Source organism: Pantherophis guttatus, chromosome 2 (genome assembly GCF_059756535.1).
Source record: "Pantherophis guttatus breed Tessera chromosome 2, ASM5975653v1, whole genome shotgun sequence".
Taxonomy (NCBI): Eukaryota; Metazoa; Chordata; class Lepidosauria; order Squamata; family Colubridae; genus Pantherophis; species Pantherophis guttatus.
The window spans coordinates 226,171,081-226,315,259 of NC_142064.1; the positions used below are offsets into that span (position 1 = coordinate 226,171,081).

The 144,179-nt window shown below is 38.9% G+C and overlaps 1 protein-coding gene across 4 annotated transcripts; it reads right to left on the reverse strand.

Annotated features, from left to right (window-relative positions):
* Positions 1–11,381: 11,381 nt before the first annotated feature.
* On the reverse strand, positions 11,382–72,168 carry SLC41A3 (solute carrier family 41 member 3). Of its 4 annotated transcripts, none has more exons than XM_087887883.1 (11): positions 72,024–72,168; positions 40,969–41,283; positions 30,601–30,708; positions 28,526–28,597; positions 26,950–27,094; positions 24,454–24,600; positions 18,916–19,060; positions 17,986–18,065; positions 15,288–15,422; positions 13,397–13,545; positions 11,382–12,157 (listed from the first exon to the last, which is right to left on the reverse strand). In XM_087887883.1, the coding sequence occupies exons 2-11, from the start codon at positions 41,257–41,259 to the stop codon at positions 11,972–11,974; spliced, it is 1,458 nt and encodes a 485-aa protein (XP_087744009.1). In that variant the 5' UTR covers positions 41,260–41,283; positions 72,024–72,168; the 3' UTR covers positions 11,382–11,971. The 4 variants fall into 4 exon arrangements, with proteins under 4 accessions (XP_087744009.1, XP_034287428.1, XP_034287427.1 ...); XM_034431537.2 differs by lacking the exon at positions 72,024–72,168 and adding an exon at positions 47,734–47,844; XM_034431536.2 differs by lacking the exon at positions 72,024–72,168 and adding an exon at positions 43,893–44,522.
* Between the last annotated feature and the right edge of the window lie 72,011 nt (positions 72,169–144,179).

Genomic DNA, 144,179 nt, shown 5'->3' on the forward strand with positions numbered 1-144,179 from the left:
CTCTGCGTAATAATTAAACGTTGTTTCCAGCAGCGTGTGCTATCTGGGAGTGAACTTAAATAGGCTAAGGGAGTGACCAATTAGCCCCAAGCCTTACTCTTGAGGAGACCTCCTCCTGAGTAGCCCCCTGCCTTTTGGCAGCCCTGCATGCTTGAGCATTGAGAAGAGGCTCCTCCACTTCACTCTCTTCACTTGAAGGAGCCTCTGGAGGTTCTGAAGGCCCTGGCTGAGTCTCTGCCTCTGGCACCACATCCTCTTCAGCCTCCTCGCTGTCCGACTCGAGCGCCGGCTGCACAGGCTGCTGGTGCGACACCACACCAACCTCCTCGTCGTCGGGATCAGCCACAAGCTGCGCAGGCCGCTGGCGGGCCACAACAGGCTATGATCTGGTAGCAGTCTGCAACCCTGGGGTAAGAACCCATACTCTTAAGGGCATGCGTGCCAATCAGTGGTGGGTTGCCCCCGATTCAGACTGGTTCTATAGAACCGGTAGTAAAACTGGCAGGAGGCTCCGCTCACCGACCTGACGTCATCAGGAAGCTTCTGTGCATGTGCAGAAGCATGCGCATGAGCAAAGCATGCACACGCATGCGGACTCGTTGCGAACCGATAGTAAAGGTAAGTAGAACCCACTCCTGGTGCCAATCACACCTTATAATAGATTGTGGATTCTGGAAATATAGTTTAAAAAAATTAGTAAATACTTATTCTAAGATAATTTGATGTTGGAGAAGTCAAATACTCTGTTATAGCAGGATGACTGAAATGGATTAGATTAATATACATTTTATTTGACCACTCCCCCAAAATCCTTCTCTAGATGTCTTTGTTATTTTGTGTGCATGGTTGTATATTCTGTTGTTCTGCTCATTAAGTATAGCAGTATAGCAGCTGTCATGTTATTTAGTACAAGTCTAAAACTGAAGCATTAAAACATATTTTTTATTTATTATTTTTATTTCATGTGCTGGTTGATGAAATTGGGAGCATCATGCATACCTGACTTGCACACATTCTGATTTTGTTAGACATCAGTTTAACAATAGTTCAAATGAACTTCAAATAGAATTTGGACCACCTGCTGGGAATAGGCTAACTTGGATTAGACAACCCTAGGCCATCAGAGGTTGTTAAACTACAATTCCTAGCCTAAATGCTCAATGGTAAGAAATGTTAAGATTCCTCATTGAGCAATGTCTAGAAATAGTTATTTATTCCTGATGTTGCTCTAGATCAGGGGTCTCCAACCTTGGCAACTTTAAGACCTGTGGACTTCATCTCCCAGAGTTCTGGGAGTTGAAGTCCACAAGTCTTAAAGTTGCCAAGGTTGGAGACCCCTGATCTAGATTTCATGGATATAAAGGATGGACTATTGTAGATTATTCAATTCTTTCCAACTCATTGACTTTATGACTTACAAAGTGCTGCATCAAGACTTAATATGAAATAATCTCTCCATTTTCCATAAATCCAGCCACTCTACCAAGCACACAAATCTTCATAGTATTCACAATTTTGGGATTATGATTGTTTTGGAAAGTATCACTCTTGGGCCAGGAACTAGTGTAGAAGTTACCCTGATCAGGTTCCCCTGAATTTAACAGCAGGTGTGACAGGCAACAGTCCAATAAATACAGCTTTCCCCCAGCACGGAGATGAAATGATATAGACCAAGCAGATGGCTGGTCTCTAGCTGCAGTTCCAGAGAAGTATCTGTAGGACTGTTGGATAGGGACTTTAGATTGTATTCAGCTGGACAAGCCAAGCCAGCTGGCTCTCTTATGTCTCTTGCAAACTACTAAAATAACTTTTTTTTCTGGGAACAGTTGAACAGCTTTGACCTGAATCCAGCAGTCAATCTCTGGAGTTAATTAAGGCCCATTTTTAAATGTATCCTCTTCTGAGATTTGCTTGCCTTCTTTTCTTATCTTTCTAAAGTGCTGAATCCTTGTTTCCCCCCCCCCTGAATATAGAATAGTGACCATCTTTTGTTGTGTGATCCATAAAATTATATATCATCTTTTTTGTTAATTTCATCTGGCTTCAACCTTTGGTCATTTAAATAGAGCTTACTGTGTACAGTGGAATTAATCTGTCTTCCCTCAGACTATTAATCAATAATCTGTCATCAAATAATCACACAGTTCTTTCACTAAAAACTCAGGCCTACTCTCTAATGGCTTTCTGAATGGACTATAATTGCTTCAACCTAACACCAAAAGATTTGACTTAGTAATAAATCTTTGTTTCTCTCACAAAGGGTTTTTTTTTAAAGAAAAAAGAAAAGTTTTTAATTGCTGCAAGATGCAAAACGAAACAAAAAATAAAACAAACCCTCAACAAGAAATAAAAACCCTGAAGGAATAACCCAACTTCTCTAAAGCAGTATGTGTTTTTACTTGCACTCTTGTTTCTGAGGACAAGCTGAAGCGATTTCTAGAACTCTTACCTGGGGCTGGTTTCCTTGGAATTTGGTTGTGGGAGGCAATTTGGCATTTGCAAAGCATGTGTTTGTTTACAAATATCCTGAAGGTTCTGGCATTCAGCTGAAAATCCTGAAAGAGAGCCAATGTCTACTGATCCTGCATTTTTAAGGTGGTATTCGTTAAGATTCAACAGTTCTGGCAGATAGACAAATTCACATTTCTCTGTCTTTTTCAATCAAGCCTGTTATTTTCACAAGTGAAATGCCTATGATGGTATCATCTGCACCAAAGATAGATGTGTACAAGCCCTTCATGAAAAGGGAGGGGTGTACTTAAAAAAGACAAGATGGTTATATTATTAATTTATTATTATTTATTAATTCAATTTGTATGCCGCCCCTCTCCGAAGACTCAGGGCGGCTCACAATGCATTTAAAATCATTATAAAAACCATTTAAGAATTAAAAACATGAAAAACATTAAAGTTATAGCTGTTTTAATTGAAGCCGCACCCATCTGTGCAGCCATGGCACAGATAAAAAGGGGCAGGTTTTGATCTTACAATTCTGACTACCATCTTTACTTTTTAAAAACCTCTGTAGACACCCTGGGACACGTGTCCGTGTGTCTTGGAGGGAAAGTTTAATCCATTTTCCAAACTAGTTACTCTTTCCTAGGCATTGGCTGGTTCTTAAACTTCCAGACTTCAGTCTAACTCAACCAGCAGCCAATCACAGAGCGCAAACAATTAGGGGAGATGGAAAGGAGAAATAGACCCAAGTGTCTTTTGCATAAAAATGGTAACCAGCCCCATCGTCCCTAAGAATTGCTCATAGAGTTTCATACAGATAGACCTTGTTAACCAACAATATTGGGAGTAGGATCTCCATCACTAAGGAACAGAGTCATAAAGCATGTTATCAGGTGACAGCATTGACTTACAATGGCAATTCCAGCAGTTCCAGTTGCTGCTGTTAGGGAAATCTCATATGATCATAGTATCCATGGTCACATGATCACCATTTGCAATCTCCTGCTGGCTTCCCCATTGACTTTGCTTGTTGGAAATCATCAGTGAAGGTCACAAATGGCAATCACATGGCCATGGGAAGCTGCCACATTATAATTGCAAGCCAGTTGCCAAGCTTCTGAATTGCAATCACACGACTATAGAGAATTGTGATGGCTACAAATATGAGGACCCATCATATGTTCCCCCCCATTTAATGCTATTGTAACTCTGATAGTTTGCTGAAGAAGTGGACATTAAGTGAGGACCACCTACCTGTATAGATATTGAAGAGCAGGAGAATCAGAACAAGTCCTGCAGCACTCTGTAGTTTAATGACTGTGTAGAACAGGGGTGTCAAACTCAATTTCATTGAGGGCCACATCAGGGTTGTGTTTGACCTTGGGATGCCAGGATGGGTATGACCAGATGGGCATGGCCAGCTTGATGTCACTCATGTCCAAGGCGCAGGTGGTGGACCAAGCCCTCTGCCAGCGAAAACGGGTTCCCAAGCTCTGTTTCCAGCTGCGACGGCCTTCTGCAACCCTCTGCCAGCAAAAATGGAGCTCGAGAGGAGCCCTCCCGAGATCCGTTTTCACTGGCAGATGCACTGCAGGCCAGTCCTTCGCTGTTTCTAGGCTGGCCCTGCGGGCCAGATCTAAGCACCCTGCGGGCCAGATCCAGCCCCCAGCCTTTGAGTTGACACCCCTGGTATAGAAGAACAGTAATCCCCCAGTATTAATCTTTGGATTCTGCCCTTGAAGTATGAACAGAATGATGACAAAGCTAGGCTTTCACTCCCTCAGTGGTCAAGGAGAACACCCATGAACAGTGTTACCCTCCTAGAGATTCTGAACCCTGAGCAGGGGCATGCTGCCTCAATTGTGAACGAGGGCAGATTTCTATTGTGACAGGCCTATGGACGACATGGCAGTGATGAACTCCATAATTAAACATAACTGATATCAGCACAGATGCTAAAGTTCCCAAGCAGCAGCAGGTGTAATGGCAAGACCTTTCCTTCCCAGGCCCTTTCTTCCCTAAAACAGGACAAATCTGGGCCAAGATAACCCTGGCCAGTTCATCCAACTGCACCTCTTTTACAGAAATCAGGTCAAATCTGGTATCGTATTCACCAGCAAATGGATGTTTGACAAGAGAAGGAACACAATGGGGAATTACTGGGTCACCTCCCACTTTTTCCAGGCAGGAGCAGATCCTGGTTGAATTATTTTTCATTTCCCCATAACTATGTGCCAGGAAGTTGTTTAATCTAGAAACCTGTTTGAAGCAATTCCAGAGCTCTTTCTGTGCCTTGTTAATATTTTTTTTTAGTAAATTGTATACATATTTTTAAAATCATGAAGATTTTTGGATAGAGCCCTGTACATTTATCAGGTTCAATTTAGGATGTTATGAGCATGAATTTATACCAACTAAATCCAGGGTTTAGAAAATACATTACTACATTTTGGTGACCTCTTTTAGTTGCTAAAATTGGTACTATTTCTTTTCCTAAAATGCTATTATGTTCCTATGTATGTCTAAGATTCTCTGTGACATGGTCTCTCAGTCTTGATCTCTTCATAGGTTTTTAAAAATGCTTCCAATTAAGATTTCTTTCATATTGGCAGCTCATTTTGGATGCCTCTGATAGCACACTCCTCGTAAAAAGAAGCATAGGCCAATTGCAATTAGCAGTAGTGACTCTGGTTGAAGGCATAGTGTGTCATGAGAAGGTGACTATAGATACTCATCGTCCAGGCATTATAGAAAAACACTATTTTAGAATTCTCTGTGCTCTTCAAAATACAATTGTAGGGCACCCAAAATCCCCCATTTTGGAAGACTGTAGTGCATGGGTCAATTCCACCCTGTCTCTAAGAGGTGAGATGTGTTTCATGATTGGACTATAGCAATTCTTGAATATAGCTCATCTATCTGGAACCCGCACTGCATATCGGACATAAATACAATCAAGAGAGTCCAGAGATATTTTACGAGAAGAGTTCTCCATTCCTCTAACCGCAATAAAATACCTTATGCCACCAGACTCCAAATTTTGGGCTTAGACAACTTAGAATTACGCCAACTTCAGTCTGACCTAAGCATAGTACATAAAATTATCTGCCCCAATGTCCTTCCTGTCAATGACTACTTCATCTTCAACCACAACAATACACGAGCAAATAATAGATACAAACTCAAGGTAAACCGTTCCAAACTCGATTGCAGAAAATATGACTTCAGTAACAGAGTGGTCAATGCCTGGAATGCACTACCTGACACTGTGGTTTCTTCCCCAAACCTCTTAAACTGTCTACTGTTGACTCACCCCATTCCTAAGAGGTCTGTAAGGGATGTGCATAAGTGCACCAGCATGCCTACTGTCCCTGTCCTAATATTCCTTTTTACTTACTCTTTTCATGTATTCAAATTATGTTTATACTTTTACCTGTTATCTTATATATCTTATATAAGATATAAGATATCTTATATTTTATAAGCTTGACAAATAAACTTATGATTATGAATTCAAGGATGCAATTTGCTAAAATGGAACAGAAGCAAAAGAATCAAACAGAAGAACAGAAGCAAAAGAAAAGGAGTTGCCAGCAATCTAAGGAAATGAGCTTGATGATATTCTAGAGAGCGCCAGACCTAACATGTGCCGTGAAACAAACAGCAGTACATTGTTGGTGACTAATATTGCATCCTCACCCCAGGACACAATGTGGCCGATGCTTTCTGAAAAAAAATAACAAAGCAACAGGTTTTTTATAAACTCAGAAACATTGTGTATAGGATTCCATGATGGGAAGCTAATGGTAAGAGGAATTAAGGAAGGTTGCCATTCCTAACAGAGAAGATAGATTACAACATAATACTAGAAGGCAATTCCTGACGGGTGAAATCCAAATTTTTTTACTACCAGTTCTGTGGGCATGGCTTGGTGGGCGTGACAGGGGATACTGCAAAATCCCCATTTACACCCCACTACAAGGGAAGGATACTGCAAAATCCCCATTCCCACCCCACTCTGGAGCCAGCCAGAGGTGGTATTTGCCGGTTCTCCTAACTGCTCAAAATTTCTGCTACCAGTTCTCCAGAACCTGTCAGAACCTGCTGGATTTCACCCGATATAAGAGCAATTTAACAGTTAAACCAGCCACCTATAGATATGGAGCACTTCCAGTGGTGGGCTGCTGCTGGTTGTAATAACTGGTTCACCCAACACCGAAAATGTGAGAGTGCACCTTCCATGCGTGAGCGTGGCTTCAAAAACACGGTGGTATAGGACAGAATAGTGCCAGGATGGGTGGGTCACAACTACCGGTTTTCCCAAACCGGTCTGAACCGGCAGCAGCCCATCTCTGAGCACTTCTTTCACTGGGTGAGTCTAACCAGAAGTGGATTCTTATGTTCAGCGGAAAGTGGGGCTCAGTCTAAATGCCCCCTTCCAGATTTTTGAAACTTTCTAAAACAAAACCAAACTTGGCAACCTAAAAATTAGAACATTTATGCTATTGGAAGACAGAATGCTTGGGAATATATTTGCTTACCCAGAGTCAATTAAATGTTCATCTGTGGGGAAAAAAATTACCCCTTTTTTCAATGTGTGTTTTATTCATCCTTATGGTAGCCATCCAATCACCTTGAGAATATTAGTTTTTGAGACAGACAACTGGGTATAATGCCAACCACTATGGAATGGAAAGATTTAAGGATCTTTAGTGAGTTCTTAGTAAGAACTTTCAAAGCAATGCCCATTTGTGGTTTAGACAGAACATTAACTGATTTTTTGTGGAAAAACATGTTCCAACTATTATTTACACCACTTGTTTTTCCTGCCTGATATAAATGAGTTGGAATTACCTAAGAGCAAAATTAAAACATGACCAGATGTTCTCTAGGGAGTCCACCCAAAGTAGAAATAAACACAGTATTTTTTGATAGAAAGATTTTGGTTTTTTTTTTTTACTGAAATGGGGAAGAGTTTGAATTCAGGAAAGGAATAAGCAGTGTATAAATCCTTATAATAAACACCAACCTTTAAAAGTAGTAGCAAAAATCAGCCCTTTAAAGAGGTAGCATTCGTTTTAACGTTCACTTTCTTTACATAGATAGATTCTACTTAAAATCCAAGTAAAATCAATGACTTTGAATAGCGGTGATGAACAAATGTGTTGGGCACCATTGAGTGGCTACTTTCCTCCCTGCAATAACTTTCCACTCAGATAGTCATTGTGAAGGAAATAGGAATGTTTATTATCTAGAAACACAATGATTCCTTGGACATTTCCAAGCTGCATTCTTTGAATTAGGAAAGCACCTCTCTCCAATTGCCAAGCAACTAGATCACATAAGTTGTAGCTGCGATCTTCTGGGTGGACCATAGCACTTGCAGCTTATTTACCTTTATAGTTAAATGTAAATTGTAACCAAATCATTCTGGTTTTACAATAAAAAAACAGGCAGACTTTTCCCCATCTCTCTCTCTCTCCCCCCTCCCTACAGTAGTGGCCAAAATTGTGGAAACCTTTTGAGAAAAGTGTTTGATGGTTAATAACACCTTTTTTTGGGGGGGGGGGGAGTTTCAAGATAATCATATTCCACTGCTGGAATGGCCTGGGAATAGCCTAGACCAGTGATGGCTAACCTTTTTGCTGTCACGTGCCAAAAGTGGGGATCATGCGAAGTGGTCGCACATGTGTGTTACCATACCCATAATTCAATGCGCCCCACCCCCCGCACATGGGTGCGTGACCCCCCCCCCCGAGCTACCCCCACTTTTGGCACGCAATGGCACGGTGGGCCCAGTAGGTCCGTTTTCCGCCCTCCCCAGGCTCCAGAGGCTTTCTTAGAGCCTGGGGAGGGCAAAAACAGCCTTCCGTCCCCCACCCGGGAGGCCCTCCGGAGGCCGGAAACAGCCCATTTCCCGACTACAGGTGGGCCTGGAAGGCCCGAAAATTAACTGGAACTGAGTAGGGCAACACTCCCGTGCCCACAGATATGGTTCTGCGTGCCACCTGTGCCATAGGTTCGCCATCACGGGCCTAGACCTTAACCCAATTGAAAATCTATGGAGCCGACTAAAGAAACGTGTTAGTCAGATGTGACCCAGCTAACCCAGTTAATAGAAACAATTATTCAATCTTGGTTTCACATTATAACAGCTGCAGAACTAAAAGACTTGGTTCATGCCATGAGAAGACAGTGTAAGGCCGTAATTCATGCTAAAGGTTGCCCAACTAAGTATTAACTGATGTGATAATTATTGCACATCTCGTTTTTTCTATGGTGATAATTTTTGTTTTTTTTACGTGTTTCACTTTTCTTCTTTATACTGTAACTGTTATTCTAATAGCAAATCCTTCATAAAAGTTATTGCATCACATTATTGATTAAATTATCTTTCCATTGATATATAATTTTATGGTACTACTCCAAAAAAAAATGGTGATATTAGTTTTAGAAAATATACCTTCCCCAAAAGGTTTCCACAATTTTGGCCACTACTGTATCTATCTACCTATCTACCTACCTACCTACCTATCCTGTTTCCCCCAAAATAAGACATCCCCTAATAAGCCCAATCGGGCTTTTGAGCACATGGCAATAAGGCCAAGTGTTTATTTCAGGGTTCAAAAAAATATAAGACAAGGTCTTATTTTCGGGGAAACACGGTATCTATCTATCTATCTATCTATCTATCTATCTATCTATCTATCTATCTCTATCTATCTATCTATCTATCTATCTATCTATCTATCTATCTATCATCTATCTCTTCCATTATATCTCCCAAGTTATTTGGGATTCATTCATTCATTCATTCTTATATTTTGTTATGGAGGCAATTTGGAGAAGTTTAATTAAATGTTGACAAAAGAAATTATGGTAGACACAAATGTCTCAATTAAGGATTCTGGAGTTTTGTAGATTTCTTTTCTCCATCTGCCGACATAAATTAAGAACCAAGTGCCACCAAGGACTTTGTGTGCATGGTTCAGGATTCTAGGAACTATAGTCCCAAAGCCTCCAGAAAGCTCCAGGTAGGAAAGGCACTCAAGGATGAGCAGTACAAGTTAGATGTCTTTCTATTGTTTTGTTGCTCCTCCTCCTACAGCTACAGCCCTATTTTAAGTATATTCCCTATTTTCTGTCACTTTCTTTTTTGATTTTACAGGGAGCTTATGCAGCCACATAAGATGGTTCAGACTACAATAAGTTGGTTCAGACTACAACGAGGACTCTTGTTGGGAAGAGAAACAATGTTACTTAAACCAAAATAAAGTCAATGTACACTTGAAATGTAATCATTTACAGATTGTTTGACCATTCCATTTCCCCCCTTCCTAATATATGTTCAGTCAGATCCTATTAGTTATTTGTCCTATTAGTTATTTATGGTGCTGTTACATTAGCTACAGTGTGAGTACAAAGTAGTAGTTTGGCTGCCGAAGAGTTCTAGTCCTTTCCATTCAGAGTGCACGGGGGGGGGGGGGGTGTTGGCTAGTTCTACATTCAGAAAGGTTCAACAGCATTCAGCAGTAACATCCAGGACTTCTCTCTCCCCAGTCACCTCACGCTCAGGTGTCATATTGGGGAAGGTCTGGCACCGGCTGGATTCACTCTACTGCTGTTATTTTTCTCACTAAGTGGGTACCTATTTATCTACTCACATACAACCTGCTTTGGAACTGCTAGGTTGGTAGAAGCTGACGCAAATGACGGGAACTCACTCAGTCATACGATGCTAGGGCTCAAACTGTTGGGAGTACAGACCTTTTCTAAAAAAGGAACCGCTCTCTCAGCTGTGTTCAATACAGTTGCCTACACCAGACTGATTCTTATAACTCTTATAACTGACAAAGCTGATTCATTGTCCCACATCTTACCTGCTGGATCTTAGAAATTATTAGCTTAATAACTAACCATCCAAGTTCTAACCGTTATTTATATTTTATTTTGTATGTGTACATTTCTGTGACCCTGTAAAAACAATAATCTGACTTGAACATGTAAAACAAAACAAAAAAGAGGAGTGCCAAAAAAAAAAAAGATGGAAATTTGATTAAGGCTTACACTTGTCCTGGAGGCATAGGGAAATTCAACCTCCATTTTTCTATTATAAAAAATCCTTTGAATAAAAACTCAGCTGACACGTCTCTGGGCCAGAAATAAATGAGTTCATTTCCCTGCCTTTGGAATAGCTAAGAGGTCACAAAAAGGTTTGTCCCTGACCCAGAACTCATGAAGGCTTGTTCTTCCCAACAAAAAAGCTACTGCGGACACCAAACTTTATCCATCAAACTTGTTCCTCTGACTACCTGTAGGGGCGCTTTCAGAATTTGGCTTTTAAATTTAAGCTGGTTCTTATTTTAAGATTTCCCAGCACTAGCGGGTATGCTCAGCAAGAATCTTTGGCCAGGAAAGTAGCATAGTGAGATGGGAAAGATCAGATGCTGATTGCCTTTCCATCACTGACTGTTGCTTTCTTCTAAAAATTTTCTGTCCAAAACACATTTTTTATTTTCATTCTTATATACCAGTGATGGTTAACCTTTTTGGCACCGAGTTCCAGAGTGCTGGAACCCGGAAGAGAGCAGCTGGCCGGTGCGCATGCAAGCGACAGCCAGCTGCTCTTTCGGGTTCCGTCACACGCATGCACGCTGTCCATCTACTCTTTTCCAGGTTTCTCTCTTAATGAAGACCAGCTGGCTGGCACGTATGTGGCGACGGCGCGCGTGCCCATAGAGAGGGCTCTGCGTGCCACCTGTGGCTCGCCTGCCATAGGTTCACCATCACGGGTTCGCCATACAATCAGGTCTTGAAGTTTCAATATTTAGGTCCTTCCCCCCCAATTATGTTTCCCTGTCTAAGTTCAAGAAAATACACACACATATACACAGAGACACATATCCCATTCCCCAAGTTGAATATTAGTGGACAGACTAAAAATTTTTAATGCAAAGTAATTTTCGCTGAGCAGGTTGCCATAATGCATGAGGTGTCATGGAGCAGATTTTGAACTATTGTACGGTAATGCTTTGTTTCTCTTTGTGTTTAGAGATTCAGTGAAAACAGTCCTGGACATAATTTTATCTCTTTCTCTGTGGGAACATATAGCAGACAGAAAGCAAAATGCCTTTGTTGAAGGGCGGTGGAGACAATGTGGCGGTCTCATCAAGGACACAAGCTCCACCCCACCGAGAACAGGGGTTAGCTTCCTGGGTAGCATCAATAGACTGTTCAAACCAAGCCATTGTAGTAAGATTCCTTGACTGGTTGAAAAACTGTTCAGAGTGCTTCCCAATCCTTTCCTAGCTGACACTTCAAAAGCTGCGATACATGATTATGCTACGTCACTTGTAGCTCTTTTCAACTTTCAGCTATGCAGTGTTGAGATCCAAAGGGAGGAGAGACAGACAACCTATTCCAGTTTAGGAACCTGGATGCCCTCTTTCCATTACCCTGTTGTTGTAGATTGTGAGAGACTTGCGGGCAGGTTGACACTACGGTTTAAATAACTTTAGTTCCCTAGTTTTTGCTCCAACCCACTGAGCAACCAAAGCAAGTAGAAGCAAACCGCCAGAAAGCCAGTCCCCAGGAGATCTCCCAGGGCAGTGAGGTAGGGGATGGAATAATTGTCAGGATCCAGACCCTTTCTCCATGTTAGTCGCACAATGATGTCAGCCATGTAGAGCAGAATTCCCACCTGCAAGTGAGAAACAAAACAAGGGCAGCAGTCACCAGCACGCAACGTGGCACCTTTAAAGCGCTCCATAGCATAGGACCCAGGTACCTTCGAGACCGTCTTCTGCCACCAATAGCCTCCCACCGACCAATTCGCTCCCACAGAGAGGGTCTCCTCAGGGTGCCATCGGCCAAGTTATGTCGGCTGGCGACACCCAGGGGGAGGGCCTTCTCTGTGGGAGCCCCAGCCCTGTGGAACGAACTGCCCCCGGAAATACGTAAGATCTCCGACCTCCGGGTGTTTCGCTGCGCACTGAAGACCCTGTTGTTCCGCCAGGCCGGGCTATCAACATAATAGTTTTAAATCGGGGTATTTAAATTTCTGGGGTTTTAAATTGAGCCAAATCTATTTAATTATTTTAAATTTTAATCACTGTTTTGTCTTGTGTTTTTAAATAGGCTGTACACCGCCCTGAGTCCTTCGGGAGAAGGGCGGTATAGAAATAAAATTATTATTATTAAATTATTATTTATATGATAATACTGTCATCTATTCTATCAGCTGTGATAGCTGAAAGTGCATATGTTCTGCAGCTGAGACAAAATCGCCTCCTTTTCATTTTCTCCTCATTTACAAGGAATAGAGTATGTATCTATGTAACTTGGTCAGTTGGGATACTGTAATGCAGAAGTTATCCCCCCAACTCCCAGGCCATGGCCCATTAATGGACCCTGAGCCCTTCAGAACTGGGCTGCGAAAGTGGTAGGTGAGCGTGCATGCCTACTGCTCGCACAAACGGAGCTGTGTGTGCGTGTGCTTGCCCACCACTTGCACGAACCATGGTCTCTCCCCGGCCGGTCTGCAAAGCCAGGAAGGTTCTGCTGTAATAGTATGTGGAAAGCTGTTGAGAAACTGGGGCGAAGAAATGCTGCTTAGGGAATGGTCAGGTAAGAGACAGCATAGTCTGCAGCTGGATAGTGTGTGCAAGAGGCTCACAAAGGACACTCCCTAGTTTCTTGGTCTCTAAAAGAAATAGAAGAATTCCTCTTTAGGCTTGCAAAATCATGTTAATGTAGCTTTACAGTAAAGCAGAAGTAGCTTATCTGGTTATGTTTCCTGTCTAATCTATTTGGTAAAGCTGGGGGTGAAATGTAGACAAAGTGTTTCACATGGAAAAGAGAGACTTTGGGGTGATGTTAATGAGTAAAAATAAGTTATCCAAAGTCAGATCCCAAATTCTAAAAGTCAGTTTCTGGTTACCTGCAAAAGAGCAGCTGTCAGATAAAATGCCACAAAAGTTAAAGTGATTGCTGTGTGGCCCCCCTCAAAGAGATGTATAGCATAGAGGAACACCAGGTGTCCTGGGATCACTAGCATGATCAGGACTCGAGCTGATTTAGAATTGATACCTGCAGGAAAGAATAAAGATTATAATTATGATCACACAGTAAATAAGAGCTGAGTTCTTTGAAAAACAAAGTAGGTACTAGTACCCAATATATTTAATTGGAGTCAAAAAGTTCTAAAATCATCGTCACCATCATGTGCATTTATTATATAAATATAACAAACAGTGCTACAAGTCAGCCATAATAATAACATGATTAATAACAAACCAACAAACAGAACCTGTCATTGAATGGAGTGGAATGAGAAACTGTGAAGGGGAAAAATCTATCTGAAAAGGGAACAAATGGAGAAAGCAGAATCAAGAGAGAATAGCAGGCAACAGTAAGAGGATGGGAGAAAGGGTGATGGTTAAAAGACGGGGAGAGAGAGAGAGAGAGGGAGGGAGATATTAGATAGATGGATGGAGGGAGGGAGGGAGGGAGGGAGGGACGGACAGACAGACAGACAGACAGACAGACAGACAGACAAATAGATGTGTTAGGGCATGTGTTATGTGTTCTTATAATTCCCAGCCTCATAAGGAAGGGAGATTTACTTTCAAAAAATCCTAATCGTGATGCTACATATATCATCTTACATTCAACTCATTCTGTTTCAGTATCAAATTGAATATTCTTTAAGACAGAGAACTCTCTGTATGTGTTTTCAATTAACATTTGCTAATATGCCTTTTGTACAACCTTTTTAACATTAGATATATACTTTCCCCTCTTCTTTACATATTGTATAAATATGTAAATATATATCTATAGAAACATATTCATACACACATTATAATGTACAGTTTTTGATTGCAGGTCCAAGTGAAGATTATTGCAAAATTCAAGTTTGATAATATATCTTTTGGATATATTTAGCAAGTGACCATTACATAATACTGAACAAATCTAGAAATGACAGATAGATTTTATACATTTTAAAACCCCTTAAATCTGACTACGGTTGTAGCACTAGTCAAAGAGATGATTAAGTTTTCTTCCTTTTTTTCTAAAAAAAATATTTTCCCTAACTGGCAACATATTACATATTATCATATAGATCTCTCATTGTCACTTTTCCACTAGTTTTACTGCTATTCTTATTCCCCATCTAAACAATGTTGTGGGGAAGTCAATCTGCAAATTCCATTCCAATGGTAAGGGGACTGATACAGGTAAGAATTAGATTTGATTGGATTGGGTTGGTTTTCATAGATGTGTTTCTCAAACTGAAGTGAGGCTTCTGCATAGTGGAATAGACCTAAATTGGCATCCCAACAAAACCTTGTGAGGGGTTATGAAAGACGTCCCAAAAGTGTTCTCTTTTAAAGGCAACCGGACTTTCTTGTTTTTTCTTTGAAAATGTTTTACTTCTCATCCAAGAAGCGTCTTCAATTCTAACTGAATGGTGGGAATTCTTCTTGGCTGTGAAAAAAAATACTTTCAGAGAAAAAAAAACCCAAGAAAGTCCTTTTGCCTTTTGGAAAAAGCACCTTTGGGACAACCATGATCTATCTGAGTGATTGAGAATCTCTGTAGATGATTATGCAAGTCACAGGAATATAGGCAAAGCGATTCATTGTGGTTTATATGGAGACCAACCTTTCTCATTGGCTTCTGGCTGTGAAAAACGAGTAGTTTTCTGTATCACTGAATGGAGGCTCAAGCATTTCATGTGGTTAATAGGTACAGATTCCCAGTACAGTACTAGGATAATTTTGGGGTCCAGGTATACAAATAGCAAGGGGCCAATGACCTCCTACCTGAAGCGAAGAAGGTGGTACATGGATTAGGCCAATGCTGCCTCATTTTCTGTGGCAGGACTCCAGGCATGCTCCAGAAATGGAGAAATGTGGAGATGCGACTGGCCTGGATGGCCACCAAATTGCCACCAACACCTGCAGAGGACAGAACACAAGTGTTAACCCTCTGTAAGAGAAACCCAAAAGCCTTGCCCAAAGCCATGGAAACATGGGCACAAGTCATGTGGGGGGTTCTACTACAAGGGCGGGCAACATTTGGATCTCTATAGCCCACAATTAACATTTTGTAGCCAAGGACTGGCCTTGTGGGGATTTGCTGACGATATAAATCTGACAGATAGAATTATCAATAAAATTACCAATAGAAGAAATACAATTTTCTTTTTTTTTTCACCTTGGGTTTTTGCAGGATTCCTGGGCTGTTCTTGTTTTAGAAGCTTACCCTGTATTTTTTGGAGGCGATTCCTACCACACTATGGCAGGAAATGGAGCTACTAATTAACATTTCGTAACTAACAGTAGAAATAGTTCTGAGGCCACTCAGTTCACTCATTCCTGTTCTGGAAGGAAGCTCCTAGTGAAACCATTTAAATACCATCATACTGTTTATACTGTCTTTTTCTCTGATTGATTTTATGATAAGAATACACACACGTACATATAGAGAAAGTAGAAAGCGAGGTCATCTGAGTCCCACTTTAAAATTCAATAAATAAGGTAGAGGGATTGTACAATAAAAGCCTTACCTGGAAGTAACGTGCAACTTAGTTGACATGGAAAAGGAGATGCATTGATCTAGTGTTGGTGGCAGTCAATATTTGGCCTTAATCAATATATTTTCAATGTAAGACAAAATTGCGAATTCACCAGACTCAGAGGGTTTCCCCCCCCCTTTAGAAATGGGCAGGGCTTTTAAAATTTTTTATTTATTATCAAATTTATTGGCCTCTCATTTTACCCCAGGGTAACTCCTGGGGTAAAACAACTTTGCAAAGAATTTGGGGAGGAGATGCCACTTTTTTTTTTTTTACTTCTGTTGACAAATATAAATGAGGTAAGTTTGAGATCTGTACCACTCAAAATACCGACACCAGGGGCCTGTCCTCTACCTTTCATTGTTTCCCAGAGAGAAACATCTCATCCCCACCCCAAATTCCATGTAGGCTTCTACTCTTCCTTCATTCAGTCATTAACATCCTGGCCTTCACAAACACTTAAACTTTGAAGCAAATATTGGCTCAGCGCTAATATTTTTACATCAGCATTCTGCAGCAATTGAGCTTGTGAAAAGTTTTCAAGAACAAGAACTAATTCTTGTGTGAACGAATATCCCTATTATCTGTCCATGCTTTCACTCCTTTATGTAGAAACAGAAGAAAAGGGTTTTCCCCACTTTTTTCTCAACTAGTAGAGCAGGTTTCATATCTCCTTTTTCCCCACACTATGTATACTGTATATAACAGACCCAATCCAAAATCATAATTCAAATGCAAAGGCACTGTTCACAACATGATTTACCCAAGGAAGTCCCTCCCCTCCCCAGCATGATCCTCAGCATTTTAGAGGATCCCAGGGTTTCCTTCCCATGGTGATGTGAGAAGCTGTCATATAACTTTGGCAATAATAACCCTCTCCTCTAGACCTATCTGGCAGAGCCTGTTTGCTGCAGCTCTGGCACCTGCTTTTCATTCCATTTCTCAGAAATGAACACAGCCAAAAGGCTTTTGCATTTTTAATCCACTTCAAAAAATAAATTTAGGTCACCATAATCATTTTGTTCCTCTGAAGGCCCTGAGAAAATGGACTCCACCCCATGCCAGGCAAATTTAGAAGACAAATCTGTTATTGTATTTCCAAAGTAATTCAGGTTGGCAAATTGGAGAAGTCACATCTTTCATTCAATTGATGCCATGGAACCTTACATTTATACATTCATTTTTACGACTCAAAATGATTGTGCAATATCCACTGCGTATTGGTGGAACTTTCTTGACATAGATCCTGCTCTGAGTTTAGACTGATAAAGCTCCTTGTTTCATTCTTTTATTTTCTTCAAATTGTTAAACAATTTTGGCGATTGCAAAGCGGTTTAAACTGGTGTCTAAATCTCACATGCAATGTGGCTCAACTTATCCTTTACAAACGCCATGCCTCATTATGTGAATAAGTTGATTTCCTGGACCCCTACAAAAGTGTTATGAATACACATCGCATTTGATTGAATTTAATATTCCAGTAAAAATCAATGTATTTGTGGCATAGGTCAATGGTCTGTTCATAGAGCAGTGTTTCTTTATATTGGCAAGTCTAAGATGTATGGATATCACTCCTAGAATTCACCAGCCAGCATGCATGGTTTAGAGCAATGCAATTCTCCTGCCCAGTAATATTTTATCATCTGAGTTTTGAATTTAGAATTATTTGAATGAAATGGAGATGTTCTGCTGCAGAATTACAACCCTCACCTTTTAAGCAGATACATTAAATTATTCAACTGAGAAGAATTTTAATTACTGAGTGTCCTAATACATCCCCAGAGTGAAAAAGGCTAAATAATATAATGTGCTTTTGTGAGAGAATCAGGGTTTATTTATCTTTCCTATCAAATCTTGGAACCCCAATCTTAAAACAATAAAGCAGAAATTGCATTTTCATTTCATTTCATTTGTAATTTTTTTTTAAAAAAAAATCATCTTACCATTGATCACTGGAACGAAAACAGCAATGCCTTCAAAATTTGGTTTTGCTACAGTTTTGTCCAAAATTACTCCACCAAAGCTGTTTCAAAACAAACACATCCATCCATTAGTCTAATTTACCAATAGTTTAAATGCAAACTACTATCATCTATTCAAGCATATATGCAACTATATATCATTAGCATAAACTAATAACATATTCTCAAATAAAAATTCAAACCTTACTGAAGTCAGGAAGTTAAGAAAATTTTACTAATAGAACAAGTATTTTAATCTTGCCTTCAAGAAAGAAAGCACTAAAAGAAAAAGGATCCCCATATGAAAAGATTTAATGTCAGTATATTAAGTATATCTTTATTGAAGATGATGGATTATAATCTACCGTGCTGGCCCAATATGGATTAATAGACAAGACTTTTATTTTATTTTATATTTTATATTTATTTTATTTTCCAGTTTTAGGTTAAGAGTGAATGACCAAAGTTACCCAGCTGACTATTCATATGTTTTACTTATTTGGGGGGAAACATTGCCACTCAAAGCTTCAACATTATTTTCTAGAAGCTAAACCCATGTTATGAAGTTGATGCTTTTAAATAATATGTTAAATGATTAGACAAACTGTGGGAAATTAAAAGCTTGAACATTTTTACTACACCGATTTCAAGCTAGAAAGAACTGCAACCCTCAGTGATTCTCCTTTTATTTATTTCAAATACCGTAAAAAACCCCCACCTATTTTGGCTTCTTAAAAATTCAAATCCAGATGCTTATTAATAAAGATTTCACTAACATATTCCAGATACACAGAAAGAGACAATCCCCAACAAAAATCCAGAATTTAACAAAACTGATTATTATTATTATACTGATTTTTCCATGGTAAGCACATAGCAATGGAGCAAAGCTCTATCTCCAGTGATGATTACCTGCTGATGATCATTGCAATTATAATTGGCTGCCATCCACTCTTCAAGACTTCGGCAATGGGAGGACTCTGCCGAGCAATAGCAATCCACAAAGGAATCAAAACAATGAAAATAGTACAGACCACAGGGGACAGGTATGTTACATCTGCCGGGGAAAAAAAGAGTTTTACATCTGAATTTTCAATTCTGAGGGATTAAATCACATTTTCATTTGGGTAAAACGATTCAATGGTTTTCAACTAAAAGCACAGTTGCAGTGATAGACACCCAAGTCCTATTGCTCTCAGAAATATGTTTGATGGGTATCCTTTTTCAATCACCTGCTATAATAAACCAACAGAACTAGCTAATGTGAGAGAGAACTAGAAAATACACTGGACATAAGAAGGAAAAATGTTAAACATCAGTAATAAGAATGACCATCCACCAAGAGAGAAGTGCCTGAAAAATATAATAATCCAAATATGTATGTTTTAAGTTTTCATCCAAGGAATCTGCAAGATGGACTGAAGTTCAATAATATAAAAGATACCATAGATGTAATATACTGTAATTGTTTTGCTGCACCAGCTTAATAAACAATGACATCAAGCAAGGTCATTATGGCAATAATTCATCAATAGTAATTCAAAATCCACAGGTTTATGTGGGAGATATGGTAGTTCCTCAGGTCTACTTCACTGGGAGTTTAGCATGAATATGTTTATTGGATTAAAGTAAAGATGCTACGTATTTATGTAAATGTCATCCTAAAGTATACTCCTAAAATATATTAAGATGTCATTCATCTTTCAGTTGGAACAGGAAAAATTGAGTTTGTAAACAGTGAATTTAATTACCTAAATGTGGGAAATTAGAAAATCCTAATGAAATATGTTTTTGTAGGGTAATTTAGCAAGCTCTTTACTGTATCTAAGCAGAAAATTTGTCATGATAAAGGACCTAGCCTCTTAAGACTCTTAATTATGTGACATTTTGTCTTTACTTTGTAAAGAAAAAATATAATTACCACCCCACATAAACCTCATAAAATTGAGGTAGAGACATAGAGATCAAAATATTGACAACAAACAGATACTGCCACAATATTCCATGGAACTTAGATTTGGACTTCAACCTTAATCTTTCAAAGCATTGAATTTGTTCTTCATTCTTTCATAGACTTGGTTTTAGGATAACTGTCTTGTTGCTCCAACAACTTATTTTATGAATTAGGTTAGCAAATGGTCTCATACTCTCCTGTAGAATTCAGCAGAATTCAGGTTATCTTCAATGATAACAAACTGAAGCAGAAACTATCAACTCAGGTTATCTAGTCTGAGGCTCTTACTGTGAAATGCAGTTTCTGCCACACATAATATCCTCAGAGCCTGAAAATTTCCACTAGTGGTCCATCTATCCATAGCTATGTCTCTCTTTGCTTTTGAGCAAACCTGGGACTCCTTAGGGACCATTGCTGCTTTTCTGGGATTCCCATTTTTAGCCAATGCTTTTCTGATGGTGGATTCACGGATATTGATTTTAGGTAAAACCAGAGAAGCTTACAGATTTCCAGATGTGGTTTTCAGAGGTTTTATTTATTTATTTATTACTCCCCAGACAATATTATGCTCTGCTTTTGGGAATGATTGTGACAGGATGGCCATTCTTGCAAAGTAAATTTTGTCCCCAATTCTATTTCAAGCATATATATATATATCACTGTTGACCTGTGGGACTCCAGAGTTTTTCAGTCTTTTCCAATGAGGATAGGGATTGATTTTTTTTAACACAGATCTTTTAACATTTCTATTCATCTGAGAATTATGAGCTCCTGAGAAAATCACTGTTAAAATCACCCATGATTCTTTAATTAAATATTCATAAAACTGATCTTGCCAGTTACACTTTAACTGAATTGACTGAACTAGAGGAGGAATTTTTTTTCCACACAAGCACATTACATGTTGAAAGATTTTGCTTATCAAACAAGTAAAACATGCATCAAACATTGGTGTTATTTATTCACTTAGACTTTCTTTATATGTTAATAGGATTACTTCAGGGGTGAAGTACCTTCCTTACCGGTTCAGAAGTGCATGCGCTGCGCATCACATGCGCACGCAGATCCTCTGCGCATGCACAAAACCTTCTGTGCATGCGCAGAGGGTAAAAAACACATTATTTCCTTGTTAAAACCAGGAAGTAATGACACGCGGGTGGGTGGGCAGAGCCTCACACCGCCATCGCTACTGGTTCTCCAAACCACCTGCCACAATCGCCAAAGGATCACCTGATCTGGTCCGAACCGGGAGGATTTCACCCCTGGATTACATCAAGTTCTAATAATACTCAATGGGAAAGACACATAAAAATTCAGAAACCCTGAAAGACAGCAGATACTTGTTTGCACATCAAATACTGCGCTATTCCTATTTGCTATGGCTTAGTTAATTATGGATTAATTCATCATGCTATTTGAACTGGAGTCAAAAATAGTCCAAAGAAAAGACCTGAAAATCAGCTAACCATTTAAAATATTATATTTAATATAATACATATGCTTTTTTACAAACAGATCTGTATATGTACAAACTTTTAAACAAAACTAATTTTATTGAAGTAATATTACTAGTTTCATGGCATCCTAACATTTTGCTTGCAGCTGTTCTTCAAAGGCAGAGTGAGCTTCTTTGTAACTGACTTCTCAGCAGTTTACAGACAAAAAACTCCCCAAGAATTGGCTGGACTTTTGTATTAATGACTGGCAAAGTTCATTTCACAAGAGTCCAAGAAAGCTGGTTCCTAAGTGGTTCCTTGTCTAAGTAAACTTCACTGCCAGTGAAATGTTAGAACATTAGACCACAACCATTCAATATCTCAAGTTCATCATGGCTTGATTGATGCTCATCATGAAAGTTTACACCAGTATAACATTGAGATAATTATCAGGAGGAAGGGAAAATTGTAAAAAAAAATTAAGATTTTTTTCTTAGTAGGTTATCCCACTCAAATGGTAATAGAAGCCAGAGAAGTCAACTTCTATTTTAATAAAGATCTCATGATGGATTTATAGATATTGTCTATGGAATTAGACTTTCATGCCATGGTGTCTTCAGCTGTTTTGGATTTCAACTGCCATAAGAATTATGAGAGCTGAACAATAAGAGCTTTGGGGAAGAAAGCTCATGTGACACATCATTATGGCAGCTGAAATCCATTTCTTTTAGATTTTTTTCTGGTTACAGACTGAATTGTATCAGTTGAGATTTAAGTTAACCATGTTCCTTTTTTTTTCTTTGTGAGTTCATTCCATCTAGCTCAACTTCATTCTTTCCCCTATAAAAATCCCAGAGTAGTATTGAAATTACCCGACTATTCGGCCTAGAATAAAATGTATTTCAGTCTGTGTTTAAGACAACCTCTATTCTCACGCAAGGACTGCCCTAAACTACTTCAAACAAAGATTCCCTCCATCACTTGCGATGGAACATTCCATAGTTGAATAGTCCTCATCTGCAAAAAAACTACCCAATTTTCCTAAACTGCTCTAGTCTGCCCTCTCTTCTAGAGATAGTCAGTGAATCTGTGCTATAAATAGAATAATTATTACTATTTTAACCTGCTTCCCCATAAATGACCTGCAAGAAATTAATTTATCAGTTCCCTTTAGCTAGTATCCTTTTGATCATTTTCAAATGAACAAATAATATAGCATTGCAATGACCTTTAAAAGGGCAGGAGACCTTGTAAAGGAGAGAGAGAAGAATGCTGGGCTAGCAGAAAACAAACGTTGAGTCAGAAGCAGAAAGAAGGAAGCTTCAGAAACACCTTGAAATTAAAAGAGGAGTGTCAAACTTTTGATACCCTAATCTTTCTCATAAGATTCTCCATCTGCTCTTTGTAATTGGCCCAAAGCTAGGCTAGTAGCAACCCAATCTCCAGTCAATGTGGTAGAATTCTTGAAATGTGCTTTTCATTTTCCTGCAAAAGATATTGTGAAAGCCTAAAGCCAGTAGGATGAAATCACAAAACTGCATTAATGACAAAGCAAGCAATTTCAAAGAAAAAAAATTCAGCCTCCTCTGGGGGGTGGGTATAATTCTGGGGAAGCAAGGTATAATTTTATGTAATACAATATTAGGTGACAGAAGCTTAGGAAACAGATGGAAATGCTATATCTCTACCTGGTTTATGAGGGGAGGGGAAGTGGCAAAATCCTTGAGAAACCCAAACAAACTCTCTGCTTTCGGTAGCAAGATTATTTACATATTTTTCAAATCTCTCTTCTATTATTAGAGACTATCTGGATCCTCGTGCTTCACTATGAAACTATGTGATTGGGCTTGATAAATTGACACTTACAGCTTGACTCCTTCCCTTTCCTATCTCCTTCTCTCCCTCAGGCTTTCTACCCCTTGTCTCCTTCAGGCTTGCCCCAGAGAACCCTGTCCTATGCAATCCCATTCTCTCCAGAGTTATTTTCAAGTTGGGAGGGCAAGTAGAAGTCTAACTAATTAGCATCAGAGCATGCTATAATAATATAGGAAATACTAATGCTCTGAAGGTCATTTCGAAAAATCCTTTCTTAGTGAGCATCTAGAAGCCAAGAGAAACATATGTGACAAATTTCAAGTTGCAGCTTGAAGTAGGGGACACGATTGTCTCCAAAATCAATTTTTAGAACAACTCACAAAATAAGCATGCCCGTGATATCCAGTGAGTTTTATGGAAGTGTTTATGGAGGTGTTTACTGGGTCACATCTCATTACACATCAGCTGAGTTCATGAATGTGGCACTAGTGCTGCAATACCATGTCCCTTCTTTTTACTAAGGTATGGCATGTTTGCTGCCTTTGAAAGAAAGAACAGAATCCATCCAGAGTTAGACATAAGTAGCTATGTGACCTGCTCTCATATTTAAAATGATAACTTCCCCTGTTGTTGTTAATATTTTTCCAAAGAAAAAAAAAAGATTGAAAATAAAGTACAAAGCCTACAATTCAGCTAGCCTTCAAAATACTTTCTAGGTCATTCAAAAACATTGTGCCTGTACTGGATCATAATATGAAACATTCATGCTTCATATAAAGAAAGAATGGGCTGTTTTATATATAAAGTGTCCTGCCACAAAAACTGAAGGGAAGAGGGAATTTGGACATGCTTTAAGTTTTTTCTCTGCCAGTTTAAATCTGCCAAAATATTATTTTTATATAGCTTATATTGGCCCAGAAATCTAATATTACTAAGGCAGGATTAGATAATTTTCAGGATATTTGGCATCCAAGAATGTTGATGCTTGTTATTTGTTACTTTTACCAGTCAAAGAACCTTAATTTTTCTGCATTGGTTATTTGCCTTTTAATGCCTATTAATAAATGAATAAAGGTCATTAAAACTCAGTAAAGGTGAGTTTTCCATAGACAGTTGTCGTCCATTACTGCATTCCTACTCAGTCTTCCAAGGCATCTCCCATCGATAGAGAAAACTATTCCAAAATAATTTTTTGTAAGGTATTGAACTTGCTGCTGAGTTCCTAAGATTTTCTCATTAACATACCTATATATCTGAAGAGAACACTGCTAATTCCAGCCAGCAGACTAAGAGTAATCAAATCTCCAAGACTTGCAGCTATTGGAGTAGCAACATTATCCGGATTTATCCCAATCTTTCTTGCTCCAATGATCACACCAATCATCAACAATCCTAGGAAAGAGAGAAACCACAGACTTAGAAAGTTTCCAATAAATCTGCAGAACAACAAAAGTTCAGAACATCCTTGGGACTTCTTCTCTTCCAGAGCCCACAGAACGAGAAGCAGCAGGCTGATTTGCCAAGGCCTTATAAGTGTGACTAGAATGGAGACATAAGAGAATAATATCAGATTTATTAGCATCTGGGATGTAGTAAAGAGAATCAAATGGTACTGGAAAAAAACAGACCAAATCCAGCACCAAAAAACCATTATTACAATTTGAAATATCAGCAGGGACTATAAATAATTCTGTATAGTTTTTAAAATATTCACTCCCATTTTTCACATTGTAAGACTTAAAAGTCAAACAAAATGAGTATATTAATTATGGAGTTGGGGTGCAGGGAAGACAGTCTGTACAACTGCATAGCTATGTCAAGGAAAGAAGATCCTTTGCTGAATTATGTATTCTGTTTAATCTTATTTATCTCTTTACTTCCTTTATTGGTGCTCTTACTGCATTCAACAACCATCTTTCAACTTCATGCTTACTCAAAAATTCCATAACTGAAGCCTACTCCCTTTATCACAAACGTTCTCTAAATCGACAATATGCAATAAACGTTATCTCATTCAAAATTTCTCAATGACCTCTTGAAGAGCAACAATCTTATCTGCACACGTCTCATCTGGCATGAAACTGTACTACACTCTCAAAAATTTGTTCTGTCACCTTTTTGTCTAGATATCACAGAAAGAAGTGGAGCGTCATCTTAAAACACTGCTGCTCCATTCATATTTTACATTTATACACCAGCATTTCTCATGTGAAACATATTGTTCCTTCCTCTTCTTAAAAAGTCATATGCTGCTCTCTTGTGGAAGACCTGCACACTTCTTGGAGCAAAATACTTTTATTATTAAGCCATATTTCAGGAATAAGGCCTCATAATCCTGACAGGATAGGAAAAAAGTCTTAAAGGTGAAAAAAAACCCCTATCAGTGACAAGAATTGCCTAAGACGAGGGCAGAGTTTTGTCTAAGCAGAAGAAGTAATCTCAGGAGAAACAACACAAGGTGGTAAATAAGATTTATGTAAAGAGTAAATAAACTGAATGTGAGGCTGTTTTCCTAAAAATCCCTGCATAAAGCATTAGTTGAAGCTACATGCAAGTGCCCAAGGGATGCTTGCAAGGGAAACTATGAGAAAATGATTAATTTTGAATGATAGTAGTATTTTTAGGAAATATAGAAGAATGGAAAATAGTACCATGTTTCCCCGAAAATAAGACCCTGCCTTATATTTTTTGAACCCTGAAATAAGCGCTTGGCCTTATTGCCATGTGCTCAAAAGTCCGATTGAGCTTATTATCAGGGGATGTCTTATTTTGGGGGAAACAGGGTAGCTCCTACCTCTATGGAACTGATTCAGAATGTATACCTGTTATAGATGGTGTTGCTACCACTTCTGCACAAACAAAAATGTATCTCAAAAGTGAGTGTCCTCTCAGTTGAAAATTACTTTGCTTAAACAGCAGCACTTTCCTATGGAGCAATATCTCTCTAGGGAACAGCTCTAACCCTGTTAGTCTTTGGTAAGACATTTAGACCCTGTTGTTACCCTGATTATTTAGGCCTTATGATTAAGCAAGCTCTGCTGCTTAATGCTGCTTAATGGTTTTTCTGAGTGACATAAGGTAGGTTGAAAATTAACTCATACAAACAGGATGGGCTCTAGCTCATGCTTCATACACAGGACTCATTGGCAATTGAGCACAAAGACTATTCTCTGAAGCCCTGAAGAATTATAGCCTGAGAAAGCAGACCAGGAGTGTGCAGATTTTCTGAGCCACAGATAGCACTTGGCCTTTGAGTGGCTTATGGAGCCCACACTGTTTAATACTATAGAGAGGGATAGGACAAAACTAACATTTGTTTACACTTAATTAAGTAGCATTAGTACAGTTATTCTTCATTCAACTATTTAATTGCTCTGCTGTCCCATGGAATCTCACAACTGAAGTCTTCTGGATCTGCACTCATGTCTTTGAGGGGCTGCATCTCAAGCAATTACTGTAAATCAAATGGAGTATCGGTCTGGTCTGGCCCATTAGGACAGATGCCTGGAACAGGTTACTCTTTAATGTATATGGTAATGTGTTTCCATACTCCTATTTATTACTGATACAGCCCATGGGATTTCCCAAGGAAAGAATCCAAATGGTCTACAAATAGTTATGAAATAATGACTAGGAACCAAGTGCAAACTATTTGTATGAGGAGCAGAATTAAAATTTCAAAAGAAGGACCAACTGGTATTCCAGGAATCAGGAGAGTTAAAAACAACAATAACAACTCACCAAGGAAAAAGGCAGCTACAAATGCTGTTGTCAGGCTGCTGGCACACAACACAACCGCATGGTTCAGCTCCAAATATCCATTCGAGAGTGCACCTAGAAGGATTGCTGCTACAGCTGCCAGAAGGCCTATCACAGTGGCCTGTACCTGTCAAGCAGAAACAATGAAGAACAGAACATCTCAAGAGCCTGTAGTGTGAGATCAGCTCAGAAGCATTTCTGCAGGTCTCTTTTCTAGATGGCGGGCATGAAGAGTGGGTGACTTCTTAATGTGTCGAGTCTCCCCAACAGCATCATCCAAGGATGATTAAGCTTTTCAAGCAGAGAAAAGCAGTATGTGTTTTTGTCCTTCACTTTATCTTTGCCAGTTACCCGTTTCATAGTACAAAGCTACTTTTCAGGCAGACTTATGAAAGTAAGTTCATGTGTGAAATAGCCAATCTGTAACACATGAAATGAATTTCACCCTTCACAGGCTTCTCTTGAACAGATAACTTAGGCAATTATTTTTAGTCAGCTGACAAATGTTTTTTTAAGCAACAAAAAGATTGAAACTTCATCCAAGAACTAAATGTCTGGAATGCAATAAAGAGTATTTGCGAAAAATTTGATTGGAACTTTAAACTCTTAAAATTCAGGTGATGCTGAACTGTAAGTTGTAACAATTCACTTTCGGGATACTGAGAGCTGTACTTCTACAATACTTGGTGGGAGAGCACATATTTCCCTTTCCATCTAATCAATTAAATCCTGTATTTAATGAAGTAATTAGATACTCATATAAATCAAGAAATGTTTTTAGACACTGTCATTATTTTATACTTCATGACACTGTGTGTGTGAATTTTTGGTTAAATGGGCACTGATTTGAGAGAAATGAAACCTGAAAATCTAACTCTGGGTAATCAAAATGTTACTAAATTGCTAGATGAATTAAACTTAATTGTAGTTCTGAGTGACAGGAAGTAAGTTGAAAAGTGATAGGAATTATCAGTGTCTTAACTAATGAAGGGAACCTTCTGTGTACATCTTTCCAATGTCTTATGATACCTAACAAACTTGTGGCTGTAGGAATTGGGTGCTTCTAGACCATGGGTGTCAAACTCAATCGCATCACATGAGATATCATGACGCATCGTGAGAGTTTTTTCCTTTGTGGATCCGGGATGGGTGTGGCCTGCGTGTGACGCATCCAGCCCATAGGCCACCAGTTTGACAGGCCTATAATCTAGACCGAGAGTTCCTACTGCCACAAATCAAAAAGTAATATGTAGTTTCTCCGCCTTTCCCTCTCATCCTAATTTCTGTACAAAAAAAAAAATAGAAAAAAAGTAGTTGGAAACAATGTTATAAAAGCTGTGATGCCTGGACCTTTCCCCTCAACAGGTGAATAAATAATCACCTCATTAGAATAACAAACAAACATCAAGACTTTGTATAAGAAAAAAACAGGACTTCCATTTCTGAAATGACACAATTAATAAATAGTTGTAATAAATGAATATCAGCTCAATTATGCAGGGATTCTAATTGACTAGTATTATCCAAAAGTCTCCGTAAAAAATGTAGACTTGCTTACCTGAATCAAGGCCATATTGCAAATAGCCATTTTCCATTTTTCCTGTGTATTATCCATCCGGCCGGTATTAGCCTGGAATGCACAGGAGACAACATTTATTTCTTATGCAGGGAAGAGCACCTGCTGCAATAAGTTTGTCCCTATGCTTTGGCAGGATTGTGCCAGGGCACAACTATCAATCTCATTCATTTTCATCTTTATGAAAAACCACTAGAGATACGCCTGCAGCAAATGGATTTATTTTTTCCTTCCAACTGGCAATGTGACCAGTTTAAAAATAGATTTACAAGGGCCGTAGCCCAGTTTGGAGTACATTTGGGTGCATAAAATCAGGAGGCACAACTGCAAAGTGTCTGAACTTCATACTCATCTCCAAGGTCTGCACCTTTGGATTTTATTGCACCAGCTCTTAGAAGGAGTAACCTGATGCTCATACTAAGCTACAACAACATTCTACCCAAATCTAAAAATGTTTCAAATCTCTGAAAAAAAGGGAAGAACATTTGAAAGGTTTGGGAATGCTGAACACAATAAAGCCATTTGTTTAGGTGAATAAGCCAGGCTGATAGTACACTAGGCTGGCCCCGACCTTGCTGGCCTTCCATAAGGGCTCAAATAACTGGCTTTGATATTTGGCCTAAGGATCAGAGAGAAGTATGGAGACCTTAAAATGGCTGGACTGTCCTTGAATTGCTGTGCTCTCTCGGGGAATGTACTCTATACCTTTAATGGTTTAATTGTTTTTAATGCTTGTATGGTTGTTTTATTTTTATTTTTAATTTTTTTGGTACTGTTTATATTTTAATTGTAAACCACCCGGGCTCAAGAATATGAGATGGGCAACTATGTAAATTGAATGAATGAATAAATAAGGGAATTATAGTCAGACAAAATATGCAAGCCTCCTAAATGCTTCTAGCAACTGATCTACTAGCAAAAGGAATATTTTTAACTCTTCGGGTCAACCTAAATGATTGGTTAATAAGCGCGTCATTAATTCAAGATGCCAGGCTTAATTCAGAGGCATGCATATGCAATACTAGCTCAACTGTCCTAAGCCAACACAGTACAGGTTATCTCGGGATAGGTTATCTTGGGATATTGTCCTCTTGGTTGGTAGCTTTTAACCTGATTCAAGTTAATTTTAATGTCCTTATCGTTATGATTTTACTGTACTGTAAACCATCTTGAGTGAGGGTAGTGGATAGCGAGATGGGTGGCATATAAATTAATTAAACAAACAAACAAACAAACAAGCCCCTCTCTTTTCATAATCATGGATGGCAAATAGTACATCTAGCATGTTGTTACATTACGCAGGGCAGATAAAAACTTTATTACCAAGATCTCATTAATAATAGTGAGGAACTTTACCCCTGTCTTTCTGTAGATCTGGGCTGGAGGGCTTGTGGCTTCATCTCTAAAATGGCTCCTTCCAACCTTTGCTTAAATATATTATTGGATACCTAAAATATAATTCTTTCCAAATATGTGGTACAGTGGGGAAACCATAAACCCACTTGTCACAGAAATGTTGTTTGTGACCACCATGGAAAGTAAAATATACAGGTCCAACCTATATAGGTACGATAAGAACTACTGAGCCATCTATGCATTTTTCACTACTGGATAGGTCCATGATGGTGAACTTGTGGCACGCATGCCACAGGTGGCATGCGTAGCCATATCAGTAGGCATGTGAGCTCAGCGGAAGTTGTCAAATGGGCCGTTTCTGGCCTCCAGAGGACCTCCGGGGTGTGTGTGGGGAAGGCCATTTTCACCCTCCCCAGACTCCTAGAGAGACCCTGAAGCCAGGTGAGAAAGAAAAACGGGCCTAACGGGCCATTGCGTGCCGGGAGCGGGGGTGTGTGTCATGCATACATGCATGGGGGTGGGGCGCATAGAATTATGGGTTTGGGCACGTGCGCGACCCCCCCGCCCCCCCTCCTGGCACGTAATGGCAAAATGGTTAGCCATCACTGGGATAGGTGATAACATGTCAATACTTTTCTTGCCAAACAAGAACTCTAAATCCTTTTCTGTATATTAAAAGACAACATAAAGAGGATACTTACAGCTGTAGAAAGTCTAGATGCCAAGGTCATTTCAAGGTTGCCTTTCAAACCAATCAGGGCTGGAATCAGAATAAACATTTCTCTGATTTTAATGAATACTTTCCAGTGCTGAAAGGGAGAGAAGAAAGCATTAATCTATTGTGATATTAGTTGTAATATGCACATTCATACAAGCTTTTAACTACTATACTACATAGATTTCCCAGAAGCTTTAAATTGTATGCTGTTTTTCAGTGTGGATAGATCCTCTATCAATATAACTTTGAAAGTGGCTGCTAAATACCTAAGCAACAATTAATAAAGAAAACTGAAATAAATCAGCATTCTTGTCACAGTCCTATAAAAATTGATCACAAAACTAAAGGCAAACTATTTTTATTGGACCAAACATACATCATGGAAACTAATTAGATAGTTCCAATTATATCATTCAACCTTTCTTTGCACTCACAAATTATTTGAAACAATTTCAAAAGCATGAAAACAATAAGCCAGTTCTTTAATTTTATGATCTACATGGTGGCCAATCCTGCACAACAAAGTTATTTTAGATTGAAGAACATAAAGTTCAAGAGTGTATTGCTTATGATTATAAATGACTTGAAAGTAAAGAGGAAAAACATAGTAGAAAGTGCAGTTTGTGGTGATAAGACATTTGTGTAAGTCTTTTTCCATTCCTTATATGTAAGGCATTGATGGACTGTTTCCTTTTCTGTTTTACGCCTCTAAACCAGAGACACCATTCAAGCGGCAGAGAATTTCTACAGGATTACAATTATTACAGTATTTCAAAAAACAAACACAATAAATATATTATTGACTACGTTGCCTATACATTTTGAATTACAAATAAACCTGAAATCACAGAACTGCCACTTCACTTTTCAACCTGTTTTGCTTATTATTAATGAAGCAGGGAAAAAATGTTTCTAATAATAATATAATGGGCACAGTCCAATCCACTGATATCAGTGAGGCTTCTCCCTAACTACATATTTAGGCATAGAGTGTTCTGTGACTGCGTAATCATTCATTGGCTGAGTTCACACATGATGCTAAAAACTAGTATAGTTTAACAAAACACAGCATAGCTTAGCAAAACACAAGATCCTTAAGTCTGGTCAAATAAATCATATTTTGTTTTAACATGTTGACTTGATTCACACAACATGCTAAGACAGAAACTATCCAATTGTGATTTAACTGAGTCTAATGTTTTGCACACAAATCCTGCACTCTTTTGTATGAGTATATGCACACTTGGCGGATTGTTCTAAGACTCAAAGGCCCTATGAAACAAAGTAATCATAAACAAGAATTCTATTTATTTAGAGAACTTGATATATGAAGAAAATTATTTGGGCCAGTAACAGCCATTCAGCTGTAGATTAGGAAGTTCCAAAGCACAGATCCACTAACCCACTGCACTAGCATACAGGTAGACCTAAGACTTACAGCCATTTATTAAATGACTGTTCAAAGTTACAATGGCACTGAAAAAAAGTGACTTAGGACCGTTGTTCCCACTTACAACCATTGCAGCATCCCCACGGTTACATGATCAATATTCTGATTGGTAACTGGTTCATTCGTGTCCCAAGGTCATTTGTGAGCTTCTGACAAGCAAAGTCAATGGAGAAGCAATATTCACTTAACAACTGTGTTACTAATTTAACAAGTGCACTGAATCACTTAACAACTGTGGCAAGGAAGGTTGTAAAATGGGGCAAAGCTCACTTAACAAATGTCTCACTTAGTAACATAAATTTTGGGCTCAATTGTGGTTGTAAGTTGAGGACTACCTGTGGTAGATTACAATCCATAAACTAAACTTCAGTGAGGCGGGTTTCAACCTGCAGTGGACTGATTCAGGCTGATAATAAATTCACACACACACACACACAAATAAACCACACACACACATACACCCTCCTTTCAAATAACCCCAAGAAGACAAGAAAATAATATTTTTAGGAATGACAGAAAGCTCTAGTTTGCAGGATGTCAGTTGAAAACAAAACAAAGCAAAAATTTAAAGGAAAAGAGTAGATAGAATTGGCCAAAGAACTTAAGAGTACCCTACAAGGAAGAATTTAATGAGGACCAGGAGTTGCTGTAACCCAACTTTTCCACAGTAATCTCTGCCGGGGTTTTCCACCTAGTTTCTAGGCAACATGAGCAGCTTCCTTGTCACAAAAATCCACCCAATGCTGGGAACACAATATTCATGAAACTTCATTTAATATTTCCCAGCCATTTGCATTTTTCCTAACATATTCTGGCTTTGGCTGATGAGAACATTTTTGGATCAGTTCAATCCTAGACTTCCCCAGGACACTTAGAAAGAACAACAGGTGGGCAATGAATAAGAACCTTTCATTCAACTCAGTCTGTCCACAAGACTCTCTGAAGAGCCCTGACATTCTCACAGAAGACATCTCCCCACCCCCGGCAGGTAGGACAAATACTGCACCTAGCTCTCACTTAGCCATATTAAAAATAGATGCTCGCTGTCAGCCTACCCCTCATTACCAAGGAAGTTGAAAGAACATACATACTTGAAGAATATCCATCACCAAACCAGCAGCTACCAGGCCTAAACCTGCCAGTATATATGGCCCGAAGATCTGTGATGCAATGGAGAAGCATGTTTCTGGAAGGAATCCACTGGGTGATCTGAAAAACTTACAGGTAAAACCTCTGAGTTTCTTCCCCCGGAAGCACAGCTTCAATTTCAGCTCAGTGACCACCATTACTGAATGCCATTAAGCCATACTAAAGAAGCAGAGGACAAAAGGAAATCCAGAAGTTGGAGTCGTCTTCAATCTTCAGTCGGAGTTTTTTCAAAGCACCTTTAGATTACAGTTGCCCCACCACGTGTTTCGAAATCTGATGTCCTTTTTTTCTTCCGCAGGCGAACAAGGTTAGTTTCCAAAATGCATTCAGATTAGCTGAGCTTGGTTTTTCACTGTGCTTTGAGTCAGTTTCCAGCTATCACGACCTGGCTGAAAACCAGAAAGGCTGGCTGAAGCTGGGACTCTGAAGAGTTACCAGCATAAACAGTGGTAGGTTGTGCTGAAATTGCTTAAAATACTTCAGTCACTTATGTCCTTTCTCCTCCACTTACAAAGACAGTAATTGAAAAGATAAGCTTGCATGGCCGAAATAGTCACAGCGCCATCAAGCTCACCCTGTGTGACACTGAATCTTTCTTACTGTTCTAAGGCAAAGAAGAAAGTTTACTTCAGTTTACCTTTTCCTTTTTTTTTTTGCTTCCTCAAGGTGAAGAAAGGTCATGAGGAACAGGAGCTTACTCCTAACTACAAATACAAAGATTACAGAAGAGCTCAGAGGGAAAAGGAAGAAAATCTATGAGGCTGTACTAGCTAAAAGGCACTATCATCATCCTTCTTTTTTTCTTCTTCTGATTTCCTAGCTCTGCTTTGGATACACAAGTTTAGAAAATAGGTAGCCTCTCTCAATGACTGACTTCAGAACTCCTGAATGAACACCAATGAGGTTCAAAAGCCAGCACCCTTATCTGCTGTCATCACTTCAAATTCAGATACAAAAGCCCCGATAACAGTCTCTGCAGAACTTATTTACGGTCATTCTATTCTCTTCCAGTATTTTTCCTGTTGCATTTTATTTCCTGTCCTAAAAAATCTGCCATGGGCTATTCTGCACTTTATTTTTAAAAAAGAGAAAACAGTACAATCCACAATAGATTAATACTAACCATTCAGCACACAAGCATTAAAAAAAAAAAGCTAGTGCAACTCTTTCAGCTTTGTCTCTTCACAAAACTTGTCATTTACTCAGTTGTGTAAAAATTTACATTTGGGATTTTCCTCCTTTGATCAATTCTCTAAAAAGAAGGAAGAAGGCTATCATAGACCATACAATAATTCTTTGGATGCTCTTTGCTTGCTCGAGGCCAGTAAGTAAATCTTCTTCGCAGCCCTATATTTTCATGAAAAGGATACAGCAATAAATGACAAAATCCAAATGCTTGGTTAATTAAAATAAACCAGGAATTTCCAGAATTAGAGAATCATTTTTTTTCCTTTAAATGATGTTTCACATCTGGTGGAATCCGGATAAGCAGAAGTTTCAAAGGATAAAACTTACTCTCTGTCTCTTTGTCTATCTTTTCCCATGTGAACTTTCTCCAAATGCCTTAGATTGAATAACATACATCCTCATAACTTGGTGAGGCAATTTAAACTGGAAGTTCATGATGAATGTAGTCATTCTGGGTGCTGCAGAACTGAAAAGGATTTAAACCCAGTCTTTGGAGTCAGTCTTTAACCCCACCCCAACATTGTCTGCACCACACCAATCAATCAATTCGATAGTAGTCTGGTTACTACAAATAAAACCAGCAATCTTCCTGAGGCATGCTAGTAGGTCTAAAAAAAGCTTTCTCTGATAACATATTGAGGTTAATCCAAGAACTCTGTTTGCTTAGCTGCTTTCTTTCCCACACTAAGGATGTACAGAGGAGGTTGAAGAAAGCTGGGCTTATATTTTGTAAGTCCTGTAACCAGCATTAATTGAGGAAGAAGCTTGGAAAGTCACCTTCAGACATTAGCTTTCTACACAGGTACAGAAAATAAAACAATCATCATCTTTTTGTTCCTTTAGATAGCCAGAAAACCCAACATATGAATAGGGGCACAATGGACGGTCAGCTCAGGAGGAGAACTGGCAGTTGGAGCTCAGGATTCTTTCGTGGAAGGGAGGGAGGAGAGGACAATGAGCTTCATTCCTTTATGAGCCAGAGAGTATAAGGAGGAAGAATGGACTTGAAGGACAGGAGGAAGTGCCCGTTTTAAAGAAGATGTTGGATAACCATTTGTCTAAAGTGGTGTAGGACTTCCTGCCTAAGCAGGAGGTTGGACTAGAAGACCTCCAAGGTCCCTTCCAACTCTGTTATTCTATTCTACCAAGGTAATGGTCAGCTAAGAGGGTCTTGAGTTGAGGCCAAGAAACTAATTTGAGAAAATGTTTCAGAGAAAGCCCTTGTCGAGTTCACATGAAGATAAAGTGGTGGGGGAGAGTACATTGAGACTTGCAATATTTTGTTACTATAGCTCTTGTAATTAAAAGGGCTCCTGTTGGGAAATTCCCAGCCAGGCAGGGAGGAGGAGTTAAGAAGGGAATTAGCCTTGAGTCCTTGTGCAGGAGTCTAACCCAGACATTCCCTTAAGTTCCATGAAATCTTATTTGGTTGTTATTGTGATTTATTGTGAACACAATAAAGTTGCTGGCTTGGACTTTTCATAAGTGTATCTGGTTGTTGCACCTGAGACATCCTGAGCTATCTGCCATTGGTTTCTTAGTCTGGTCCACATTGAATGGCTGACACAATGGATGGAAACTTGTTATGTTGTTTCTCATGCTGCATTGCTTTTCTTGAAGGGGAGGGTTAGAATAACCCTTTGAAGAAGAGAAAGAGCTGCAATCAAGGCAATGGTCAGATAAAAGAGCCCAAAGCAGGAATGTAATTGGAGAAACCATCTTAGACTCGACCCTCCCTAGTTCTCTAATCTAAACATAGAGGAGACATATTCAGAGTTGCAAGGTTTTGTTGCTGCAATTTTAGTATTTGGTGTTTGAGTCTAGTTTATCTTGAAGGGCTGACACAATGGATGGAGCAGGGCTGCTCTTCCCAGGCTGCATCACTTTCCTTGGGGACAAGAGACGGTACTCTTCTACTTTTGATTAGTGGTTGAACTCATAGAGTGCTTGCCTTCAGCTGCACATTTAAATGGAAGACATTTTGTAGGAATTGTTCCAAAATACCATGATTATAGCTAGAATTCCCAATTTCTATCCCTCATGCCTCTTATTAGCAATAGCACTTAGACTTATATACTGCTTTACAGTGCTTTACAGCCCTCTCTAAGCGATTTACAGAATCAGCATATTGCCTCCAACAATCTGGGTCCTCATTTTACCCACCTCGGAAGGATGGAAAGCTGAGTCAACCTTGAGCCTCGTGAGATTCGATCTGCCAAATTGCAGGCAGCCGGCAGGCAGCAGAAGTAGCCTGCAGTACTGCACTCTAACCACTGCGCCACCGTGGCTCATTATTATTAACCAAATGTAAACCATTTACATCCTGATCACTGTAGCTGTGCCAATGAATTTTGTAGTGCTCAAGCATGAAGCAGTCTGGTTGCTTTGCTCTCTGCTATTTTTCTTCATCAGAGAGACTGAGCCATATGCAGTTGTTAAAGCTGGATGTTAAAAAAGGAAGCAGCATCAGCTTTTATGAACATCCAGATCTTGGGTGAATGGATTTATTGTTCCTTACTATATTATATTCCAAACACTATGTAAGCATCACTACAGCGAGACAGTCCTTGCTTAGCAACCCTGACTAGAACTGGCATATCTGCTTCTAAGTGAAGTGGTCACTAAGTGGGAAATCATGCAGCCGTATCTGTGCTTTTCAGCTGGAAAGAGACAAGACTATTGTTCTTAGTTTCACATCTTAGGCTTTTGTTTGCCTCCTAACCACCATCACCTGCTCTTTGGAATGCTTGAGTGCCTGCTTTTATCTGTCTGATTTTTCTCAATTGCATCAAAAGCAATGCAATTGTACGGGCAAGCCTAGGATTAGAAGATCTGGATGTGTGCTCTAATGGCTTATTATTTTGAAATCCCTTCTCCTCCAATCTCTCCACTCTGCAAGGAGGAGGAGGAGGAGAAACAAAACAAGCTATTGCTGTAAGCAATCTCTGCTATGCCTGATCCTTTCTGCTAGTGGAATGATCACATTGCTTTTAATGTGTAGAAGATCAAACAGCTTATTCTCTTGAAATCTCTCTCCAATCTCTCTGCTGGGGGGAAAAGGAAAGGGCTAGGCCTCCCCACCCCCTGCCCCACAGCGTGGAAAGACTAGGAAGGAAGACATTTCAAGAGAGTACCGTAAGATGTTTGGCTCCCACCCCCAGGCTGCTGGTTTAATTGCATTGCTTTTGATGTGTAGAAGAGCAAATAGCTTGGACTTATTTTACAATCCCTTTCTCTCCAATCTCTCTGTTCTGCAAGGGGGAGGGGGGAGGGAGAAAAAAAATCTATAGATCTGCCATAGGACAACACATACTCCCTGCAGTGATGATCTCCTGACTGAGGGACATTGCAAAGGTTATAAATGAGTCATAAAATTACTTTTTCAGTACCATTGTAATTTCAAATGGTTGCTGAATGAATGGTTGGTAAATGAGGATTACCTGTAAAGCCTTTATGTTTTAGCAATCAGCATTCAGATAGCAGCAGTTAATGACTATTCATTTTGTGTCATCACCATCATCACTACCATCCCAAGAGAGCCATCCATCTGAAATGCTTTTAGAAGGGTTTAGACTAAATGATCTCTGTGTTTCTTCCAACTGTCTGATCATCACTATCATGAAATAAGGTATCCTGAATAAAAAGCTCTCTGTTACCAAAGAAATAGTAACATTATTTATTAATACACTAGAATAGGAGCTTTATTTTCACTCTAACAACGCTGAACAGTGCCCAATACCAATAGAGAGGGAACTAGCAATTTGGTATAGTGGTTAAGGTGCTGGTTTAGAAATAGGAGACTATGAGTTCTAATCCAGCCATAGGCATGAAAGCCAGCTAGGTGACTTTGGGCCAGTCACTCTCAGCCCAGCTCACTTCACAGGGTTGTTTTGTGGGGAGAATAGGAAAAGGGAGTATTATGTATATTCACCCCCTTGAGTTACTTATAGAATAATAAAAGTGGGATAAAAATCAAATACATACATGCATACATACATACATACATACATACTGTATACACATGTCTATCACAATATTCTCTTTTAAGCAATTTTTTGCGGCCCTCCTGGCATGTGAGGTGACATGTGGGTGGGTTCTGGTGTTAATGCCCTGTGGGAGGGGTTGATGCCGCAGGCATTTGAAGTGTTTGTGGTCTGCCCTCTTCTTAAGGAGCCATCATTAGACTCCACCCTATTGGATAATTTTCATCCTGTTTTTTTTCTTTTAACTTAAACCCTTAATTCAGAGTATAGTCGGGACCACTGGGTGAATGTTTACTGGCCAGATGCCCTGCCTGACACCTACATGGATTTCATAGCAGATATTTTCTCTTTGCGCTCTGAGAGAGAAACAACCGCCGCTACCTAGGACTGAACTAGAAATATATGCCATAGAAAATTGCTGCTTCAGACATTTATCCATTCAAGACAAAGGAATATTTTCCAATTTAAAACTGTTGGGTAACCCACATACTCCTGTCTTAAACTTTTGTTTGGAAACCGACCACAGCCCTATTGATTATTTAATGATGCATTTTCAGTGTTTTTCTTTTTTCTTTTTTTGTTTCATTAATAGCTCAGCATCTTGAGAACAGTCTTTCCTCTACTTTCACATTTAGGCCAACTCATGAGGTGACTTTTTATATGGTACCTTTATGACATTACTTGCCATATCTTCTCCAGCCCTCAAGCAAAACGAGAAGGGTGAATTCAGGCCCATAAAGGTTACCGATCTCTGCTCTAAGTGAAATCTGATTACTTATTTAGATGCCTATGCTCTTTAGGCAGAACATTCTTTAAGGCTAAGTCTTCCCTTCCTATACTCTATAGAATGCCATGCACCATGATGGTACTATGTAAATAAATGGTAATATCACCAGCTTGATAAAGTGGAAAAACCAATTGGGAAATAAACTGGTTTTGCCAACAAAATCAATATACTTCTGGAACATCAAGCATAACCCTCCTCTAGGTACGGTAATTGGCTAAATCATTTTAACTTGGGATACTACTAAAATCTATTGCAGGTGAGAACCTCCAAGTGTGAAGAGAACAAAATGCACACAGAATCCCACACCAGCCTCCACGTATTCAGGAGGGAACTAAACTCACATTAGCTCAGCTCCGTATAAAACATTCTGAAATAGGTAAAAATCTTATGAAACCCAATTGATTTTCCTTCATGCTAAGCAGTAACATGAAATTAATGCAAGCAAGAAATATGAACTCTGGACCAGAGAAAACAGGCAGAAGGCATTTTAATGTCATCCTATCAGAAAGACAAGGGGCAACATGACCTCTTACTTCACTAGCTAAATAAATTAGATAGTTCAAGCAAGGATTTCAGTGCTGAAAAAGTAACCTATTAGAACGAACTTAATCAAATTGCTTGTTTGAATTTAAAAACAAGAGCCTGCTTTTATTTATTTCATACAGTTTATCTACATTTCATTCCAGTGAGGCTCCATGTGGTGTACAACAGTAAAAAATAAGCATAACAGTGCATGGTTAATAAAATAACAATATTTAAATAAAGTTTACTTGTCTCTCAATTCATGCTGAGTTCCTTCAATTAAATATTTAAAGCGGTATTTGTTGCAGCAAGATTAACCTCTCTGATGATTTGTTTTAAAAATATGCTTGTTTCAGGAGCTTGCGGTTTCATCTTAAAGTTATTGCACAGAAGACAGTTTGCAATATAAGGTTTTAAAAAATACATATAAAACCAAAGAAATCAATGGGAATTAGCAAAGAAAAATATGGAAAAACATAGGATCAGCATTAAAAAAAAAACCTAAGAAATGATAGAAGTTTGATTTGGATCACATGTAATTGAACATGACATTAGACTGAATGTTATATACCTTCTTAGCTGGAAGTGGTTCCAGAAACACCCCCCCACACACACAACACACACCTGGAGCCTTTCAAATGCATTGGACTGCTACTTTCATAATGCTCATTGATATACTGGCTGAACTGTTATGGAAAATTTAGTGCAACCCATCTGGAGGATATAAAAGGCGGCAACTGGAAACGTTTTTGCACCATCCAAATGCATGCAGTGTTACTGTACTAAAGTCTACCAACCCTATATCCAAATGCACATAGAACATACTCTTAAAAACTGAGCACTTGTATAATCACTTAAATTTAAATATGAATTGACTATGGAGGCTTACTCCCTGGTGCAAACCCACAGCATCCAACCAAATGCAACTCTGAGCAAGGAGACCTCAAAACAGCGGTGAAATCCGGCTGGATCTATCTGGCTTGCACAAACTGGTAGGGCTGGCGGCGGGAGGCTCCGCCCACCCGCTGGGACATCATTACGTCCCGTTTTTGACCCTCTGTGCATGCGCTCACATTCCCGAACCGGCAGCGAAGGTAAGTGCATTTCACCGCTGCCTCAAAATCAAATAAGATGTTATTGTTTACATGCCACTGAGCTATGTGTATGCAAAAAAGAAAAAAAAAAACCAACCCCAACTCTGCACATGGTCAAACTTCTTCCTAGGCAACCAAATGCAGCAAAGCAGATGCCCAAAATTCCTGTTCATCTTACCTGAATATAATCCAAGACCATTCCCGCCAGGACCATGCCCATGCCTGCCAGCAGGTAAGGCAGGAGCACCTGGAGACCAATTGCCAAGGTTGATTCCTCCTGTAGTTTTACCATGGCCACTTTTGCCTCGGGAGGCTGCTTCTGAGGCAGGAGCAAAGGGCCATCCTCTGTGCCCTGGCTGCCAAGTTTGCTTTCTTTGTGTTTACTTTTGCTCTTTGCTTTATGCCTGGATCGTTCTCCATTCCTGGTTCGGCCTTCCTTTCTACGCTGCCGAGTTTCTTCGCCTTTCATGTTGATTTTTCCCAATTCAGGAGTCTTTTGAGGAATGGATATAATAAAGCCCAGGACAATCAATCAATCAGACAATAAACAAGAGGAAGAAAAGGATAAGACAAACATCCTACCATAATATTTAAAATTCCTGGTATTTTTTCTTTTGAAAACCACCATTTCTTTTCCAAACTATGCCAGCTCCTGAAGCATTTCCCATGGATACACGTTTCAACAAAGGCCTACACCATCTGCCCACTTATTGATGCAAAGGCAACTGAATGCTTCCTTCCAAGAGCCTCTGAGCTTCTCAAAGAAACTTTGGCCCATTCCTCTGCTATTTAATAAAAGCAATGCATGTATTGCATAAAATACGCAGCCTACCCAAATTCAGAAATCTGAATTTCTAAAGCTATTTATGTGGGGCAGATGGATTTCAATGAAATGAATGCATCTGTGAAAATCAAAGCTATTTCTTGGCTTCCAAAGTCATATCATATATCTAATTTATTTATTCAGTCTTTCAAGTTAATGCCCTTCAGCTTATTGGATCAGAATTCCCATATTGTCTGGAGATAATTAAAAGTTGTATTCAGAATACAGAATAACAGAGTTGGAAAGGACCTTGGAGGCTTTCTAATCCAACCTATAACATTCCACAAAATAGTTGTCCAATCTCTTTTTGAAAACCTCCAATGAAGAAACACCCACAAATTCTAGAGGTAAGCCATTCCACTGAATTGTTCTCACTGTTAGGAAATTTCTCTTTATGTTAACCCACTTAGAGGGCAATATACTGGAAAATCTAAATCTATTCACCTCTAAGAGCCTGTCCCCCCCCTCTCCCCCCCCAGTAAAATGCAGCTTCAGCTTAAAACTATCTTTCTCAATAACTGGATGCTCATTTACTACTGTAATGCTCTCTACATGGGGCTCCCCTTGAGGAGCACCCGGAGGCTCCAGCTGGTTCAGAGTGTGGCCGCGCGAGTGGTTATGGGAGTGACGTGCTCCCAGTGGTCTTCCGGGTGCGCTTCAAGGTTTTGGTTACCACCTTTAGAGCACTCCATGGCTTAGGACCAGGGTACTTACAGGACCGCCTTCTGCCACCAGTAGCCTCTCACCGGCCAGTACGCTCACATAGAGAGGGACTCCTCAAGGTGCCGTTGGCCAAACAGTGTCGACTGGTGGCCCCCAGGGAGAGAGCCTTCTCTGTGGGGGCACCTGCTATCTGGAATGAGCTCCCCCCGAAGATACGGAGAATCCCGGATTTACGCACCTTCCGCCGTGCCCTCAAGATCTATTTATTTCAACAGGCTGGCCTGGCCTAACTTCCCTTTTAATTGTAACTTTTAAAATTGGTTTTAAAACATTAGGGGTGTTTTAAATTGTTTTGAGCCAAATTATTTAATGGGTTTTTATATTGTCTTTTAAATTTTGTAATTTGTGTGTTTTATCTTTCTGGCTGTTCACCGCCCTGAGTCCTTCGGGAGTAGGGCTGTATATAAATCTAATAAAATGAAATGAAATTTACATAGGTCCTACTGCACCATTTCTTAGGTTTCTCATTCTAGTTGCTGATAGCCAATAGCATTCCATTGCCACATTTTTCATTGCGGTTTTCTGAATAATATATTTGTATGTGCAAAGTGACGTTCAAACACAGCTGAGACCTTCTGAATGCGGGAAATACTTTCTTTTCCGAGCCACTTTAAAGTTGTGGAAAACCAGCAAGTTTGCCGGTGTGAACTGATACTAACTTAATGCGAGACACCCCCAAGCAGTGAAATATTTGATGAAAGAATTTTGCTTCAAATCTTCCAGATTGCCGATTAAATCAGAAAATACATCAAACTAAGTAACATTAGTAATCAAATCGAACAGTTTAACAGGAATGCTTCACTAGACTTCTGATTTAGTATAAGAACATCAGAGTTGTAAGACTGATTCATCTCTTGGGTGTCAGAAAGGATGAGATTGTTTCTCCAACTCCAGATCATCCATTACAGTGAATGACAGCAACCAGTGCAAGGAATTGAACAGGATGATGTAGAGGTGGTAGGACTACCTGTTCCCTTTCCATTATCTCCTACTTTTAGGTTTTAGTTTAGTTTAGTTTAGTTTAGTTTAGTTGTTTAGTTTAGTTGTTTATTTATTTATTTATTTTAATTTAATTTTATATTTTATTTATTTATTTAGTCAAGCATGTATTTTATGACAGATACAAGTGTAAACATAATTATAAAAACATGAAAAGGATACGAATGAAAGAAAACATTAGGACAGGGACGGCTGGTGCGCTTATGCACGCCCCTTACAGACCTCTTAGGAATGGGGTGAGGTCTACAATAGACAGTCTAAGGTTAAAGTTTTGGGGATTTGGGGAAGAAACCATAGAGTCAGAGTCTGGTTCCTCATGATACTAAAAAAACATAAAAAGCACTATATGAATAATGACCGCAAGAAAAAGAGTTCATTCCCATCTTGCAATTTCGTCATACTAGAAAAACGCAATGGGGCCAGAGGTGAATGCAAAGGCCAGGAGGAGGACTCCAAACGCATCCATCAAGTTTAGGGAAACATCTACTGCTCTCAAGGGACCTTTCCACAAAGCCCGGGAATAGGGAAGCACCTCTCGCGATCCCTGGCCCACTTACCCGGCGCATTTGTCTTTTTTCGCCAGAGTCTACCGCCCCCTGCGGCCCAAAGGTGGAATGGCGCACATCTGGAGCTCAACCAAAAGAGGGCAGACAGCGCACAAATGGCAAGGTGTGGCTTTGCCCACATCTGGAACGGCATGTTCTCCGGTGCCTCCCTGGATCTCGCGCGGTCAACCCTGCGGCCGAGGCGAGTGGAAAAGGAAAGCGCCGCGCCAGAAGGGGAAGGAGGGAGGACGCACGCAAGAGATGAAAGCTGGTGGGCAGGGGCGGCGGGGTGGAAAGGGAACCGCTTTGAGGCGACCCTCACAGCCAGCAGCCGGTCCGAGACCTGCTAGGGAGGCGGCTGAGATTTGCACAGCCGCCGCGGCCTCCTTCCGGCAACGCTACCATTACCGCTCCGCTTGCAATGCAATCGGTTTGATTTGCTGGCCTATCCGGGAAGCGGAGATAATCGGTGGTTACAGGGGAGGAGAAGACTCCGCCCACGCCGATAGGTTCACATTAGGCTTCCCCAATCTGGTGCGCTCCAGCTGCCTTTGAGCAGGGTGCCACATCTGGGCTGGAAATTCTTGGCTGGCCACTCGAAGGTTTGCTACTCCGTCTTTTGACTTAAACCTTTCAGGATGTGGTGGAGTTGGGAAGGTTGCCCCCAAGTCCTCTCCCCCCCCCCATGGAAGCTATTTATAGAATACAGTATTGGTGTTTTGCAGGAAATCCCACTAAGAATTGATGCGAAAATCATTGGTCTTTAAAGCGTTATAAGAGACTTGGTTTAGAGGCAGAATTTCTGAGGATGAAGCCTTTCCAGTACAAATATGAATTACGTTTTTTAAAAACGTTTTAAAATAACCTTGCTCTGAGAACTTTCTGTCTCCAAAGCAGGGAACAAATATTAGATAAAGGAAAAGAAAGTTTCCTGCATGGTATATTGATGAAAGATAGAATGATTCAAACTGTTATTTGGATTTTTCTTTTCAAGTGAGATGAGATGGAGATACAGGTAGTCCTTGGCTTACAACAGTTCATATAGTGACCGTTTGAAGTTACAACGGCACTGAAAAAAGTGACTTCACACTTATGACCATTGCAGCATCCCCCATGGTCATGTGATTTACATTGAGATGCTTGACAATTGACTCATATTTATGACGGTTGCTGTGTCCTGGGGTCATGTGATCCCCTTTTGCGACCTTATCACAAGCAAAGTCAATGGGGAAGGCAGATTTACTTAACAGCCGTGTGACTAATTTAAGAAATGCAGTGATTCACTTAACAACTGTGGCAAGAAAGGTGGTAAAATGGGGCAAAACTCACTTAATAAATGTCTCACTTAGCAAAATAAATTTTGGGCTCCGTTGTCATAAGTTGAGGACTACCTGTAGGACGCTAACAGAATGGGCAACTTCTTTATGATTTATCACTCATAACACAGACAATGCTAAAAACTGTAGCCATGTTCCTTCTTCGCCCCATGCATATCTATTGGAGACCATTCTCACAAACAGAATTGCATTCTTTCAGTTGTACATTATTATGTAGAAAAAGCATGCAGTTCATGCCAAAGAAGGAAGCTGTAATGAATGAAAGCTAAAATAACATCATTGCTGAGTTACTGGTTTTTTTTTTTTGTCTCAAGTATCAAGCAACCACAGTTAGTAGTAATCGGAAATTGTTTCTAGAAAAATAAAACAATTTTATAGATGGCCATGTAATTATTTTATCTCTACTGTACAGTTACCCCAAAGGTTAGGATTCCTTTGGGAGCTGCTTGGAGATTCCTTCAAAGGCTTAGCATACTTGCCCTTGGGGAAGAGAATGAGTGCATGGAAGTGGCTTCACTGAGAGTAAGCGCACCCGTTGCAAGTAGTCCTTGATTTACATCCACAATGGGACCAGAATTTCCATTGCTAAAAAAGGTGGTTGCCTCACATGATTTTACAACCAATTTTTTTTTTACCAAAATTGTTAAACGAATCACTGCAATCGCTAAGTAATTATGTAAATTATTGAGCAAATCTGTCTTTCCCCCCTTGATTTTGCTTGTTGGAAGCTAGCTGGGAAGGTCAATACATGCTGGTTACCAAACACCAGAATTTTGATCACCGGGATGCTGCAATGGTCATAAGGGCAAGGACTGGTTGAAAGTCACTTTTTTCAGTGTCGTTGTAACTTCAAAATAGTCGCTAAATGAATGGTTGCAAGTTGAGAACTGGCTTAATGTGTGAATGGAAAGTGTGTGAGAGAGCACTAGAAGAAAAATGGTGCAGGATTATTTTTTTTGGGTCAAGGGAAAAGGCACCAACTGCAGTTGACATGCAACCCCTGAAGTGTTTGTCCAGAGCTAGTGCTGAGTAGAGACTGAGAAGGGTCTTACCATGTAGCTGACATCCTATTTAGAAAGTTCATGTCTATTATTTTAGGCCAGGCCATATGTATCCACTGAACAACACAAAATCTCAAATCAACTATTTGCCCAAGATGGGACTATAACTCACAGTCTCCTGGTTTCTAGTCTGGTGCCTTAACCACTATACCTCACTGGTTCTCTAATTCAGACTCTACCTTGGCTAAATAACCATAATTTGCAAGGATGGCTTTACCTTGTCTAAAATATCCACAAAGATTGTAGTAATATAAGTTTGTTTGAAACCCTGAAACAGAAGTGGTAACTTCTTAAACCCAACCCCCCACTTTTTTAAAAAAGAGAGAGAGGGGGAGGGAGAGAGAGAGAGAGAGGGATAGAGAGAGAAAGAAAGAAAGAAAAGAAAAGAAAGAAAAAAGAAAGAGAAAGAGAAAGAAAGAAAGAAAAAGAAAAAGGAAGGAAGGAAGAAACGAAAATTTTGATGGGTATGAATTTGAAATTCTGATGAATTGTGTTACTTCACACAACAGCTGCCACTAAGCAGCTATATCTCACAATATAGCTTTGTTTGTTGTTATAAATATGCTCCAATCAAGCAAACAATGCTTGTAACCTCAAAGGGAGTCATTTAGAGGGAACTGATTTGTCTGGCGAAAAACCCTTCTGGTGAAGATATATTGTTTAATACCTATACTAATATTTTTCCTTCCTTTCAAGGCAGGGGTGGGTTCTAACCGGCTTTACTACCGGTTTTCTTTGTGTGCGCGCTTTGCACGCGATCGCCTCTCCAGTCGTGCGCTTTGCGCAAGTGCATTGCGAATCTGCCCAGCTGAGGTGCGGCAATCTGCTCTGCCACACCTCTCAGCTGGGCGAAAAAAGAAGAAATATAAGGTCGGAATAATGCGGGGGCGGGCGGGAAGGCCCAGCTCCCGAAGAAACAGAACCGATTCGGTGATGTAATAGCGATTCACATCACCGATTTGGTGATGTAATAGCGTCACCACTACCGGCTCGGCGGAACCGGGAGCAACCCACCACTGCTTCCAGGGCACACTGTGTTTGAAGGATGTTGGGATATTGCATCTTCTAATAAAATTATATTGAAAGAGAATGAATGGATAAAATCTCAACATTCAAAATTCTGCTACAATTTACAGAGAAAGAAATTCTTCACCAATGAGTGAATGTGAGTATAATGCATATTACCAGTAAAGAGGAACATAATTTCTACCACAAAATGACAACCTAAACTAGTTACACCATCTTTATATATTAACAGGACATGCTTGTTCTATTATTACCTATTGGTAGTGGGTTGGGTGTGTCAGTATCTGTTGTAAAAGCCAGCGCAAACATATTTGTGTGTTTGCGTGTAATATAATTGCAACGCTAAAGCACAAGATACACTAGATCAGCCATACTCATGCAACATGAATAGGAATCATGCTATCACATTTCAGACTGAAGAAATTTTACCTCCAATCCTCAGCTACAATGACAGCCTGTGCTAAAAGACAGCCAGTTCAGAAAATGAAGTGAATAGATGAAAAGATTTTTAAATGGTGTTTCATGAGATCCCGTCAGATTATCGCTTGAAAGCCAATTTCTCCCACCCACCCTCTATCCAAGACATAGCATTTTGGAGGTGATGGTAACTGAAAACTGCAGCTGCTGTGTTCTAGCTCTGGACTGTTTTTTCATGATGTCACTTGTAAATCAGGCAGGCTTCAGTTTCAATCCACTTGATGTACTTCTGCATCTTTTCAAGGGGAAAGTGTCTCTTTGTATGATCTGGGGCAGGACAGGTCTCTCCCTCCCCATAAGAAGAAACAAAGGTACCCAAAGTTGCACACTCACTCATATGAACTGTAAGGAAAGCAAGCTTGGATGAGTTAGGATTGAGACGGTGTGGGGAGCTATCCTTGTTAAAAATAGGGCTGCCTCACCAAGGCAGTTTTTAAAGCTCTTCTGCTATCAGTTTTCATCTAGCTGAGCTCCAAGAAATCAAATGGGAAATGCCATGAGCAAATGAAACAAAATGTTAAAAAGTTACGATATTTATGTAGTTGCTTACCAAGCACATCTACATTATATTAAAGTAACCAAAGTATCTTTACCATCCCCAAGGCATGTCACAACCTTTGAGCACCCCTGAGATTTGGAAATTGAAAGTTGAAAAATTTGACATTCCCTAAAATTTAGCAATGCAGAAGAGGCAGAAAGTGAGAGACTTGCTTTGCTCTGTGCACAAATACTTCGGCACTTGTAATACTTTGATATCAATCATTTTGAAGAACACCAAGAAACTTTATGGATTACTCATCTGACAGTATTTTAAAACTATAAAACCAAAACAGGGAATCACCATTAGATGGATTCTTAACTGGCTGACTAATCACATTCAATGCATAATCCTTAATGGAATGGCATCTACATGGAGTGGGGCTTTGTCTTGGACCCAAGTACTCAAGGCTTTGTCTTAGACCAGTGGTGAAATGTAAAATTTGTTACTACCGGTTCTGTGGGCGTGGCTTGGTGGTGGGGTAATATGATTGAGTGGGTGTGGCCAACTTTTTTTAAAAAAAAACTTTTAAAACCATTTTTTCTACAACCTCTTCGGCTGAAGAGGTTGTAAAAAAAATGCTTTTACTATTATAAAGAAGATTTTAGACTGCGGAAGCAGATAAATTGACCAAAAATTTAAAAGACAGAGATCAAACTGTCAACATCCCATAATATGATGATGTTTATATGATAAACATGATATGTTTATCATGGGAAAAATTCTATAGTGGCTAGAGAAGAGGAAAATATAACCCAAATTAGATGAGGAATTATATTTATTGAGAAATTTATATTATACAAGTAAAGTGAGGTCGGATAGACCAAATTGTTTTATAAAGATATGCAAGATGTTCTGTCTTCTCCAGATTATAATATAGATATACAGTACCAAATACTAGGTTATTAAGGTACTGCTTATAGGTATGTTAGTTTTGTTTGTTGTGTTGTCTTGTATGTTTTGTTTGTTGTTTATATAATGTGGTGTTGTTCTTTTGTTTTTAATGGAAAATGTAAATAAGGATTTTTTTAAAAAAAAATGCTTTTAAAAGCCTCTGACGATCCCAGCTGACTTGCCTGATCGGCAGAGGCTTTCTTTTTTTTTTTAAAGCCTCTGCCAAGCCCAGCTGACTTGCCTAATCGGCAGAAGCTTTTTTTAAAGCCTCTGCAATCCCAGCTGACTTGCCTGATCGGTAGAGGCTTTCTTTCTTTTCTTTTTTTAAGCCTCTGACAATGCCAGCTGACTTATTTATTTATTTTATTTTATTTTATTAAATTTCTATACTGCCCTTCTCCCGAAGGACTCAGGGCGGTGTACAGCCAGAAATAAAACCATGACAATATAAAAATTAAAAGCAATTTAAAACAATTAAATAAATTGGCCGAAAACTCTAATAAAATAGCCCATTAAAATAGTAAAATATTGTTATTATTTAGGCCAGCCCTGCTTGTTGGAATAATAATGTTTTTAGGGCACGACGAAAGGTACGCAGGTCGGGAATCCTACGAATCTCCAGGGGCAGCTCATTCCAGAGGGTAGGGGCCACCACAGAGAATGCTCTCCCCCTGGGGGTCGCCAGCCGACATTTCCTAGCCAACGGCACCCGGAGGAGCCCCTCACTGTGGGAACGTACCGGTCGATGGGAGGCTATCGGTGGCAGAAGGCGGTCTCGTAGATACCCAGGTCCCAAGCCATGGAGCGCTTTAAAGGTGGCAACCAACACCTTGAATTGCACCCGGAAGACCACCGGGAGCCAGTGCAGCTCGCGCAGAAGCGGTGTTACATTGGCGCATCGAGTCGCTCCCATAATTACCCACGCGGCCGCATTCTGGACCAGTTGGAGCCTCCGGGTGCTCTTCAAGGGGAGCCCCATGTAGAGAGTGTTACCATAGTCCAGACGGGAAGTGACGAGGGCGTGAGTGACTGCGTAAGGAGTCCCAGTCCAGAAAGGGACGCAACTCGTAAATCAGGTGAACCTGATAAAAAGCCCCCCTGGCCACAGCTGTCAGATGGTCTTCTAAAGACAGCTGCGAGTCCAGGAGGACGCCCAAGTTGCAAGCCCTCTGAAGGGGACAAGATCTCACCCCCAATAGTCAGTGATGGAGTCAACTGACTATGACGGGACGCCGGAAACCACAGCCACTCGGTCTTGGAGGGGTTAAGTCTAAGCTTGTTCCTCCCCATCTACATGCATACGGCTTCCAGACACTGACTTGCCTGATGGGCAGAAGCTTTTTTTTTTTAAAGCCTCTGACGATTCCAGCTGACTTGCCTGATCGGCAGAGGCTTTTTTCCTTTCAAAAACATTTTTTTCTATAACCTCTTCGGCCGAAGAGGTTGTAGAAAAAATGCTTTTAAAAGCCTCTGATGATCCCAGCTGAGCCGCGCAATCATCAGAGGCGGGGTTTTTTTTACTTTTAAAAGCATTTTTTCAGCCAAAGAGGTTGTAGAAAAAATGCTTTTAAAAATTAAAAAAAAGCCTCTGATAATTGCGCAGCTCAGCTGGGCATGGGGGAGGGGGCAGGGATTTTTGCTACCGGTTCTCCAAACCACCCGCCTCCATCGCTACCAGATCAGGCGATCCGGTCCAAACCAGGAGCATTTCACCCCTGTCTTAGACCCAATACTCTTCAATGATTTAGATGAGGGGACAGAAGGGGAACTCATCAAATTTGCAGACAACATCAAACTGGCAGGAATAGCCAACTACTCCAGAAGATAGGCTTAATATACAGAAGGATCTTGACAGACTTGAACACTGGGCCCTATCTAACCAAATGAAATTTAATGGTGAAAAAAGTAAGGCTTTACATTTAGGCAAGAAAAACCAAATGCACAGGTACAGTATAGGTGGTACCTGGCTCAATAGTAATAACTGCAAGAGGGATTTTGGAGTCCTAGTGGACAATCACTTAAATAAGAGGCAGCAGTGTGCTGCAGCTGCCAAAAAAAGAGCCAAGGTTAGATTGCATTAACAGAGGGATAGAATCAAGATGGTGTGAGGTTGGTAGCACTTTATAATACCTTGGTAAGATCACACTTAGAATATTGCATCCAATTTTGGTTGATATAAAAAAGATGTTGAGATTTTAGAAAAAGTGCAGAGGAGCAATAAAGATGATCAGGGGACTGGAGACTAAAACATGAACGGTTGCAGGAATAGGGTATGTCTAGTCTAGTGAAAAGAAGGACTAGGGGTGACATGATAGCAGTGTTCCAATATCTCGGGGGCTGCCACAAAGAAGAGGGAGTCAAGCTGTTCTCCAAAGTACTTGAAGGCAGGACAAGAAGCAATGGATGGAAACTAATCAAGGAGAGAAGCAACCTAGAACTAAGAAATTTCGTGACAGAACAATTAATCAATGGAATAACTTGCCTTCAGAAGTTGTTATAGTGGTTTGGAAGACGATTAAGATAGAAGAAACTGTTGGAACAAGAAGAATAAAAAGAACTGAAGAAGTTAACACTGAGATGTCACGGGAGGGATGATTGATGTATTAAATGTTTGTCTTAAAAAATAAAAAACTTTTGTTTTTTAAAAAAGTGAGTGTTGCAACATTGGAGGTTTTTAAAAAGATCAGACAACCATTTGTCTGAAATGGTATAGGGTTTCCTGCCTAAGCAGGGGGTTGAGCTAAAAGACCTCCAAGGCCCTTTCCAATTCTATTAATTCTGTTGAAATACTGAGCCAATTTGGTCCAGTGGTTAAGGCACCAGGCTAGAAATTTGGAAATCATGAGTTCTAGTCCTGCCTTACATATGGAAGTCAGCCTAACTCATATCACAGTGGGAAAATAGGAGGAGGAAAGTGTGTTGGATATGTTTACCACTTTGAGTTATTTGTAAAAATAATAAACGTGGGATACAAATAAATAAACATAAATGAATACATTAAAAAACAGCAGGATATGTAATAAATTGTCATCTTTGTAGTCAACTCAATCTGTAGTCTGTCCTCTCTGGAATGTCCTTAATTGTTTTGAAAATTGTTTAGCTTTTTAAACCACGTAAGCTTAAGCTGCAGATCCCTTGGATGCATTTTCACATAATTAGGCTTAATTTTCTTTCTACCTAGCAAAACAATCAAAATGACTTTCCAGCTTTACTATTGTGAAGATTGTAATGCTTCTTTATTTCTGCTTTCTGCCAGACCAAGAGTAACTTCCCATGAACAAGAGAAGTTAGAGACAAATGGCTTTCTCTTTGATGGTAGAGGGAAGAACTGTTTTTATTTTTCCCAAATTCTGAAGTCAGTGATGCTTGTCACTAAGCAATACAAACAGTCTACAGTTTCTATGCTGTGGTGAACTTTCAGCTGCTTAAAGCAGATCCATCATTCTGTTCCTTTCAGAGTAAAGTAATATTTATGCAGAGGCACACAGAAAAAAGAGTGAATTGTAATCTCCCATTGTCACTATTGTAGGCCTTTCTGGAATTTTTAGTCAAGTGAACTGAAAGACTTCATCCACCTCCTCTGACTTTCTAAGCAATGTATGATATACTCCCACAATAATATGGGAGTATATTATATCTATGTAGTGACTCTCTGTTTATATAAAAGAAAGACTGATCATTATTGTCTTGTGTGGTTAAGGTTTAATAATAGGTTTAAATCCTTAAATCTTTAAGAGATAGGGCTGAGTAATTTCCTCTATGTAATATATATTCTGTTGTTTTTCATTTTTGCTGATTTGGGGGATTTCATTCATGTCTGTCTGTCTGTCTGTCTGTCTGTCTGTCTGTCTGTCTGTCTGTCTGTCTGTCTGTCTATCTATCTATCTATCTATCTATCTATCTATCTATCTATCTATCTATCTATCTATCTTTGCTTCCTAGATGAAGAAATTTGCAGTTGCCTGTTACATTTCATTTTGTTATTTTCAGCTCATTTATTTGATTTATCAAAACTTCTTTGAATTTTAGTTCTGTCCTCTACGCCATGAGATATTTTGTCTTTATGTCTCTGGGAATGTGTGATGTCTCCCTTGGACAACCCCTCTGATTTTTCCTCGGAGGTTGGCTCGAGAGAGGATGAGTTTATTCCTGGTACATCAGGAACTGGGCTAATTAATGACTCTGAACTGCTGGCTGAAAGAGATTTACGGGAGGCTTCATCTGAGGACAGTTTGCAGGTCAGTGAAGAGGAGGAAGAGAAGCTGCCTTCTGTGTTGGATCCAAGAGCACTCAGGGCAGAGAAAAGACAAGAGCAAAGGAGATCTGCCAGATTACTCGGGAGAAGGTCCTGCCCATCTTGATGGGCTGCACTGGAAAGCTATTTGGCGGCAGAGGGAGGCGTTGCTGGGAACAACGTGTTTGATTTATGGCTGTGTGTTTGTTCATGCTTCCTGCGTGACTTGGTGCCTTGGAGACTCTGAATGTCTCTTGTCAAGTGAGCTCTCATGGATGTATTTTCGGTTTTGCCTGGTGGATTTAAGTTTGTTTGGTGGACTTACTTGTTGGAGCAACTTTCTATTGTTTTATCGACTATTGGTCATTGCCTTGTGGACTAATCTCGGCTTGCTTCTGGCTGGCTTTATTTGGGACAGTTCTGAGGCTGGCTGAAGGAAACTGCTGGGGAACATTAATAAACTCTCTAAAACACACTTATTTGTGTATGTGAGCGAGTGGGGCAGCACAGCATGGAATACTCAGTTGAAATTTGTATAGTAAACCTTCCTCCCAGACTGTATCTTAGGCCATGGTCAGGTCCACAAAAATTACTGTGATTTTAAGGCTTCATTGGAATCCTGCTTCAGTGTGACTTGTTAGGCTCAGCACTTGGTTTTTGCAGTTTTGATTTTATCAAAATCCTGTTTGTTTCACAGGGAGGTGATGTCCTATAAAATATACCTATTTCAGATAACATTTTCCCATCAGTTGTTTTGAGCCAGAGATGGCCATTTTACCTGGATCAAGTTCAGAACAATAATTATATAATGTGATTTCCCATGCCTTCTCACAAAATAAATTATCAAGGATTTAATAAAAAAAGAACTATGGAAGCAAACTTTGTAAATGGATTGTGTTCAACAGAGTTATATTTTATTGGCTACATCAATCAAATCAGATTCCATTTGTTGTTTTTGTTCTTACTGTTCAAATATGTATCCATTACAACACAAGAAAGCTGCCACATATGGAAACGATTTGAGATCACACAGACTTAATTCTTGGAAAAAAGTATAAATAAAACATTTCCACAAAATTAGTAGCAGGAAATTCAGATTGTTTTGTTTGGAGTGCTCATCTCTTCAGTTGTCATCTGTAAAAACTTAAATAAGACCTCCAGGATTGGGGTATTTCAAAGATTGTGAGATCTTGAAAAGAAACAGGATCAAAAAAAAAAAAAGCATATGTTACTGGCAATGTGTGAAAAGCTGCCATTGTGTAGAATGCCTAGGAAAGCTATAGAATGTGCAACATTTTAAGGCAAAGATTGAAATGTCTGTGTTATTTTAATAGGCTATATAGTACTTTCCCCAGGCATTGTTTGTGATACCTAGGTATTATGTAGAATGACAAAACTATTTAGGCGAAGTATGAAAAGAGAATCATGAAAAGGGTTAGAGTTAGAGTTAACCGTAACCGTAACCCTAACCTTCTATTGAAAAGGCCTATATAAAAATGAAAGAAGAAATGCAAAATAAAGTACAGGACTTTCTTACTGAAATAAACAAGAGAAAAAGACCAGTATTGATGTATTGGTTGCAACAAGGAAGGTATCAGAGTGCGCACAGTGTGATTATTTTGAGACAACCCAGGAGCAAAATACAGTAACAGAGGTTTGTCGTTCAAATAGTGGTTTATCTACAAAGACTATATACATACACATACTAGACAAAGTCAGGCAATCAATCATCAACTATAGCATGGAACCACACATGGAGAGAGAGACGCCCACACAGGGCCTCTCTTGTAAAACAGCCTCTTAAAGTGATAACAGTTAAATAACCCTGCTGACTCATTCTCATTGCATCATCATTTCAGTATTACAGCATTACAACATTACAGCAGCTGTTCAGCTATTAAATCATCATTACCCTGATATGCCTCCCATTTAAAGCTGAACAGCTGAATGCTTTCTATCACTATTATGTACACACCTCCTGCTTCGGGTTCTACTCTCACTTCTACAAACATTACTAGTACCATTACTACTACTACTGGTGGAACTGCTCCTAATTTCATTTTTAATGACTCTATTACATCATGCTCACCATGTCTTGGCCGAATTCCTTCACTTTTTCTTTTCACCAGCTCAGTTTTCTCAGTTTGGTTTCTCTGTCTGCCTGACATTCTCTTTAACTTTGGCTTCCTCCATTTATCTTGTTTTTCCTTAGGCAATGGCCATGACCATATCTCTTGGTATTTACTGGGTTCATACCGAACACCACATGTTTGCAGTTCATTTGCAGTGAACTGCTCAGGAGGTATACCTTTATTATACCTTTCAGGTCTCCTAGGTATAACTCTGTTTATTTGCTTTGAGCTTTTCTTACTTACAAGATACACCCTGGATTATGCCTCCTTACAAACAGCGCAATCTACGTACATTTTGCACTGCTTTGGCTTTGGCTTTGGCTTACGCCCCTCAGCTAGGTCTGGAATCTTCTGCAGTACTCTGCAGCTCACATGCTCCAACCTCCTGTGCCATAAATTACACAGTTGTCATGTGTGTGAGTGTTCATAAGTGTTCATGCACAACTGTTCTCTTGCTTTCCTAATATGTATAGATTATCCTGCTTAACACCTCGTGCACAAATTCTTCCACCTTTTCTTATGGAGTATTGTCCTCCTGCAAACATCATTTCATAACCTTGACTATCTAACCTGGAAATACTCAACAGATTATGATCTAGGCCAGGTACATATAAGACATTGTCTAATGTTTCTCCTATATCAGGTACATAGACTTTATCTTCCCCTTTAACAGCAGACCACTGTCCATTAGCCAAACTAACAGAAGGCTAGAATGGCATTTTAGTGGGAATATTTTATATTTTGCTTTTGACATTTCCTTTTGACATTGCATATAATGCCTAGGAAATGTGTGAAAAATTAAGCATTTCATACTTTGAGATCCCATTTTTGGCATTCTATACATTTCCTAGACATTGTATAAAATGCCTAATTTCACACATGGACAGTAACATATGTATAACATTCTTTAGAATTTGTTATTTGCACTGTACACTAGAGTAATGTTTCCCTATCTCCTTCACCCAGATGCATTGCTTACATGTCCTATAACTCCCAGCCAATACAGCTTTCCTAGATAAAAACTATAGCTATATCAGTTTGAGGAAACTAGATTTTAGATGGCTATAATTTATTTATAAAGTTTGTTTGAACTCAAGTTTATCTTTTATCATCTCCTCTCAAAGCTCCCATAGAATAGAGGAAATTGGCTAGGGAATTAATATTTTTTTCATTTCAAAAGTAAGTGAACCTCTGAGATTTTTCAGTTTATTAATTTCAATGCATTCAAGCTAAGGAAAGCAGGGAGAAGAAAGATGATTAAACTGTAAGTAAAAAGAAAGCCTAAATTTCAAAGAATTGTATTGGTAACAAGCTATGCAGGCCAGTGCTGCATGAGAAAGACCAAATTAATTTAGAAAGCAACATTATGATAGAAACAACCCCTGATTTGTACTATTTAGACCTCATGGTATTTCCTTCATTCTCCTAGAAAAAGGAGGTAACAATGCAACACCGCTTACACATATTTTGCCCCTAATGGGCCATAGGCTTAAAGATGTCAAAAGCTGGTGCATACATAGAACAAAAACAGGACAATTTCCATATAGCATGAGCACCTCCTAAAATTATGAATCTTCGAGAGGAGCGCATGAAATTTAGAGGAAGAATAATTCTTTAATAAAGAACAAGTTAATAAACAATCTAAATGCTATAATAAAGCAAATACATCCTTAAGGCTCATATTTTGTTTGCATCATACTGTGTTTAAACTTGGTAATTTTTTTCCCTTGAAACCAGAGGAAGGGGAACAGTGGAAGGTACGTTGTGAACATTTGTATGGAAAAGAGTGCTATTGTATGTCAATGTTGGTCAGGGAATAATTCAGGGATATGTAAAGTCTCCATGGTTATTTAATGTATTTATGGACAAATGTTTCAGGAATACTTCTGGGGGACATTAGAGGAGTGTTGATTGGGTATATGGATATTTGTATACAGGTAGTCCTTACGACCACAATTCAGCCCAAAATTTCTGTTGCTAAATAAGACATTTGGTAAGTGAATCATTGCATTAGTAATACTGTTGTTAAGTGAACGTTGCTTCCCCATTGACTTTGCTTTTCAGAAGGTTGAAAAAGGTAATATCATGACCCTGGGACATTGCAACCGTCATAAGTACATGCCAGTTGCCAAGCATCTGAATTTTGATCATGTGCCCATGGAGAGGCCACAATGATTGTAAGTGTAAAAAATGGTCATAACTCACTTTTTTTCTGTGATTTATATATAACTTTGAATGGTCACTAAATGAACTGTTGTAAGTTGAGGACTACCTGTACTTTTACATAGAGATAATTGTATATTGTTGGTGAAGAACCAAAATGGAATACAGTGAATCTCAATTAATGTAATGATGAAACAAAAAATATATAGATTTGAGCATTAATTTACTGATGGCCAATATAGTTCTATTTGAAACTATATGGAAATGGAGTGAACAAAAAAAGCAAATTGGAAAACTAGAGTAATTCAGATACCCTCATAGAAGAGAAATTGTATGGAGAAATTTTAAAGTTTGCCAGTGATGATAGCAAAATAGCACATTGTATGTAGTCTGTTGCAAGGAACGAATATGAAGAAATACAAATTTATTTATTTATTTATTTATTTATTTATTTATTTATTTATTTATTATTTATTAGTCCAATTTATATGCTGCCCTTCTCCGTAGACTCAGGGCGGCTTACAATGCATTATAGCAATAGCCTGCATACTTTTATGTATATACCTGCTTATTAGGGCTTTTGCCCTACCCCAAGCGGTGGTGTTCTATACAAAGTTGGCTTATTGCCCCCATAATCCGGGTCCTCAATTTACCTACCTCGAAAGGATGGAAGGCTGAGTCAACCTGGAGCCTGGTGAGATTCGAACTTGCACTAATTGCAGACAGCTGGCAGCTAAGTGCTAGCACTTAACAGCACTTTAATCTGCTGCACCACCGAGTCTCCTTGGTGGTCCCTTCCAGCTTCTACCCAGTTTCGTTGCCCAGTTTCTTATATGGAAATTTGAGTTGGATATACCAGGAAAATCAATAAAGTATATTAAATATGATGGGAGACAAACTGTTATAAAGTACTTGTGGTGAGATAAGAAGAGATAGCATTAAGAAGGAATAGGTGATTGATGCATGTCGGCCAGGTTCAAAAGTGAATAATCAGTAGGAAAGAAGAACATTGAGGTCATTTGAAGAAAATGAATAAGGATGAGGTAAATGTGAAATGAGCCAAGAGACATGGAGAGCTGGAGAAACTCTTTGTGGTTTGATTAAGTTGACGAGATCCTGAAAAAGAGAAAGATGAGAATTTTAAAGAACAAAAGGCAATATAGACATGATGGGAACAAGGCTGATTTGCAAGGGTACATAGGTATAATAAATAACATTTAAGCAAACTAGAGTTATCTAGATTTCACTTCTTTTTCTCTTACCTCCTGCCATTTTCCAGCTGCTGTCACTCTTTTTCTGTACTTTGCATAACATTGCTTACCAGGTCATGTACTGTATGACTCTTATGTATATTCAAACATCAACTTTTCAAGAGTTGCATGAATCTTCAGTTGCCTGTAGGTGGCAGCATTAGAATATGAAACCCAGTGCTAATCCTCCAACAGAAAGAAAATACAGAGAACTAAGGGGAATTCGGAGCTTTCAGGTTTACTACAGTATCTACTTAACTAGACTACAGTTGTCCCATAGTGCCTGCATAGATTGTGATGTGACTTGTTTCCACACCCTGGTGGAATAGGATTCAGGCACCTGACATTCAGATGACAGCCAGATTTTCTGTTTTATTGCTCACTGGCTCAGTATATCTGGGTCCCATGCTTTCAAAAAGCCGCCACACCCTTGGTTACTGGAATGATCAGAGACTCACATGATGCTGTGTTACATTGCAGCATTGCACTATTTCCCCCTGCGTCTGTTTATTTTCAATCAATTTCAATTGTGTTTCTATCCTCCTAGATCAGTGTTCCTCCAAATATCGCTAAGCTCTCTGGAATCAAAGGCTAGGCTGACTAGAGCATCTCCAACGCATAGCGCAGCAAGTAATAGTTGGTAATAGCTATGTGAGTTCAGTCTCGCAGACTGATAGCACTGAAATGTTCAACATTCCCCAAATGCTAGTTATATATTGAAACCCATCTTGGAACAGAGAAGTACAGATAGTACAACAGTTCATTTGGTGTCCTTTTGAAGTTACGGCACTGAAAAAAAGTGACTTATGAACATTTTTCACACTTATGACCATTGCAGCATCCCATGGTCACGTGATCAAAATTCAGACGCTTGTCCAGTGACTCGTATTTATGACGGTTGCACTGTCTTGAGATCCTACGATCACCTTGTATGACCTTCTGGCAAGCAAAGTCAATGGAAAAACCTGATTCCCTAACAATCCCATCACTAATTTGAGAACTGCAGTGATTCACTTGCTAACTGTGGCAAGAAAGGTTTTAATTGGGCCAAACTCACTTAACAAATGTCTCACTTAGCAATATAAATTTTGGGCTCAAATGTAGTCGTAAGTCGAGGACTAATTGTACCTTTTGTTTTAAAATGATTGAATGAGTTAAAATCCTGTGGTTGATTGATTTGAGCAGGGTGGAGGGAGGAAGGGATTGGTGGATGGACAGATAGACCGACAGACCAAGCAAGGGGAATGTGAAAAATTAATAAAGAAAACATGAAGCAAATGTCATTGTAAGAATGAATATATGATATGATCTTTAATAAAAAAAAATAGATGGCACTAGAAAAAATAAACAGATATATAGCTTTTATACATCTGTGCAGAATGCCTATGAAGGTGTTGAAATATAATTACCAGCTGAGGAATTCAAATATATTGCATTCCTCAGTTGGTATTGGGCTACAATAGTACTACAACTATTTATTTATTTATTTATTGGTTCAATTTATATGCCGCCCTTTTCCAGAGACTCAGGGTGGCTTACAATGCATTAAGCAATAGCCTTCATACTTTTGTATATACCTGCTTAGTAGAGCTTTCGGCTCCCCCCTAAGTGGTGTTCTTTTTTATACAAAGTCAGCTTATTGCCCCCACAATCAGGGTCCTCATTTTACCTACTTCGAAAGGATGGAAGGCTGAGTCAACCTTGAGCCTGGTGAGATTTGAACTTGCAGTAATTGCAGGTAGCTGATGTTATTTAACAGTGCTTTAATCTGCTGCGCAACCAAGGCTCTATGACTATGATAATCAGGTAATGGGAACTGCGATCCACACTCTCTGTCTGGCATCATTTTTTCCCCCTGATTTAGAGGTGAAATAATTTTTGTTTTGGGTATATTATCATCTTGTTTCAATTCTTTTTTAATTGTTTCAATCTTTTAATGTACTATTTGTTACCTAGAGTCATTTAAATGAGGCAGCTTCTTAATTGATTAAGTAAATGTATAGAAGAAAAAAAATGGGTTGAGGAAGCCTTCTTTGCAACTGAATTGAGAAGGTCCTTCCTTTAGTGCTGAGAGAATTTACTATTTTACTATGAGAGAAGATGCTGCTTTGTCCACTTCCAACAACACCAGCAGAGTGTCCCATAGCAGACCCAACCACCCTGCCTATAACCTCATGGAAGAAGTTTGTTCATCCATGTGATTTTAAAATTAGCCTCCTTGTTAGTATTTTGGGTTTTCTAGCCCGTGGACTTTAACGACAGCTCCATGTAATCTGATCTGGTAATAGCCATGCAAACAATAAATAAATAAGGAACATTGCTTTGAGATCATGCGGTCTGTGTCAGATCTATTTTCCCCTTTCTTTTGTATGTCTACAAGTATGTGTACTTTAAAATATTCTAAGAACAACAATTCCACATTGCAGCAAAGAAAATGCTCTTACAAATGGGTCTATTGACATTTGCTTTTCCTGGGAAGGATCTTGTAACACTGAAAATTTAAGGTTGTCGGCCAATGATAACAGCAAGAAGAAAAATGAGCATCAAGCCCGTTCAGCGATAGACTCGTAAGATAAGCAGTGTGCCCGGAAAGCATGTGATTGTGGTGTGGTCAAGAGTGTGTTTGTCACATAGCTTTCTCTGTTAAGGAAGTGGGGAAACATGGTGTTAAAAGAGCTCTGCACGCCCCCCTCCAAGTGGCTGGGCAGTCCTCCAGCCTACGGGTCAGCCTTGCTGCTCATGAATCAGCCCCTTTTGCAAAAATTGCCTCCCCAGCTTGTTTACTTGGAAACTAAGTGCTTTAAGGAACAGGGTGCTTTCCATGCATAACAATGATCCCTGTTTTAGATGGTCTCCCTTTGCTTTCACTCATATTTACCAAGGGAGGCACATGTCCGTAAGGAAGCCTGACTTTGCAAGAAACTTCCAGGAAACTGACCCAAAGAACATGAGAACATTTTCATTTTGAGACAGAGCTGACATTTGATGGCGCCAACATTTTAACTAACACGTACAAATGTACTTGCTCCCTCCCCGCCCCCCCCCGGTCTAGATTGATAGGAGAACTTAGTTAGTAAAACAATGAAGTTTTTGTCTGGAATTCTCATTACTACAGTTGCGCAAGGATTTAATGGTCTGGTGGGAAATACTGTGCTGAAATTTGGAGGGTCTGATGCTTCTGCTAAGTGGGGACCTGGGATACTGAGTTCTGCTCCAATAGCACGGTGGCCCACACCAGCTGGTGACAAAATGCAAGCCTACAAATAGCTAATAAAAAAAAAACATTCTCTTTATTGCCTTCAATGAATATTAGAATATAGTGTAATAGCACCGCATAGCAGAGCAGAACATAGCATTTGGGGGGGGGCTTCAAGCCAGGGGTGAAATCCAGCAGGTTCTGACAGCTCATCTGTCTGGAACCCGCACTAGATATCGGACATTAATACAATTGAGCATGTCCAGAAATATTTCACAAGAAGAGTCCTCCATTCCTCTGCTTGTAACAAAATACCTTATGCCACCAGACTTGAAATTCTGGGTTTAGAAAATTTAGAACTATGCTGCCTTCGGTATGACCTAAGCATAGCTCATAAAATCATCTGCTACAATATCCTACCTGTCAATGACTACTTCAGCTTCAACCACAACAATACACGAGCACACAATAGATACAAATTTAAAGGGAACCACTCCAAACTCTATTGAAGAAAATACGACTTCAGCAACAGAGTGGTCAATGCTTGGAATGCACTACCTGACTCTGTGGTTTCATCCCAAAACCCCCAAAATTTTAACTTTATTACTGTTGACCTCACCCCATTCCTAAGAGGTCTGTAAGGGGCATGCATAGGAGCACCAGGGTGCCTACTGTCCCTGTCCTAATGTTTCCTCTTTGTATCTTTTTTATGTATTCAATTCATGCTTATACTTATATATATTATCTAATATGTACTCGACAAAATAAAATAAATAAATAAAAAATAAAAATAAAATAGACAAAAAAAAAATGGTTCTGGAGAACCGATAGTGGAAATTTTGAGTAGTTCGGAGAACCAGCAAATACCCAATAACTGGCCCCAGAGTGGGGTGGGAATGGAGATTTTGCAATATCCTTCCCCGAGCAGTGGGGAGGGAATGGGGATCCCTCCCCTGCCACCAAGCCACGCCCACCAAGCCATGCCCACAGAACCGGTAGTAAAAAAATTTGAATTTCACCACTGCTTCAAGCACACATCCATACAGTTTTCTTGGCAATGTTTTTTATAAGGGGCTAGCTTTGCCTTCTTCCAAGGTCACCAGTTGGCTTTGTGTCTAAGCAGGACTAAACTTCACAATTTCCCAGTCTCTAACCCAGGGGTGTAAAACTCAATTTCATTGAGAACCGCATTAGGGTTGTGTTTGACCTTGGGGGGCCAGGGTGGGTGTGGCCAGGGTGGGTGTGGCCAGGGTGGGCATGGCCAGTTCAACGTCACTCATGTCGGGGGCACCTGTGGTGGCCCAAGGACTCTGCCAGCAAAAACAGGCTCCCGACTCCAAGCCCCATTTTCGGCTGCTATGGCTTCCTGCAATCCTCTGCCAGCAAAAATGGAGTTCAGGAGGATCCATCGCTGTTTCCAGGGCAGCCCCGCAGACCAGATCTAAGCACCCCGCGGGGTGCTTAGCTTTAATTCAGATATGGATATTTTATGGACCACAGGTCACATCAAGTCCTTCAACTGTCCTTGTCCAATATATGGCCTTGACATGGCACAGAGAGTGGAGAATTGATGATGAGGGTTGAGACAGCAGTGGCAGGAGGTAGGACAGCAGTGTGTGTGTGTGTAGGGGGGCAGCAGAGGCCCTCTACAACAGTTTCTTATGTGGCTTCTTGGGAAAATTAATTAGCCACCACTGCTCTAATTGTACTTAGACCCAGATTGGTATAATGGTTAATATTTGTTCGGAAAAAAAAGATGAATTTCTGCACACGTGCAAGACCAAGGTGAACCATCGAAATCCAGTGGGTATAATACAATTTTGTTTTCCCCATCTAAGGATTAGGATGTCATGCATACACAGCCCTCTCTAGTTTCAGCCCTTTCCTACATGTTTGGCTTGCTGGATTAGAATATAGAAACGGAAATATCATTCTGCCCCTTTGTCTGACCAAGAATAAATGAAAGGGTAAAGTCCATTCATTTTGGTGCTCACATCTACTGTACATATTAACTGTGTGTTGTCGCCAGAGCGGGTGAGGGTTATTGCTGTTTTTTTGTTTTGTTTTTAAATTTATTTTCTATACTATACTTTTATTGTTTGTAAGCTGCCTAAAGCTGTTGTGAGCGAGTAGCCACACAGTATAGAAAAAATAATTAAAATAGCAATAATAAACAAACAAACAAAAAAACAACAACCAATAACCCATCAACCCCTGGCAACAAAATATGATTACTACCCTTTTCCCCTGAAAATAAGACATCCCCTGATAATAAGCACAATTGGACTTTTGAATGCATGTGCTAAAATAAGCCCCACCCCTGAAAATAAGCCCTCCCAAAAATATTTAAACGCATGCGCAGCAGGTCCCCGCCATTTCCTCTGGTTAGGGTTAGGGAGACAGAACTGGAAATCAGGTAAGAGGGCAAGAGGAGCCCCATCTTGCGCCATGTGCCATGTGCCCCATCTTACACCATGTGCTATGCGCCATGTGCCCCAAAATAATAAAACCTCCCCAAAAATAAGGCCAAGCACTTATTTCAGGGTTCCAAAAAAAAAAAAAAAAAAGACAGGGTCTTATTTTCGGGGAAACGCGGTATGTATAATAGATGTGAGTACCAAGATGAATTTTAGAAAATAAAATTGTATTTATTTTATTTATTTTATCATTCTTTCATTTTATTCTTCTCTTCCTTTTTTCTGTTCCTTTGTGGAATTCTTTTTTTTAATCCTTTTTGCCATACCTTTATCTTTTTTTTTAAAATTTATTTTTATTATTATTCCTTTTTCCCTTTCTCTTTCCTTTTTTACTTTTCATTACTGGTATTAAGAGAAGTGGTTTTTAAGGTGGGAAAAATCTGATTTTAGAAAAACTATAAGAAACATGAAGAGTATGAATGAATTTTTGATTATTAACAAGAATTATTGACAGATTTAATCATTACAGAAATTTGCTTTTTTAAAGGGTCTAAAATATTGTTTTTTTCAGAAAATAAGAAAATGTTAATGAAGCCTTTATTAACAAGAATTGTTTATAGATTTTAATTATTTTCAAAGCGAGAAATGTTATAGAAAAAATACAAGAAATTTGAAGACTATGAAAGAACCTTTTAAGTATTAATAAGAGCTTTAATGGTTATAGAAAATTGATTTTAAAGTGGATTACAATGTTGGGTTTTTTTTTTCTCTTTAAAGTAAATAAGAGAATGGGAACGAATTTTTTGAATATTAATAAGATTTGCTTATAGATTTTACAATTATGGTAAATTGTTATTGATCAGATGATTAAAGTTAAATTGTGAATTAGTTACATACAAGGTTAGGAGTGGCGGAAAGCATCCCTGGAGAATAGATGATTAGGCTGTGAACCGGCCCAAAATAAATTTAGGAGGAGCGGAGGAGATAAATGCTGGAGAGCAGTTAGAGCCAAACTGTGAACCAGTTAAATATAAGGTAAGGAGTGGAGGAAAACACCACTGGAAAACAGCTAACTAAGCTGTGAACCAGCCAAAAATAAACCTAGGAGGAGTGGAGGAGATAATGCTGGGGACCAGTTAAAATTAACTGTAACCAGTTAAATATGAGGTAAGGAGTGGAGGAAAGCACCACTGGAAAACAGCTAATTATGCTGTGAACCAGCCAAAAATAAACTTAAAAGGAGTGGAAGAGATAAATGCTGGAGAACAGTTAGAGCCAAACTGTGAACCAGTTAAATATAGGGTAAGGAGTGTGGGAAAGCACCACTGGAAAACAGCTAACTAAGCTGTGAACCAGCCAAAAATAAACCTAGGAGGAGTGGAGGAGACAATGCTGGGGTCCAGTTAAAATAAACTGTGAACCAGTTAAATATAAGATAAGGAGTGGAGGAAAGCACTACTGGAAAACAGCTGAAAAGCCGTTATCCAGATAAAAATAAACCTAGGAGGAGTGAAGGAGAAAATGTTGGAAAGCAGTTAAAACCAAACTGTGATCCAGCCAACAAATAAGGTTAGGAGTGGAGGAACATCCCTGGAGAATAGATGATTAGGCTGTGAACCGGCCCAAAATAAATTTAGGAGGAGCGGAGGAGATAAATGCTGGAGAGCAGTTAGAGCCAAACTGTGAACCAGTTAAATATAAGGTAAGGAGTGGAAGAAAGTACCACTGGAAAACAGTTAACTAAGCAGTCAAAAATAAACCTAGGAGGAGTGAAGGAGAAAATGTTGGAAAGCAGTTAAAACCAAACTGTGATCCAGCCAACAAATAAGGTTAGGAGTGGAGGAACATCCCTGGAAACCATTTAATTAAGCTGCAATCTAGCCAAAATAAAATTAGGAGGAGTGAAGGAGATATCTTTGGAGAATAGTTACTGATTTTGAAATGTTTTTTAAGAAAGGAATAAAATATTATATGTTGATTATTATATGTGATTTAAAAGAAACTGACTTGATTTGGGTCTTTGAAGTAAGGAGAATATATGAAATACTGATTGTTAAAATGATAAATGAATATTATAAAGAGCTGTTTAGACTTGAAGTTTAAGATTTAGGGTAACTACATAATAGAACGTTAAATGTTAGAATAAGATGTTAGATTGAATGACAAAAATTGGGTTTAGATTTTTTTTTAAGATGTTAATTGATGAAATTTGGAATTTATACTTATTTTACACCGGACCAAATCTTTGCTCTAAAAAGATGTTGTTTTATGTTTTATGTGAAAAATAAATAAAAAATTTAAAATAAAAAATAAAAAATAAGATAGGGTCTTATTTTCGGGGAAACGCGGTATATATAATAGATGTGAGTACCAAGATGAATTTTAGAAAATATAAATTTTCTAAATAGATAGATAGATAGATAATTGTATTTCAATCATGCAGCTTACTTTTGGGGTTGTAAGTGATCTGAATTGAAAAATATTAAAATGTATTAGCTCAACCTGTTAAATTCAGGCAGTCTTTAAGTCAATTAATATAGAATCCCTTTTGTCATTTTTGGATGTAACTAAAAATTGGCATGCATGAAAATAATTATCTGTGAATGTCTTTAAAAGTGCTGACATTTCTGAGGAAAATGCCAGCATTCTTTGTTGCTTGTTCTTCATTACTATGAACAATTTGCTTTTTGATCATAATGATGCTGTCTCTGATAACTGTAATGGGCATGCAATTCTATGCATCTGGTCTACTTAGAATTTAGTCAGCCTTTTAAACAAAACCATTTAATATATTATTCCATCATTCCATTTAATAATGGGTACCATCAAGTAATAGGGAGTCAATGTATTGTAACAATGTACAAAATAGCAATTAGTAGTAGTTCTATTCACACTGCTATCTATTAAACAGAACATTAAGAAAATGTTCTGTTCTCATTATATTGCTGCTGATTACTTAGAGTAGGGGTGTCAAACTTGATTTCATTGAGGGCCGCATCATGGTTGTGTTTGACCTCTGAGGGGCTGGGGGAGCGTGGCCACCTCCACATCACTCATCGAGGCTCTGTTTTTGGCCGCGCTAGCCTGCAGCCATCTGCCAGCAAAAACGGAGCTTAGGGAAGCCACGTGTGGCCAACTTGGGCTCCGTTTTCTGCTGCAATGGCCTCTTTCAGCCCTCTGCCAGCAAAAACGGAGCCTGGGGGGGGGGCTGTGGGCGGTCCTTCCCTGTTTACAGGGCGGGCCCGCAGGCCAGATCTAAGCACTCCGCGGGCTGCATCTGGCCCACGGGCCTTGAGTTTGACTCCCCTGATTTAGAAGAACTCACAACTCTAAGGCTGGTACGTTCTGAAGCCACACAATTCATGGTCTGGATGTGGCTTTTAATCTCCCTGACGAGGCCCTTGGCTGCAGCCCATTTGAAATGCTGCGCTGCCTATCAACTCTTCTCTCCTGATTCACATTAGATTGCTCTCCACTGGGTAGCTACTGTGCTGACAACAGTTTTTTGAAGTCTAATTTCCATTTGCACTTGGTACAAGTACTCCTCAACTTACACCCATCCCTTTACTGACAGTTCAAAGTTACAATGGCACTGAAAAAACTGATTTATGACCAGGTTTTTTTTTTTTTTACATGTACAACAGTTGCAGCATCCCCATGGTAACAGGATCAAAATTTGGAAACTAGCGCGTATTTTTGTCAGTTAACCCTCCTGAGGTCATTTGATCACCATTTGTCACCTTCCTAACTGACTTCCGACCAACGAAGTCAATGGATTTGCTTAACAAACTCATGATTCGCTTAATAACTGCAATGGTTTGCTTTACCACAACTGTGGCAAAAGGTCGTAAAATGGGATACAACTCACTTAACAACCGTCTTGCTTAGCAACAGAAATGTTGGGGTCAATCGTGGTCATATGTTGAGGACTACCTTAGTAGTTTCTTGTAATCATACACACATTTTTGTCTTCAGGGATGACTAGAAATCATCTTATTGTAGCATTAATTATGTTAGAGATTCTTTGACCGAGGCAGGAGATGGGAACCCCTCCATTTTAGATATGCAATTAAGGGAAGCAAAGCTTACTGCTATGGTTCCATAGCATTATGATTGTTTACCATCAGAGTTACCACTGAAAAATTCTAACCAATTCCAATGATAAATATCTGGAAATTACACAGGGCATTGTTTGCGATTGAATCATAGAAATAGTTTTAGGTTGTAGCATGAATACATCAAAATACAACAGAATAGAATAGGAATAGGAATAGGAGTAGGACTAGGACTAGGAGTAGAATAAGGATAGGATAGGATAGGATAGGATAGGATAGGATAGGATAGGATAGGATAGGATAGGATAGGATAGGATAGGATAGGATAGGATAGGATGGAATAGAATGGAATAGAATAGAATAGAATAGAAGCTGGAAGGGACCTTGGAGGTCTTCTAGTACAGCTCCCTGCTCAAGCAAGAAAACTTATATTTAAAAATGGTGTTGATCAATAGTTTTTGATGGATATCATTTCTCTAGGACTCTGCTTGGTAACTGCTTCTTTGACTAACTGTAAGTTTATACTCGCTATCAGTGATAGCACCCAGTAATTTTGTCTTCTTTTGGCTCCTTTTTAACAGAATAACAGAGTTGGAAGGGACCTTGGAAATCTCCTAGTCCAACCCCCTGCTCAAGCAGGAAACCCTATACCATTTCAGATAAATGGTTGTCCAAGCTCTTCTTAAAAATCTCCAGTGTTGGAGTATCCACAACTTCTGGAGGCAAGTCGTTCCACTGATTAATTGTTCTAACTGTCAGGAAATTTCTCCCTAGTTCTAGGTTGCTTCTCTCCTTGATTAGTTTTTATCCATTGCTTCTGGGCCTTCCTTACTTTTCTGTACATTGAATTTTATTTTGTTAGAAAGGGCCAAGTGTTCAAGTATGTCAAGATCCTTCAGTATCTTGAACCTATCTTTTGGAGTATTGGCTATTCCTGCCAACTTGATGTTGTCTGCAAATTTCCCTTCTATCCCCTCATCTAAGTCATTGATGAAAATATTGAAGGGTACTAGGACTAAGACAGAGCCTTGGGATACCCCACTGCTCATTTCCCTCCATGTAAATGCAGTTCCATTTAGGACTACATGTTGAGTGTGATTGGTCAGCCAGTTACAAATCCATCTGGTGGTGATGCTGTGTAACCCACATTTTTCTATCTTATCAAGTAGAAGGCTGTGGTCGACTTTATCAAACCCTGAAGTTTACTTTACTGAAGTTCTAGTAAATTATATCCACAGCATCTTTCAAATTTTATCAAGTGACTTTTCTATTTTCATTTTACGTTCAAAATAGTTAGCTTCACCTTCATTATCAGTGCTCCCAGTGAACAGGTTGGTTTTACTTCTCTAATGTTGAAGAATTTATTCTTCTTGCAGTCCTGGACATTCTCAATAATTTTCTTCAGCACATCAAAGGAAGCAATTTTTCTTAGTTCAGCTTTCTGATGTCTTAGATCAGCAGATGGCATTGCATGGTACACCCATGTTTTTAATTTAAAAAGTGTGATTTACATAGTTGAAAGCCTTAGTATAATCAACAAAACAAAAAGAATAGATGTCTTTTTGACATTTCCTTGCCTTTTCCATTATCCATCAGATGATATCCATGCGATCTGGTGACCCCATTTCTTCTGAATCCAGTTTGTGAATAGGAATAGGAATAGGAATAGGAATAGAAAAAGAATAGAATAGAATAGAATAGAATAGAATAGAATAGAATAGAATAGAATAGAATAGAATAGAATAGAATAGAATTCTTTATTGGCCAAGCATGATTGGACACACAAGGAATTTTTCTCTGGTGCATAAGTTCTCATTGTACATAAAAACAAGTAATAAATCATGACCATAATCATCATAAGACACATTCATCAGAAATCATAAAATGCAACACTTAGCAATAGTCATAGGATATTAAATAAGCAATCAACATAAATCATACTAGGATACTAAATAAAACAATATAAATCCTAAAATACAAGCAAGAAAGTTACAGTCATAAGAGGATAAGGAAATAGGTAATAGGAAAGATGAGAAGAATAATAGCAATAAAGCCCTACTAGGTAGTTTGACAGTGTTGTGGGAATTAATCTTATCAGGTGGGCAGAATCAATTGTGAGCAATTATTATGAATGAATAAAAGCCTGTTTTAAAAGGTGTTTTTCAGGACCTTTTTAAATGCAAATTAAGAGGTTAGGTCCTTTACCAAATTCCAAGGAGCTGAGACATCTACAAAGAAGACTTGACCTCATGTGGATATGGACAAATGTATGACAAGTGTAGATGATTTTCCTGAGATAACCTCAATGAGTGATGGGATCCTATAAAAGTGTACTCCCTTTGTTGTATTTCTTTGCAGAATACTGTAGAAGCTTTCTCCTCTTCAGTGGATCATATTTTAACCCGATCTCTCTTTTGAACTTGCTATCGTGAATGACCTTTCTGGGAGTGTATACCTCTGATGGTATCTCTCAGAGCATTATTAGGATGCACAAAGAGATATCTCTCTAATTTGAGGATCAGGAGACAAGCTGTCAATTGTTTATGAATCCTCGTCTATAAAGAATAGTTCTCTGTTTGAAGGGACGTCTGCTCTTGTTTGGAGGTGTTCCTTATTTGAAATACTACTTATTTCATGTCCAACAAAAGCCCTGAAGTAGTTAATAGCTACTTATCCTACTTAATAGGATAACTATTCATTGTATTTACCACTGTAAAGAATTATAATATATATTTATTTATGTTAGAGATGATTAGTCCTTAGTCTGGGGGTTACCTATAGCCTATCCTAGTTTCATGGCCCCAAAAGTTGTACTATTAAAATCTAGTGATATACAGTACCATTGAGGCAAGCTTTCTCACTAATTTTAAAGGAAAAGACAAAATAGTAAGCTCTTAAATAGGTTTGTTTATTTATTTACTTTTATAGGCCACTATCTCTCTAAGAAACAAATGTAGGAGGCTCACAACCAAGTAACAATAACAAGATAAAACATTGAAATATTAGAATAATAAATATCAACATTAATTGTTCTCACTGTCAAGAAATTTCTAGTTCTAAGTTGGATCTGTCCTTAATGATCTTCTACCCAATACTTCTTGCCCTGCCCTCAGGTGCTTTAGAAAATAGGACAACCATCTCTTTGTGGAAACCCCCCAGTGGTGGGATTCAGCCAGTTCACACCACTTTGGGAGAACCGGTTGTTAACTTTCTGAACGATTTGGCAAACTGGTTGTTGAAAGAAATCATTAGGGCAGAGAACCGATTGTTAAATTACTTGAATCCCACCACTGAAACCTCCTAAGTACTTGAAGACTGCTGTCATATCACCCATAGTCCTTCTCTTCATTACAATAGACATACCTAGATTCCTCAATCGTTCGTCATATTGTTTAGCCTCCAGACCCTTTATCATCATTGTTGATCTTCTCTGCACTCTTTCTACGGTTTTAACATCCAAGAGGGAAAAGCCTACAAAGATGTTTCTGCTCTCCCTGCTTGCATATTTGGAATTCCGTTAAGCAAAATGCCTCCACAGATCCACAGAAGAAGCTCAAGCAATTCCAGATGTTCTATTATTGTTTCCTTCACTAGGTGAGGGGCCATTAGGGGTGGTAACTTGAAGCAGCCAAAATTCCTGTTTCTGAAAAGCAGCCTTGGAGACTTTGATTTGGGAACAAAGCTGGAGAGAGACTATCTAAACCAGTGTTTCTCAACCTCAGCAACTTTAATATATGGGGACCTCTAATGAAAGACTGACTGGTCTAACCATTCTGTTCTTGACTTTTATAGTTCAGAATTAATTCCTCTTTTCCCTGGTGCTTCCTCGTGGATTGGAAAAAATGGTTTAGGGAGGGAGGCTGGCTCTGAACAGCAACAAAGTGGGAAGCAAAAAAAAAAAAAAATAGCTTCTCCTTCTCCAAGTTCTGAACTCCACCTGTCAAAGATCCATGGCTGCTTTTCATTTAAAAAAAAAATGTGGAAGCTGTTTAGATGTTTCCTGCTTATTAACCTAAACAAGAGGAACAGAATCCCCATCATGATTCCTGATATACGGAGGCTCCTGTTTGAAAGGAAATTGATTTAGACAGTTGATTCCCTCAAGCATAATTGCATCAAAATGTTTTCTTTAATGACTCAGAAAGGGAGCATTCCAAAAGAATCTCTCCTCATTCCCCACAAGGCAACTACTGTATTTTCTTCCCAATTTGGATGATCTGTATAATCAGGTGCTGTTTTGCACGGATGTCATTTGCAGTTTGATAATGCTCCGTCAACTTTCATTCCTAACCCTAAACCTAAAAAAAGCCACTTGACCAACAATATGAAAAACAGGCTTAAGATTGGAATAGAGTTATCCTACAAAGGTAGTTGATTGCTTGTTCATGAGTTACAAGCAGAAAGCAAATTAGTCAAACAAAATTATACAGAGTGTGATCCCTTACATTTCTTCACAAGGTAAAATACACACGTTATTAAAGTGTTAATAACAGTATAACTAAAGGGGAAATTATTAATACACAACATATATTGTTACATATCAGTTGCATTATTATAACTTGAAACCCTGTATATAAAACAGATCATAAGAAGGTGGGAAGATGGAGAAAGAAAAAAATGTCGCCCTGTAATATTCACATTGTCAGCTGTTATCCAACTGCCTTTTTCACAGGGGGAAATTTCTTTCTTTTCTTTTCTTTGCGGCACCAGAACTATTTTAACCCATTGTCCAACTCTTAATTTTTCTTTTGGAAATGTTTTCCTCTGATTTGAATTTGGCCCATTTCTGTTCTGTTTTTCAAGATTGATCCTGCTGATGGACAGGTGGACACAGTTCTGAACAACTTTACCCAATTTCATTTTTATATTGCATTGAGTTAAAAAGAAAAGAGGAAAGGAAAGGAAAGAAGGAAAGGAAAGGAAAGGAAAGGAAAAGAAAGGAAAGGAAAGGAAAGGAAAGGAAAGGAAAGGAAAGGAAAGGAAAGGAAAGAAGGAAAGGGGAAAAAAAGAAACCAGATTCTTCGGCAGAAATTTGTATTTTGACAGTTATAACCAGGAATTTCAGAGTTTCTACCGTGTTTCCCTGAAAATAAGACCCTTTCTTATATTTTTTTGAACCCTGAAATAAGGCAATAAGCCTTATTGCCATGCACTCAAAAGCCCGATTGGGCTTATTATCAGGGGATGTCTTATTTTGGGGGAAACAGGGTAGGAATTCTATCTGCTACAATAAAACAGCCCAGTAATACAAATTGTTGTGTTCCCTTTCTTTAGGTCAATCCCGAATATGGAAAATATGTTTACAGTTACTAGTTATATAGAATCATATGACTAGGGAGCAATACTGGAATTTATCCAAATAGTAACTGCCGATGGCCAGCAAAATGAAAAAGTAGAGTTCCCCCATGCACTTTATCTTTTATTAGTGCGATTTTCATATTTACATGTAACTGTAGCTCATCCAAATGCCCTGTAAATAAATCTCTTTGTATGGATGTATGTGACCAAGAAAAGATCACTGTTAGTCATATATCTGGATATCAGAGAAGAAGGAAAGTTTGTGAGTGCAGCTTGAATATATATTGAGAAGTTAGGTTCACCCACAATGCAAATATACAATGATATTTTTCTGGATTTTGCTCAGAGGAATGTTTGAACTCAGTGTAAGCTTCACTCTATTTTTCAATTTTCACTCATTGTTACCTCTCACACCCTTTTAGTCAGTTTCTTCCAAACTTTTTCTAAGATGTGGTTAACAATGATATCTCCAATGATATTTATATTCTTCCAATATAAACGTTTTTGAGCGACGTCATAACTTTGAATGGCTACCAAACAAATGGCTATAAGTTGAGGACTACCTGTGTACATGCAATGATAGTGATGCTGAGCGACCCATTGTAATTCTTCAGAGGCTGAACCGTACAAAGACAATAATGGAAGATGTCTTTCTCAGGCTGATTCCTCACTTGGAAACTCTTGGAAACTTACATTTCCAGGACCAATGTTCTTTTGTCTACCTGTTACTTTTGAAATGTGTAGAAGTACAGAACCCAGTCCTGAATAGCAAGCTTGCATTTTGCTAATAAAAAAAAAAGGAAGGAAGGATGCCTGGGTATAGATGGATAGATGGGGAAAAGCAAGAGAAAGGCTGCCGCTAGTGCCAAGGCAGCCAGCCTCTTGTGGGTTGAGACAAAGCCCAAATGCAAAACCCATAGCTGTGGTTACCCCCCAACATCACTGAAGTGTAGTGAGATGTACAGTTCTGCAGCTGGAGCATAACCCTGTTTCTCAGCTGCCAAAGCTAATTTTCAGCTAGCTCCTAAGCTCTCTGATCTTGACACTGATAGCTGAAGAGTTAGCAGAGCTACTGTTAGTGTAATTATGATCCGCAAGGAACAGGCTGTGCTTGGCTTCAGCGGAGGCAAGAGGAGTACACATTTGGTTTATAAATGGCACACATGGTATGTTAGTTATGTCTGAGCTCATAGGCAAACCCTCAGAGGCAGAGGGTGATTTATTATTGTTTCTAGGATAATTTTAGGCTCTTTGGGAAACTAGAGTGCCAGGAGAGCAGAGCCACACACAGCACAATTGTCTTAGGAAGGAAGGCTGGCAGAAACAATCACAGTGTTTCCCTGAAATAAGAATTCCAAGGTTGATCTGTGGCCATTTATTTATTTTACTGACATATTTAACCCATTGAAAATGATTCTATATCCATTAAAAAAAATCTATAAATGTGTAAAACAATGGCATCCTCAAAGCAAAACTTGTCAACAATATGCAATGTCCTTCATCCCTCGACAATTCAAAGGAAGAGTGGCTTCACTTTCCCTAAGGAAAGAACTATAAGGAGGCCATGGTTTGGGCCTCTAAAGGGAAGGTATTTGACAATACAGGGCTATAGCCGAATAACCCCATACTCTAGCCCTCCCTGCTCTGATTTCACGTAGGGGGAACCCTCTCAACCCGGGGTGAAATGCTACCAGTTCATTCTGATTTGGGCGAGCCTGTAGTGATAAAAACTACCGGTTTGGGCAAACCAGTATTTCTGACGATCAGCTGTGCCGTGCGGTTTAGCTTCGCTAGAAAGCAGGAAATCCTGCTTTCTAGCAAAGCTAAATTGGGCGGCACACCTGTTTCCCCCCCCATTCTAGTTACCCAGGGAAGTCTTCTTTTTCTGCGTGAAGTGTGTGTTTGGCGTGCACCACGCATGCATGCACAGTGCATTTGTGCATGCAGCGTGCATTTGGCGTGCACCGTGCATGTGTGGGCAGCGAACTGATGGCAATCCGAGGAGGATTTCACCACTGCTCTCAACCTCCATATATGGACTGGACAAGTTAGATACGTCAGTGGTACCTGAAGTAGGCATCAAGCCATAAATCCAGCAGTTCAAGTGTACTCAGGAGCCTTTTGGGAACCAAAGCTATGCCTACCAACCTCTATTAAATAGCATTGGCAGCTCTGGTCCATCAGTAATTGGCCTACTTCATTGTGCTCCATTTCCACTTCATGGCAAAGGGAGGTGATTTGGGGCTAGGTGCAGTTATAGAGAGCCCCAGAAATGACCATGGAGAAGCTATTCAGAAAAAGTTACAGTACACATATACAAACATGCTTTAAAGAAATAGAACACTATATGCACCAAGGCTCTGCCACCCCGCTATATTGTTATCTTGCTTTGTATGTACTCAAATTAGATTTTGTAATGCTTTTAGTGTTTTAATGGTTTTATGTTTTTAGTGTTTTAAAATGGTTTTAAGATTTTAATTGCAATATACACTTTTGAATTGTGAGCCGCCCAGAATCGTTGGCTAAGATGGGAGGCTATAGAAATCAAATAAATGAAGAATAAATAAACTGTGGAAAGAGGTTCGTCTGCCCTGCTTACGGGCCCCTCTTGGCAGGAATGGCGAACGTGATGAGTTAAGCAGACCATAGGGCCTCATCTGGCAGGGTCCTTACATTCTTATCTTCGTCATGAAGTGACCCTCAGTTGTGTATGATGGAATCCATTATGTAAAGGAAATCACTGCATGTCTCAATAGAGGATCATCAACCTCTTATAGTGAAGGACCACAGTCCTTCACACATCATCTCCTACTTTACAGCTTATTTCACCTTTTACAACAGTGGATTTTTTTAAAAAAAAAAATTGTATAAGATGCTAAATTCCCACCCATGAACTTAGTTATGGGAATTAGTAGTTGTTTAGGAGCAGCAGCAGCAATGTATTGTACCATAGTTGTACCATAGTTGCATTGTTGTCTGCTTCTGTTTAAACTGCAGCACTGTTTTCATTGGTGTTATGGGGACATTCTGTTTCCATACTTTAGGGTTTGGAAAAGAGAGCATTTTGTCTTCTGCCAAATCAACCCCATCAAGGAACAGCCATCACTCATGTGCAGAATCCAGAGTGAGCGGAAATCATCCACAATGAAAGAATTATATTATAGGGAAATGACCCAAAAGGTGCAGAAAGAACTTTTAGAAAGTAAGAAGTTGGTATGTTTAATAATAACAACGAATGGTTTTTGATATTTAATCCATTTTGTGAAAGGCTTGGCACAATATCTTTTTGGCCCTGCCAACTGAGCCCTGGTTGTCTTCAAAATGCTTGTTCTTCCATCTTGTCCATCACGGTCAAATTCCTATTCCCAAAGTAACCATCTGGATTTTACCTAGCTGTCAAATGATTTCAATGAATAAGATATGATCTGTATTTTCCTTCTCAGTTATTGAGAATCCAAGGTAAACTCAGTTCAAGTGCTAAGATTCTTGAGTAGATAAAATCTTTTATTTTGGCATCAATTAACAACAAGAATTCAAGTCTAAAAAACAAGTCTTGATTAAAAAAAAGACTGTAAATACATCATTCTATGTTCAAGGTGCTGGAGAAGACTCCTGCAAGTCCCTTGGACTGCAAGGCAATCAAACTAGTCAGTCCTAGAGGAGATCAACCCTGACTGCTCTTTAGAAGGTCAGATCCTGAAGATGAAACTGAAATAATTTGGCTACCTAATGAGAAGGAAGGATTCACTGGAGAAGAGCCTAATGCTGGGAAAGATTGAGGGCAAAAGAAGAAGGGGACAGCAAAGAATGAAATGGCTGGATGGAGTCATTGAAGCAGTCGGCATGAGCTTAAATGCTCTCCGGGGGATAGTAGAGGACAGGAAGGCCTGGAGGAAAGTTGTCAATGGGGTCGTGATGGGTCGGACACGACTTCACAACTAACATCAACAACATGTTCAAGGTCCCTTAACTAATGCTTCTTAAATCTTATGATGATAAATACACTCAGGTTTTCCATCAGTCTTAAATATATAAACTCTGCCCTACAGTGCAGAGCAATGTTAAGACTCAATCATTTAGTTTAATACTGTCAAGTCAGTCGTACTACATAAGTCAGGTATGTCTTCTGTTTATGGAAATAGTTCTTACCGTAGGATATTTCTGGCCACAGTCATGCTTGGATAGATGCCTTTGGGAAATGACATGTTGTTTTCCCAGTGCACCATGTTTCCTCTCCTTGCCAGGAGAGCTGGTAAAAAGAGGCACGTTATGGAGTAGCTTCACTTTTTTAAGGAAAAGCCAGAGTTGTTATTGATTCTTCATTCTTATACAGTACTTTAGAAGAGCTTTGTAACTTGGAGACAAGCAAGGGAAAACTAATTAGTGCTGTGGAAAACAAACCAAATTGCAATCACCATCATTTTTCAAATGGAATACTAATCAGATTTGGCAACTAGATCTTCCAAAATTTACAATAGGATTTTAAATGCTTTAAAACGACAAGCTATTCATATCAATCTAATTTTAGAAGGAGCAACATACAGTATAGCTCTCAAAACCTCTATGTGCCTCACTGGTAATTGCCATTTGCTCCATCCTCCCATTTTGAGAAGACCAGAAGGAAAAATGCAGCATCTATTTAAAAAAATAATAATGGATATTTCCAGACATTTGGGGTACATTATTGTCCCCACTCAGTTCTTGCTTTTCCCCAATTATTTCTGAAGGAATCTAGCTCACAACAAAATAAAGTTTACCTGGTTAAGGTCAGTGGTATTTCAGTTTCTAAAAAAAGCTATTTTTATTATAGATTGTTATCATTTATCTTTTACTTGGTGGAAAGCTGTTGACTGACATTCTAGAAGAGATGGAATTATAGTGCCTTGAAGAAAATTTTAGAAATGAATCCACCAATACAGAATGTAGAAATGAAGGCAGAAGAAACGAAGTAGAGAGGTTCAACTCTAAAATAGCTTATGCCGTATCCAACGTCCGTGTCTTTAAAGTGCCACAAGAGTCTTGAGTAGCATGAGGCTCTGCTGAACTGATGGACATAGCATCAGATAGACAGCTATGGCCCAACTTGGAGAGTCAAGTGCCTTCTCCACTTCTGTTCCCCTATATCTAAGTATTTAATATTTGGGTGGACATCTTTATTAATCTGTGGGATAGATTCTTCCATACTTGATTCCATTTTTTAAAAAATTATAAACATTATCTAGAATTACAGTGATGGCGAGAGCTAGTAATGATGAGCATGAATGCCCTGCATTTTGAGGAGATGTCTATCACACCGGTAAAAAGGCCTTTTCTTAATAAAGTCAGTTGTGTTTTCTTGAAAGCAGAATTGTTTGTAAGCTGCCCAGAATTTTACATGGTAAAATAGATGAAAAATAAACAAACAAATTTAAGAGATGAAATAGCTTGATAGTTCATGTTTCAATATGAAAGTGTGGTTGGACTGTCTAGAAATTACTAGGTGCGAAATATTTTATTAACATGGTCATCTGCTATATATGGATATGTTGACATCAAGGACACCTTGTCCACAATAGGTCAGCAAGAGCAACTCCCTTTCTGTTGCAGTTGCCAAGAAATTAAAAAAGAATAACAGAGTTGGAAAGAACCTTGGAGGTTTTCTAATCCAACCCTACACCATTCCATTTAAGTAGCTGTCCAGTCTCTTCTTAAAAACTGCCAGTTGATGGACAACCCACAACTTCTGAAGGCAAGCAGTGCCATTGGTTAATTGTTCTAACTGGACAAATTGGAAGCTAGTTGGATAGGCTAGTTTTGAGATTTCTGTTTTCTTTTGATCTACTGTGATGTTACAATAGCCCATTTTCAGGCCTGATCCTCAAGTTTCTTCTTGTAAGCTGAATTCAAAGCTTCCATTTTGTTTTAAAAGCATATATATGGAGGCTGCCTCTTGAGGAAATACCTGAATTTGATGCACATGTGATGTGCATGAGACCAATACTTTTTTTTTTTTTAAAAAGGATCATTTTCATCAGGTGGCAAATATCAGAGATCATTAAAGTAGTGTGCATGACAATGCAACAGCCATGTTCAGAAATTAACATAATAAGAATTACTAAAGAGCTTAATCAATATTCTAACAATGGGAATGTAATTCACAAAGCATCAACGTGCAGTTTTACATGTGGGAAGTTGGACAGTTTTATATGATTTTATTTTTCTCATCTATTGAGTGAGTTAGCATTGACCCCTGGGTTGTCTGAGACAAAAGTGACAAGAGACAGAACTGTAGAAAATAGCCAAATTACTAAAATGTGACTTTTTAAAAGTTATTTTAGTGCTTTGTTTTTAGAGTTGCTTGTGCTTTATGCAACTATTTCAGCAAACAATCAAAACATATTAAAACTCTCTTTCACCAGATGGCGTACATAATCGCTTTTCCACATTTAAACCCCTCCTACATTATTGCCTTTATTTATTTAGCATGGCCTTCATGTTACATTTTAGAAGATATATATTACTACTTTAATAAAGTACAGTAATACATGTGGCTCCCTTAGTATCTTCCAGTTCTTACCAGTTTCAATTCAAGGCACATGTTTCTAATGTTTTTGTTTTTCACAGGCCTCCTTTCTGGAGTGCAGAGTATTCTCCATAACCATCAATCTACTGTATTTTGAATGTCTGTTTTGTGTTTTTTTGAACAAACACTCCTTTCATCAACCTCAGCTGACCTTTCTAAAAAAAATTTTAGTAATCAGTTTTCTAGAATAGTCTTTCTCAATCTTGACAACTTTTAAGATGTGTGGACTTTGTTTCCCAGAATTCCTGAGCCAACCATGCTAGCTGGGGAATTCTGGAAGTTGAAGTCCACAAAGTTCCAAGATTGAGAAACACAGCTCTAGAAACTTTACCCAGCTCTTTCCTGCTCACGTTCTCAAGTTTTGACCGCAATTCACAGACTTCCCTTCCAAATCCAGGAGGTATTGTTGCATCAAGATGGGACAGAGCTGTTGTGATTTACAACATTTACAGCGCAATCTTGTACAGCATTGAAGTTCAGCTAAGTTCAGAGAGACATATGTACAGGATAACTGCCTCAAAAGTTCTTCTTTAAACCATTCAACGTGGCTAATGAATACTGGCCACCCTTAAAGGTTTTGAAAAGAAATAATGATAAATGGGCTTGAGGATTACAGCTTGGATCCTTTTGTTAGGTTGTGCAAGAGTTAGATGTAGCAGTGGGAAAGCTGCATTGTAAAATCAATTTTTTTTTAAAAAAAAACTTTGTTGTCATTAACCCAATCTCAGCAAAGAATAGGATGCTGAATGTTCTGAGGTCTCTGTGTGATCCCTTCTGCCTCTTTTGGCTCTCTTCCCAGATGGGATCCTTCAGCTGAAACCTGGAAAAAGGATTCTACTGAATAAACACTTCTCCAGCATTCAGTTTGCCAGCACACTTTCAGACCGCATCTCCCTGCTCACCTTCTCCTCTATTTTTGAAGGACCCTGGAGATTCTGGGACCTCTGCCACTGGGGATTAAGCTGCACATGTCTCTCACAGCACAGAAAAACTAGAACATCATGTTATTTCCATTCATTTGCTTCTTGTGTTCCCTCAAAGGCCTGCCTTGCTCCTGCATTCCACGCCAAGTACTCTTCTTCCAGTTGCTATGGCACTGCTGCTGGGTTGGTATTAATATGCTGAGTAACTTTGGATCTTTGATCCTTCTACTTTTCAATGCCTTTTATGAGGTGTTTCCCTCTTGATGGCATAGCCTGCATTCCCAGGGAATGATTAAACAAAGCGTGAAATGTGGACACTCTGAATGAAGAAATCTGCTTCACAAAGGCACCCAGTAGCAATGGCAGGACTCTAGGATAGATTGAAAGAGCCACAAAATAAACCCGGAGAATAATTCTTCAGTTTATTGCATCCTGTACACTGTGTGCGCCCCTTGCTCTGCTAATTTGCAGAGTCAGATAGATTGGCCCTGTTTGCAGCAGTGGTAATTTCCCTGCAATCATCACATACAACTCTCTGTGTACACTGTCCTGAAATTGTCCAGATGTATTGGAACTGAAACTTCTGTATGCCCAGTTAGCTCAGTTACTTGCCAAGCTGGCTAGATGTTCTGGATATTGATAGTGCAGCTTATGTGGAGAGTGCCAGGTAAGGAAAGACTGGTCTGTGGTATTATAAAGATTACTCTTGTCATTTGGCTGAAATACAGACAAACACACTGTACAAGCACATACACATACAGGTCCATTGATACTCATTCCTTCCACTTATTGCTATCCCCATCTGTTATAAGGAACAAAGAGCCATTCACTATTTTTTTTTAAGAATGTCACCAGGCTTTTCACAATTCTTCCACTGGAACATTTTTTTTCTCTTCTCCTAACTAAAGCCCTAGCATGCATCACCTCATAAATTCGGTGACATAACACAGAATAGGGCAATGTTTCCATGTGTTATCAGAGCTTCTGCTTGTGTTATGGAGTGCCCTTGCTGCCTATTTACCTATCACCAAACATAAACTGACAACAGCCTTCCAGTTGTGAACCTTTCTCAGTCCTATGTGGAGATTCTGGAGATGGAGCTGAGGTCTTCCGTATCCAAAGTTTCTATGTCCAATTCTCAATATTGGTGCTGTTTCTGCTGGTAGAGACACAACACTCTCTCTTCAGAAGTGTTCCTTTGAGGAGGAGGGGGAGAAACCACACAATAACCCCAAATGGTGCAGAATAACAGAATCACAGACTTGGAAGGTACCTTGGAGGCCTTCTAGTCCAACCCCCTGCTCAGGCTGGAAACCCTATAGCATTTCAGACAAATGGCTGCCCAATGTCTTTTTAAAATCATCCAGTGTTGAAGCATTTACAACTTCTGGAGGCAAGTTGTTCCACTGGTTAATTGTTCTAACTGTGAGGAAATTTTTCCTTAGTTCTAGGTTGGTTCTATCCTTGATTAGTTTCCATCCATCTCTTGCCAAGACTTCTGATGGTACCGGCAGGAGACTTAGAGTAGGCACAAGCAAGGAAGGATAGATCACCTAGCAGGCCAGATTAAGCCTGGAGGATGGTGGAACACAGCTTTAAACATTTACAAAGTTTATTACCTCTGGAATCTCTGTTACTCATGTGCTATTCTCCTTTTTTTAATGCAACACTACTCTTTCTTCTTAATACTGACATTTCCCCCAGCTTACAGGAAAACTATCAACTAAATATGAAGCAATTTTCTTTCTTTTTCCTATCACTGAATTATGTGCCTGTTATGTCCAAATAAGAGTTGTATGTGTGCTTTCTCCCAATCTTTTCTCATTCACACTGCATGCTACGGTACCTTCCATGATCTTTCCCTCAAGAAATCGCTTTCCCAAGATTCCTATATTAAGTGTGTCCAACTTGCAATCTGGGAATGTTTTCCCACAATTAACTATTTTAACCTGTCAGTAGGTTGTTTTTAGAGATCACTTCTTGGATTACTCACATTCACCACAGACCTTTAACAATGGATCAAGCTCTGAGATCACCTCTTAGGGCTCCTCACATTTAGCAGTTGGACTTGTCAGTCAAAACTTACAGTAACTCCAGAATATCTCTTTTCAAGTATCCTGCAGTTATTTGGTCTCCATCTTGCTCAATCATACTGTATATTTCAAGCTTTCAAGTGTGGCTATATTTCAAATATGGAAAGCATCTTTTCATGTTCATTTGAGTAAAATGGGAGCATAAAATTTGAAAATAAGATAATTTTTAAAGTGGTTGTTTCTGCTCTATGTTTTAGCCTCCAGCCTCTAATCATTTTTGTTGCTCTTCTCTACACTCTTTCTATCTCAGCATCTTTTTTGTATTGCAGTGAGCAAAATTGGAAGCAGTATGCCAAGTGTGGTTCTACTCAAACAGTATATTCTGGTACTAATACTTTTTTAAAAAAATTTGATTTATATGCCGCCCTTCTCTGGAGACTCAGGGCGGCTTACAATGCGTTAAGCAATAGCCTTCATACTTTTGTATATTTTTACAAGTCAGCTTATTGCCCCCACAAACTGGGTCCTCTTCGGCCGAAGAGGTTGTAGAAAAAAATGCTTTTAAAAGTAAATAAATAATAATAAAAAAGTTGGCCATGCCCACCCAGTCACATTTGGTAGTAACAAATTTTACATTTCACTTCATTCCTATGAATGAAGTGAAATAAAGGCTCATCTGAAATGACTGTATAAAGTGTTTATTTGGTTACCAAAACATATAATTTTAACATATTAAAAGAGCAATCTCCCTCCAAATGTAATACTGATACAAAGAAGTCAAGCATGGGTAAAATGTATAAATGTGGGTAAGAAGGAAACCAAACCTTGAAGATCAGGTTTGTATTCCATTTTGTCTTCCATAGCTTATTTGCAGGAGCCTCGGTTACATTCAGGAGAATGCACCAGATTCCCACAACTCCCAAATCTTAAACCATTTTAGGCTGAGTTGGTGGATTCTGAGGTGAAACATAATCGACCCATATCAATAAAAATATTATTAATATTAATGACATTATATAGTTCAGGAATGTCCTTTAATTATGTAATCTTCTTCCTTTCTGCAATTAACATTGCCAAAATCCAAAAGTGTATTCAAGGAGCCTGAGTGGCGTAGGAGGCTAATGCCTCATAAGGCAGCATTTAACATCCAGCTGCCTGCAATTACTGCGAGTTCAATTCTTACCAGGCTCCAGGTCGACTCAGCCTTCCATCCTTTCTAAGGTAAGTAAATTGAGGACCCAGTTTGTGGGGGCAATAAGCTGACTTTGTATAAATATACAGAAGTATGAAGGCTATTGCTTAACACATTGTAAGCCACCCTGAGTCTCCGGAGAAGGGCGGCATATAAATCAAATTTAAAAAAGGGGGGGTTATTAAATCACTTATTAACTATTTTAACGTGTCAGTAGTTTAGCTAGACTAACTATATTGACTATGTTTCGAATTCTATGTTTCTCCACATTTCTATTTGTTCCGACCCACCAAAATAACTTTTTCCACCTAAATGTAAAAATTAATTTCTAATTAAAATCTTATGCAGAAGCAAGACTACATAGTTAACTCTTGTATGACAAGTTTGTAAGAAGGTTTATTAAGTTCTTTATTTGGAGGCTATGAACAGAAATATTCAAATGTTTAACTTTCTTTCTAGTTTTCCTACAGCTAAGTGGAAGAAAAAAGTTCTAAATTGAGCAATAAGGAACTCTCCAGTAGTTCTACTGACTAATACTGAAGATTTGGCCTGACTGTTGCAGCCTTTCATAATTACCTTTTTTCTGGCCAATTATGTGAAGAAGATCTCTGCCAGGGTGGTTATAAATTATACCTTCACTTGTTCTATAACCTTTTCTCAATGGTGCAAGAAGCAAAGAAGGATCATGAAAGGCAGCTGGAGTTTCTTTGTTTTTTTCCTTAAAGATATTTCACTTCACATCCAAGAAGCTTCTTCACGTCAGTTCTTCAGAGAACTGAAGAAGCTTCTTAGATGAGAAGTGAAATGTCTTCAGTGAAAAAAACAAGAAAGAAAGTCCAGTTGTTTTTTGAAAAAGCACCTTTTGGACAACCATGACCTGGAAGATTTAGAATCTCCATAGACACGAAGGACCATGAACCTCCATAATATTAGTCTGCAGAAGAACTTAATAGCACTTAGCAATAACACTTAGACCTATATACCGCTTCACAGTTCTTTCCAGCCCTCTCTAAGCGGTTTACAGTCAGCCTATTGCCCCCAACAATCTGGGTCCTCATTTTACCCACTTCGGAAGGATGGAAAGCTGAGTCAACCTTGAGCCTGGTGAGATTTGAACTGCCAAATTGCAGGCAGCCGGCAGGCAGCAGAAGTAGCCTGCAGTACTGCACTCTAACCACTGCGCCACCGTGGCTCTTAATGATTAATAATTCACAGTAATTGTTTATTCTTTTTCCTTCTTTCTTTTTTACTCATTCTTTCACTTTTTCTCCAGGAGCTCAAGGCAGTTTATATAAACTGTCTTATTTTTTATTTTTTTTTACTCATAATAGCAAACCTCTGGTTATACTGATTATGACTTATTGGCTCAAAATCCCCCACTGATTTTTCATGGTTGAAAGAGACCTCAATTGTAAACCAACATTTTAATCATTATACTTCACTACACTTTGAAAATAATGGTGCTGAAACATCCAACTGTCAGGAATGGTTTGAGCACCACTGACCCTTCTTTGAGGTCAAGCTGGGTGAGGTCCTATTTAACTATAGTTTCTATACCAAACATTTTTTTTTCTGCTTGGTCCATGTGAAGCAGGGTCTTTAGGGCAGCAATCCCAAGGCTACAACTCTGTCACACAGTTAATTGACCCCATCCTTCTTCAAATATATGACTCGAAGCAAAAGATTTCTAAATTCATTCCTGGTGAAGGAGATGCTCTGAAGTAAATGGAATAATGCTAGGAATGAAGTCCAACTCACAGCTTGAGCTCATTATATGGAACATTGTGAAAAACCAGATGCTCATGGCATACCAATTTCAAATGTACAGTCAGCTCTTTGGGGAAGTGAAACTGTGATATCTACTATCACTAAATATGATATTTAAAAAGGAAAATTCATTTAAGCACAAGCAAGGCACTTGCTTCTCTTTGTCCTCCCCTTCCTCCTGTTCAAAGACCCATTTAGAGAGAAAAAGAATGTTGATTTTCATACTAATATTCTTAAAACCGGAAATACGTCATACTTTATAGTCTCTCTTTACCCCAAATGGACATCTTTAGGATGGAATGAAAATAGCAATATTTTATAAACAGACATTATTCAAGGTAAACAACATACCCAGAGCAGATTTTAGCAGCTTCGGTATTAACTGTACGTATTTGGACAAAGATGACATAGCTATTTTATTACAGAAGGACAGCTCATGTTAGAACAATGTGAAAAAGTCATCATGGGTTCATGCTGGAATGCTAACCTCTTTAAGCAGCAGTACTTTGTAGTTGTAATAATGCCATTACGAGCCACGGTGGCGCAGTGGTTAGAGTGCAGTACTGCAGGCCACTTCTGTTGCCTGCCGGCTGCCTGCAATTTGGCAGTTCAAATCTCACTAGGCTGACAAGGTTGACTCAGCCTTCCATCCTTCTGACATGGGTAAAATGAAGACCCATATTGTGGGGGGCAATATGCTGACTCTGTATTTATTTTATTTAGCATATAGCTGGTCACACACAATATTAAAACACTTCATTTTTACAGGTTAAAACAATTTTAAAAAGTGCAGTAAGAAAATGTCTTATTTACTGCTGACTCTGTAAACCACTTAGAAAGGGCTGTAAAGCACTGTAAAGCAGTATATAAATCTAAGTGCTATTGCTATTATTCTGTTCCATGATTAAATTAAGGCTGATATGAAATCACACACCTTTGCAAGGATTTTCCCCATAATGGTTGACAATTGTTGCAGTTTTGTTGCAATTTTAGCAAGCTTCTCAAAGTAGTTGATTTTATTTATGAGTCTTGGATATGGTGCAACGAATACTTAAATATTAATACTCCTTAGATATAAACAAAGAGAGCTGGTGCAATGTAATGTTTAAGCTGATGAACCAGGAGCAAAAAGATTCAGGTTCTAGTCTTCCCTTAGGCCTGGGACCCAGCTGGGTGACCTGAAGCCAGTAACTCCCACTGGTTTAGCAAATGCTGCATACAACAACTGAAATATAAACAAAGTTGAACTTAAAATGACAATTTAATATGTTATTGAAGTGCCAAACCCTTTTCATTGTTTTGGAGGGAGTGTAGGAAGGAAGGGAACAGAATGGAGAGAAGAAAGGGAGAGAAGAAAATCCAGATGGAAAAAAAATTGAGAAAGATATGTAAGAAATCTCACAGATGGATGCAGTGACCATGACAATGGTCATTGCCTGAATTACGTGGTACTTTCAGAATATTACTTAGCATTTATTCATTTCTATTTAGCCTTTATTTCCTTAGGTTTTCCATCCATCTTGATGGCACCTGCAGAAGGGGTTGATTTCTATTATTACTCCTTCTGGCTGCCATTTTGTTTCTCCATTTATGTACCATCATAGACATGGTACATAAATGAAAAAGACATTTGAAGAACTGGCCATGCTTTCTTATTAAAGTCCTTTGAAATTATGTATTTTAATTTCTGAATTATGATTGAATTCCTCCCTCCTCATTTTGGCATTTTGATGAATGATTGACTTTTTCTGAATAGGCCACTTTAGAGAAAAACCTTTAAATAGGCACACTGGGATGCTTATACATCTTTTAGCTCCTAAAATTCTGGATGGAAAGACCAATACTGTGTTGATTGAGAATTTGTAACTTGTAGTTGCAACACATAGGGATGACACCAAACTTAGGAAATTATATATAGATGATGCAATACACCCAAGTGTAGAATATATTGATGAAACAAATAGCATACAATCAGGGTTTCAAAAAAATCATCCTTGGTTTATCACTGCACCTCCCCTCATTGCATTTCAGATGCTTTGGTAGTTCTTTCTGTTCCTACAAAGTCCATTTCTTCATTAATACTAGTGGCCTGCTACATAAAAAGGAAAACTGTAATGGATGTCGAATGTCATTTCCAAAGTCTCAATGAGAATTTTGAAGTAGAAAAAAAGAAGCCTTCAGATGCAAGTCAGATCGTTTAAAACTAAAAGGAATATGATTGTTCAGTATAGTTTGTGGAAAAGCTGTATGTGCCTTGATGTTGAAATATTGCATGGAAAAATTTTTAGGCATGTACTAAGGCAGTGGTTTGAAATAATGCATTCCAAGCATAAGTCAGACAGACACCTACGGCCTTGGATAAATCTGCTTATTTGAATTTAAATGTAATCTACAGAGTACTTTAGATTTGTTCAAATAATCAGAAATAGGGAGGAACACAAGTTTTTTCTGATTTGCCCAACCTTCCACTAGTATCAGTCATAATATCCTTTGGGACATTCTGTCCACAGGGAGATAGTCTTTATGTAGGCAATTATACATGCCTTAGCTATTGCAGTAGCAAAGGCCCTGATAGCACAAGGATTTTGCTCATAGCAAAAGTCAACTTACTTGCAATTGCATGAAGGAACACCTCTCCCTTGCAGATAACTCTGTTATATGGATGGATGGTTGAAGCTCAGGAGGATGATAGAATTTGAGTGGTATGACACTGAAAAGAAAGATAACACCTTTTTTTTCCTGGACATCTGAGCAGGGCTATTCATGCTTTATTCTGATTCCATGCATGGAGGTGTTCATGCTTTAACATTCACTCATAAAATGCCAAAACAAAATTCACCCCCCCTTCTATCTTAGTTTTTAAAGATATTTTAATTCAAAAGCTGATTCAAAATTCAAAAAATGTCTTTTGCCAAGCTTTATTTTTCTTGTTAAAGGGATTGTGAAAGCGGAAAAAACCCCAGAGTTTAACAGAGCAATTTAGTGAAGTTTGCTCTTAAATAATTGTTCCGAAGACCAAGGGTATCAGAAAAAGAATTGGGAGCAACAAAACTAGGGGTGCTGCTATGGTATTCAAATGATTTTGTCTTGCAGATACCAGATACATTGGACAAATCATTGCTTCCTTCCACTTCTAAGGCTCTGCTCTGCCTATCTTTTTCATGTATTTAAAATCCTGGTCCTACTAAATCCCAAATGCAGGCAACCAGAACTTTCAAAGGGCTACATGATTGAATTAACTTTTTCTGAGAAGTAGTTATTTTTGTGTTCTTCAGCAAAGTGTAGAAGGAACTGAAAGGCTTGATGATGCCAAAAGATTTTGGGGTTCACCCCCCCCCATCCTCATTTAGTATCGGAGATAGTCACATTTTACAACATGCTTCCCATTCTGGATTAGAACTGTTCCAGAGAGTAAAGGTATTGGAATTTGGAGGTCTGAAGTTAGCAGAGTCCTCCCTTGGTCTTACCTCTACTAGTACAAGAAAGGAGGGTTTTTTATGGGAGGATTTTTATGCTAGCTTCTTCTCATCTCCCAGCCCTAGGACTTTGCCCTACAGAAGTTTATTTTATTGTTTTGATATATGTTTATTTTAATGTGTTTACTATTTTCTCCAGGATCCCTCCAGGATCCCAGTCTACAAAGCCTGCATCCTGAGCACACTCTTGTACTGCAGTGAGTCTTGGACCATTTACGTACAGCAGGAAAGAAAGTTGAACACCTTTCATATGCGCTGTCTCCAACGTATTCTTGGCATCACCTGGCAGGACAAAGTTCCAAATAGCGCAGTCTTGGAACGTGCTGGAATGTCTAGCATGTATACACTATTGAAACAGCGATGTCTACGCTGGCTTGGGCATGTCGTGAGAATGGCTGATGGTCAGATTCCGAAAGATCTCCTGTATGGAGAATTAGTGTAGGAAAAGTGCCTCAGAGGGAAACCGCAGCTGCGATATAAGGATATCTGAAAAAGGGATCTAAAGGTCTTGGGAATGGACATTAGCTTGGAGGCTAAAGATGCAGCACAGCCTTCTCCAATTTGAAGAAACACTTGTTTGGCAGGCAGAGGCAAAGAGGCAGTCCTGGAACCAGTGAAATCTGGGGACTGGTTAGGGGACAGAATGTATCTGCTCTTAGTGTGGAAGGGATTGCCACTCTCGAATTGGCCTTTTTAGTCACACCAGATGCTGTTTTAGGACCTCTTTCCAGAGCATGATACCATAGTCTTTTGAGACTGAAGGATGCCAATGGCACTATTTTCTCATATGTTCTGCAGATAAATGTATGGAAGGATGACTAAAAAGATATGTGTAAATGGATGGATCTACGTGTTCATGAATCAATATATATATAAAACAGTGCAGAGATCATTATGTGGCCTCCATACATTCTCTATCATTGGCTGACCTGCCCAACAAAGCCCTTTGCTGAAAAATATCCAAAGGTTGACTGCTTTTGTTGCTGCTGTTTGTTAATATTCCAATGCTGCCTTTACATTTATTTTAGTTTTATTTCATTTATTTATTGTAATTTGTCAAACAAAAACAGGAATAATTATAAAAATACAATGACAGGGAAGATAGGCATGTTAGTACACTTATGCACGCCCCTTCTACAGACCTCTTAAGTATGAAATGAGGTCCACGGAAGTCAATTTGTGACTAAACCTATGAAAATTTGTAGCTGAGAAAACTGTATCAGGCAGAGCATTCCAGACCTTGACAACTCTATTACAAAAATCGTATTTTTTACACTCAAGTTTAGAACAATTTACAGTTTAAAATGGTAGTTTGCACACGTATTATTGCGATTAAAACAAAAAAAGTCATTTACAGGTAAAACATTACTATGTACAATTTTGTATGCAATACCTAAATCTGACCGCAAGTGATGCAGTTCCAAGTTATCTAAATCAAGAATTTTGAGCCTAGTAGCATAGGGAATTCTACTATTACAGAAGAGTGCAAAATTTTTCTCATAAAGTACCTCTGAACCCGCTCGATTGTACTAATATCTGTTCTGACCTAGGCATTCCCAAATCATGACACAAACTCCTTGTGCCAACAAAATCCCCTTTTTATTAAGTTACTGTGAATTTCTCATATTCACATCCAACAAAGTTTTTCAAGAGAGCATTTACAGTCACAGTCCTTATCTGGCTTGGAGAGCTGCCAGGCCGATATCTTTTATTCCCTATGAGAGGGGCCATTCATTGTCCACTTGTAGCCTTACTCCCAAGTCGACCCTTGTTCCTCAACTGTTCCCTTCATCTGGCAGTTCTGCGCATGTGCACACTGGGAACAGGCTCCAGCTGTTCGTCTGCCTCACTGATGTCTGACTCCAAAGGCAACTGATAACTGTCAGACTGCCCTGGTCCCATCTCTGCCTCTAATGCAGAGCCTTTCCCATACTCCAGGACTGGCCCATGTTCCTCCTCAACCTCCTCACTGTCCGAATCTGCTGCCAGCTCCACTGGCCACTGGCAGGCCATAACAATATCAGATATATGGTAGGGATTCCCAACAGTATTCTAAGATTGGTTTAGCATAAGTTACATCTCATAGAGAAAAGATTAAAATGCAAAGCAGAATATACATTACATTTGTACAGGGAGTTAACAGCAGAGCAGAACTCTTGTCGCACGATAACGGCCCTCACCAAAGTTTCTCCCCCTTAATCAATTCCTTTGTTTAGCTATGAATTTGAGCCATTTGGATGCCCCAGAAACAGTTCTGATTTATCAGTTTCTGCTATATCTGCAATTGAGTTGTGTTCTTTCTGCTGCCCAATAACAACTGCTATTCCCATGATGAGGGATTAATTTAATTAGAGAATACATCAAATTTAAATCTGGTTTGCAAGCAAGCCAAGCTTCCTGATCATTTCGGGGAAAACATTTTCATTTTCAGCCCAAATGTCCTGATGGTGTCTGTTTGCTCTTGATTCGTGGCAAGTGTCACAAAGCACCATTGAGGAGGCTGATGTGGTCCTGAGATTTGGTCTGGGAGAGCCCCAGTTGAATTTTCAGGATTTTTAGCTGCTGTGTTTCTAATTACCTTGCACACAAGAGGAGTTCAGGCTGAGCCAGCTGCCCACATTTTCTGGTTGCATTCACAAATTTCAAATGTCGAGTTAGAGAATACTACTACTTACACCCCCACCCCGAAAATACAACCCAGCAATCAGAATTTGGCCAGCAAACTGACTGCTTATTCAAAAGATTAGGTCACATAATCTGCACTTCATTAGATGTGCTTCCTAGCCAGGGAATAGAGTGCCAGCAATATCTTCAAGGGGGAATAACTGATGCTTTTGCCAAATGTTTGCAGTTTATTGGCTCTTGCAAATGGTGATATCAGGAGTCATAGAGCTACATAGGGCATTTGCAGACATTAGACATATGGAATACACCTTATTTGGGTTTTAAGAAATCGATGGCAAGCTTGTAAATCACTCAAATGTCTGGAGTTTTATTATTCTGAGGCAGGATGCTGAAGACCACTTTCTACATGTGTTGATGCATCATACTTTCTGTTGTTCAGCGCTTAGCAAGCTGGTGCACTTATACACACAATATAATTTTATTGAATAGCTCATTTAGACCCAAAGCTCAGTTTCGCAAAAGCCATAACACGTTCATTGCCCACTTTTTAATGACTTTTAATTGTATTGCTTTTAATTGCATTGCATTGCATTGTATTGCATACAAACATGTGCAAAATGTAGTTATTTTGAGGCAAGGCAGCTGGTTGAATCTGGCTTCAGTGCTTTGCAAGCTGGAGAGCCTGGCCTTGTTTTGTGAATCATCAGGGCAAGAATGTGTGACCTCTAATGCACAGAACTTGGGGTTGAAGCAGAGAATGGCTATTTTCTGCACTACTGAAACATTTGAGAGCTGCTTTGGTATAGTGCAGGGGTCTACAAACTTAAATACTCAAAGAGCCATTTGGACCCATTTCCCACAGAAAAGAAAACAGCGGGAGCCACAAAACCTGAGTGGGCATGACCAACTTGATGTCACTCACTTCCACCAATCACATGACTCCCCTAGCCATGCCTACCCAGCCGGTCATTAGGACAGAGAACCAGTTGTTAAAAAATATCTCCCTCTCACCTCCCGCCCTCCCGCCCTCTCTCCCTCTCTCCCCCTCTCTTTCTGTATCTCTCTATGTCTCTCTCTCTCCTCCCCTCTCTCTGTATCTCTCGGTCTCTGCCCTGGCCACTTCTCCATCCCCCGCCATTGTCCTTACTTTCTCAGCCAGGTGTGGAGTGATTGGGGGGCCGAGGGGTGGGGCCAGCCAGTGGTGAGATCACCTGACAGGGAGCCACAGCAGAGGGCCCAAAGAGCTGCTTGCGGCTCCAGAGCCGCAGGTTGCTGACCCCTGGTGTAGTGGTTAAGGCATCAGGCTTAAAAAGTGGGAGAGTTCTAGTCCTGCCTTAAACACAAAGCCCTGCTGGCTGACCCTGGGCCAGCCACTTTCTCTCATTCCTAGGAAGGAGGCAATGGAAAACCACTTCTGAAAAGCTCTGCCAAGAAAATTGCAGGGATTTATCCAGGCAGTCCCAGAGAATTGGACAGGATTGAATGGAAGGGAAAAAAATCTATCTAGTTCTCTCATTCTCTTGAAAGTGCTAATTTCCCATTTCTTCTTAGTTTCAGATCTTTTCAATCAAAGTGATTGGACTACAGGCCCCCAGGATATTTCGTTTATCCTCCATGATTTCTCAAAAATAATGGATAAAGTTATGTCTCAAAAATAATGGATAAAACTTCCACCAGCAAATTCCTTTAGTATCCTGGGAACTTGAGTTCTGGGGAACTCAAAATGAGTAGATACTGGACAACCCTGACTGCTGGATCATCTTTTTGGAGATATTTTCTTAGCTAAAAAAGAGAATAAAAAAGACTGTGGGTAGGCAAAAAAGCAATGGGAGTGGGACTAATTTCCAACTTCCTGTTGGCTTCCTAATTAATTTGTAACATCCTCAGCTCCACATCCTTCTACTATATTCAAGCATAGATTAGAACTCTTAACGGTATCTTCACAACATCACTGTGAAAATGATGCAAAGCTGTCAGGGAGCTTCTCCTTCCTTCCTCCCTTCCTCCCACCCTCCCTCCCTCCCTCCCTTCTTTCCTTCCTTCCTTCCTTCCCTCCCTTTTTCAGAATTGCCTGATGGCATCTACAGTATAGCCTCTTCGCAGAAATGGAGATGTAACTCTGCTTTTCCTTTGTTACATTTTGCCATTTCCATTGACCAACTGTCTAACTTTTTCTTTTTTTCTTCATTTTACTTGGGACACATTTAAAAAGGGACTTTTTGTTTTTCTTTGAATCTCTCAACTAACTTCTGTTCATTTTAAGATTTCCTGATCATCATTTTTACAAATTCAGGCTATCTCTATGTATTATTTCTTGGTGACCTGTTCTTTGTTCTATCTCCTATTTTTTTTTCTAATTTTCAGAATTTGTATAAACTTTTTGTATATCCACATGTTGTATATCCATATCTGTAGTCTTCTCCCACATTGCAATTGTTCATTATTATGCTTCTAGTGCTTCTTTTTTTCAAGGAAACTCCATCAGTGTTAGAAGTTAGCTTCTTTTCCTTTAGTTTCACTTACTATGGATTCCTGCTTAATATTGTTCTCAGTTAATTAAAAATAGAAGTCAAGATATGTGTTTGATTTCATTTGCTTTTAATTTGCCTTAAAATTAAGAATGTAATCAAAATTAAGAATGTAATCACTACTCCAAAAGTTTCCATTCACAGCACTTCATTCATTAACTTTCACTTGTTTAGATCTGATCAAAGATAGTGGTCTCCTTGTGTTTTCTATCTACAGTTGAAATAGAAACTTAGTAAAACTGTTTAGGAAGGCCAGGCTTGGAAGAGTTTGTCTTGTGACTAACATTAGAATAATTAAAGTTTCCCCATTACTATATTTTACACCTCTTTGAAATATCTGCAATTTGCTTTCTAAAGATATCACTTATGTTTGAATGTGTAGTTTGATATTATCAAAAACGTTACTGTCTACTTTTTTTAACCGAAACGCACTCCAATGATTAGAATATCTAACAGACTTCCAAGATTCCTTTCCAACTCTATTATTCTATGTTCCATATTTTATGACTATTTCGTTCATTCCTTGTAGTTGTGGATAGTTTTAACATAGATTGCATGTCTAATATTTTTGTTGCTCTTAAACAAGTTGTATCTTTCGCTTACTATATTTCAGTTATGATAATTATCCCATCAATTATAATTTTTAAATCAGAAATTCCATCCTATAAAAGTTAAAGCTTATCTTGTTCATTTCATACGCCATGAGCAATAGTATACAGACAACAAAAACAATACATTTTACATCTCAATCTTTTTTTCTAATTTTGTATTGTATTTATTAGACACCATGTCAGTTATTCCATAACATCTTTACCATGCAAACATTCTCTGAAGTTCTCAATCCCGAGTTTTCATTTTTAGCTCTCATAGAATTCAGTGTAAAACTTTCTTAAACTGAATATCTATGGAGATTCTCAGTCATCCAGGTCATGGTTGTCCCAAAGGTGCTTTTTCAAGAGATGACATGCAGTACAATGCAGTGAGCCATGTGCAGAGCTGTACATTGGGGAAACAAAACTACCACTTCATAAACTCATGGCACAACATAGGAGAACAAACCCATTAGGACTAGATTCAGCAGTCCATCTGCATTTAAAAGACAAAGGCCACTCTTTTGAAGACAGCAAAGTCCACATTTGGACAGAGAGGACTGCTGGTTTGAAAGAAGGGTCAAAGAGGCCATCTATGTCAAAACTGAACAGTCCTTTCTCAACAGAGGGGGGGGGATACAACATCATCTATCTCCAGTCTACAACACAGTCCTTTTAACAGTTCCAAGAAGGCTCCAGACCCATTTGCACCACTCAGGTTACCCTGATGACACAGAAAAACCTCCAGATGGCCTTAACAACTCACTAAAAGAATGCAAATGACCAGCTGTCTGAAAGGAGTATAAATCTTCCCATTCCCCACCATCCAGTCAGAGCTGAAGAAGCTTCTTGGATGAGAAAGCTAAATGTCTTCAAAGAAAAGAAAAACCAGAAAGTCCAGTTGCCTCTTGAAAAAGCACCTTTGGGACTTTCTTAAACTGGTTAAGTTTTCTAAGGTGCAAACCATCTTTTGCCTCCATTGTTTCTGTAAATGGACTTGCAATAAATCCTTTCCTTTCTTGGTCCCCTTCCATGGACTGGAAAAATGGATATGAATATTACCTGAGTCATTAGGTGCTTCGGCTTGCTTCCTAGTCCTCTGAAATCCAAAGTAGTGCTACTCATGAGGTCATCATTTGTCTCATACTTGAAGGAACTGAAAAGGATAACTGAGTACCTTGACAGTTACTCCTCACAGTCTAGCTTGCATAGCATCAGGGGTGGGTTCTACTTACCTTTACTACCGGTTCGCAACGGGGCTGTTTGCTTTGCTTGTGCATGCATGCGCGCTCTTCTGCGCATGCGCAGAAGCATTTTGATGACATTGGGGTTGGTGGGCGGAGCGTCCCACCGGTTTTACTACCGGTTCTATAGAACTGGTGCAAACCGGCGGCAACCCACCACTGCATAGCATATTCATATTGCTTATTACAGAAAGTCACTAATTACAGCAGTCCTCCTTCTTACACTCGTGTCAGTTCTTCTGCTTCCTTCTGCTCTTGTCAGTTTCCATTCCACGGTTGCTACTCAGTTCTAACTTTTGGTGTGATGGAATGGTAAAACTATTAAATACATGGATTACTCCACACTCTTTTTAGAGGCTAGAGCTGGTTTTGTGCCCAAACTGGCTATACATCCTTAATGTAAATAGAAATCTTTTAACATGGCTGGAAGGGTTCTCAGTGAAATTAATTTAAAAATTGATTTTATTCTCTATTTCAAAAAAAAGTCTTGCAGCTGTGGCAGGGTTTTTAATTTATTGTAGCTATTATTGTTTTAATTTTATCAGACTTTGTCAGCTCTGTAGCAGAAAGGCATGCTATAAATATTATTGACAGATAGATTTTCTCCTTTGGCTGCTTTGCACTCAGCTGTATGCATCCCTAAATAATTTTAATTTTCAATATCATACGCATTTTAAAACCAAGAGTTATATTACAAAAAGCATTCCGTTCAAAGCGTAACTGCATTTATATGGCTTCATATAGCTAGAAATTGGTATTGCTTAAAATTGTCAATGAAATGACATTCTTCAAGACTCTAATCTGCAGCTACTGTGGATCCATTTTTAGTTTACAATCTTTATAATCTTTGCATAGCAATTCATCCAGAATATAATCTGGTGTAGCAATGACCTTGGGGAAAAGGAGAAAGAGATGCTGCCTAGGAAACATCAAAAAAGAGAGGTAGGAACCCTGAGTTGCTTAACAGTCAGAGAAAGAAACATAGAAAGGATCCTCCCTAATGAATCAAGCAGTTAAAAGTGGCAACCGGAAATATTGTACTTTCAGAGTTGCACAATTGTTAATGTACCCTTATAAGAAAGTCAATTTAATAGTGTGTAGTCTGGTTTACTTAGAAGCCATTTATAATACAGTAACAATGAAAAAGCAAAATACTAACAAAATTCCATTAAAAATGAAAAAGTCTACATCAGAGACCTTCTATGCTGGCACCTGACTTCTGTGGTATGCCGTGGTGGTGCAGTGGTTAGAATGCAGTACTGCAGGCTACTTCTGCTGACTGCCGATTGCCAGCAGTTTGGCAGATCGAATCTCACCAGGCTCAAGGTTGACTCAGCCTTCCATACTTCCAAGGTCGGTAAAATGAGAACTGGATTGTTGGGGGCAATAGGCTGATTTGTAAACCACTTAGAAAGCACTGTGAAGCGGTATATAAGTCTAAGTGCTAATGCTATTGCTATGCCCTAAATTTTTCCCAAGCAATTTTGTTGTAACAACTTTTCTCAACAAGAGCAGAGGAGGTCCTACTTCATCTCTTGGGACAGGAGGAGGCTAATCCAAGGGGGAAAAAATCCAGTCTTGACCATCCTCCCACAAAACGTGCAAATGGGGAAAGCCTTGAATATCTTTCCTCAGAATGAGTGAACAGGAAATTATGATTCTACCTGAAAAAAACTGAAGTACTGAAGATGCTTGGGCACCAAGCCACCATAGGCCTTGAGAGGTTAAAACCACCAGTCTGAATAGGATCCTGAAGCCCTTGAATGCTCATGCGATATTTTCAAAACAATATTAAGTGGCAGTGGGGACTATCTCCTATCAATAAATGGGCTGCTGCGTTCCGCCCTAACTGAAGCTTCTGAGATACTTTCAAAAGCAGCTATATGTAAAGAGCATTGGAGCAGCTTAATTTTAAGATAACGAGGGTGGAGTTGTTGTCATGAGAACGCCTCTCCCCACCATACAATAGCATGGTATGGACTACTAGCTAATGCTTGGCAGCCCTAAATGGGAATGCTTTAAGTAGGTTCCTACCTTGAGCAGGGGATGGATTTAATAGCCTAAGTGATCCTTGTCAACCTCACACTTCTGTGATACTGATCCAAAAATCCCTAATACTTACGAACAGCATTTTTCTTTTACTTTGGAGGCTTAGATACATGAACAAATGCAATAGTATCTTGCCCTTTGTTTTGCACAATAAAACTATTATGTATGGAGATAAAACAAGAGATTTGGTCCCATTCCCCCCAAATGAAAGCTATTAGGAGATTTAATTCTTATCAAAATTCCACCCTGGGTTCTTAGCCTGAAAAACTGACTGATCACACTGGAATATTAAAAATGTGGGGGCATTTTTGTAATTAATGAAATGATGTTTTAATGTTATTATCATTCCTGTCCAGTAAATATCAAGGGACTCTTCCCTTCAGGAAATGTCAGCCAAGCACAAGCCAATGAAAAATGAATGCTTTATTTTATTTGGCTTCCTGCGCAGGGCCAGAGTGTCCAAAGAAAAGGCAAAACAAAACAGAGAATCAACCTGGCATGGAAAATGGGCTCAGCTGGAAGCCAATCTTCCAAGCCAGACCTGTCTTCTGATAGAGCCTCGCCAATCCAGATAGCTTTCCTTTTCAAAATCCAGGAAGCCCAGTAGAGAGAACAACCATCAAGATGGATAACTTCCAGAATATTCTTTTTCATCTCCATTAATACTGGTATTTCAAAACCCATGTACAGCCCTGTCATTGTTTGGCCATCTGAGACCAAGAATGATATGATCCAGTCCAATGTTCAGCACATAAAAAGTGGGAATCGAAGTCCCTTTTCCATTCTTTTCCAAGTCATGATCTTGCAGAGCTCATGGTGTCTATGAGTTTTCTTTTCTCAAACAAAAGTGGGAAGAGCCCAAACAGAAATCTGGCTAAACTAGATTTGGCTCAAGTGTTGGAATCAATCTCCCAATCATCACATGCATGCACGAATGCAGAAGGTACAAAGCTTTGGTTCCAAATGTGGTCATGAAGGCAAAGAATAAAATATCCTGAATGCAATTGCCAAAGAGTTGTGACTGCTGAATTGCAATGCAAATATAGATATTAAAAAAAAAAAAAAATTCAGGGTGTTTGGAATTTCTAAACTGAAGGCAGTTAGTTTTTGCTTTGTTTTCCAGAGGTAAAAGTGGCTTGAAACAAGATATTTTGCTCATAACATGTAAGGACATTAAACCAACTCACATTTATTTCTGTGCAGATACGTTTTGAAGGCTTTTATTATAATGAACATCTGAAAATTTTCTTTGACTAAGCGGAACTGTCAGATCTGGGCTGGGTGCAGCAGTCTAAAGTGAGCCAGGGACTCAGAGTCAGGGGTTTCAGGATACCCGGGTTTTCCAACACAGAGAGAATCCACCACTACATAGCAATTATATTTAATTCAAGCAAAACTGAAGTGGAACCAGACATTCTCATGTAGCCTTTTTGATCTGGAAGGAGCAGTGTACTGGCTAGCCTCAATATCTTGGATCAGTCTAGGGCCCTGAGAGTGGTTTACTCAAAACCTGAAATTCAGTGTCCCAAAGGTGCTTTTATCAAGAGGCAACTGGACTTTCTGGTTTTTCTTTGAAGACGTTTCACTTCTCACCCAAGAAGTGAAACATCTTCAAAAAAACAAAAACAAAAAACAACAACCCAGAAAGCCCAGTTGCCTCTTGAAAAAAGCACCTTTGGGACAACCATGACCTGGATGATTGAGAATCTCCATAGACTGAAATTCAGTGGTTCACTTCCCAGGGCAGAAGGGTACAAATTGTTTAGCAGACTAGCTCCTGATTTTGATATTGGAGGATAATACATGTCTACTAAGTGGACTCCATTATATAATGGTTTGCTTAAATAAATGAACCACAATTGCCCTTACAGCACATAAACACACCACGGTTACAAACCAAAATAATGTTCACAATAAGTCACAGTACAGGTAGTGATATGAGAATTAATGTTACTTTCCTTAAGCTATCTCCAAATCTCTTATTTTCTATTCTTTAAACTTTCTTTTCCCTGCTTTGTCTTCTATACCTTGACATGCTTGCAAAACATGCATACGATTTTGCAACCAGGTGCTTCTTTGTTGTCCAAGTTCCATGGTATCTTATTCCTGCCTGGTTGACATACTAGAAAGGCTAATGCAAAAAAACAATAACAAATACAAACAATTCCCAAATCAAAGTGGAATGCTATTACACTTAGCACATTTTCTTGATTAAACAACAAAACTTAAAATAGCTTTTGTTTTATTTTGTGTTTGTGCCTTCAAGACTCCTGGCGACTACCTGCATAAAAATTAATACTGAATTCAGTGCTGCTGGCAAACATATACATACAATCTTCACAGAAACAGAAAGACATGTTAGTTATGTTAGATCAGGGGTAGCCTGAGGTGTGGCAAATATTCTCTTGTAAAGATCTACTCCATCAAGAAATCCAAGAAATCCTTCTTGTTAAAACTAGTAGTGCTATAGAATGTACTTGATACATTTATTTACTTTCCCATAATGCCTGCAGTAATGTTGGTTCACAAGGATTATGGGAAAGCAAAAGAGTACCAGGACCAAAAAAAATGTGGGAAATAGGGCCTTCGTTAAGGTCCAAGGAGCTGACGGTTGCCCAAATATAGCAGCTGTTGATAGTTCTGCTTCTTTCCGTCTTTCTCCTTCCCTCCTTCCTATGGCATTGATGCTAATGTTTGTCTTTTTATTTCTGTGACAAGTTCCTGTTTTATCAAATAATACAAGTAAGCCTACTTATCTGATGTGCTGCCAGAACAAATTTTGAAATTTACACTACACACATTTCTTCTTTTCTTTCTAAACGTCTCAGTGGAATTCAGAGGAGAATTGAGTTAATCAATAGTTATGTGTCATTACAGATAAGTGCCAGATCCGTGTTCAGAGGAAATTACATCTCTGATTATTAGAAGCTAGAAATCTGTTAGCTTCTTTCCTTGCTCAACAGCTTCAAAAGCTATTTGGTTAGTGGCTTTTGAGGGGAAAAAATGCAAGATCAGATAAAATTTGATTTAGTTCACAATGCCAACATATGTTTTTAAACTCTGTATGCATGTGAGAGAGGATATACATATTTGAAAAAAACCACTAAGATATAATAAAATTAGCAAAGTAATAAAAACCAACACAAGGATTTCATGGTTCTTGTTAATAGAATTGCAAATAATGAAGATAAGCTCCTTCTTCTTATGTGATTATCCAGTCTTGCCTAGTCAGTAAAATACAGTTCACCATTTAAATGTCCTAGATTCAGTTCCTGGCATCTTTGCTCAATCAGGCATGGCACAAGTAGCAGAGAAAACTTTAAGCTTTATTGCCCAAAACCTTGGTGAATTTGTTCCAGTTACAGCAGACCTTCTGGTCCAGTTGCTTTACTCAGCTGATAATTGAGACTAAAATTATTGAAAGAATAAAGGTTGGCACTGAAATCAGCATCCCAAAACTGAGTCCTTGCAGAACATTAACTTCTAGTCAAACTCTGTCAGCCTGGCCCTGCAATTAACAAAGTGCTAATTAAGATGGGACTATATTTTTTCCCTTTAGCTAGCCTGCTGGCTTCAGGCTTCATAAAAAACCCTGTCTCATCAGAAGTAACAGAAAACAATTCAACACTCAGTCAAGGCAGGGAAATATTTTGGGCCAGCCATACCATGATTCCTGACACTTCTAATGTGTATATTCTGTTTCATTGCCAATAGAAGCCACAAATGGATGCATTTTGTAATAGGTTTGAATCACTAGGTAAGTTGTCCTTGATGCTACCGAAGGTAAGGTTGAAACCATTTCTATTCTTTTCAACCCAACAGGATGTTGGAAAGAAATTGTATAAATGGGCTCAGGACCACATCCATTTGTCCTTTCTATCACTGGGATAATGCTCTGAAGTCAGACCATAACTGGACCAAATATGGGGTCCAGGGAGAGGTGGGAAAACAAAACAGTAAAAGAAATATTCAATTCAGAAATGGGATGTTCTGGTCAGCGGCTGCAGAAAAATAAATTTCCCCAAAACTTCCTCAAATGATTTCCTGAGGTGAAGCAGTCAAGCAACAAATCAGACCGTTGGTGTCTATACCATTCTAAGTCCTTCTGCCTTCTGGTCATATGACTCAGAGTCCTATGTAGCATCCCCTTTGCTTCCTAATGCACACATACATCCATAAATCCACAGATGTAACATAGGGGTTAAGGTTAGTGTCAGAAATGCAACCCTTGTGCCCCAATCTGATTATACCCCCAACACAAACATATAAAGGCCACTGACAAGCTTTCATCCCAAGTAGATCCTTACATGTGTACATGTTTAACACATTAAACACACACTGCTATTGTTTTTTTGGGAGGAGAAAGTAAACACAGATGTGATGTTTACTGTGTTAGACAGAAGAATCTACATACACCATCTCCAGTTGTAAGGGGATGAGAAAGAATTTAAATGAGAAAGAATTTAAGAAGACTTGCGCTACATGCTTTCCCTGCATGTTATAAAAACTATTCCATCCTTTTCTTGGTACAGCTGTTTTTTTCTCTCTTTTCACATTGTTTTTATTTTTTCTTCTTTTAAAATGATTAAGAAATTAAAAAGAAAATAATTCTACCAACCTAACACAATATTCTTTTTTTTTTTTTTTTTTTTTGCTGGAAAGGGATTATTATTATTTATAAAAAAACCACAAGAAAAGCTTTGTTGGATGAACTCAACAGTTTCTTGAGTCCATTTTGTGCCAGAGAGCGGCCAACTGGATCCATTCATTTAAGAAATGAAGGTGACAACCCTCTTCCACTCTCACTTTCCAGCAGCTGCTATTTTGAGTCTGTTGTCCATGGTTACCTTACTCACAGAATGAACTTGTTAACTGGATGTTAACTAAGATATAGTTTGCCTAAACATGACTCAGTTCTTCTGAAGAGAGTCTTTCAGACTTGAAATGCATTTCCAAATAAACAAGTCAGATGAATTCATGGGAATAATTTATGAATTTTTTAAAGCTAACAATGAAATCCAAAGTTTTTACAGGAATCTCTTAATGTTTTTATATGTTCTTGTAAAATGGCTAGGCATCATTGCTATGAGGCTGCTAATATTTGTATTGTATGTACTTAAGATTTATAAGTCATTAAGAATGTAAGGAATCTATACCTGTAAAATGAGACTCATTAAATCCATTTTTTCTAAGCAATAGTTAACAACAACAGTCAAAACCTGAGAGAAATTCACTGTATTGAGATGAGAGAAAGGGGGAAAAAAATAAAAGATGTAATGTCTTTTCAGATGCTCAGAATAATTTTGTACTAAAAGCATATTGCCTTCTAATAAAACATGTTAATTGGGAAAGGGACTGGCAGACTCCTTCTGACTTTGGCTACCATAGACTAACACAACTCCTCTCCACACCCCATTTTTAGGGAAGAGCGGTTTTATTTATTTATTTATTTGTTTGTTTGTTTGTTTGTTTGTTTGTTTGTTTATTTGTTTATTTATTATTCTATTCATGGTATTTTAAACTCACACAACAGTTTTCATGTATTTCACGTCCCATTTTATTATAAACAGAAACTCTAGTAATTTAATTTCTGGATTAAATCTTGCCTGGTTTTCCTGTCAATGGTGCAAATAAAGTTAAGTGATGCCAGCAGAGGTATTTGGCAGTATAACTATTACATAATGCGGGTCTGTCTCTCACTGAAGGGAGAGCACTGTGCTACTTACATGTGCTGAAGTTTTCCTCAATGCTTTGCTGTCTTCGGCCCAGGTAACACTATGCCATTTTCCAAACTCCAATGAAGGTACATTTGGCTTTAGGAGGGGGTGGTAGGTGGGGAAGACAGGAGTGGGAGAAATCCATCAAGGAAAGAAAGCCCAGAACATTCAGAACAGTAGTTTCTAAGACAGTACATCACAGTTTCTGTGATCTCTTCCAACACAATCTAGGGTGAAGAGAAAAACATTAGTTCTGAAAAATCAGAAAATCCTCTTTTCCATGTCATGGTGGAACTACCAAACCCAGATATATCACAAAGGGCAAAGTTTGAGTTAATCATGGTGCTGCCTCACTTAAAGTGAATGAATATGTTTTGCAGCTACAGATGTCTGAAATACTTTGCTGTGGTGTTTGCATGATGTTGAGCTGCTCAGCTATGAGGAGAGGTTAAAATACCCTTTGGAATGAATCTGGGTAGTTGTTATATATACTTTGTGTGCCACTTGATTGTGAAAAAAATTGGCTGCCCAAATATTGGTTATCAGTGGGCATTTATACCCTGGCTTTCTATAGAAAAGAAAAGTCACTCAAGGCAGTTTCCAATAAAAATAAGAAGGAAAAAGACAACCTCAGCACTAAAATGCCATAGTGTATCAACAGAAACCCAACTAAAATCATACTAGTTAAAAAAATATTGGTAAGAAAGAAAGAAATAGCTGTTGCCTGTAGAACCTTGATCAGCAAACAAGCTAGCTTAAAAACCCATTTTGTCTGAATCAAAATGTTTCTACTGGTTTATGAAACGGTAATAGACTAAACCACTTACCTAGATATTAATTTATTTGAATTCAAAGGCTGTGTTTGGAGGGATATGATAGTTCGGAGGGGTGGGAGGGTGTCAGCAAAACAGTTCCATCTACACAGATGGTTTAATATTAAGCATTTAAAAAAAAAATTGTTTCAATTTGTGTCGAAGCTGATAATTAAACAGGGATATGTTACTTCATCGTAGTTACTGTCTTGTTTGAAAAAAAGTCTGTTTTTACTCCTAAATGCTTTATATTTAAAATGCACAGGTGATCTTAGACTCACTAAAGGTAAAGGTTCCCCTCGCACATATGTGCTAGTCGTTCCCGACTCTACGGGGCAGTGCTCATCTCCGTTTCAAAGCCAAAGAGCCAGCACTGTCCAAAGACGTCTCCGTGGTCATGTGGCCGGCATGACTAAACACCAAAGGTGCACGGAATGCTGTTACCTTCCCACCAAAGGTCCCTATTTTTCTACTTGCATTTTTTAAGTGCTTTCAAACTGCTAGGTTGGCAGAACCTGGGACAAGTAATGGGAGCTCACCCCATTATGCAGCACTAGGGATTTGAACTGCTGAACTGCCGACCTTTCAATCATATTAAGAATAAATATTGTAGTTCATGGGATGAATTAGAATTGGCCACAAGGCACCATAAGTGAAACTTAAATTGATCTCAATGCATTTGAAAGTTATGCTTCATTATTTTGTAGCAATGGGTAGTGTGAAAAATCCTCTTATTCCACAAACAAGCTTATTGTTTGATCATAGCAGTTACCTTTGTTAATTTGAATTTGGAGTTTAACATGTTGTACGAAAGGATAAAGGAAAAGGGCTCAGAAATGTAAAACATAAGCACGTTCTCAGAGATCTTGTCCTGCTACCCTTTATAAATATGTAGGTGTCTTTATGACTCTTCTCTTGATGGGTGACAAATCTCTCCAGATCAAATGTTATGTCCTTAAAAGCAATTTTAGGTTTAACATTCAGGGATTGGGGTGGGGTGGAGCTGCTGCATGTAGATGAAACCAAAATGTTTTGGGTCCCCCTCCTCCCATTTTTAGGGAAGAGTATTTATTTATTTATTTATTTATTTATTTATTTATTTATTTATTTATTCATTCATTTATTCATTTATTCATTTATTTATTTAATTCATGGTATTTTAAACTCACACAACAGTTTTCATGTGTTTCACGTCCCCTTTTATTATAAACAGAAACTCTAGTAATTTAATTTGCAGCGTTGAACTTTGAGTTTCTAAATTGCCATAAACATAACATTATTTCAAGAGGCAGTCTGTTGGATTTCAGTATTCCAAAACTGCAATAATGGATAGAAAAGGAAAAAATGTAGAGAAGGCTCTTTTCCTTTAAACATCTTGCTGTTTTCTTTTAGGGCATGTGGTATCTTTATTCTTCTCCAGAATAAAGTTGTTCCAGCTTTAGAATATAGTCATAGATAACGTATCATAGTCATATATATATATATATATATATTTATGTAAGTTTTCACGGGTATGTATGTGTGTATAGTTAATATTTCGGGTTTCTTCCCGTGTAATTGTGGATATATCCCTAAAAGGGTAGAAGCGACGTTTCGGCAGAATCCCATCTGCCATCGTCAGGCTTATGTCAGCAGTCATTTTGCACTAACTAATATATAACTAATATATAACTAATATATATATATATATATATATATTCATAGATATAGTGAATAGATAACGTTCATACTCTCCTGGACAAAGAGTACATCCCTCAAATATAATTAGATATACCTTTTGACTATTGGTTCCATTATTTAATGCTATGTTTTTATTATATCTTTTGATGATAGGTCGCTGGCATTATTTGATTTCTAGAGTCCAGCAAAAGTACATTTGCAATTCTCCATATTCTTCCCTGTTCCAGGTTATTAAGTCTTTCATTAGCAAATTGACTTGAGTAAGACATGCTGAGTAAACAGCCCTCCAAGAAGACATTTAAAAGGTAAGCAATATTTATTGAAGTAAATAGTGTATCCTGCAAAAAATCTTCTAAGAGAACATTCAAAAAGACTTTTACATGCATCTGCCGTATGTGTTGATTGATGAAGATAAAGTCAGTAACATAAACACAGCTGTTTATCAGGGAGATAAGCCAGAACAAAAAGCAATGCATCGCTTTTAATCCCTTTTGCTAGTGAACTTGTTCTCACTGAACTTGCTTTCTTAGAATTGGGAACAAGAATGTGTTATTTATTTGAAAGAGACCAACCTTTCAGACCATTCTTCCTAGTCTCAGGTAAGTCTGTTTATGTTTTGGAACGTAATGAAAACCAGAGGCTTTGTGCATTCTGTGGATTACTGAAATGATCTAAATTAACAACTATTGGGAATTAGAATACATAACAATATGATATAAAAATCTCTGAGAAAGGGCTTCAGATTTTAGACTTCAGACTTGATTACAGCCACATGTGAGAGTAAGAGGAACAGCATTAGCACTTAGACTTATATACTGCTTCATAATGTTTTACAGCATTCTTAAATGGTTTACAGAGTCAGCATATTGCCTCCAACAATCTGGGCCCACATTTTACTGACCTTGGAAGGATGGAAGGCTGAGTCATCTTTCAGCCAGTCAGGATCGAACTCCTAGCAGTGAGCTGAATTAGTCTGCAATACTGCATTCTAACCACTGCGCCACCATAGTTCCTAAGAGGTTAAATCTCCAAAGGTTCCCTTATCACTAAGGGATCTCCCTTAGGATCTCCCTTAAGGGGGAGATCTCTTAGGACAGTGGTTCTCAACCTTCCTAATGCCGCGACCCTTTAATACAGTTCCTCATGTTGTGGTGACCCCCAACCAGGGGTGGGGTCTAAATTTTTTTACTACCGGTTCTGTGGGCGTGGCTTATTTTGTGGGCATGGCTTGGAGGTTATATGACTGGGTGGGTGTGGCTAGCTGGTCATGTGACCGGGTGGCCATGGCTATGTGTATAGGGACTACTCAGAGGGCTGAAAAAAGTCATTTCTGACAGGTCCTCGCACTTTTGACCGGTCTTCGCACTTATGACTGGTCATCATTTATGCCCATTGTAGCATTCTTAACAATGTGTCACTCATTTCACAACTGCTTCTCTTCACCATGGTGACAAGATAGGACAAAAATGTAAAATGTGAGGACAGTCGTAAATTTGAAGACTGGTCAAAAGTGTGCGGACCAGTCAGAAATAACTTTTTCAGCCCTCTGAGTAGTCCATATGCATAAAAGGATACAGCAATAGAGAGGGATGAAGGAAGGGAAGGGAAATTAGAGTAGGAGTGAGGGTATGAGAGGGAGGAAGAGAGGAGGAGAAGGAGAAAGGAAGAGGAAGTAGGGAGGAGAAGAAGAGGGTGAGGAAGAGAAAGTAAGAAGGAAAGAAAAGAAAAGAGAGAGGTGGTAGGTTTGAGGAGAAAGATTGCTGTACAATAAAAAAGATGAAAGGGAAGAAAGCCAACCCCAAACAAATATAAAGATATTAAGATAAAGAATGAATTGTTAAACTTTAAAGAATAAAAGAGAACAAATATGAATAAATAACAATAATTAGAAACACACATACAAACATACAATGTATTTTCTTTGAACAGAGTATTTGGCCGGTTCATAAATTTAAACAGTGTTTAGTCATTTCAATTAAATTTACAATTTCTATATTTCATTTTTGCCATATTTATTCCTCATCTATTTTTGTAAAAAACCAATATTACCCTTCATCCTCATCTCTAATCTTAATCAAATTCAATTTTTCCCTTCTATTCTATATTATACCCCTTCCCATTGTCATCTATTTTTATATCCATCCTCACATTGGTTAATTATGTAATATTACAGTTGTTTAATATGAATTCAACATTTTTATATAAATCAATTAGTTATATAACTATCTTTTTTGTATATTAATCAATATGAACATGAATATTCCAATTATTTCCATGCAATCTAATTTCTTACAAATCAATTAATTATATTTACCAATAATAATAAACCAAATAATTTCCCCCATATATTTCTCCAAACCACAACTTAACCATTTCTGCTTTCAACACAATATACAATTAATAGTATCTCAATTATTACAATTCCCTAGTTAAATAGAGCTTTTTTTCTTTTGTGTTTTAAAATCTCCTCTTTTTCCCTAAATTTCCCGTTGTTTGCACCTACCTTTTTTGGTGAGGAAAAAGAAAAGAAATCTGCCTGCCTAATTTTCCAACGTGCAAAGCCAACAGCCTGCTTTACTTTCTCTTTTGTTTTTCAGTATAGCTAGGGGGAAAAAAATCTGCACTCTTTCCAAGCAAGCAAAAGAGCCCTGAGCAAAACAACTGAGAGCAAATCAGTTGGGGGTCGGGAGCCGATCTAAGCAAGGGCTAATTAGCCTATGCTGAAGCTCCGGGGGCCAATAAAATTACAAAAAAACACCGAACCATTTGTTAAATTGCTGGCTCCCCCGCCCCTCGCCCACCACTATTTATTGGCAATAAATAGTGGTGCGGAGGGGCGGGGCAAGCCAGCAATTTAACAAAGGGTTCGGCTGCACCACTGGCTATAGGGCGGCCCTTTGAAGCCCCGCGGCAAGAATTTAAACAGTTTTTTTTCCTCTAGCCATCGGAGGCAGCAATAGATTGGGAGTGGGTGGGGTAAACGAACGGCCGGCAATCCAAAGAGCAGAGAGTGAGGGTGAGTGAAGGCGTGGGGGGGTGAGAGAGGGCTTTGGCGACCCCTGTGAAATGGCCATTCGACCCCCCAAAGGGGTCGCGACCCCCAGGTTGAGAACTGCTGTCTTAGGAGATCCCTTAGTGATAAGGGATTCCCTTATCACTAAGGGATCTCCACATCTCCTTATCACTAAGGAATTCCCTTATCAATAAAGAAAAAAATATTTCTTCTTGCTACAAATATTACTATGAATTACACTGTGAATACTATCTATATTAAATTCAATCCCCAAGTCTTTTTGAAACCAAATTTGGAGTAACAATGGATACCCATTCCATACCTAACACAGTTTAGATTATTACTTACAACCACTCTGAATATTTATATCAATGCCAAATTTCTCTCTCTAAATTTATTTCAGATTGCAAATTTAGGCTTTCAGTGTTGGGTTTTTCAGTACGTTTCACAAATAAATGGAACTCTGAAGATTAAAATAAACCATAGACAGGCAGTTTGTAGGCTGAAGGCCAAACTTTTCTCTCAACCACATTTTTGCATCTCTTTGGTACCTGCTTCTGAAATTTAATAGACAATTTCACAAACTGTGATTTCCAATTTTAAAAAGGAAAAGAGATTTTTTTTAAGCCTACCAAAGATTAAATGCACCTATTTTGTTAGTTTAAAAATATTCCATATTTGAAAAGGGTTGGGATGAAAATTCTGGGCTATCAGTTCAGTGGCGTCACTGCTACTTGAGTCAGAGTTTTGAAAAATTAAACAATAACTAGTTGTAAAATTGCTGCTTCTCTCCACCTAGATGATATTTTTATTTATTTATTTTTATTTATTTAACATAGATGCCACTTATCTTACCTAGAATAGCCTCTTGGGGGCTTACAGCCAATAAAAGCAACAGGATAAAATATTAAAACAATGGATATTAACACTAAAATTGACTTAGGAATTAACAAAGGTGGCAAGGAAGAGAGCATGATGGACATAGGGAGGACATGGGGTCTTATCTCAGTCCATTAACCACCTCCAATGAGCTGAAAAATTTGGGGAACCCTGATCTAGCCCAACACGTTATGCCACATAATCTTACTTCTCTCTCCAAAACCCATTTTTGAATTCCTTGCATAACCTGGGGGAAAGAGAATTGCTTTTTTCTTCTTCTCTAAATTAAGAAACTGGGGGGAATGATTATGTCAGATGTAAATGCCTTATTCTCCAATGTGTAAATAATGTATATATGGAACATCAGAGGTTAACTTATTCTTTGGACTTTAATGTATTCATAACTTACCACTCCCATTCCTAGCTCCACCCCTTGTATATATAAGGAGCCACCCTCACCATTCTCGTCGCTTCTACCTTGAATATTCAGTGAATATAGAATGCCTATCATAATTAAAAAGAAATATATTTAAAGCTCTAACTCCTATTATCTTTATTGAGTCTGATCCTGAAAATATTGCAACAAGCTGGTAGCAGAGGATGGTTAATTGACTCAATAAGTAATTAAAAATGTCCAAGAAAGATAGGCCCAACACCAGGGCCTACAGCAAAGAAATAGAAACTGATCAAGAGATGATCAACGAATCCACCAATGCGATTTCGAGAGAATCCGAAGAATACACCACTGAAGAAGAAGAACTAATGAGTGAAAATAATGACCAGAAAGAAATCGAAATAGAAAATAACGAACTCAGGTCAGAGATATTAAAGATACTAAAAAGCCAAAAGAATGATGAAAGTCTCATCGCGGACCTCCAGGAGATGCTGAAGAACAGCGGAGCAGCGAGAGAGAAAAACGTCATTAAAGAAAAACCCAAAGATCAAAAAACCGTAAGTGAGATGACTACTGAGAAAATAGTTGTTAAAAAGAAAAGATGTGATCCCGCGCGAAATTTTGAATGGCAGCCATCTTGGTTTCAACGAACTTCAAAAGAGAATGGAGCAGAGCCAATCAAAACGCTCAGTTCAAAATCTCTGGCGCGAAAAACACTATCAGACGAAGAAAGTGAGAAAGAAGTCTCAAACTCTTCAGATGATCCAAAATCAGAAAGTGAAGACGATTTAACAAAATCTCAAGTAAAATCAGCAATGAAAACGCTTTTTGCTGCTTTTGGGCCAAGACTGAAAATTACCAAGACATCTACGAAGAAGCAAGAAATCAAACCGGCGACTCAAGACCTGCACGCTCCCATCCTGACTTCGAAAGCGACGACGCCCGAGCCCAGAGAGCCATGCCGATTTCGCCCTACACCACAGACAAAATCGAATACCAACGCACACAAAAAGAAGAAAAGAACCGTCGCCACCACCAGAACCCCAAAAACCGAGCCAGAGACCGACTCATCTGAGGAGGAGCGGATCGAGAGAGCTGAAAGGGAGAGAACCTTCCACGACGCCACCAAAGAAGAAATGAGCAACGCGCATGTGCGAAACTACGTAGACGACCCAGAAGGACTTGAACTGGCCAGAGAACCGCGCAGACTCATTGCAAGCATCCCAATGCCGTTCTGTAATTTCCTGCACTTGAGAGATCACGGACTGCCCCAGGTTGTAAGTAATGGACAGAATAATGTAGGTAACTTACCCAGTGACTTCCCAAAACTTAGAATTGATGGCATTAATTTACAAGAGTGGTATCAACAGCTTCAGGTTATTTTCATGAAAGAAAATTTACTATTCTTTATAACTAGCCCTCCAAGAAGACCTTGGACTTTAAAAATAGATTGTTTACATCATAGAGCATTTTTCATAATAATATCTAGCGTGTCTCCTGCAATGTATCATAGCATCAAACCAAACCTAACTGTATCAGAAATAATTCAATGCATGTTTAATCTATTTCACAGCGATAGCGTAGCTACAACCACAAGAATGTCTAAGGATTTCTTTTCCTCTAGAGTAAAACCAGGGGTTTCTATAAGTGAGCATTTGATAAATCTAAACAAAATAAGAGCTGAGCTACAATTGAGGGGGGAAGTGATTTCAGATCAAACAATGAAAAGTGTTATTATCAATTCACTTGATCCATCATGGGATAGCTTTATGTCACACTTAGATACCATTAATTTGGGATATTTATCCATAGAAAGTCTATCTAACAAATTGATAGCAGAAGACAATTCAAGAAAAAATCGATCCAGTAACCAAACAGACCACAAACCTTTTAGGAAAGTAGTCTTTCAAGATAAACATAATGAGGCCTTTAGATGCTACAATTGTGGATCCAGGGAACATAGTAGAAGAGACTGCCCCAAAGTCTCAAGAGAGAGACATAGACCAGAATATAGGAGCAAATATAATTACAGACAATCTTCCACAGATAGACACAAATATAGAAGTCCACCAAATTACAAAGAAGGTAGAAGGGGTAGAGAAAATTCAAAAGAGAGGAAATCTGGGTCACTGAATGGGCTAAATAAACAAGACAGCACCAGAACACAGCAGGATGAGAATAACAATTGGCTTATTGATTCTGGTGCAACGAATCACACCACCAACAACAAAAGTATATTATCTTCATTTATAGAAGATAAGTTTGTGATAAAGGTAGCTAATCAAGAAAAGGTTCAAGTACTAGGCAAAGGAAATGTGACCTTGCCTGGTCTAGGGAAAATAGAGGGGGTATTATTAATCCCAGAAATACCTCACAACATACTAAGTGCCATAAAATTAAGCAGAGAATCTGATATCAATATAGTTTTCTCAAAGGGGAAAGCAACTATAGAAAAGAACAAAACAAATGTAGGTACTGTAATGGTAAAAGGAGGTCTACCCTATCTGATAACTAAAGAAAGATGTTTACATAACATTGATTCAAATATGGAAGATTGTATTGAAGCAGATGATGAAAATGTCAGTAACAGTGACAATGATGAGTGTAGAATAACTCATGATCACAAAAATACATACAAGGAAAAGAAACCAAAAATAGGTAAACCAATTCATGATGAGTGTGCTCACATCTTACACAGGAAGTTAGGACATGCAAGCTTTCCTGTAGTACAAAAAATGACTGAACACGCAGAAGGTGTCAAAATAAAAAATTGTGAAAATTATTTGGAATGCTCAGTATGTAAGTCCACCAAACTAAAAACCAGTCCCAGACCAAAAAAATCTAACAGATCAACTAACAATATTTTTGATTTGGTACATATGGACTTAGTTGGTCCATTAAGTCCCTCAATTACCTATAGAAAACGTTACTTCCTAACAATAGTGGATGACTACAGCCGATATGGTTTTGTTTACACATTAAAGCACAAGGATGAAACATTTCAGAAATTTAAGGAATTCTACAAACGTATAGAAACACAACATAATATCAGAATAAAGCAAATTATGACAGATAGGGGATGTGAGTTCATGTCTAAAGAATTCTCCCAATGGTTAAAGGATAGAGGAATGTTACATTTCACGTCCAATCCTTTTTCTGCATTTCAAAATGGAGTTGCAGAGAGGAAAAATTCCACACTACAAACCATGATTAGGTGCACATTAGAGGATGCTGGTTTAGGCAAACAATTTTGGTCAGAGGCATTACATTATTCGAATTACACTCAAAATAGAACCTGGTCCAGTATTGTGAATAAGACACCATATGAGGTGATGTACAATAGAAAACCCAAATTATCACACATGCACATATTTGGAGTCACTGCAGACGTACACATACCTAAACAATTGAGGAGAAAGGGAGAAAACGTATCCAGGAGATTAAGATTCATGGGATACGAAACTGGAACCAAAGGGTACAGATTTATTGATAGTAATAACAAATTTATAGTATCCAGAACAGCTGTGTTCCATGAACAGGCCAATTGGTCAAAATTGCACCTTAATGAAATATTTCCTAATAAATGTAAAGATACGATATCTTGCGAGGAAGGAACAACAGAAAATCAAAATATTAACAAAAGTAAGAACAAAACCAAAACTTGGACTAATAGTCAGCATAAAATAAAGACAGACACATTAACAAAAAGGAAGCTAGATATTTGCATGATAACCATAGCAAGCCTGAAAGAACTATTAGAAACAATAGAAACCAAATACCAAATAAATACAAAGATTACATAATGCATATGAATGGAGAACAAATAACACCTAATACATATGAAGAAGTATTGAAACTTCCACATGAAGAAAGAGAAAAATGGGAACTAGCTATGGAAAAAGAGATGGAAAGTTTACAAGGATTAAATGTATTCACACCTGCGATCGCACCTAAGGATAAAACAATTATAGGTACCAGGTGGATTTATAAAATTAAGAACTTAGAAGGAGGCAATACCTTATACAAGGCTAGACTAGTTGCACAAGGCTATGCACAAAAATATCCAGAAGACTATACTGATACATATTCACCCACAGTGAGAACAGAGAGTGTCAAAACAGCCCTTGTAGTAGCATCTGCACTCAATCTGGACGTATTCCAATATGACATACAGACCGCATACTTACATGCAAAATTAGATAAGGAAATATATGTAAGAGCACCACACAGTCAATACAGTAATAAGAACGAAATTTGGTTATTAAATAAGAGTCTGTACGGATTAAAGCAATCCGGCAAAAGATGGTACGATTGCTTGGTAAAAGTACTTAAGACCATGGATTTCAACGCCACCACTGCTGATAACTGTTTCTTTGTAAAAAAGAGTAATGATCATATTGAATTTGTATTAATTTACGTGGACGATATTTTATACATTGGAAAGCATAAAAAGAGCAGGGAAATCTTTGTAAATAAGTTAAATGAACACTTCTCACTGAAATCTCTGGGTAAAGTGAATAAATACCTTGGTGTGCAAATTAACAAAACTAAAAGGGGATTCAAACTTACACAGAAAGATAAAATCATCGAACTCCTAAACAAATGTAACTTAAATAATGCTAAAACCTGTGACACCCCTATGCAAACTGATTTTCTTAGAAACACTGATGAATCTTCCCCTGAGTTTAAAGACAACACATTTTACAGATCAGTTATAGGTTCACTCCTTTATATATCTAATTGGACTAGGCCAGATATTGCATTACCTCTCAATCTATTGTCAAGATATGTTAGTAAACCAACCTTGTATCATTGGGAAGCTGTCAAAAGAATTCTAAGATATCTGAAGGGTACATTAGATTTTTGTTTAATGTTGGAACCCAATAATGACAGAGAACCAAAAATTACTTGTTATGCTGATGCAGATTGGGCTGGTGATACATCATGCAGAAAGAGTACTTCTGGTTATGTTTTTCTATTGAATGATTGTCCAGTTTACTGGTATACTGGTAAACAAGAACTAGTAGCCACTTCTACTACAGAAGCGGAATATGTTTGTTTGTCCAAGGCTGCAAATAACCTTGTATGGTTCAATGATCTGATCACTGATGTTTGGAGGAAACCCACCTTACCATTTATTATGCATGAAGACAATAAAGCGGCCATTGAAATATCCAGATCCGATGCAATTGGACAAAGGTCCAGGCATATTGATATAAAGTTTAAGCATGTGAGACAACTGTCTCAAGACGGATTCATTAAAGCAATACATTGCGATACTTCTGAACAATTAGCTGACATATTAACAAAACCCTTACCTTCTAAACAACACAAATATTTAACTTCTAAATTATATGTATTATATTGTCCTGAATCAGAATGTAATTGGTGTTGTGTAACGAACCGGCATTTAGAGGGGGATTTGTCAGATGTAAATGCCTTATTCTCCAATGTGTAAATAATGTATATATGGAACATCAGAGGTTAACTTATTCTTTGGACTTTAATGTATTCATAACTTACCACTCCCATTCCTAGCTCCACCCCTTGTATATATAAGGAGCCACCCTCACCATTCTCGTCGCTTCTACCTTGAATATTCAGTGAATATAGAATGCCTATCATAATTAAAAAGAAATATATTTAAAGCTCTAACTCCTATTATCTTTATTGAGTCTGATCCTGAAAATATTGCAACAGATTAGATTTCCACCAGTTAAGTGAAAAGATTCTTACCAGATTGAGCCATTGTATATTTATTGGAGTGTTAATGAAATTTGGAAATGGAATAGCACCGAATCCAATTTAGGTATAGTTTAGTTTCCTTTTGAATGGAATCTATTTCCTAACATCTCTGTGAGCTATATAATACTAGCAACAACAACAACAACAACAACAAAGATTTGCATCAGTGAGAGAAAAAATAGAAAAGAAACCTCTGGATGCTATATAGAAATGTTAATCTAAAAACAGTGGACTCCACAATTATATTCCATTTTATTTGGGTTCGCACCACACCATAGGCCCGTGATGGCGAACCTATGGCACGCGTGCCACAGGTGGCACGCAGAGCCATATCAGTGGGCACGTGAGCTCAGCTCCTGCCAGCTGATTTTTGGGCCTTCTGGGCCCACCAGAACTCAGGAAGAAGGCTGTTTCTGGCCTCTGGAAGGCCTCTGGGGGGGGGAGGCCCATTTTTCACTCTCCCCAGTCTCAGGAGCCTTTCTAGGAGCCTGGGGAGGGCAGAAATGGCCTTCCCCATCCCCACGGTGGGACTGCAAGTTGGCAAACGGGCAATTTCCAGCCTTCAGAGGGCCTCCGGGGGGGGAGGTCATTTTTGCCCTCCCCAGCCTCCTAGAAAGGCTCCTGAGCCTGGGGAGAGCAAAAAATGGACCCATACAAGTGGGGGGAGTGCAGGAGGGGGGTCGCACATTCATGCATGGGGGGGTGGGGCACATAGAATTATGGCACGTGATAGCAAAAAGGTTAGCCATCACTGCCATAGGTTAACCAAAGGGCATTGGTTAGTAAAGGAGTTTTTGTAGCTTTGTTAAACTTCCCTAAATCAAGCTGAATAACTTATTTTTAGCCAGAAGCTGGACTTAAAAGAAAAATTATTTCCCAAGTGTTGAAGGAGCAGGACTAAAACTTTACCCCCCCTCTTTTTTATGGATTATGGGAAAATAAACAAAATAGTTGGATTAAGCATAATGAGTTCTTAAACACTTACTGCATGGATGGAAACTAATCAAGGAGAGAAGCAACCTAGAACTAAACAGAAATTTCCCAACAGCGAGAACAATTAACAAGTGGAACAATTTGCCTTTGGAAGTTGTGGGTGCTTCATCACTGGAGGCTTTTAAGAAGAGACCAGACAGCCACTTGTCTGAAATGGTATAGGGTCTCCTGCTTGAGCAGGGTTTTTTTTTTTTTTTAATTTGATTTATATGCCGCCCTTCTCCGAAGACTCAGGGCGGCTTACAGTGTGTTAAGCAATAGCCTTCATACTTTTGTATATTTATACAAAGTCAGCTTATTACCCCCACAAACTGGGTCCTCATTTAACCTACCTTAGAAAGGATGGAAGGTTGAGTCAACCTTGAGCCTTGGAGAGATTCGAACCAGCAGTAAATTGCAGGCAGCTGTGTTAATAACAGGGTGCTTTAAACCACTGTAGTACCAAGGCTCTTGGTTGGAGTAGAAGGCCTCCAAGATCCCTTCCAACTCTATTATTCTGTAACAAGGGCTATGTTTTCTAGAAATTCTGCAAACTGTAGTACAATGCATCTAGAGGGTATCATCATCTGGGAAAAGCTAACAAGCAACATCTGACTCTACACATCTGGTTCATGGCCACACTCCAACGTACCAGGCTCATATCAATAATTCAAAAGCTTTGCCAAATCAGTTTGTGTGAAAGAGTGAAGTCAGCCTAGGTGTTTTTGTAGCACAGAATGTTCCAAGCTGAAAAGCTTTTATAAAACAGATGTATTTAACCTGTGACAAGTTGCATAAGGAGATTCTGTAATTAAAAGGCTCAGTCTCTGCATTATCTCATTCCCCTTTACTAGAGTGGAAATGACATGAGGGTGGTTTTGTTTTTATCTTTGTTGAACAGCAATGAAGTGAGGGTGGCTTTGTTTTTAGTGAGTGTTGTGAGTTGCCTACAGTCATTATATGAGCTACTGTAGGTGGCCAAGTCAGTTATGTAAACAAATACATAATTGGACAAGACTAGTTCTTCCTCTTGTCTTCCAAAAGCATTGGACTTTGGAATGAACTGACATTTGTTGAACACCAGTTGATTAATTATAGATTATTTTAACGACACAATAGCAGTAATTCTTACAATTCTTATGAATTTTTAATCTTTGTTAAATTCCACCAAAATAAATGTTATATATTATCCAATATTCTCTGCATGCTCCTATTTCTCTGCTGAAGTGGTGCTTCATGAAACAAATTGGGCAAAAAAAAGTGGGAAACAGTGCATTATAATATAAAAGCCACAGGTATAATTTCAGATTAGCCTATAAACAAAATCATACCTTGATCCAACAATGAGTAATTGCACAAGGCCATCTCTCTACTCTTTCTTTGCTTTAGATGTCCTCCACTTCCTTACAAAAACTATATGTAATTTATGACTGTTAAAATAAAAGGGAAATTGGGAGTTTCCGGTTGACCTTGCGTCGAGATCGGATATGAGGAGCGGGTCTCCGCACTCCCATGCTGAATCTTCCCTGTTGGTGGGCTCCAAGAGGAGCCAAAGCCTCCATGTAGGGGAGGCAAAGCAAAGAGGAGTGCCCTGTGTGGTCACGGAGAGTTGCAACTCTCCTGCCTGACTTGGGGTTCTTCTTTCCCTCTCTGCCACAACAAGAAGAGGCAGCCTAAACATGGCTGCCATGAAGCTGGGACAGCCGAGGAACACCTAAGACTGGTGCTGGAGCAGAGTTAATGAACAGTGATTGGAGATGGGTGAGAAGATCCCTCTTTTTTTGCATTTAGTCCCTAAACTTAAAGGAAAAAAGAAGGAAATCCAGAGGAGAAAAAAGACTCTTAGAATGACCTTTTTAAAGAGGCAAATAACTATAGAGAGAAAAATCCTAGACCCGAATGAAAGGAACTGAGGGGAGAAAAGCTATCTTATAATCAAAGAAAAGTTGGATTCTAAACTGGGTAGGTGTTTTTATGGAACGGCATTAAAATATGCTGGAACTATGTACCTGAATTGATTCGAATATTTAATTTTGTCTCTATAAACTGAATTAATTTTGGATTTTAATTTATCATGTTTGAAACAATGCTGAAACCTCTGTTGATACTGTCATCTACTGGTGAATGGAATATACTACACTCCTACAAATCTAGGAAGATTTTGATAGAAGTAATAAGCAACATCTTTTTGAAGGATTGTGGTGATACTAACTGTCCTATAATTAATTACTTTACTAATGTGATAAGGAAGACTTTTAAGTAAAGTAAAGTGACTTTTGTTGTGTGGAAACTGCCTGGACTATTTAAATGGAATCAATTAATAACCTTGAGATGTAAAGAGCTATGATTATTGAACTCTTTGATGAGAAAAACTAGAACTGAATATATTGTTTGTGGCCCTGACTAAAAGTGGACTTATTAAACTAAAACCAGATGTCTTTTCAGGGGGAAATGAGTGAGATTTCAAGAGAAATGGCATGGATGTTTCAAAGCATCAGGAATACATGACAAAGAACCAAAGAGAGATAAAAGATTTAATCGAAGGCATAAGTGACAAAGTAGAAAATATGATACAACTGGCAATGAATGAAGATCAAAGAGTCCAGGAAAGAGAGGAGGCAGTGGAAAGAATGGAGTAAAAGATAGAATAGACAAATCACCAAATAAAACAAGAGGATGAGAAAAACTTTTTGAGAGATATAAAAATGGAATTGGAATTGGATAATCTGGAAGATGTTTTTGAAAGGGAGATAGGAGTATGGGTGGATACTCTGGAGATATGGCATTTTAGGAAAATAGAGATAGGAGAAATATTTAGATGGAATAATGAAGATACAGATATTGATAGAGACAAAGATCCAAGAGAGGAGTATGGGAGGAAAGCCAAAAAATGAATAAGAATTGAAGTAGTAAAATGGGCAAGGGATGATGGATAGAATAGAGCTATTTTTCTCCTTTTTCTTTCTTTCTTCTTTTTTCTAATATAATGATGGCCTGATTAAAAACTAGAAATAGAGGTAGAAATAAGAAGTTACACCTTTATGGGAAGGGATATGTATTAACATAAATATGTGTTTTAAAAGTTAGGATTAGTAAAAGTGACCTGACTAGAATCCAGAATAGAGGTAGAAATAAGAATTAGGGGGAATATTAGTAGTTATAATTTTGATATAAATTGAAAATAAGTAATAATTAGATGGAAAGTTGAGAGGTTGAAATATGGTATTATTATGTATGTTCAAGATCATTGACATTAGAATGGAACTACTTTAAAATAATGAAGTACATTAATAATAGGATTATATAAATTTGATTAATGTAATAATTAACTGTTGTTATTTGTATTAATATGAACCATACCCAGAGGCCGCACTGTTCATGTATTGATGTTGATACATGTTTAAAAATAAAAACCCAATAAACCTTGGAAAAAAATAAAATAAAAGGGAAATTGTGTTGAATAGAATATTTATTTGTTTATTCAGTTTATTTAGCTACCCATTCGTGGTTCTAGGTGGCTTATAATTAAAACATAAACAGTACCAAAAAACCCACCAAAGCCAAATAAATAAAATAAAGCAATATATGAGCAAAGTGAAACATTAAGAAACAATTCAGAATCATGTGATACACACACAATATTCTTTATGTAGAATGGTTTCTTCCTCCAGTATTCTCCTTCTCATCTCAATAATCCCTCCTATAGATGCGAATATTATGCCAAGATAGCATTTCATCTAATCATCTTCAAGGTTAAGGGATTAACCTAAGATTGAGAAGGCCTTGCTTTATGTCCTCAGATGACCATGATCAGAGTCTTCTCTGATTATTTGGGCCTACCCTTGTGTAAACAATAGCCTATAGTTTATTTAACTTTCCAAAATAATTGTTTTTATTTGTACTGTACACAAGGCTTTCTTTCTTAAAGTTTTTGGAAGTAGAAAACCAAAAAGGAATGTATGTGATTCAGCAGCCACTGTTTAGGGACAAATAGTCTCGTCCCCCCCCCCTCCAATCAACACACTGCTGCTTATTTAACCTTACTGGAATTTTGAGAGTTATATTTATTTCCCTGACGGAACAGATGAAGGGAAGGGTATACAATGGCAGAAGGAACCAGAAAAGCTTGGCGAATGCCAAGGCCTGAAACTAGTATCTTAAGCAGCTGAATGTATTTGGAACATTGATTGCTAAGGTTGGAGCAGCATAACAAAAAAGAAATATAAATCCTTTTTGGAAATTCCCCAGAATTATAGCCAGCTGGGGCTCAATGGGGGGCAGAGATGGGAGAGCAAATTCCAACCCACATGATGTTAACCAGTAATCTATGTTCCCCTTGGGTAGTTACAGATGTTTGCAAGCTTTAGTGATTAAAAATAATTACTCATGCATATAAATTATAGTTCTTGTCTTGGAAAAAGAAAACATCGGTATAACTGTTACTTCTGTAAAAGAAAATTTCGGATAAAATTTCAGGGCCAGAAGAATTATTTCTGAGAATTCAGAATAGATCTTTTCATAATATTAAAGGAAAACAACAGATGAATCAGAAAGAAAGACTGCATTGAATTGCCTCCCAGATGGATAGTTTTGGGTGCTCAAAAAGTACCAGGACAATTTTATTTAGTTCTCCTATTTCTTGTGGGTTCCTGTCCATCTTCTGTGGGGTTGCCAGATAAACAGAGCAACCGTGCAATGGCATATATTCAACTGCAAAAACTGAAAATTATCACTCATGTGCAACAACTAATGATACATCTTGCTAATAGGTATGACTTATGACTTCTAACCAGCTTTGCGGTTAGGTAATTTTAGAACTCTAGGATTATTTCTACACCCTTCTGGCTTTAAGTGTAATTTACCATCATTTACCAGCCTTACTGATTTGACAGTTGGTTGACCTGTCCATTATATTGTAACCCCCCCCCTTTTTTTTTCTGTTAGAGACAATTTGGACACCATCAGTGTATTTGAGTTCTTGTGTTCATTTATTTAAATGTATTTCATTTGCTATTTGGTTGAGCATCAGATACTGAAATTGAAGCTCCAATATTTTGGCTGCCTAATGAGAAGACAGGATTCATTGGAAACTTGGCTACCTAATGAGAAGAGAGGACTCATTGGAAAGGACCCTGAAGTTGGGAAAGATTGAAAGCAAAAGAAGGAGACAGTAGAAGATGAGATGGTTAAATAGGTGTCATTGTCAAAATGAACATGAATTTGGCCAAACTCCAGAAGACAGTGAAGGATAGTGGGACCGGGTATGTTGTAGTCCATGGGGGAAGAGTTGGATACAACTTAGCAACTGAACAACAAAAAATTGGTTGAGCATATTTTGGGAGCTCTTTGCCATCATTTTTGTTTTTGTTTTTTTTAACCACCACTTCCCAAAATAGTTTAGTATCTGTCGTTGCAAGTTATGGGTTCCCACTTTCAGTCTTCCAGCATGTCATCTGAGACATTCCCAGTCTTTATTGTGATGAGGGACAGATGTTCTGTATTATCTGCACAAACAAAGAAGTAGTACAAGATCAGAAGATGTGGTGAGAACTGGCTCATAGTACTAACAAGAGTCGGACACAACTGAATGGATAACATCATCATCGTCTACACAAAAAGAAATACCTCAGCTCCTCTCTTTTACTGGGAAAAGAAAATGTCTGGGTGTTTTCAAACAAGGTGGAATGAGATTCATCATGTTGCCAAGCAATCTCTGTTTCATTGCACTTGTGTTTGAAACTCCAGTCTTTTACTTCCCTGTACCACTTAGGAATGCATCTGCTCTTTTCATTTGTCAGATTGAGCATGAGGATATTAAGTTTTACATATCAAATTTTATTATCTGTAATAAAATAAACTGAGAAACGTCTCTGGAATCTCTCTCAATAGATTCTCAATAAGCTATTTGTAGCCAATTGGAGATATCTTGTGGTCTGTTGGGAGCATTACTTTTTTTTTTTTTTTGCTTTAAATTTTCTAAATTTTCTTTTGTGAACTTTACTTTTTAATCAAGCTGCCATTTTCTCATAACTTTATTAATTTATCAAATTTAAGCAGTGCCTAATCTTAACAGCTGCATAATTAATATCCTTTGCTAGTGAATAGTTCTATTCTGGATATCTCAAGTTACATTTTTAAAATACTATGTCTTTCCTTTCTTTAAAAAAAATAAAGTTTGATTTTGTTTATTTTTGTGAGATTGGTTTGTTACCCAAGAGGAGAGGGGGAAAGGATCAGTGATATATGACCATGAAGTAATTATGTCATCTTCAGATCAGAAGACAAACTCTACAAGAAATCCTAGAACTGTGATTTATTGATTTTTTTTCCTTTTGTGATCTCAATTTATTTTAATTATTTGGATTCTCTCCTTGAGAAAGTCAATGCAGGCTCAAAGAGATCCATTCTGTCTATAGCACAGCTTTTCTCTGAATGGTGCTTTCCAGATGTGTTAGATTATAGTCTCTATTACCTCCCATCAGAATAGTTTGGCAAGAGGTTGTAGCATGTGTAGAGAGCATCAAGATGAGGTAGACTGTTTTATAAGAAAATATTGCCCATGAAAAATTCTTTAACTAATTGCCTCCATTTGCTTGTCAGGGAGAATAATTGTTAATCATTCTGAAAACTGCTTTGAAGAGGATCGTGGTTAAATCAACAATATTGAATTAGTGCTACTTATTTGCACCTGGTACAAATTGATTTGTGCCTCTCCTATTATTTTAATTGTGGGCAATTTAAAGTTACTATACATGTCTGGACAGCCCATAATAAAATAAACAATAAAAACACAATATAAAAGAAACACCCAACCCAAGATTTTGCTCTGTACAAAATATAAACCAAAAATTTCATTGCTGATTATGGATGGGGAACAGCAGGAATACTAATTAAACTGTAAACAAGTTCATTGTGTGTTTGTTTAAACTGCAGACACCATTGCTGTCACATTTAAGCTAAGTTTTTGGACTTTCTTCCTTCCAACCCCAGTTTTTCGAAAGATTTCTGAGAATGGAAATACTTGACTTTTCTTTTATGTTATTCTGGTTAGTTACAATAAAGGCTTTATTTATTCCTACATTTGATTTGTATAGTGACCTATTTCACATATTAACTCTAGGTGGCTTAGAGCAGGGGTGTCAAACTCACGTCATCACGGCGGTGTCACATGACATATCGGGATTTCCCCCCCCCTTGATAAACTGGGCGTGGGTGTGGCCAGCGCATGACGCATCCAGCCTGTGGGACGCGAGTTTGACAGCCCTGGCTTAGAACCTTGGTGGTGCAGTGATTAGAATGCAGTACTGCAGGCTAACTCTGCCCACAGCTTGGAGTTTGATCCTAACAGGGCTCAAGGTTGACTCAGACTTCCATTCTTCTGAGATCAGTAAAATAGATTGTTGGGGGCAATATGCTGACTCTATAAACTGCTCAGAGAATGCTGTAAAGCACTATGGAACAGTATATCAGTCTAAGTGCTATTGCTATTAGGGTGGGTAAAAACAATGCAAAGCATAGTTAAAAGAAAAAAAAACACACAACAATGAATTCAGTAGCCATGAGACCAAACCACTCAAAGCAACATAGTAGTTCATGACCTCTCACTAACACTCTGACCTAACTATATATTTTCTCCTGTATCACTATAGCTTTGATTAGATAAAGAACTGAAACTATTGTGTCCAAGCTAGTTAAATTCACACATGATCTTAATCTGGGTTTTTTTTTTAATGGTTCATTGAACAAATCAAACTGATCCAACTCACAATGAGCTATAATAGTGGCTTCATACATCATATACCCAACGGTCAGTACAATCTATAGCATTATATAAAACAACAGAACTATTTGTTGATCAGAGCAGGTAGGAAGGAAGGTTTATAATGGGATGGAAAAAGTTAGTTAGACATCAGGATTCCTGTTGATGTCATTGTGTCTTATAAAAGGCATCAGTCCTTAAGAGTACTACTTGGATTGTAAGACTCACTTCTGAGCAACTGGTCTTTCCTAAGCCATGTACCTATCTCTTTTTCTAAAAAAAAAGAAAAAGAAAGAAAGAAAGAGAAAAAGAAAAAAAAAAGGAAAAAGTTAGTTAGTCAAAAGGCAGATGCTAGATTCCATGTAATGCTGTTTGTTAGCAATCTTTCTCCTGGGCCTCCTGAAGCCTCCTCCAGTCATAAAATCATAAATTTAAAAAAAAGCATTGCAAAGACTATAAGCCTACAGTATTATTTCCCCCAAAGGAAAACAGTGCTGTAAAGACTGTGCAGAACTTTCAACTGATAATGGAAATGTGACACTCTCCCCTCCCAAATGAACAAATAGAATTTCTCAATTCTGGACTGTCACCTGGGAGGCTGAAAAATTATACGCATATCATGTTTGTTTGGTTGCTTAATTTATGTTGGTGGCCAAGAAGATATAGTCATGATTTAGGACCAAACTAGACATTGCTTTACATGCATGTTAATTGAGAGATTTAAAATTCCAGTGGTGCATATTTATAGCTGATACAAGTGATACAAGTGACTAACTTATGTGACCTGGGTTGTATGTTTTGCTCATTGGGAAGTGGGTTAGAAATATAGATGGATTGTTGTAGTTAAGAATTAGTACATTAAAAGTTGTTCTAAGACAAGATTTTCCAACTTCATGGTCTCCAGATTTGTTGGAAAAACAACTCCCAGAATTCATAGACAGCCCTGTTTACTGCAAACAAAGCTGGGATATACTTGTATAAGCAATAGTGGAAATGTAGTTTTTATTATAATAATAGTACAAAACATGTTTTGATCACTATATGGACAAGTCTTTTTTTTTTTTTTTGATGAGTTACACTTCAGAGACTGAGTATGCCATTTAAGAACTGTATCACTAACATGAAGCTGTTAGACTAGAGATGGAATAATAATATGACTTGTCATAAAGCAGCTTTATATGTTTCCAGAATCCATTCTTCCCAGTTGACAATTGAAAAAGAAAACCAAACAAGAGACAACACACGCACAACACACACACACACGATTGGAGGTTTTGATCTGACTTAAAAATAGTAGTCATGATGAATTGGGTTACTGAAAAGATTCTATTGTCTTTTGAAGACACAGATCCTCCTTATTCCATATATATGTCAAGGTAAAAGTCACAAGAAAATGATACCAAAAAAAATGTTATCTGCACCTTCAAGCATGGTTGGGTTTCTCCTGAAAACAAGATGTTTCCAAGCATAACAATTTCAGTTCCCATAATGTCTGGTCACAATCTCATGCTATTAGAGATTATGGGACTTGAAATCCAATTTATATGATGGACAAAAAAATTGAAGTTAGTTGGTTTAGATTATGCCGAGTTACGATGGATCAAAAATAATGATATGATGGGAACAAAGGGTTGATTACTTAGAGCCTAGAAAAACTGAAGTGGCAGATAAATCAAATGAATTTTATTTTATTCTTTCCATAACTGTATCTTGAAGTTGCATCCTCTATTCCAACCATTCGTTAAAGAAAACTTAATGATTCAAGAGAAAAGCATATGGTCAATTGTAGATTCAATTGGGCTTTGAACAGTTGGATATGCAATTAACACAAAGGCCTCTGTAGTTCATGCCTTTCCACTATCAGCAGACAGAGACTTTCTTCTTCTGTTTTTCCTGAATCTGATGAAAGTATTTGCTTTTCCATTTTATTTCACAGGTGAGCTATGGCTTTTTGAATTACAACATGGCCAAGGGATATATGTGAAAGTCTAATCTTCCATTGTATAATTAAATTATATCTCCAGCTACAATGAAATACTATTTACACTGCCTTTTTCTCCTGGCAGGAAATCAAATAAGTAATAAACCAATAAATGAACCAATAAAAAAGAATAAAAAATACTAGGTATTTAGCATGTGATTGATTAGCAAGAGCTAATTGTATGAAGACTCAAGAAGATGGGCACATGAGAAGACAAAGGAAGGAGAGCAGGAGAGCTGAGATATTGAAATAATTATTGACATTATATTTTAATTGATTGCTTTTGATGACTTGAATGTAAAATATTGATCCCTATGATAAATGCAAATACTGAACTATATTTTAGTTTGTTTTCCCCTGTTCATGGGATGGATCAATTGATCTTATTTTTAAAAAGAGTCCTGAATTAATTTGTACATCAGGCATAATAATATTACATGTATAGTTCCATGTAGGACAAAGTTTGAATGGAAAAATAAAGAGGAAAATGTAAAATTTATTAGCTAAGCCGGATAGAGGTCACCAACCCACATCATGATTTGTATTATGGAACAGTTTATCTCAGCATGGTGTGCATTTAGGGAAAATTAGTCATTACAAGAATAATATTAGAAACATTAAATTCTGGTGATCTATTTTTGAGTTATGAGTTTCACGGTGCTGAGTAATTTTTGATTCATGAATTTTACACAACTCAGTTTCCTTTCCCCAAATTCTAATTCCAAATCTGCTGCAGTTTTTCTATCTTCTGTAAAAGCAGACCAAAAAGTAGACATATTCTTCAGATGGGTCCTAGAATGTAAAACATGGGCCACTTGTGACTATGGGCTTGTTATAGTATCCTGAAACTTGTTCTTCTACAGACATTAAGCTGAGCTAAATGAGACAAACATGACAACAATACTATATAAAAGAACTCATTAAAGAAGCTTTTTCATGTAGGTATTAGATAAGAAGTTCCAAATTCCAGTGGTAAACTAAAAGTCCACAACAACATTGAAGCTTTGCTTCAGCTTAGCATGATTTAAAATTTAGGAAACTCACTGAACATTGCCCAAAGCTCTGTCTGTGAAACACAAAGGACGGATTCACAATTAATGTCATTATTTGTTTCAGTGATTTTGTTAGATACCTTATAGTCTTGTTTGGTCATATCAGCAAGAAACAATCTGTATAATGACTTCTGGACCTTGGTTAGAGTTTTTCGGAAAAATTCTCCTGCATGATCCTCTTCCAGTTCTCATTTAGAACTGGAAAGTTAGAAAGAGGATTTGTTTTCAAATTAAACGAATGGTATTTTGATGAAATACTCCTGGGCAGAACGTTGTGTCCTTGCACTTATTTAGTCACAAGGTAGCCAAGAAATGTCCTTTCTTTCATTATTCAAGCTTCCCTCACTGGCCTTCCATCTCCCTGGTTCCCTATTTTTCAATGAAATCCTATGATAAGGCAAGCAGGAAAGAATTCCTCCTGTGTACATTTTCAAATTGGGATGGGCAGGCAGGCAGGAAACTTCAGAATGACTGAAAGAGGGGACACAAAAATCACAGCGCTAACCCCTATAATCTTTGCCACCTCCCATAACAAAGTAAGCTCAAAAATGGGAAAAGGAGGAAAAGGACTAGTACTGTGTTTCCCCTAAAAAAAAGACTTGGTCTTATATTAATTTTTGCTCCAAAAGATACATTAGGGCTTATTTTCTGGTTAGGTCTTATTTTGGGGAAAATACGGTACTGAATGCATCCATATGGCTGACAATCTTAACTGGGGCTTAATTTGGAGGTAGTGCTTATATTCCGAACATCCTGAAAAATCATGCTAGGACTTATTTTCCGGTTGGGTCTTATTTTGGGGGAAACATATTTTTGGGGTAGCATCTTTTCAGAGAACAGATATTATTAAAGGACTTAAGCTTCTGTGGGCTACAGTTACAGCTCACAAAAAAGCTTATTCTTTTAACAAAATTTGTTTGCCTGAAAAGATGCTACCAAATTCCTCCTGATGTTGAGCTACCATTGATTAATGGTAAAAACAAAAAAAGGGGAGGTCTCTTTCTGTCTTTTCTACATGGGCACCAATAATGAAGGGATTTCATTGCTTGAGTGAGATTTCTGTAAATTGGATTGTTCCCTTTGCAGTTTGTCTTTGGTTGTACTTTTATGTGCTTTCATTGTTTTGCATGTTAAAACATATTTTAATCAGCGCTTGGAATACCAGCAGATAGCTGGAATTGTGGAAAGGCTATCAAGAAAGCTAATGTTCAGAATAATCTGATGTTTGGAAAGGATGCTGAGAATAACTCAAAGGAGTTATTTTGACAGATTCAAAATAAAAGAAAGGGGGAAAAAATCTGCATGCCATCTGCTAAGTGAAGATTACAAGATGCAAACAGATTTTTTTAAAATCTTTTTTTAAAAAATTCCACATAAAAGAATGTGTTCCATCTGGCAATTGTGAATGGCAGAATAAAGAAGTGAGACTGAAACATAATAGAAATACGACCCCAAAATACTAGTTATTCTTAAATGATTGAAATACCAAAAAACAGAATGATTGCATCCTTGGGCACTGAACAGAGTAACTGATGATCTGGCCAAACCTTTAAGAAACCCTGGAAAATTAGTAAACTGCCACGCAATTGGAAGAGAAAAAAAATGGCTAAATTATAGACCACTTGAATCCTAGGAAGATTCTAGAGCAAATAATAAAATAGTATAACTTCCTTAAAAATAATGTGGCAATGGCCAGAAATTAGAATGGAGAGTATTTATTTCTTTGATTTGTAATGCTGTTTTGATTGTCAAAAAACTGAAGGCAGTATGCTAAAGAAATTAAAATTAAAATATAAATTTAAAAAAATAAACAAATAACAAGCAATTGTCCAGGCAATACAAAAAAAATCATATTCTACAAGTGATTTTACAATCCAGGATATAGTAGAAGAGCAGGCCTTCAAAGAACAGTAGGGTTGGGGCTGCACGGACCTTGGGACAATGCTATTGCAAAAAGCAAATGCAGCAACTTTTGCCAGCCTTACATGTATCTGTTTTTTTCTAACTGCCTTATTAGATTGTGGGAATGCTAAAGATGTAGTAAACACTACTTTCACCAAAGCATTTCACATTGACAAAGGTCACTCTTGAAATCCTGGTTTGTAAACTCATTAAGAGTGGATTGAATATCATGACAATTACATACATGTCTTAAAAGTCATACTCAGTGACTCAGTCTTGTTAATAATTTGCAAGAAAACTGGACTGACATACCAAGCAAAAGGCTGCTGGTTGAGTTATGGTACTCTTATTTTTTTTATTATTCACTTGCTGAAAAGGGGGAAGAAAATGTTGATCAACATTACAGATGACACAAAATTTGGTGATAATAACTGATACCCTAAAACAGGGGTGTCAAACTTGCATCATCATGGCAGCGTCACGTGATGCATTGGGACTTTTTTCCCTTTCGCTAAACCGGGCGGGGGAGGAGCCAGCACGTGATGCATCCAGGCCGCTGGCTGCAGGTTGTCCTAAAAGAAGAAAATAAAATTAAAATCTTTATAGTTTAAAGTAGTAGAATGAAATTTAAGTCAGAAAAATGCAAAAATCTTCACTTAGGAAATAAAAATTACATAGCAATAGCACTTAGACTTATATACTACTTCATAGTGCTTTACAGCCCTCTTCAAGTTATTTATAGAGTCAACATATTGCCCCCAACAATCTGGGTTTTCATTGTACCAACCTCAGAAGGATGGAAGGCTGAGTCAACCTTGAGCTGATGAGACTTGAACTGCCAAACTGCTGGCACCTGGCAGTCAGCAGAAGTAGCCTGCAGTACTCATTCACATGCACTAGTATCAGATAGAAAAGCCCGTTTTGTGGTGGCTAAAGCACCAGACTGGAATCAGGAGTTCTACTCCTGCCTTAGGGACAAAATTGGCTGGGTAACCTTGAGTCAGTCATTCTTTCTCAGCCCTAGAGAGAAGGCAATGGCAAACCCTTGGTAGTACAGTGGTTTAATGCACCCTGTTATTAACACAGCTGCCTGCAATTTCTGCAGGTTTGAATCTTACCAGGCTCAAGGTTGACTCAGCCTTCCATCCTTTCTAAGGTAGGTTAAATGAGGACCCAGTTTGTGGGGGCAATAAGCTGACTTTGTATAAATATACAAAAGTATGAAGGCTATTGCTTAACGTATTGGAAGCCGCCCTGAGTCTCTGGAGAAGGGCGGCATATAAATCAAATTTAAAAAAAAAAAACACTTTAAAGCCCTGCCTAGAAAACATCGGTTGTTGCCCAACATGAACACTATTTTGAAAGCGCACAAACACAAAAAATATAAGATGGAAATAGTTGGCTTGGTAATGATACTTATGAAAATGATCTTAGAATAATAGTTAATTGCAAAGTAAACATGAATTATTAGAATGATATGGCCCACCTCTGCCTGTCAATGACCTTCCTGTGGGCAGGAATGTGTGCTGCTATTTTGTTTCTTTTGCTTAACTTTGAATGGGCAACATTCACAGAAGGTTGTGTTTTCTTAGTTTGTCTGCCAAGATAACCATGCTAGAAATGTAGCTGTACAAAAGAGGTGTTTCTTTTTCATGATTCATTATGGAGCACAAGACCCCAGGAAGAAAACATGTTTAAGACTAAAACTCTCAAAATGCATAAATATATTGATCGATGTATTTGGGTTGCAGAATTTGTCCTCCCATAAAAGGCCCCTTTTTCTCATTAGTTCATTCTCATTTTTTTGCAAATGTATGGAACATAACCCTAGCATACATCAAGGGAAATCTGAGAGAGGTGTTCCTACTGTTTTCACAGCCACTGAACAGCTGAAGGTATCCTATATTTGATTAATATGCCCAAATCCAAATAGGGCTCAGCACTCAAGACAATTTCAGGCTAAAAACACTCATTTAGATGTGCAGCTGCTGCTTTGAGGGCAGGATTGGTAGAGAATGACATAATCCATTTTTACCCTTGGTAACAGTCGCCAGCCAATTCTGATGATTGGGCGAAATTCAGTGCAGATGTAGCCTTAGATAAAAAGCTGCTCAAGTGATAAGAAGATAAATTCTGTACTTGCTCCTTTCTGATCAGTATGGCATGAATTGCTGAAGAGTAAGTGCTATTGCATTTGGACCTTCAACAGGACTAAAAGTGGAGAGCTTGTCTTTACAGGAGGTGTTCAGACAGGATTACTCACAACCAGCAAATATCTGACATGGATTAGATCTTTGTAATGGTACTTTTGTTTTGTTTTTGTTCCAAAGACTTGGTCTTTGACTCTTGGTGACTACATAAACAGATCCTTTGCTGTTTTCTAGGCAAGAGTTTTCAAAAATAATTTTCTTTTGCCTCTTTTCTAGGGCTGTGAAAGAGTGACTGGCTCACCTGGTTAAATTTGTGTCTAAGTTGGGATTAGAACTCATGGTCTCCCAATTTCTAGCCTGATGTTTTATCCACTACACTGAATTGACTGTCTTGTGATCAGTGGTGAGCTGAAACCGTTTTAACAACCAGTTCAGTGAATTTTGAGCTTGCGCACCGTGTTCAAAATACAGCAATTTGAAGCTCAGCTGCTTACCTTCTAAGGCAGTCCTGGTAAGTAGAACAGCTGAGGCACGGAAATCAGCTGTGCCACGTGAATCAGCTGAGCCAGAAAGAAGGAAATACAGGACAGGATAGGGCAGGGGTGGGTGAGCGGGCCCAGGTGATCATCAGAACTACCGGTTCACCCAAACCGGTCTGAACTGGCAGCAGTCCAGCACTGCTTGTGATACTTTAGACTTTGCATAGAATTAAAGTTGCGACTTCCAATAACACTGAATTGTTATATTTTCCTAAAGCAACTAGCAGTAACTATACAAATAAAGCAATTAGTTTGTTTCTTTCTACATTACCAAAATATCACCACCACCACTACACAAACAAACACAGAGAATATTACAACTTCTTTTTGGCTGGCTTCCATTCCCTCGTGCCTTAAGTAAAAACAGGTTTTCTGTATGATAGTAATTTATTTCCAAATTGAACACTTCATATTGCTGCTGAGGAATATGGTTCCCACTGATACTTTGGTGAAAAACAAAACACACAAACCTTCTTAGAAGAATCTATTTTACTATGGCTAGGAATTCCCAGAAGGTTATGAAATTTGATGATCTTAAAACCGAAGGGAAAGTTTTGTCTTTTGGGAAATGTTTTTTCCTCTGTTGTGCAAGGCACACATTGCACACATTGTCTAGAGAGATATTTAAATCACATTTTAAAAATTTGTTTAAGATGACATCTAAGGAAGGATCCCAGTGAATAGAGAGAAGGAACAATATGTTGAGAGCTATAAAAGGCTTTTAAGCAGTGTGATAAAAGACTCACCTTTCCAGTTGTCCAAGAATTCATTCTTGTCCAACTCTTCCACTAAATGAGAACAGAGAATTCTAAGTGATTGAGATCAATTTGTCCTCTGTTCTTTAATGGAAGACACTATTTTCTGATTTCGTGATAAATCTAGCTCTGAACTCATCATTGGTTTCCTTCAATATTTGTCTCATGTCTATGGTTTTCCAGATTACATTCTTTATGACAGAACATTCTTTATGATCCTTTGCGTAACCATATAGTTCTTTTTCTTCAAAGATTACTCCTACAACAACTGAGGTTGGTGGATTCTACTCTAAAAAATTGCTGGTGTTCAATTCAACTCTTCCTAGAAAGAAACTATGAAACAAAGGTGCATTGAATCTATTGATCATCAGATAGGTTGCCCCAACTTGAGGTATGGACAGATTTTGCACAACTGATGGCTACAGAATTTACTCATGTGCTCTGCAAACCATATTTTTAATGTACTGGTAATATACTTCCAGGTTCAGAGTCTCTTTATGCTATTCAACTTCATCTCCTGTTTTTCTAATTTGAAATGTACTAGTAATGTGTTTGCCTTTAAAGGCATATTGTGAACATATATAATGGCAGACCTATCTGGGAAATCTGTTTATTTGTAACTAGGAAAGATTTAAGCAGAAGCTTCTGCACAGTTTGGTGATAGTCTTGAATAAGGATATTATTTATAGAGCCAGTTTGATCTAATGGTGAAGGCACCAGGCTACAAACCATGAGACTGTAAGTTCTAGTCCTGCCCTAGGCATGAAAGCCAACTGGATGGCCTCAGCCAGTTCCTCTCTCTCTCAGCTCAACCCACTTTGAGGGTTGTCGTTATGGCAAAAATGAGAGGGAGAAGGAATATTCGGTATGTTTGCCACCTTGGGTTATTTATAAAAATAATAAAGGTGGGCTAAAAATAAATGAATATCCATTAGGATCAATCATGTGTTTTTGTCTTAATGTAGTAGAAACTCTTTCAGTTTTATTGAAATGTTTTGAGCTATTGCTTGAAGCTACAACATGTTCTTTGTCGGCAAAAGACTTCAGATTCATTTCCTGGCATTTCCAGATATAACTGGAAAAATGTTATCTTCTGAAGTTCTGGACAATTCTTGTCAGTCAGTAAGGAGTAGATAGTGCAATCATCTGGCCTGTTGAAAGCAGCTTTGCATGTTTCTAATTTTATGTGTGTATTGCAGGGGTGAAATGCTCCTAGTTTGGACCATTCGGTAGCAATGGCAGCTGGTGGTTCGGAGAACCGGTAGCAATGGCGGTGTGAGGCTCCGCCCACCCGCCTGGTCATTGTTACTTCCAGGAAGTAATCAGGAAGTAACCTGTTTTTTACTCTCTGCGCATGTGCAGAGGGTCTGTGTGCGCACATGATGTGGGCGCAGTGCGTGCACTTCCAAGCTGGTTGGGAAGGTAAGTAGATTTCACCCCTGGTGTATTGTTATGTATTAATGGATGATTAAGATTGCACAATAGCCAAGTACAATTCAGGGGTGTGATCCAGATATTCAGTCATTGCCCAGCCTAATCTGACTCATTCTGGAAATGATCTGATCCAACTTCCTGTATGGATCTGCAACAAATTTGTGAAAATGGACCTCAGTTTTTTTGTGTCTGAACAAAGCATAAGCAGCTAAATCTTTTTGTTTATTTGTTGACAAAATGAGATGATATTTCTAAGCATGAGGTAGATTATTATCAATTTTCTAAGTAGACCATTATGAGGGTAAAAGGCACAGCAATTTCAACAGAAAGCAATAGATGTTTAGATAACCTTTGAGATGTAATCTGATGATTTGGAGACAAACTGTGATGATATCTTCAATGATCATAACCCTTATAAAGATAAATTGAGCTGTACACACTTCAAAAATTATTCAGAAATACTTCAGATCTCAAGCAAGTGTGAACACAGCACATCTCTACTATTTTTTTTTAAAAAAACTTATTTTTTCTGAGTTCCAACCTCTTTAGGGAGTTGACTGTATAAAACAGTTCCTAACACTTTGACATCTTTCCTCCAGGTTTTCACAAAAGCCTGAGAAGGCTAGCCTATTTTAAGAAATAGAAAGGAAGGATGTGCCCACATTGGTTCAAGGTCTGATGAACTTCCTAAGCATCTTCAGAGTGTGAAAAAAAAACTTTTTAAAATTTCTGCTAGGTTCAGTGAGGTTATGAAAAGAGAAGGGTGTTTGTTTAATAATATCTTTTCCTAAATGCAACAGAGCTGCTACGTAGCACTTATGTTCTGTCAGTTCAACCCACAGATATAAAACACTGTCCCACAACTGTTCAGGATAAATGAATGAATGACAATGATTGGCAAATGAATGGCAAAACTCTTTCAACTCAAAACATTTCTTTGGAATCGTTATAACTTGTTCCTCATTATATTATTGAAACCCATGATCTAAGCTTTAAATTAGTATTTCTAATAATTTCCTTTTTACGCTGGGGAATTTTTCAGATGAATTGAAGCTGTGTTTCACAGTGTGCATAAATTATGAATTGAAGTATTGTTTGCACTTTTCCTCTGATGAGTCCTCATGGCTCCCTTCATAGAAACAGAAAAGAAGGATATGTTTATCCTGAAAGTGGAGTTGTTCTGGACATATATTTTCTCAGCGATTAAAACAAGTCAGTTGGCTGAGGCAGACAGAAGGGGTGAGACTTCTAGGAAGCATATTAGAGAGACAGTTTCATGAAATTCATAGGGGATGATGCTACCACTGGAGGCCTGTCAGCTGTAAATAGGCACTTTAAAACCATGCCAGTTGAATGTGGTACTTTGGTGTGCCTCATTTGTGTACCTTTCAATATGTTCTTTGTCTAGAAAAACGTGACCTTCTGCAAGTGCATAATTTGGCTTTTTTATAAGACCCTGTAGAGCATTATAGTGGTACTTGGCTTCTAATATGTTTCCCTCCTCCCAGTATGATGTATTACTATAATACAACTATTGGCTTAAACTATCCTCTTTTCCCCATGGCCTCATCCCACTAACTATGAGGATGACTTTAAATCCTCATGGAAGAAGACAGTGACAACTAAAATCTCATCCTGGGGCTTCTCTCCGTTTTTTTTAATTCAAAATTGGATATGACCAGGCCAAAGCTCTTATTAAACAGTGTTTAGCAGCCACTGAGCACCAATTGGACCTGGCCAATTGGTAAATAAATCTTTATTGCCAGTGAATCTAACAGGTACTCTGCTTCTCCCATGATATATTTAACTAATCTTGAAGTACTTAGCCATATTTTATTTTTATTTATTTTTTAAATTTTATTTATTTCGTCAAGCCTGTATTTGATAACAGATATAAGTGTAAACATAATTATAAATACATGAAATGGATACAAATAAAAGAAACATTAGGACAGGGACGGTAGGCACGCTGGTACACTTATGCACGCCCCTTACAGACCTCTTAGGAACAGGGTGTGGTCTACAGTAGACAGTCTAAGGTTAAAGTTTGGGGAGTTTGGGGAAGAAACCACAGAATCAGGTAGTGCATTCCAGGTGTGGACAACTCTGTTACTGAAATCGTATTTTCTGCAATCAAGTTTGGATCAGTTTACCATGAGTTTGTATCTATTGTGTGCTCTTGTATTGTTTTGGTTGAAGCCGAAGTATTCATTGACAGGTAGGACATTGTAGCAGATGATATTATGTACTACGCATAGGTCATTCCTAAGATGGCATAGTTCTAAGTTGTCTAAGCCCAAAATTTCAAGTCTGGTGGCATAAGGTATTTTGTTGCGAGCAGAGGAATGGAGGATTCTTCCCGTGAAATATCTCTGGACTCATTCGATTGTATTAATGTCTGATATGCAGTGTGGGTTCCAGACAGATGAGCTGTATTCAAGAATTGGTCTGGCAAAAGTTTTGTATGCCCTAGTTTGCAGTTCAATATTATCGGAGAAGAAGCTACACAAGATTATATTAACAACTCTTAATGCTTTTTTAGCAATGCTGTTACAGTGAGCTCTGGCACTTAGATCATTTGAGATGAGTACTGCAAGATCTTTGACAGAGTGAGGATTGTTTGTTAGGTCGTATCCATCCAGCTTGTATTTTGTGTTCTGATTTTTTTTGCCAATCTGTAAGATGGAGCATTTGTTGGTTGAGATTTGAAGGTGCCAATTATTTGACCATTCTGACACATAGTCAAGGTCTTTTTGTAGGGTAGCAGCATTGTCAGTGGTGTTGAATAGTTTTACATCGTCAGGAAAGAGAATGCAACAATATGATCACAAAGGTCATTTATGTAAAATATAAAGAGTGTGGGTCCTAAAACGCTACCTTGGGGGACACTGCTGTTAACAGGTGCAGGATTAGATAAGGCATTCCCTATTTTGACTACTTGTTGACTGTTTGATAGGAATGCAGCTATCCACTTATGCAGGAATCCAGAAATGATATAAGATTTTAGTTTTAGAAGTAGTTTGTCATGTACCACTGAACTGAAGGCTTTACAGAAGTCTATATAAATTGTGTCTATTGATTTACCCTGGTCGAGTTTTGAAGTCCATATGTTTTTGCAGTGTAAGAGTTGCAGATTGCAGGACAATTTTTTTCTAAAACCAAAATGCTTGTTAGAGAGCAGGTTGTTAGTCTCTAAGTAGAGGGTAATGGATTGGTTTATGAATGATTCCATGACTTTGCAGGTGACACAACATAGTGAGATTGGTCTGTAATTATCAACTAGGCTGGGGTCACCCTTTTTGAAGATAGGGATGACTAGTGACCATACATTAGGTAAGGAGCTGGTTCTGAAAGATATTTAGTAGATTCTGCTAAGTATAAATATGAGGGTGTTCACTCTGGCCTGGTGTTATGCCCCCCCCAGCTGTTCTTGGAAGGCAAATTCTCTACCTTGAGAAGCAATGCCACTGTGACTCTAGACCCAGAAACAACAGAGTATGTGCTCCTCCAGATCTAAAAGGCTCTGCAGTTTTATTAGAGAACAGGGACTTTCATGACACATCATATGACAATCATAATATCTCATGCCCATTGGCATCTTCAGCAAACCATCATAATACTAAAATAACATTGCAAATATTACAACTTGTGTACATAGTGCATGTTGTATTTGCATGATAGCATTGTGTATTTGAGTATGTTGTCATTTTCTTCCTCCTATCATGAATGCCCATGAAGGTGACTATTATATTTTCTTAGGTTTTGTCACAGATACATAGAAAAATTTACAGTAGAAACATAAAACCCTTGTCGATTTATTTAATACTTGTTTCTCCATTTAAAGATGCTTAAAGAAAATCAATTTCCCCATCACTGTTATTTAGATCAGACTCCTATACCATGGACAACTGGAAACAGGGAGAGATTAATGCCTTACAATAGTTTAGAGCGGCAGAGGTAGAGGCAGAACAAGAAAGAGCCTTGGTAGTACAGTGGTCTAAAGCACCCTGTTATTAAGACCAGCTGCCTGCAATTACTGCAGGTTCAAATCTTGCCAAGCTCAAGGTTGACTCAGCCTTCCATCCTTTCTAAGGTAGGTAAATTGAGGACCCAGTTGTGGGGGCAATAAGCTGACTTTGTATAAATATACAAAAGAATGAAGGCTATTGCTTAGCGCATTGTAAGCTGCCCTGAGTTTCTGGAGAAGGGCAGCATATAAATCAAATTTAAAAAAAAGAAAAAGAAAAGGAACAGACAGGAGAGAGAGAGAGAGAGACTCAGACTCATTTGCTGAGATGGGTGGCCCTAGAAATCAAAGCAAATCAAATTAACCAATCAATCAATAAATAAACCAACATGTGCTGATTAAAACATTTGTTTACTTATATGCACAAAGAACAAGTTTTTATATATGAGTCTGTGTATTACTTTATCATGACACCAAGTTCACCAGCTGCATATTTTCCAGACTTCAAAAAATAATCAATAGCCTTTGAAGGAAATAGGGCAAAGTATTTGCTCTGGAGATTTCTACCTAGCAGGACAGCATTTTCCCTGACTCGTAACTGCTTACAATTGAGCTTGATCTGATTACTCGTTTTCTTTGAGGAATCTGCCGTATCTGGATTTGTACAGACCTGTAAACCATTCTTTACATAGTTCAAAGATAGTTTTCTGAGTAAACTAGAATGATCTGGGTTGACACAACATATCAAGTCATCAACATAAGAATTTACCCTCTGAGCATGTGCAAGATGGCGGCCGCTCCCTGAGCGCTGCGGTTAGATGGGGGCGTTTTTGGACGTTTTGGGGTGTCGAGGGGGGTCTTGACCATCAACGACCCCCCGTTTGGCTGGATGAGACTGGGGTGAGCATTTTGAGACCTTTCTCGCCCCTCAGGGTTCACCCGGAGTCGACCGAATAGCAGCCCTGCTGCTACCACGCTGCTGCCGCGTCCCAGCTGAGAAGGGAGAAAGGTGGCTTACCGGCTGTGAGAGAACGACGGCAGCGGCAGCGGCGGCGTTGCTAGCAGCGTTGCTAGAGGCATTGAGAGACGAAGGCAATGGTGGCCTTGATGGCGGGGCTAGCGACGGAGGGGATTCCAGCAGCCAGTTTCTGGCTTTGGGTAGTGAGAGACCCCTTCAGGAAGATCCTGGCGGCTGCAGAGGACCTGGAGGCCTCCGAGAAATGTACTGGAGGCTGGGACATGGCATTGGGTTATGTTACCAGGAAGAACTGGGAGTTTTTTACTTGGAAGAACTGGAGGTGGCCGGGGGAGGGGTTTCTCCTCCTGTTGCATTGATGCCAGCCCTTCTCTCCCCCCGCCCCCCCTCCCTCCCGGACCTTGTTTAGGCCGTGAAATGGGCTACCATCTGGCCCCAGGGAAAAGGGTTTCTCCCCCCTCCCCTCCCCTTCCCCCGTATGTTTTTGTGTCTCCTACTGGAACTATCCTATTGGTGCGACTATAAAGAGCAGGGACTGTCATCTTAACCCCCGGATGAACTGACTGACTAAACTATAAATCATTCTCTCCAACCTTGGGACAATCCATTGTGGCAACCACTGAGGGGGTCGTCTTTTTACATCATGAATTCACCACCGGTTGGATGGAGCATTTCTATCTCTTGGGCTATTTAAGGGCCTCCCGCCGTGAGAGGGCGGGCTGGATGTCATTCTCCGTTGGCTGAAACTGTGAAAGACCCCTCAAACTGTCGTGAGAGGACAGTGTATTTACCGGTGGAGCCGCATGGCTGTGTGTTACATCTGATTTTGGGATTACCAAATGGACCCCTGATTATGATCTCCGCCTCCCTCGCTGTAACCTAAGATGTATACTACCTATGAACTTCTTGCGCTGCGAGATTCCCCCCTCTCGCAGATCTGGCCCTCCACATTATCAAGAGCCTACCTCAAGGATGGGTTTTGGGACCCAGAGAGGTGGCATGTGAAAACCAGGGGGTTGTGGGGTTTTTTATCAAATTTTTTAATTAAACTTTTAAGGGGTCCCAGGGAGGGGGAGGGTCGAATTAGAACTCGGGTTGTGGGTTTGGGGGAAAACCCACAAGGGGGAGGGTTCGGTCTGGCCTCGAAGTGCGGCGGGGGTGGTGGGGGACCTGGGGTCGAGGGGGGTGTTAGAGCTCATCCGGATAGTGTTTCAAACATCAGTACTGTGAGTGGGAGGGGTAGATATGGCGGGAGCAGGGGGCCATATCATGTTAGGGGAGCGCGCACCCACTGTCTACGAGCGGTGGCATGCTCCGGCCCCCTAGGCTCCACCCGTTCTCCAGGTTGCATAGACCCTCAGGGCCCAGGCCTTCGGCTGATGCTGTGCAATGCCAGGTCCGTAGTAAATAAAGCCCCCCTCATTTGTGATCTTATTCAGGAGGGGGGTGCGGACCTGGCAGGTATTACGGAGACCTGGTTGGGCCAGGAGGGGGGGGTTCCCCTCGTTGAAATGTGCCCACCAGGTTTCCACGCATTCCATCAGCCAAGGTCACAGGGGAGGGGCGGGGGGGTAGCGGTTATCATTAAAGAAGGCCTGAGACCGAGGGAGGCCACTGTTCCTCAGACGGCCGGCTGTGAATCCCTCCTTGTGAAATGGGGTCACGGGGTTCAGAGGGGTTTGCTGATCACGTACCTGGCTCCCTGCCACGTGGCAGCAGCCCTGCCTGAGCTACTCAACGTCATCGCCGCGGTGGCGGTTGATACCCCTAGGCTTATGGTCATGGGGGATTTCAACCTGCCGTCCGTGGGTGAGGCGTCAGAGGTGGCTCAGGAGTTCATGGCTTCCATGACAGCCATGGACCTGACTCAGTTAATTCATGACCCTACCCACATGGGGGGAAACACGCTGGATCTGGTTTTTGTCTCTGGACAGTGGTTGAGTGATCTCGAGATAGGGGATATAGTCATCAAGCCCTTGTCATGGTCTGATCACTCTCTCCTTTGTCTCGACCTTCGAACCGCTACACCCCGCCGCAGGGAGGCGGAGCCGGTAAGATGGTTCCGCCCCAGGCGCCTGATGGAACCTGACAGGTTCCAGATGGAGCTTGGGCCATTCCCTGAGGCTCTGGCACACGCCTCGACTGGAGACCTAGTGGCCGCCTGGGATAGGGCGGCCGCTGGAGCTCTGGACCGAGTCGTGCCTTTGCGGCCTCTGACCCAGCGCCGATCTCATTTAGCTCCTTGGTTCACTGAGGAGCTGAGGGAGTTGAAGCGCCGGAAAAGATGCCTAGAGAGCAGTTGGAGGGCCAGTCTTTCTGAATCTGACCGGACACTGGTAAGATCTCATACTAGGAATTACCTAGTGGCAATAAAAGCAGCGAAATGTAACTATTTTGCTGCTCTTATTGCGTCATCAGATAATCGCCCGGCCGCCCTGTTTAGGGTGACCCGCTCCCTGCTCCACCAGGAAGCGCGGGAGGACCCCTTGGAGGGTAGAGCCGAGGATTTTGTTCAGTATCTGTATGACAAAATCACTCAGATTCGGGAAGATCTGGACTCCGACTGGGTAGTCTCAGGGGGAGGGACTGGGGCAGGTCTTGAGAATGTTATCTGGGATGAGTTTGATCCTGTGACCCCTGAGGACGTGGACAGGATTCTGGGTAGACTGAACGCGACCACCTGTTTATTGGACCCGTGTCCCTCCTGGTTAGTGCTGGCTTCTCGGGAGGTGACACGAGGCTGGTTCCAGGGGATTATAAATGCTTCGTTGGGTGAGGGTGTCTTTCCTGCCGCCTTGAAAGAGGCGGTGGTGAGGCCTCTCCTCAAGAAGCCTTCCCTGGACCCGGCAATGTTGGTAAATTATCGTCCGGTCTCCAACCTTCGTTTTGTGGCGAAGGTTGTTGAGAGTGTGGTTGCGCAACAGCTCCCCCAGCACCTGGATGAAACGACGTATCTGGATCCGTTCCAGTTGGGCTTCAGGCCCGGGTACAGCACGGAAACGGCATTGGTCGCGTTGGTTGATGATCTCTGGAGGGCTCGGGACAGGGGGTGCTCCTCTGTCCTGGTCCTGTTAGATCTCTCAGCGGCTTTTGATACCATCGACCATGGTATCATGCTGCACCGGTTGGAAGAGTTGGGGGTGGGAGGCACTGTGTTGCGGTGGTTCTCCTCCTTTCTCTCTGACCGGTCGCAGTCTGTGTTGACAGGGGGACAGAGGTCGACCCCGAGGCCCCTCATATGTGGGGTGCCGCAAGGGTCGGTCCTCTCGCCTCTCCTGTTCAACATTTATGTGAAGCCGCTGGGCGAGATCATCCGTGGTTTCGGGGTGGAGTACCATCAGTACGCTGACGACACCCAGCTGTACATCTCCACCCCGGATCACCCCAACGATGCCCTTGAAGTGATGTCCCGGTGCCTGGAGGCCGTACGGATCTGGATGGGGAGGAACAGGCTCAGGCTCAACCCATCCAAGACCGAGTGGCTGTGGTTTCCGACGTCCCAATA

What these genes read in the sequence shown, in the direction of transcription:
- SLC41A3 (XM_034431536.2), bottom strand. An exon ending in TGTAGCTGCCTTTTTCCTTG is followed by an intron (nt 24,601 to 26,949) that starts GTGAGTTGTTAT and finishes TCTCTTTCCTAG; the next exon opens with GATTGTTGATGATTGGTGTG. An exon ending in TACCACCTTCTTCGCTTCAG is followed by an intron (nt 13,546 to 15,287) that starts GTAGGAGGTCAT and finishes TCTTTCCTGCAG; the next exon opens with GTATCAATTCTAAATCAGCT.